This window comes from Embiotoca jacksoni, unplaced genomic scaffold (genome assembly GCF_022577435.1).
Source record: "Embiotoca jacksoni isolate LCO1_2020_lvr unplaced genomic scaffold, fEmbJac1.0.p SCAF_17, whole genome shotgun sequence".
Classification (NCBI taxonomy): domain Eukaryota; kingdom Metazoa; phylum Chordata; class Actinopteri; family Embiotocidae; genus Embiotoca; species Embiotoca jacksoni.
In genome coordinates this window covers 3707940-3852118 of record NW_027185307.1, presented here as the reverse complement: position 1 = coordinate 3852118, position 144179 = coordinate 3707940, and the positions used below count along the sequence as shown (strand labels likewise).

At 40.7% G+C, this 144179-nt stretch overlaps 2 protein-coding genes across 6 annotated transcripts in view; both read right to left on the bottom strand.

The window, feature by feature from the left end:
• gfod1 (glucose-fructose oxidoreductase domain containing 1) overlaps nt 1–43679 on the bottom strand; it is a 48546-nt gene extending 4867 nt beyond the window's left edge. Inside the window, exons 1-4 of the mRNA XM_069151270.1 lie at nt 43442–43679; nt 42874–43360; nt 3736–3929; nt 1–3447 (exon numbers count right to left, since the gene is read on the bottom strand). The exon at nt 1–3447 is cut by the window's left edge and continues 4867 nt beyond it. Coding sequence (XP_069007371.1) covers nt 2707–3447; nt 3736–3929; nt 42874–43126 — 1188 coding nt within the window. The 5' untranslated portion in view covers nt 43127–43360; nt 43442–43679 and the 3' untranslated portion in view covers nt 1–2706. The remainder of the gene's footprint in view (nt 3448–3735; nt 3930–42873; nt 43361–43441) is intronic.
• Nucleotides 43680–50636: 6957 nt separating this feature from the next.
• slc12a7b (solute carrier family 12 member 7b) lies at nt 50637–108961 on the bottom strand. 5 transcript variants are annotated; one of them, XM_069151265.1, is made up of 26 exons: nt 108572–108961; nt 80849–80943; nt 79981–80112; nt 76295–76441; nt 71425–71479; nt 70945–71075; nt 70473–70714; nt 70086–70297; nt 68731–68898; nt 68337–68435; nt 67956–68013; nt 66900–67074; nt 66702–66820; nt 66423–66521; nt 65888–66007; nt 65329–65433; nt 64509–64677; nt 61809–62004; nt 61452–61621; nt 61090–61221; nt 60585–60692; nt 60064–60180; nt 57388–57563; nt 56626–56640; nt 54411–54544; nt 50637–53444 (listed from the first exon to the last, which is right to left on the bottom strand). In XM_069151265.1, the coding sequence occupies exons 1-26, from the start codon at nt 108690–108692 to the stop codon at nt 53353–53355; spliced, it is 3387 nt and encodes a 1128-aa protein (XP_069007366.1). In that variant the 5' UTR covers nt 108693–108961; the 3' UTR covers nt 50637–53352. The 5 variants fall into 5 exon arrangements, with proteins under 5 accessions (XP_069007366.1, XP_069007368.1, XP_069007367.1 ...); XM_069151267.1 differs by lacking the exon at nt 108572–108961 and adding an exon at nt 90429–90661; XM_069151266.1 differs by lacking the exon at nt 56626–56640.
• Between the last annotated feature and the right edge of the window lie 35218 nt (nt 108962–144179).

The window sequence follows — 144179 nt, the reverse complement described above, 5'->3', positions numbered from 1 at the left end:
GAAACAGGGTGTATGGCCTGTTGATTTTTCACATCAGCTATTAACAGTGTATGTTTGTTGGATTCTGTTTGTTGCATCTCAAGAGCTTTTCACAAGAGTGTGTTTGAAAGAATATTTGATAAATTGATATTTGGCCAATACTTGACAAATGGGGAACTGAGAAGTTGAACACTCCAAAGTCCTCAGTCTGCTGTCAATCTCCCAAATACACTGCAGTTCAGTCCACAAAACTTCAATAGCAAAACATAGAATAAATAACCTTAACACTCATCGAAACATGTTCCAGTTCCTTGTTTTTTTTTTACAAATAAAATACATACAGTACTTGTTTATTTTTTAGACAAACGCATATTGTTGTTTTATAATCTTTTCATATGTACATTTTCAGTAGTTGTTACATAGATAGTATTTCAGCACAGGGAACAAAGTGGCATAAAAAAATTAAAAAAAAAAAAATCAATTTTGTTTTTTGGCTTGGAGGTCAGTGAAGTTCCTTCACCTGTGCTGACTGATCCTCAACCTTAAGTTCAACTGCACTTGCAATCACTTGATGATGGTTTGTTTTAGATTTCTTAGCAGCTGGACAGGGAATAACACACAAGTAGTTCAGCTTTCTCACTTTAAAACACCTAAATTGCAGATAACAATAAGTTCAAAAGGAAGAGTTTTACAGTGTAATAGTTTTGAATTTATTGTTATCTGCAATTTAGGTGTTTCAAGAACAAAAGGAGAAGTTTTACAGTATAATAGTTTTGTGCTTACTCTTGCCCTTGTTCTTCTTTACCGACTGTTTTTACTGATATACTCCTCTGATCAAATGCACTGCAGTTCTGAAGGGCAGCTGATGCATGTAAAATATGCTTTGAAGGAAAAGGGTGGCTATAGTCTATATTTGTGTTAACTAGAGCACCAAATACTGTATGTATCAGTCAGTGGCTGAAAATAGCTAAAAGGGTTAAGCAGAAAGTTTCAGATTTACATATGCAGCAGTGGCATTTAATTGGATCCACATTTCTGGCCACTTAAAAAAAAAAATGAAGTCCAATATTCATTCCGCTTTATCTCTATTTTGGTTATCACCAGCTATCTGGCTCTCTTAGCTGCTACATGTTCACTATATTCATCAGCTACAGCAGGTGTGTCTATCTGCTGTTTGGTGCTGGGCAGTATAGTGGGCTCATCAAAGCTTTTCCATAAAAAAAACAAAATGCAGAGGCAAACTGCATAGTCGGGTTTCACCTTTTAAATTACACGTATTTGACAATTGTTATTAAAAAAAAAAACTTAACTGATGAAGTTTTAACAATTATTAATCTTCAATCAGATTCAGTGGGCTTTGCGTTGAGTGCTACAGACAGAGTAGGATTAGTCCAAAATTATTAAGAGAAGGGATCAATGTTGACGGTAAGAAAAACAGAAAAACACCAGCCTCAACACTTTGAATAGAAAGAAATGCCGATCCAGTTCACTGTCCATCACATTGAGCTGCACCTATTGATTGGCTGCAAGTTTTCAGTCTTACTGCAGTAAGGCCTGAGCATATTAAACAAGATTGCATTAGCTTGCAGAAGAGTTGACCAATTGCACATGCAATATATTACGATAAAAAACCTCACATAGCTTAGCATTAACTTCCAACTTTACACGCAAGACTGTCCATACTTAAGGCTCAGTACAGATACGTACTAACAGGCCACACAAGATTCAGTGTACCTCATAGCTATGCTTCATGATGATAGAAAAAGCATGAAATAAATAAGAACATCACGACATAGCAACTCATACAGGACTAACAAGCTGATGCACAGCCTACTGTTACTGCATAAAGGCATACCATAGTGTATTCTAAGCCTTTATTTCAGGCTGAAAGAGAAAAGTCTTTCTGCAGCAGCCTGTTTATATTGCATACATAAACCAGAAGGTAAAGCCCTCGTAAAAACCCACCAGCCAAACTATTGATTTTTTTTTCTCTTTTCACACGCACAAAAGAAGCATACAGAGTAGACAGAGACTGACTATCAAGTGCACTGACTTTTTTTTGACATTCACTTGGTAAATGTAGCAAGTAATTCAGATTACAGCAACAACCGAGCGGGACAATTTGAGAAGACTATTGTTCTTCCTTGGCTGTCCTTGTTCGGACCCACAGTGTAAGGTGTTGTCTTTCTGGATGCAGTAATATAGTAGAGAAGCAGAGACAGGAGGCGCAATATCCTTTTGACCAAGCAGCCAGCGGGGTGGTGAAAAATTTCTCAAATCACAAGCATTTGTTTGCAATATTAGAATGTTAGAGGTAAATCCCTGCAGGGATGCCTGCTACTGATCAACCAACTAACCAGGAAGTAGTCTCACTCCCTGATATGGCTCCACCTTAGGACTCTGTTGCATGAATTAGTTTGACTTACAAGTGTGTCTCCCTGGAAGAGCTCAAGTCCTTTGTCAAAATGGAAAAAAAAAACAGAAAAGGTTTCCGAACACATAAATGTTTGATTATTTTTCACATTGCTTTTCCTCTACTGCTGAGGTTGGGAAACGACAACTCTTTGTCATAGTGGTGTAAACTCTGTTTGTAACAGTAACAATACAGATTTAAAAGTATTAAAAGAAACCAGTGAATCCAGTAGATCTGTGAAAAGAGTTCCAACAATACCGAGGCCATTCCTTCAGTTTTATGGTGACAAAGGTCTTGAGCAGATCAGCCGGATGCTAACAGTAGAGTGACATCCTACTCCTTCGCATAGCCTCGCTGATCAAATAGGCTGGGCTGACCTCAGGTTCTTCCGTCATCACCACAATGTTCTGCCACTCTCCACACTGGTTGGACTTCTTGATTGTATCCACCACGCAAAGAGCATAAAGACAATCCTCAAAAGTGGCGGCCATCGTCAGAGGCCTCCCATCCCATGTCCGCCGGTCGTCTTGGTCCTGAAAGGCCTGCCGCACAGCCTGGATCATGCGGATCGTCCCGGTGAGATAAGGAGATGGAATGTCACTAAAGGCCTTTTCTGGCAAGGAGGCCTTCTCAAGAGACGTGGTGTCTTTAAGCAGGAGTTCAGGGCCACCACCACTTCCTCCGCCACCGCTGTTCTTCTGTCCGTACAGGTCTGTCCCCGTGACCGTTAACCTCCCGACAGTCCCCACGACTATGACCTCCTGCCGAAACTCTCCGGGGACGTTGAAGTTGAGCGTCACTGTGCAGCAGGCTCCTCCCTCCAGTACCATCTGAAATGTGCAGAAGTCGTCACTGGTGATCTGACGGATGCCCCGGATGTGGTCTGTCTGCTTGACAAATGTCTTGAGGAAACCGTGGACTTTTGCCGCACGCTGACCTGTCAGAAACGTAAGCAGGTCGATGATGTAGCTGCCCACTGAATGAAGGCCACCGCCTCCCATTAGATCATCGCAGCTCCAGTTGTATTTTTTCCCCAGGAGACTACCACTGTGGACCTTTAAGAGAAAGAGGGGAGATTTTTTTTGGTACTGTATAAGGTCTCACTTAATTATAATTAAGACACCGAATAGCATAAAACATAACGAATGGATTGGCATTTGGTATCCCTCGTAAAGTACCAACATTGCTCAAGTACCTTTTGAGCAACACTGATTCCTTGCCAGTTCTGAGGGTGCTGATTTAACTTAAATCTAACCACAAGAAAACATATTTGTAAAGTATTAAATTGTTGTCATTATTATCAATATTAAGAAAGCAATCGGAAATCTCCTTTTTTGTCATACCTGGGCCTCACAGACCAGAAGTTCTCCGATGTACCCTTCCTCTAAAAGCTCCTTCATTCGAACAAAGGCTGGCAGGAAACGTAGTACATTTCCCATAATGCTCAGCAATTTGGGATAGTATTGGGCAGCTGACATCATTCGGAAGGCATCCAGAGGTGTGGCTGTCCTGTCACAGATGACATTCTTGCCAATACCTTAGAAAAGAGAGGATAGACAATTAGGAATGAGCCATGTGTGCTTTATTCATCTATTAGACAGTCTTGTTTTGATCCTACTGCTTTCTTATTTGCTTGTAATGTTAAGGTGAAGCTCAAAGGTAGAGAAGGAGAGAGAAAAAGAGAGACAAGTAATGTGAGCAGCCTCTGCAACATTTACAAACATAATATCCTCTTGAACATGAAAACATCGCCTCCCCATAAGAAACAATGCAGTATAGCAAAATGTGGAAACTCCCCACAACAGCTGACTGAAGATTTCCTTCACAACTTTCCTGAACAGCTGACAGGCAAGATGCTCCACTGAAGTGAGACAGGCTTCACTGGTATGACCAGAGGCCTGATAGAAGGTTGATAAAAGGATGAATACAGACGGTGCAGAAGAGATGAAGACGAGTGGAGAGAAAGAGCCCACAGACACTGTATGAAACCTAATTAAAATCACTTCCAGCACATCAAAAGGTCCACTGGTGCCAGCAACACCCAAACACAACAGAGAGAAGTTGGACATCAATGTCAGAGAGGCTGTAGCTCAGTTGGTCAGCACACTAATCAGAAGGTTGGTGGTTCAATCCCCAGCTCCTCCTGTCCACATGCCTAAGTGTCCTTGAGCAAGACACTGAACCCTAAAAAAATTGCTCCCGATGGTGTACCATCAGTGTGTTGTAAATCGCTTTGGATAAAAGCATCAGCTAAATGTAATGTGAGGAGAGACACACAGTAACTATTTTCTAGAAGGACAAAAACAGGAGCAGGCAATTAGATGACACAAAAATTATTAATAACTAGTTTAAACTGTTTGGATTTATTGATGTATTTTTCAATTTCAAGACAAATGATTGATTGGAAATGATAATAATTTGTTCTGGATAAAATACTTTAACAATGAATTGTCTGCTTCGGAATTATTTTGAGCTGGAGAATAATGAAAAGTAAAGAGTGTTATTGGAAATATGCAAATGTATGGCTCTTATGTGAACAGCCATATAAGGAATAAAGAAAGCTTTTCTGATTTTATCATGTCACTGACCTATTGTGATAAATACTGACACAGTGGCACTGTTGTCTAGGACACCTTTTTGCCCAAAACACATATATAATAAAAGTAATTCTAAGTCATTTTCCAGGCCATCCAGTTGGCCCTCATCATTATAACCTTTTCCCTTGTAAAACAGAAGAATACAAAACGATGGTTGGCCTGTTCCACGATAAAAAAACAAACTCTGATTAAGCCCACACGGTATCTGAGTATTTATCATGGTTCGGTTTAGTTTGATGAGAATTAGTAATTGTTCAGTTTGGAAAAAGGACCTCCACCCTTCCCTTACAAAAACAGCAGGCAGACACTTTCTTGAGTCAAATGAAGCAAACATTTGCTACCATAAACTACTGGTTAGACTGTTGTGGCGAAACCCATGAGTGTGCTGAATTTAGAAAAGGTGCTTTTTAAAACTTTTCAAAAGTTCAAAAACACAATTGTGCTGTAAGTCAGAATGCACTGGTAAATAATAAAATAAAAGAATTAATAATAGATAATAATAAAAATTAAAACTGCAAGCAGTGATGTGCGGGCCCTTGCATGCTGCACGTCGGGGATCCAGTGGGCCGGCTCCCCGATGCGCAGGACGCGACAGTCTGCATATTATCTCGTACCTTATTCTTCTTAAAAAAAATGTTGGCTTTTTTCGGCAGCATTAACATCTTCAAAAACTCGTGAAAGTTGCTGCCTAACGCATGTGCAAAGTTTCGTGAGGTTTGGAGCATCGTTCAACCTTAAACATCAAACTTAGCCACATCGCCCTGGCTATACTATTTACTATATACAAAAATTACTTTTTTTTAATAACTTTTTGGAGTATGACCTTTTTCTGAGCTGATGTATACCTCAAGTGGCGATCGAACCCAGTCATCCAAAATATGAAAAAAAAAGTCATACTATAGCATTAAAATTTTCTAATGGGATTATTATTTTGTATCAAGGTTTTTGTATTGTTGTTGACCTTTAGTTTGGTACCAGTATGACTGGATGTACAACGCGAACCCGAAACTGTGAGCACTCTGTGAACCGTGTGGCTTACCCTTAGAGCATATATGTCAAGCTCAAGGCCCGCGGGCCACATCCGGCCCAGCGTGCAATTATATCCGGCCCGCGAGATAATTTGATATAGATCTATTATTATGGCCCGGCGATATGAAGTGCTGATAATACACAAACTACAGATCCCATAATGCAGTGCTTCAGTTGCCTTTACGGACGCTCGGATACCCGGGAACTTTCCCACGTCAATCAAGTCAGCTTCTGTTGCGCTACAACTGGCTACAACCCTGTTGAAAAGTTATTGCGATGCTAGCCCCTCACAATGGCGAAGAGAAAAGTTGATTCTGAAAACAGAGCTTTTCAAAACCGATGGGAGGCTGAGTACATGTTTACTGACATTGCCGGTAAACCTGTGTGTCTCATTTGTGGAGCTAATGTGGCTGTAATTAAGGAATTTAATCTGCGACGGCACTGCGAGACAAAACATCAGGAGCTGCAAAACCTGAATGCAGAGGAGAAGATACAGAGAGTAGAAGAGTTAAAGAAGATTCTGAGATTTCAGCAGACGTTTTTCACCAGAGCAAAATCCCAAAGTGAAGCTGCTGTGAAAGCAAGTTTTATTGTGGCAGAGGAGATAGCCAAATCAGCCCGTCCATTTACCGAGGGAGAGTTTCTGAAGGGATGCATGATGAAGGTGTGCGATGTCTTGTGTCCAGAAAAAAAGCAGATGTTTGTAAATGTAAGCCTGAGTAGAAATACGGTTGCTGATCAAATTTGTGAGATGGCCACTGATTTAAAAACACAGTTGAGTGAAAGAAGCAAAGACTTTACTGCATTTTCTCTTGCTGTTGATGAAAGTACCGAAAGGGACGTGACCGCATAATCACTGACATGTACGATGCGGTGAAGGCATTTAAAGTGAAGCTGCTCTTATGGGAGACACATGCACCAGTCCAACTTGCCTCACTTCCCCTGTTGCCAAGTAATGTTGAACCAAGTCGGCGCAACGGTGTTCCCAAATACACACTTTGCTGACAAACTGAGCGCAATACGCGCTGAATTCGCACGGCACTTTGGTGACTTTGAAGCACGAAAAAAGAATTTCGAGCTGCTTCGCAACCCGTTTGCCGTCGAAGTGGAAACTGCTCCTGTACAGATTCAGATGGAGCTGATTGAGATGCAGTGTAATGAGACACTAATGGCAAAGTACGACACTGCAGGGCCCGCACAGTTTATTCGCTCCATTCCTGAAACAATGCCCCAGCTCCGTCTGCATGCTGCTCAAACCTTGTGCATGTTTGGTAGCACATATCTGTGTGAGAAGCTGTTCTCAGTGATGAAGATTAACAAAACAGCACACAGGAGTCGTCTCACCGACAAACACCTGCAGTCCATCCTGAGGATCTCCACAACACAGGAACTCACATCAAACCTAAACGATCTTATTGCCAAAAAAAGATGCCAAACATCCTGCTCTGACAAAATGGCATAAGAGCAAAGAAAAATGTTTTGATTTATTTTACTTAAAAGCACAATTTTTATTTATTTTTTTCAGGTTTTTTGCAGCATGTTCATATTTCTAACTTGTATAATTTTGATAGGATATATTTTTATGAAGAGCAAAATACTTTATTTTATTTAAAGTTTAAGTTTATTTATTCTGAAATAATATTCCTGTCTGTTTTATTCATATTTATGTTCAAACATGTAGTTTCAGTGTGTTCAATAAATGTTTATCCTGTTCGGCCCGCGACCTGAAGTTTGCCTTGAGTTTTGGCCCCCTGTGCAATTGAGTTTGACACCCCTGCCTTAGAGGGACTCGCCTTAGGGGGATTTAGTCCCCATGAACCATGTGGCTTACCCTTACAGGGACTCGCCTTAGAGGGACTCTCCCTCCGTGAACAATGTTACCCTCAGGGGGAGTTGCCCCCTTGTGAACCGCGAACCATGTGAAATACCTTGGCGGGGCTTGAACCCGTATCTTCATGAGGTTGTTCCCAGCTCAGTGTTGGCGTCGTAGATCGCTGGACTATCTTCGGCGCCGGAGAATGATTTGCGGCAGGAGAAACACAGAGTTTGCTCAGAGCTTCCAGCGACTCAGCCGACAGTCTGGTTAACTCAACAGGTAAAAGATTCTACCTCACCAAGGTTGCTATTAGTGGTTCAAATTCCACCTTGGCCTGTTGATAGTGATTCAACTTTTAGTGAAGTTGAAACGTGAAAAAGTTTTGCATACACTACACATAACAGGAATATCTTTAATATCATTGCAGACCCCCTTGAAAACATGTATATCTACTATCTAAAGAATGTCTGCGGCAATTTTGGTCACATTTGAATGAATATTTATGGGCGGGGGGTTGCAGAGTGCTATAGCATGACTTCTGGGTCACTTTTTGGCCGCCACGCCACGGGCAGTTTGATGAAAACTTATTATTTTGATAACTTTTAATCCCAAACATGTGCACCGACTCAATTTCAAGTCGGTCCGACAAAATCTGTAGGAGGAGTTCGTTAAAGTACAACGTGTGAATTGACAAAAATGGCGACTAAATTCAAAATGGCGGACTTCCTGTTGCGTTGACGTAATGGTGCGTTGGAACTTTTTTGTACATCTCGGTGTGATACATATGTCCACTGAATCTTGTGCATGTAGGTAAATGTAGCCGCCGGGGCATCTGTTTAGGGGGCGCTAGCAAGCCATTTAGCCATGCCCACTCACAACTCCACTAAAATAAGAAATTTTTCGCCATCGTGTACCAACTTTCATGAGTTTTTGAATATGATAAAGGCTCCAAAAATACAGTTGTTTATGGAGAATAATAATAACAGGGAATAATAATTCCAAAATGCCGGATTTTCTGTTTAGTTGAGGTCATGCTGCCGAGAGAGTTTTTTGTACATCTTGATGTGATACACATATCCAAAAATGTTTGTGCATGTAGGTGAAACAATGTGCTGGGGCTGCAGTTCAGGGAGCTCTAGCGAGCCGTTTGGCCACGCACACTCGCATAACACATATCACATGTATCGTCTCACCACGCCTGATGTATGTGCCACATTTCATGAGGTTTCAAGCATCCTTTGATCTGAAACATCAACTTTCTGTGTCACGGCGAAACATCAAACTTTGCTGCATCGCCACGGCGACGCCCTTTGACAAAGTCGAACAAAAATCTCAATATATCATCAACCACATGTTCAGGCTATTCTGACCCGACTTTAGGTTCATGTGATCAACCAGCTTGATGTAGTATGTGAAAGTATGAAAAGTGTCATTTCCAGTTGCCACCAGGGGGCACTGAGTGAATATTACCATACAGGTGTCTTCAGGGGGGGACTGTTATAATACATGTAACGTTTGGAGACGGTCGGTCCATGTACATAAGATTTACAGCAATTTGTAGTTTCATGGCGAGATGCTCAAAATGGCTGCCATGCCACGGGCACACCCATCGACGAAAACGAACTCTTTGAACAACTTTTAATCCCAAACATGTTAAGAGTATACAGACAAAATTTCAAGTCGGTCTGACAAAATCCCTAGGAGGAGTTAGTTAAAGTACATGTGTGAATCGCCAAAAATGGCGACTAAATTCAAAATAGCGGACTTCCTGTTGAGTTGACGTAATGGTGCATTGGAACTTTTTTGTACGTCTCGGTGTGATACACATGTCCACCGAATCTCGTGCATGTTGGTAAATGAAGCCGCCGGGGCATCTGTGCGTCTATTTTTCGCTGGGAGAGATTTTTGGATCAACTTTCATGAGTTTTTCAATATAATAAAGCCTCCAAAAATGCATTTAAACTTTCAGTATAAAAAGAATAATAATTTTACGAATAACAATAGGGCTTTCGCACCTTCGGTGCTCGAGCCCTAATAATGAATACCGGCTGGCTAAACTTATCAGCTGTTTCAGACTGTTGCTACTTCAAAAGAAATTAGTTTGACCAATGTTCAATGAACTCTAAATGCTATGGTCTCACACAGTATAGGGGTGTGAAAAGCAGCATGCCAGTTCTCCTCAAATCCTGACTGAGGGGCTGAGTGGAAGAACAGTTTTGGAAGTAAACTTTCCATGCTAATCTGCCATTAGCTCCAATTGGTCAGGCCAGGCCAGGAAATTAATCCCTCTGACCCAGTTCTGAGGAGCGCTGTGAGAGACCCCACAGCCCTGCAGACACACAAAGCCAAGCAACAACAGTTCACCCCCATCCAATTCTTATTGGCAGCAAAACACAAACAGATATGGGAAAGATGCACTGCCTTGGGTAAGGCCCTTCTGGCTAAATGCTAAATGCTCTTGACTTGTTTTTTTGGCATACATATTAAGCTCAATGTCTTTACAGAAGACAGCTTGGCTAGCTACTAAAATACACATACAAGTACATAAAGAAGGAAATAACTGAATTTAAGACTTTTTATGCAGTGTCATTGTAACTCATGACATGTCACCTCAGGCTCCAAGTCCGGCCTTGAAGAGAGTTTCTCTTCAGATCAGCAATGACCTTTTACTCCTCATGAACAAAGCTCTGAAAGGTTGCGACATGTCAGCCTGCTGAGTCATTGGAGCTACTCTGCCACAGCCTCGCTCAGACAGTGAGAGGATACATTGTGTGTGTGCCCAACAGATTATTAATGCACTTGAGCACAAGGTAGAATCATAGTAGCTACTGCCATAAACCAGCAGTTGAAATAATGTTTCATTTGGTAGAGCACAGCAGAGGGAAGCATAAATTATCAAAGATAGGAGTGAAAAACAGAGTACAGATATCCTAAAAGGAGGAAAAAAAGAGGGAATTACGACTGTAAAATGGAGCAAGATCATCTGTCAGAATGCCATGAAGACAGAGCCATTATCAGTCCAGCTACGACGAGAGTCTACTTCCAAAACTGATGTAATAGTTCCCCGGGAGGGAAAGTTGTTGCCCCAAGTTGAGCTAATAATTGAGGGTAAAGTAGAATAAGGGATCTAGAGATCTATTGGTATAATGTCAACAGTAATGCGGATCATGTAATGGACTTTCAGAGTGAAAAGGTTGATCAGTGTTCCAACCCTTACCCATGTCCACAAGCTTTGTGGACTGAATAAAAGAATAAGATTGTGTTTACTGGTGGCCGAAATCAGGTTTCTCTTCAGAGTGTCTGATTCTGAAGGTACAGTACACTTCGACTGATGTTTTTGGCGGATGGTTGAACAGTAACAATTATTGTTACTGTCCAAAACACACAGTACAACAATCTAAAGAAATCAGGTTTAATCAAACCAGTTCATCGCTTTAAATGCCTTCCACAAAAGATTGTCTGAAAGTGTGGGTGTTCAAATAAAACATGCCTTGCCCCCACATTGCTGCCATCCGACGTGTTTGGACAACATGCTGGACAAATTAGTGTGTTTCGCTCATTGAGACAGGGTGGTTCAAGCTAGACTACGTTGGCCCACCTGCTGCTAACAGTTTCAGTTTTTACGACGATTATGGAAACCCTGCTCGAATAAAGTTTCCTCAGCCACTGAAAAGACAGACCAATCAGTGACCCGTCGAAGTGGCTAACTGAGATGATATTATAGTAAAGAGTTTGTTTCGGAATGTAATTCCAACAATAGCAGCGGTAGTAGAGCTAGATACAGTTGTAGCAATGCTAGGAAATATCAAGGAATTGAGGCCAGACCAATAACAATGCCTAAATCTTTTTTTTTTTTACGGACATGGGGTTGCACTCTGCTCAGTCTGTGGGAGGTTTAATGTTGGTGTGTTGGTGGGTTGGTGAGTTACTCACATGGTGCTCAATGCCCATTAGTTAAAGGCAACTCCATAAGTGTCAGAATTAACACAAGATCTACACGCATTAAGATGAATGCAAACAATCCCCCCATGAAGTGTTCCAGACCCATGTATTCAGTGAGTGAATCTAACAGTTTCACTAATCTTGCACCAAATTTTAATATTGTGATGTGACAATATTGGCTGTTCCCTAGGTATTTTGTCCTGTCAACGCTGGGATTATGGATAAACTCCAGGGATCCCTGCAAGGGACATTTCCATTTCCTTACTGGAGCAGGTAGGGATCCTCCTACCGTCTACCTGCTGTCCACGTGATGGTTCTTGAAGGTGGTTCTCTCCTGGCCATATTTCTAGGTACTGGTGCCAGCAATAGGATGATAGAATGACCTGCCAAATTCTTTGGCATGATTTAAGACAGATTTTTCAAGCGACAGTAATGTGATCTGCAATGATTATACAGCCCACATTATTTAGACCAGTGTTAACAGATATACTGCAGCACTAGTGTAAGAACCTGATACTGTGGGCCGGGGTTAGAGAGTTAGATACTCTGGAACAGCAGAGTGAAGTGGAGCTTCACTCGCAGGTAAAGTTCCTGGCCCAGTGGGAGAGCAGTAATGGACCAGAAAAAAAATCTACAGCACAGCAGCTTAGTCCCTTAACATCAATAATTCAAATAGAGGACATATAGAGGATAGGGAGGCTGTGGCTCAGATGGTAGAGTGGGTTGCACACTAATCTGAAGGTTGGTGGTTCAATCCCAGCTCTTCCTGTCCACATGCCTAAGTGTCCTTGAGCAAGACACTGAACCCTAAGTTGCTCCCGATGGTATACTATTGGTGTGTGAATGTGCTCCTGATGGCAGCACCTTGCATGGTGATCTGTCTCATTATTGTGTCAATGGGAAAACCATGTTAAAGCGCTTTGAGACCGAAAGGTGATAAAGCGCTATACAAGTACTGACCAGTTTCCATTTACCATATCTAACCAAGAGACTTTGAAGACAGAGAGACCCTGCAGAAGAAGGACTACAGAAATCTGATAGATATCACAAAAGTATGACCACCAAACTATGGATAAAAAAAGGAAAATAATGGTGATGCCACAAAATAAAAAATAAATAAGGTGATTATAATCTTTGCATATTTTGATACGATAGAAGTCACCAAAAGTTCACTATTAAACTATTATTGCAGCAGGAATATGGAGCAGTAGATAAACTGTATTTGTACTGCACTGGAAATCTGACTGACATTTTGTAGAGCAGGTGGTATTGGACTGAAGGTCCTACTGTGCATCACATTTACTTTCTAAAATTTTAAAGAAGTGCTTCCCTCAGCATCATTGAATGGTGGCAGCCTGCTCACCTTTGAGTCCCTTCGGGTGCCTTTGATGTGCAGACACTTGACATCTTTTCAGACAGAATCAGCAAACCTCAAAGATGGAAATCACATCCTGTCATCTCAGACCTGGTTTATGTAGAAATGTGCTGTTGCTGTTTAGATAGAGAAGCAAAAGCACCATTCAACAGTGGTGGAGCATTTTTCTCATTTGACACAACTAATGTTTAATAATTTGCCAGCACATCGCACAAAACCGAAGTTAATTCCTTAATCTCATTGAAGGGAGAGGCAAAGAGTGGCATTGGAATTAATTGGATGAAAAAAATGACTCTGAAACCTCAGTGAATTTTCCATCTGCACCATGTTTACATCATTAATGCATTAAGTATAAGCCATTGTACAATAACTTTAAATAGTGAGACCAATGCCAGGTTTAGCAGCATTTTGTGTTGTTGCCTTAAGATTTGTCTGGAAAAAACACAAAACATGATCATTCACATAACCGGCTGCCAACAATTTCCATAGGCATTATTTCTTTAGATAAAAGCAGGTCCAATAAAAATGAAATTTTGGAAAATAAATCCAAACTTTTTCACTAATACAACCAGAGTTACAGTGTAATCACTCCTGCACAAAAGCATACACTGCTTCTTGAATTAAGTGTCAGTTATAAAAACAGCACGTGCGGCGATGATGTGTGTGGTGGTGGGGTGTGGTTTGGCTCAGCTGCAGAAGGGACTGATTGGGGGAGTGGTTCAGGGAATGGTGCCTGGAAGAGGCTTAATTGGTACAGCTGCAGGCAATTACCAATTTGTCTCTCTCCATATAAAAGCACTAGCAGGTCACCAGACGGTCTCTCACTCCGGAGGACACAGAGCAGCAGGCTGGCTGTGGACAGAGCGTGGGGCAAGTGCTCAAATGACTGACAGGAGAGCACAATGGATGTGAGATATCGGCTGTGTGGAATAAAACCCATTAACAAACCATACTTTGGCTGGTTGTTGTGCGTTCGGGCCGGAAGATCCCTTGGTGACTGCAAGATGTCTGTCACAATGTGCAATGATGTATTAGGTTTTCCGGGGTAAAGTGATGGCCATACCAGAAGGTTAGAATTTTCTCGGAATCTGTAATTTGCTGTGAATTGAAACACTGGGTATCAAATGCACATCTACACATTTACTGTATTCTTATCACCTTGATGGTGATAATTCAAATATTTCTGCTGAGGATGGTATGGAGCTACATGTGAGGAATTTATGTTTTTTTTTAATGATATCAGGTACTGCAGATGATTAAATCCCCAAATTCTTAGCAATTTTACATTGAGCAACATTATTCTTAAATTGTTGCATTATTTGCCTACACAGTCTTTCACAGAGGGGTGAACCTCTCCCCATCTTCACTGCAGAGAAACTCTGCCTCTCTGGGATGATCTTTTTTACAACCAATAATGTTACCGTTGTTACAATAATCTGTTGCCAGTTAACGTAATTAGTTGTGAGATGTTCCACTAGGTATTTTTTAGCATAACACAACTTTTCCAGTCTTTTATTGCCCGTTCCAACTTTGTTTTAAACATGTTGCTGGCATCAAATTCAAAATAAGCATATATTTTTTGTAAAATAATAAAGTTTCCCAATTTCAACATTGCTTTACACATGTTGTCTTGGGTCTATTTTCAATTAAATATGGCTTTACATGATTTGCAAATCATGGCATTCTATTTTTATTTACATTTTACAAAGCATCCCAACTTTTTTGGAAACGGTATATATTTGTATGTTTTTAACATTATACTATTTTGCTAAGACAACAGCAAGAGCGGGTTACACTTATTTTTTTGAAAAATACACAGCTACAGAGAAATGAACAAAGATATGAAGAGAGAGAGAGAGACGTGCAGAGACAAAGACAGGCCAAGAGAAAGCAGCTGCATCACTGCGAGAGAAGGCCAACTCTCTCCAGTCTAGTGCTCCTCTCGGCTCGCTGCCATGTACATCATCTGGGACTCGCTGTGCGGCTCATGGGGTCTCCTATTGGACACCGACACACTGACGCACCGATACACACACACACACACACTCCCGGCATGGCCCGAAAGGAAGGAGGGAGACAAGGCTTTGTGTGTGGCACAGGGAACGCCATCACTGCATGAGATGTCACACCTCCACTGATTGTGCACAGGGGTGGCAATGCTGAGGAAGGAAAAGCTGGAAGTGGCAGCTGTGCAGGAAGGTCAGGTTGGGTTTAAGTGCGGGGTGAGGCTGACGGGTTTGTTCTTGACAGCAAAGCAATGTCGGGTAGTACGTAATTACTCATTTGTTTTGCTGTACATTTTATTCTGATAGAAGGGAAACATGCCATGGCAACAGTATACAATCTGCTTGACTCTAGACCAAAGCAACGACAGTAGTTCTGACCATATCCGATGCCCTCAAAGAAACAATTCTTACATTTTTATGAATAGGACTGGAGGAAAAAACCCCTCCCTCCTTGTTGTTTCTTCAGGAAACAAATCACAAATATTCACAGCTGCGTATGACCGCGTGTTTCCTTGCTAAAACTGAAATCCATTTTTATGCAGCTCAGTGGCAACATCTGAAAAATGCTACAGAGGAAAACCAGGTGGATTAAGTAGGATGCTGAACGCATCATCGTAACAGCCTTCACAATAGGCCCTTTGCCTGAGGATGCCAGAAATAGAAAAGCTAGGGGAACCAGTCTGGAGTGATAACCATCTGCTGCGCTATACCAAGCACATGCTCCTGCAGGGCGAGGGTCAGGACACACTGAGGAGCTTTTTAGATTCCTACACACCGATGAAAATTATTTGTAATTGAACATGTTTCACATGCAAGATTAAATAGTATCATGTTGTATTTTAGTAAACACGGGTTTACTATATATCACCAAGGTCAGAGCATATTTAAACTGTCAGGGTTCAGAAAATACTACTATGGAATCTAGAAATAAATCATTTGAAACTTTTGACATTTTAAGTAATTTTAAGGTACAAATAAAAATGATTTTGGTCTTAAAATCTAAAATTTAATAAAATATTCCTTTTTTACATTGTAATTTAAATTATTTTCGGGTTTTAATTATATATGGCAATTGTAATTATGTTTGAACATTTTGGGAATAAATAATGTAAAAGATAGTTATTGACCCCAGTGTAAAACTCCTTTGCGTTTATGTGAACTAACATCGGTACTTGATTCATTACTATTACAATAGAGGGAATTTTTGTACAGATTTGTTGTGAATGTGCACTGTTCCAAAGTGGCCAACACAGAGCTCATCAGACTACATCTTATTCTAAATGCGACATATAATATGTGCAATGAAATGGTGAATATTGATGTGTGTGTGTGTGTGTGTGTGTGTGTGTGTGTGTGTGTGTGTGTGTGTGTGTGTGTGTGTGTGTGTGTGTGCATAATTACACAAGTGTATAATTCTGTGTGTGGCAGCACTGTGTCCAGACAAAGGAAAGCAAGCACACCTCAAAGATCATAATGCATCCTGGACCACTGAAGCACTGGAAAAGTAATTAGCTTTGTCTGTTGGAGCTAAAAAGGTCCTACAATCACACACAAACACACATGCAGTAAGGGTGTAATTAAACACCCTTTGCAAATGTTCAAAGAAAGACTCCTCATTCTTTAAAAAAAATGTACCCATTTTGTGGAGCCTGCTTGATAAAAAAAGACCTAAAAGTGAACATGAAATGACTTGAACAACATTATGTCTAAGAAAAAAAAATCATAAGTGATAAACAGAATTTCAACCTGAAAGGGCTTATTTATTCTGTCTTTGATATATTTCATATATATTTTTTGATGTCTCATAGATGTTAGAGTAGAAACCATTGGTTATAACATTGTAAAGTAGCTGTGTACAAACTGCCTTTGACAAAACATTGGGGTAGACACTCGGACAGACAGGTCAGGCTCATCTTACTCCTGATTATCTCAAATTAAATTTAGTTTAAAGCAATTATAAAGCAGGGAGAGGGTGGAAAAGAGAGACAGACATGGAGAACTATACATACTCATCACCTCTTGCTGGATGTAAATCAAGGGGAAACAAGCTTCCTGCTGACTAATTTGCCGTTACTGTGTGACTGGCATGCTTTCCCAGTCTGAAATTAGCATGTAAATGGCAGCTTTGATAGCAGTGATGAATGAACACAGCAATGTTTGCCTTTTTGCGACAGCTGAAGCAAATCCAGAGGCACAAACCACTATCACTTTGCAGGAACACACAGTCAAACGATGAGAAAAATTACATTTCATTCATTAAAGTATGAAATTTGATGGTCAGTCAACCTTCAATGGAAAGACAAGCTGGTGAAGGTAGAGAGCGCACAAACTTATGAACAGTGGTGCCACAATTTTAGAAGCACATCATCGTTTGAGCCTGAAGCAGTCTGTCCTGACAGTCTGGGAAGCTGATGTTAACATTAGCTTAGTATTCAAATATTCTAAGAAAAATCTAATAGTGCATGAATTTCTTCTCATTTAATTTGATTACTGATAGTATAACAGTAATGTAATATGCTGACAAATGCAAGCTAATATTAGTATTTTTTTTTTTCTAAACAAAAATGGGAGAGCTAATAAAGAAAGTAGCTTTAACAAAACCCTGGATGGACCTCAACAATAAACTCAATTATTCTGTCAGTCATCCTCGCTGAATAAATTCAGGAAGTTGGAACTGGGGACATTTGGGAAGAGTGTTTTCCTTTGTTTGTGTATAGAATTAATTTTGCAACACAGAGTTGCATAATTATGCAGGCAAAATATGCCAGCAGATGGACTACATCTAACACACTGATGGGAATGATAAAATAATAGCTGGTTACATTTGGGGTCTGTATTGTCTGTATTGCAGCTCCAGGTCCATTAGTGCACAGTAGAACTATGAATGATGACCAGCATTAGCCTCACTCAGTCGGCTTTACCCCTCCGCTAATGCCCTTGAATTGCAAGGAGTTTAGCATTCCTAAATGTGTTTAAGTGCTGCCATTAACCCCAGCACCAGAGTGGCTCCCTGGCTACTATGGAGATGAATAGTCACCAAAGAAGTGGCTTGCACTAATAGCACATGCACTATGGGCTTGCACTAAGCAGGCTGCCACATCAGCAGACTGAGCACACTCACACGGCAAAATATGTTAGCTCCATCAAGGACTGATACTATAGATGTAAGTTATCAAAATATTATTTTTTTACTTTGTAAACTGTTGTTGGTGATGATAACGTCGAGTGTTTTTTGCTATGGGTAGCTGCAGCAGTGGTAGTTGGTAAATGGCTGCTCCAATTAGTTTCAAAATGAACCTGAGGTTTACGCCCATTACGCAATGGCTGTGAAAGATGCACAGGTGCAGTGATATATTTTCTTTTTGTTAAGATGAATTAAAAGTGTAAGTTCACTAACAGTGAGCACAGGCTGGAATGATGAGCGTTTATCCCCAATTAAAAAAACTACAGCTTCCCCCACTGAGCAAAAAACTGCTGCTGCAATTTAAACACCCCTCTTGCCTAAAGGCAAAGGCAAATGTTAGTGTTAGTGTGAGATCAGACTTCCACCTGCATCTCCTGTGGTTCTCCAGGGTTTAACTGCTAGGCTGAACTGCTACCCCCTCCTCTCTAATCACTCTGACACAGACACACACACACACACACACACACACACACACACACACACACACACACACACACACACACACACACACACACACAATACAATGTATTCCAGTTCCCCTCATACATTGTACGGTAACACACACAACTGAGACAAATAAAACACGGTTGCCAATGACAGAGCTGTCAGCCACCTCAGACACACCCTGTGAAATTTGCATTTTACTGTCAGAGCAGCCTTTATTTGCCTTTGTCAGTGATAGGTCAGGCAGAAAAGACTATCTAGACACACTTCATGTTTTTGCTCATGTAACTGCCAAACTAAGGTGATTCAAAGAGCAGTTCAGCTCACTTTAATAAATGGCTGGGGTGGGCATGTATTCCCTGCTTAGTCCTGTGTATGTGTCCCATCTCATTAATTACAGATGGCGAAATGAACATCAGAGCAAGCTCCTTTGAAGAGGGCAGAAATGAACAGAACCCGACAGTGTGGTGAGACATTCACCACAACACTGCGCACACATCTGAGGAGTAAACCTGGAGTGAACAAGACCGACTGAGACTGCCAGCTGGCATCAATAATATATATGTAATTGATTCTTTGTCCTACAGAAACTGCTACGAATGTTATGGTGACAGAGTTTGGCCACAGTAACTTACATTAAAAGTAGCAAGAAGGAAGGCTGTAAATAATAGATGACATAATCTGATGAGTTTACAATACATAAATGAAAGTGTATGCTATATCTGCCCGTGTAAAGCTCCAAAACTGATATGGCAAAAAAAGAAGTCGAGATGGAAAGAAAAATGGTTGAAAGCCACTCTTGTAAATTCACCATACACAGTATTTTTAAAAACTTTTGAAAACAATTTTTTTTTTCTCACCCTTTTTGATTGAAATGTGGTATATCCCTGAAATAAATGAACATGCAAATATTGAATAATGGGTGTAGTTTTGTCTTTGCTGCCGGAAGGTGTCTTGCTGCATTTTAAATGGCTAGAGATACAGTGATCAGCACTGAGGCTCCATGCTCACTGCTATACTATCCCACCTGCACTTATCATCATCATCTTCTCCACAGTCTGCTATGGGTGTGAATACAGAAGCTATAACAAAAAAAAAGTGCCGTTTCAGTGGATCTCAATAAGAGGTGGCTATTTGGGAAAAGTAAGGCTTTGACAAAACGAGACGTGAACTTGACCCCTCTTTTCTGGCGGTTTCTGTCAGGCCATGAAGGGAATCTTTGTGTCAGATGAAGGAGGTGATGGGAAGAAGCAGGGAATGCTAATGAGCAGCAGTGAGCTCACAGTTATCACTTTAAAGTAATTTATTTCAAGACACAGCCATATGCGCTAATACACAAATACACACTGCTCTAGTAAGGAGCACATGAATCACAGCACATGATCATTAATAACTTGACTTCTAAACTTATTACCTACATACCTATGGTCTGGCAGAGGGTACAAGGAGTAGAATAGATCAGAGTAATTCCATGTTGAACTGAATTAAACCATTTCAAGTTTCAAGAGCAAAACAACGTTCAGCCTGGAAATTTAGCATGCTGAGAAAATCAACATATCAACACATGCGAGGGAGAAAAAAAACAGCTGTACCATGAATGTCGAGCGTTCATTAATAACCTTTATTGCCCTGAGGCGCATGGGCAGCCGAGTGACTTGAGGCACAAACTAATGGATGGAGACATCTTCACTGAATTGCATTCACTACAAAGGGAAGACACTCCTCTTGAGCAGCTGTGTGCCTCTGAGGCTCCGCCTGTCATGGCCGCTCTGGAGAGGGAGTTGGGGACATATAAACTTCCCTCTTTTAATTCAGTGGGGGAAAAAAAGGACGAAGGGAGGAGAGAAAACACGCTGATGCACCATGAATCTGGACTGTTGTCATGGTGATGACCCCGACACCCTTGCTTTTATGTCTGCCACCGAGGTCAAAAGTGGAAAAGAATAACAGAAGGAGAGGAGGGGATAAAGGAAAATGGAGGACAGATTGAAGTTGGTGACAGAATAGTTAATGATAAAGAGCAGCATTTTCAGCATCAACATTTGCTGATCATTTTCTTAATCAATTGATCCTTTGATTTGTAAAAATTCAGAGAAATGCCGTCAGAATTACCCAAAGCCTAAAAATGTATATGCAGTCCAAGCAAAACAAATTAAAACAAAACTAAATAATTCAAATAATTCAAATGAAATCCAAATGTTTTGCATGACATTTTTAATTAAACTAGACAGTTTTCAAAGTAGTTTATTATCAATTGACTAATATAATCATTGTTTTAGTTCTACATGTATTGTCTGAGGTAGTAACGATACAAAGTATAATGTTTCCACGTATATTGTATCGAAATGAAAATGCAGTATAGCTTGATAAGAAGTACAGTGGTGTGAAAAAGTGTTTGCCCCTTCCTGATTTCCAATTCTTTTGCATGTCTGTCACACTTAAATGTTTCAGATCATCAAAATTTTTTAAATATTAGTCAAAGATAACACAAGTAAACACAAAATGCAGTTTTTATTATTAAGGGAGAAAAAAAAATCCAAACCCACATGGCCCTGTGTGAAAAAGTGTTTGCCCCCTAAACCTAATAACTGGTTGGGCCACCCTTAGCAGCAACAACTGCAATCAAGCATTTGCGATAACTTGCAATGAGTCTTTTACAGCTGTGGAGGAATGTTGGCCCACTCATCTTTGCAGAGTTGTTGTAATTCAGTCACATTGGAGGGTTTTCCAGCATCAACCGCCTTTTTAAGGTCATGCCACAGCATCTCAATAGGATTCAGGTCAGGACTTTGACTAGGCCACTCCAAAGTCTTCATTTTGTTTTTCTTCAGCCATTCAGAGGTGGATTTGCTGGTGTGTTTTGGATCATTGTCCTGCTGCAGAACCCAAGTTGGCTTCAGCGTGAGGTCACGAACAGATGGCCGGACATTCTCCTTCAGGATTTTTTGGGAGACAGTAGAATTCATGATTCCATTTATCACAGCAAGTCTTCCAGGTCCTGAAGCAGCAAAACAGCCCCAGATCATCACACTACCACCACCGTATTTTACTGTTGGTATGATGTTCTTTTTCTGAAATGCGGTGTTACTTTTACGCCAGATGTAATGGGACACACACCTTCCAAAAAGTTCAACTTTTGTCTCGTCAGTCCACAGAGTATTTTCCCAAAAGTCTTGGGGATCATCAAGATGTTTTCTGGCAAAAATGAGATGAGCCTTAATGTTCTTTTTGCTCAGCGGTGGTTTTCGTCTTGGAACTCTGCCATGCAGCCATTTTTGCCCAGTCTCTTTCTTATGGTGGAGTCACGAACACTGACCTTAACTGAGGCAAGTGAGGCCTGCAGTTCTTTGGATGTTGTCGTGGGGTCTTTTGTGACCTCTCGGATGAGTCGTCGCTGCGCTCTTGGGGTAATTTTGGTCGGCTGGCCACTCCTGGGAAGGTTCACCACTGCTCCATGTTTTCTCCATTTGTGGATAATAGCTCTCACTGTGGTTCGCTGGAGTCCCAAATATTTAGAAATGGCTTTATAACCTTTTCCAGACCGATAGATCTCAATTACTTTCTTTCTCATTTGTTCCTGAATTTCTTTGGATCTCGGCATGATGTCTAGCTTTTGAGGATCTTTTGGTCTACTTCACTTTGTCAGGCAGAATAGGTTTAAGTGATTTTTTGATTGAGAACAGGTGTGGCAGTAATCAGGCCTGGGTGTGGCTAGAGAAATTGAACTCAGGTGTGATAAACCACAGTTAAGTTATGTTTTAACAGGAGGGGGCAAACACTTTTTCACACAGGGCCATGTGGGTTTGGATTTTTGTTCTCCCTTAATAATAAAAACCTTCATTTAAAAACTGCATTTTGTGTTTACTTGTGTTATCTTTGACTAATATTTAAATTTGTTTGATGATCTGAAACATTTAAGTGTGACAGACATGCAAAAAAATTGGAAATCAGGAAGGGGGCAAACACTTTTTCACACCACTGTAGAGCATTTGTGGTGAAGAAATAAACGTACATGCTCTGAAAATAAAGTAAAATAGACAGACTTGAATCAGCCTTGTCTACCTGATTAACTGGTTGTGTTGAATGTTAAACATGGCAGTGTGTCAAAACGTGTATCGATAAAGTTTACAGAAAATGTTGACTTCCTGAGCTCCATTTTATCCTTGTGTTGAAGATGATGAGGTTGTTGTCACTTTTCTACATTCTGACAGCATAAATGTTCCCTTTGTTTGTCTCAGTCGGTCTTGTTCACTCCAGGTTTACTTCTCAGATGTGTGCGCAGTGTTTTGGTGAATGTCTCACACATTGTAGGGCTCTGTTCATTTCTGCCCTCTTCAAAAAAAGGGAACTTTCCCAATTCCCATGCAAATCTGACACTATTTACTGTAGCTAGAAATTCATCCTGATGTTATAAGTGGTATTTTGCTATTTTCTGAAATTTTAAAATTAAATCATTATTAGCTACTTTTAATTAAATTGTTGACTGTATTTCATATTAATGCTGCCTTTTTTTTATTTTTTACTTTTTAAACAGATTTTACAGCGTATTAGCAGGCTAGAATGATCAGTTGGTGCGGTCAGTATATTTAATAGTTACACCTGGCAGTAAATGGGAGCGGGAATTAAATATTACAAAACAACTAATTTCAACAGCCTTTGCAGCCTTTTTTAATTCAGGTATGTGTAAAATTACAATATATAACTGAACTTAAAAAGTGCTCGTGAAAGAGGCTACTGGTCATTTTACAAAAGACACAATTTCACAGTTCACCCATCATTCTGACAAACATATCACATAAAATGTCAAATGTATTCTTTGAGGTCACTGATATCGTAGCTGAAGGGAAACAGTGTTTCCTGTCTCTATAAACAATCTTTGTTTGAAACAGCTCAGTTACTATGACTGTTGATACATGACACATGGCCTGCAGTCCAAGGCTCTGAATCACTAACATGAGAACATGTTAGGAGTCAGTCTGGTTTTTAGTTCTGTTTCTCGAAGCCTCAGTTCATCTTTAAATCTGAATTGTTGTTTTAATAACTCGGTCACTAATGTGACACACTGTTTGTTGTGTCTGTAGCTGCATGTTATTGTTATGTGAGTAATAAATTCAGTCAATCAAACGTTTTAATTTACTGAAGTGATCAGAGCTCATGATTAAGAAGATATGGACCTGTTAGCCTCAAACTGTCCATCAAACTCAACACTTCACTCATTAAATATGAACATCACCAGAACACACATAGTCTGCCATTGTTATCTGTTTTCTCTCCTGCTTCCGTGATACTGTGAACATTTTCCTGACCAAAGGACGGGTCACTGTGAAAACAGCCGAGGATTCTGGGTCGTCCAGAGGACTCGGGGTCTCTAAAGATAAATATAGTTTAACTTCTTTTGTTTTAATGTAAGTCGTATTTCTTATTTTGTGACTTCCGCAAACACGCTTGTTATATTTGGATGTTGAGTCTCAGACACCGTCAACATCACAAAGCACAATAAATCCTGAGTTTTATGTAACAAATGATGTTACATAAACCAAACAAAATGACCTCCATCAAGTATTGATACGTTCCTGCCTTTTGAAACTATTTGGCATGTTGAAATACTGCCTTTCATAACTTTTCTTGCCTATTTGTTTCTACCATAATTGGATTTGGTCTTCTGGCTGCTTTGGAGGATATAACTGACTTTGGCTGGGGACCAGCAGATAGGGCACCAATACAAAACTTAATTTATGTGTGACTCTTCAGGGGTTATGAGATACACAAGGTGAAAAAAGTAAAGCACTTCTGCAATTACGGACAACCAAATGAAAAAAATATCTACACAAATAGACAGTGCAGTCAGTGTCAGGGACTGCAGAACTCAAACAACAATGACACCAGCTGGTAGGAATAATGCTTGAGAAAGATTGTGAAATGAAGTCTGAACTGCTTCATTGTAAACTCATCAAAGACTCCTCAGAGATCCAGATGTGCTTTGGTATGTAGCCACCACTAAAGCACACACTTACACAATGACACATCTGTCATTCTAAGAACTTCACTGGGGTTGTGGCTGCCTGTACGGATTTGAATAACTCTGTGTGTACAGTATTTTCTGTATGCAAAATCCCCTTTTTGCATGATTTCATGTTTATCTGATCTCAACGCTCTTTATCATACAGTAACAGAAGACAGTGCTTCTATGCCACATTGACTGACCTCAGTTTCATTTCTAGGCATCTCATAATTTCTCAACTGTTTATTTCTGAGCAGAAAATTAAATTTAGACTGCCACTGTCTCCTTTCTCCCAGCAGCATCGCGCTCAATAGAAGAGGGCAGAAGAAGGACTCTGGGCTGGTTGGCAGGTTTACTGAGATATTATCCCTCTGTAAAGAATGAGTTTGGAGATTATACAGAGCCATGTTCTCTCCAACACAAACAACAGAGGATGCATCTGCCCACTACTCATGTGCAATAGTCCCAGCTACCATACACCATGCAAGATTCAATTTTGGTATAGATCTCTATGAAGACATACAGGGGCAAAATCTGGCAAACTTGCTCAGATGACAAGAATTCAAAAAGCTGCTCAGGGCTAAAAGCGTTAACCAAGAAATAAGTCCAGCAGCTGACTCCACACCCCCACCCCCTTTAATGTAAATTGTAATTTTTACACTAAATTACAAAATGGAATGCACTGTTAATTAGTGATCTTTTGGGGTGGTTTTTACATCCTTTCATTTTTCATTTCACCACTATGCTAAGCTAAGCTAACCATTTCCAATTTGGCATTTAAAGGTTCAAAGGTAAAAGGCTTTAAGGCCAGCCACAGCATTTCTATGGTCTTATAGCTTTTTAGCTCTACGAAAAAATGGCCAATCGCTGTTGTCTTCCATATAAGAGGTTGAACAGTCGGTCGTGCTGATTGTGGACATATGACATGAGTGTGAGTGGGTGACATCACAAAGTTACTGAGGTCTAAATGGCACATTTGGCTGTGAGCATTTCTCCATGGACTGGACTGAGCATTTTGATTCTTTCATAGTTTTTAGATAGCACCTATAGACTTCTATATGAAAAAAAAAAAAAAAATTAATTAAAAAAAATTAAACTGCAAGCAGTGATATATGGGCCCTTGCACTCCCGTGCGCCGCCTCCCCGAAGCCATCTCCCCGACGTGCAGTGCGCGAGGGACCGCGTATCCCCGCTTAAAGTTTCTATTTTTGTCTCGTTTCCTGTCTCCAGCAGGGGGCGCTGGCGAGCCGTTTGGCCACGCCCACTCGTAAAACACATTTCAAATGTATCGTCTCACCACGCCGGATGTATGTGACACGTTTCGTGAGGTTTCAAGCATCCTTTGTCCTTAAACATCAACTTCCTGTGTCACGGCGAGACATCAAACTTTGCCGCATCGTCACGGCGATGCCCATTGACAAAGTCGAACAAATGTCTCAATATATCATCAACTACATGTTTAGGTTATTGTGACCCAACTTTAGGTTCATGTGATCAAGCAGCTCGATGTAGAATGTGAAAGTATGAAAAGTGTCATTTCCAGTGGCCAACAGGGGACGCAATGAGCGAATATTACACCACAGGGGTCTTCAGAGTGGGGCTGTTATCATACCTGTGATGTTTGGAGAAGGTCGGTCCATGTACATAAGATTTAAAGCAACTCATAGTTTCATGGCGAGACACTCAAAATGGCCACCACACTACGGGCACACACATCGATGAAAACAAATTATTTTGATAAGTTTTAATCCCAAACATGTTATCTATCCATAGAAACTAAATTCAAGTCGGTCCGACAAAATCCCTCGGAGGAGTTCCACAAAGTACAACGTGTCAGAATCGGCCAAAATGGCGACTAAATTCAAAATGGTGGACTTCCTGTCGAGTTGACGTAATAGTGCAATGTAACTTTTTTGTGTGTCTAGGTGTGATACACGTGTCCACCGGATTTCGTGAATTTAGGTAAATGTGGCCGCCGGGGCATCTCTTTAGAGGGCGCTCTCGAGCCGTTTGGCCGTGCCCACTCGCGACTCCACTAGAATACAAAATTTTTCACCGGGAGACATATGTGTATCCACTTTCATGAGTTTTTGAATATGATAAAGCCTCCAAAAAGGCAAATCACTTTACGTAAGAATAAGAACGTCTAACGTCCAAGAACAACTAAGAACATTTTTACGAAAAACAATAGGGCTTCGCACCACTGGTGCTCGGGCCCTAACTATCCCTTTATATACTAGAGATTTAAATATAGTTGGCTGCATCAAGTACAGAATTTGATCATTTCATTCCTACTGGGAGATGAACCTACTTCTCTGCTGTTGTGATCCTGATTCAGTTTCTCTGTAACTAGTTGAGTTAGGGGAGGACTGCAGGAATATACTTAGCCCTGTCCATTGGTATGACTGAGTCATGCATGAGGACAAGCTAGACGTTTTTTGTGTCAAGAATAACAAGCATGGAAAGAAATGTGAGTTACACAGTAGTATAAACCTGAAAGTAGAAGGGAATTTTTTGCTATGGAGAGGTTGGTTATTGATATCAGGAAACAAAACTTAATCTGTTTATATGTATGTACCCATCTTTCCACCCTTCTATCTTTTGAGCAGTAGATTATATTTCGTGCGTCTTGAGATGGTGAAACGTCATATTCGTTAGCAGATAGCAATCAAGAAGAATCCTAAATGTCACACAAACACATTAGTTTCCACCCGCCCCATGCACAACAGGAAGTGAAACAGACTTCATTGCGGTATACCAAAGTATCACTTCCTGTTGGGGATATTTGACTGTAAAGCTGCATAACGCCTGCAGTTTGAGTTTGACAGCTCATATTAAATTTCCATCTTTACATTTTTTATCATTCAAGTGTAATCTGAAAAAGCACATGCCAGACTTAAAAAAATAAGCTGAAAACATGCAGTAGTAACAACATCAGTCCCAGAGGAAGAAGAGGCCACTCAATCAGAGGCTCTGACTGACAGTCCTGCCGCCTCCCTGCTCTCATATCTGCAGCCGCCTCTTGTCCCCAGTCCCTGAAGGCCAATTAAGAAACACAGAGGCCTATTCCTGAACACTGGCACATAAAGGACATTTGAGCAAGGCTATAAAGGAACAGCTTCACATTGGGAATACAGAGCCTAAGTTGAAGGCAGTCAATAAAGAGATGAACTTTATGACACAGTCAGCACACAAGCCAGCAACACATCACAGAGAATGATCAGAAGTGTGGCAGAGGAGGAGAGGGCACCACATATGTGTTTGTGCAAGATGAAAACATTTCACAAGTGATTTCACAACACCACAGCTCATTGCAAAGGTGTCTCTGTTTTGGCATGCCACAGTTAGTTCAGCCAGCTACATGCAGGCAAACAGTAACAGGGAGTGTTGTAACAGCCTCATCAGTGAGGCATTACAGAGTGGAACAGTATTAATGCACCCAAGTTAATGCAGCTGCATGTTATAACTGGGTACTTTATGATTGCTAAACTGCAAAATAACTTCGTGGAAGTTTTCTGTAGCTTTTAGCTACATCTCGTGGTCCCCACTTTGCGTTGTTTTACTTTGTCACCTTAGTATGACTTTATTCACATGATAACAGATGGTCATACATGACCTTACAACCATACATACATCTTGTGTTAGAGGCGGAAAAAATAGGTTTAACAATTTCTTCCAAGGGTTTCATGACTTATAGATAGATAGATAGATAGATAGATAGATAGATAGACAGACAGACAGACAGACAGACAGACAGACAGACAGACAGACAGACAGACAGACAGACAGATAGATAGATAGATAGATAGATAGATAGATAGATAGATAGATAGATAGATAGATAGATAGATAGATAGATAGATAGATAGATAGATAGATAGATAGATAGATAGATAGATAGATAGATACTTTATTAATCCTGCAAGGGGAAAAAAATTTCTGAAAGAGTCAGTTATTTGTCATGAGGTTAATGTATGTTCTAAAGTACTTAAATTCATACAAAATAAATGTAAAGGTCTTCACATTTCAGAATGTGACTTATATTGAATCAGTACATCCCTGACTCAGTTAATAATGAGTATCTTTCTTTTTTTTATTTTATTCGTCTTTATTGGATAAGAGTAGTAGAGACTGACAGGAAATGTAGGGAAACAGCAGGGGGAATGACATGCAGCAAAGGTTCAACTGGCTGGGAATTGAACCAGGGACTCACCAAAGTCAGCATTTGCACCGGGTGGGTATATTTGTTGCATGTCATCCATTCTCTCTCTCTCCCCTCATTTCCTGTCACTTCTCTAATGTCCACGATCAAATTAAAGGCAAAGATGGAAACAAAAAAAGCATTCACAATCAGACAGATTAACCCACTTACACAGAACTGTAAATCTCTGAAAGCCTGTCTTCCATTCCTCTGCTCAAATTTAATAATAGAAAAATTAAATCCTCATCAAGGCTCAAGTCTAATTATGCAGAATTATTTCCAACCCCATCCTATATCGAAAGCTTGCCCTCTCTCCTGCCCTTGGATTTAAAAACACAATGTGATTCCTCATCCAAAGGCTGCACCCGAAGTTCACCAGCACCTTATGGGTCCATGCAGAAGAAACACGGGACTTTAATGGGGTGGGGAAGGGGAGGTTTTCTTACTCTCCCGTTTTCTTCAGGAATGCTCACTTGTCAGTGTGGCGGTGGGTTGAAAGAGTCTCCCCCGTCCAGCCATTCATCTGACACACAAAGGCAATTTCACAGGAAGATAAGCTTTCTCTCTGCCATTCTTCCTCACTGCTACTCATGGTCTCACTGTGGCTTCCTCTCTCTCTCTCTCTCTCTCTCTCTCTCTCTCTCTCTCTCTCTCTCGCACGCTCATTCACACACGCTCCCAGGCTTGTCATTAGCATGTTAATGGATGTCCAGGAGAACATGAACGTGAACCAGTGGGAAACTTGTGGTGAAAAAACAAGTGCAGACACTGAAAAAGAAGGCCTGGGAATGGCAGCGTATCTCTCTATCTGGGGCATTCTCCTGGCTGATTCCATCCGAGGGGGTTGTTGATTTGTCAGGACCTAAAGATACACAGCTCAACCCCAAAGGCCCTTAATCCAGCAGACTGATGAAAACAAGAGAAGTCACCCTAAAGAAAACTGAGCTTTTCTCTCTGGACTGGGAAGTATTTCCAAACACGGTTCCACTCAGTTGGCAAAATCATAGTTGTGTAAATCATAGTTAAGGCTTTCAGCAGATGCACATGGTAGGCTGACTGCGGACACCTGATATTAGTAATAGTTTGTTCATGACAAAAACTCTTACAAAAGTTTAAAAGGGCACACATCTTGCATGTTCCCATGTTTCCATTCCTTATTTAAGCAGAAATTAAAATCTATTTTTTTAAAATCCATAAATATACTACTGTATATCACCAGTACTTTTTTTTTTTTAATCCGTGTAGGTTTGTAACTAAAACTGTATTTACAAAAAATAACAAAGTTTTCTTAATTTTTCTGTATAGCACCTCCTATATTCGTGTCATCCAGAGAGTGAGGATTTTTGTGTGTTACTTGATGATTTGATCTCTCCTTACATTAACGCCCAGACAGGATAGATCTGACTTTGGGGCTGTTTTTGGATGTTCTGATGAAAGAAATGGCAAAAAGCAAGTAACAGAGAAAAGTCTGCCAAAAAGCAATCTAATCGTTGAACTACTTTTTCTTATAATTTTGTCTTTTCTAAACTAATTTATTTCACAGATTTATGGAAATCATTTTACAATGCAGTAAAAACAAAAATCTACATAAGTACACATGTCCTGCATCATTGATATACATATATCTGTCATTTGTATACACAGCAGTTGCAGTAAACCATACAGAATTAAAATCTGTATTTAACTTCAAAACACAATCAATGAATACCAATTTAATGTCCACAGTATTACATTGACTTTTTTGCGCTGAAGACAAAATGTCATAAAACAGCTGGCTTCAGTGTAACTTTCTAATCTCGACCAGCGTTCCATCAGTAATGTAACACATTCTGTACATTTTGTGTGTACTAGCCCTTTAAACAAGTTGCGTAGACTGCCAGAGAGCTCATTGCCGTTCGGAAGTGCATTTGCGTAAGAGCGTCAGTGGTGGAACATGTATTTCTGCCGTTTGCAGTCAGGTTATAAATAGCTCTTTGCCTTTGGGTGTCCCTTCAGAGCAGTTGTCAGCGAGCTCAGCGCAGCGCTGATGAACCATCGCTACGCTGCGGTGCATGTCAATAATAATAAAAATAAAACTCATGCAGACATCATATGCTGTTTGCTCTGCAGCAGATAAGCTCTCATTTGATGATGGAACCTTATCTAGACGTATTTATGGGGTAACTAAATCATTCCAACAGCTAATCCTGCTCACTGCTGGGTGTTAGTCTGCCTGCTGTTTCATGGTTGTTCTTCATGTGCACATGGTTGATGGTGATGATGTCTAAAAATACTTAAATAACTCCGAAACTTTGGTAGGATTTTGCTGTGATCACGACTATTTTTAAATATTTAGTCATGACTGTCAGCAGGTCCTGGGACATATCATTGTCCTTGAACATTTGACAAATCATCTTTCCATTACAGTAGAGGTATGTGGTAGTGGGGCATGGTTTGGCTCAGCTGCAGGAGGGACTGATTGGGGGAATGGCTGTACAACAGAGGGGCCAGGCTGAGGCAATTCACACCGGGAGAAAAAGTACTTGTATTGCTTCCTTCTTCCAGCTCGAAAGTCCTCGCCAAGTGGTCACACGATGAGTAGGGGATGTCAACTATAAGGTGGTGCGTTCTGACAGGGGCGGAGCTACGCAGATCTACCACCTCAATCTCCTAAAAGCATGTAGAGAGGCAGAGCCTGTTTCTCTGGTGTCCGCGGTATCCTAGAGAGAGGAGCTGGGGCCAGAGGTTCCAAAGTCCACCAATCCTGCCTCGCTCCCGGCTTCACGCCCATCTCTCCGGGACCCAGAGAACAGAAGTTGTCCAGTTGCAAAAGCAGTTTGCTGATGTGTTCTCCCCCCTGCCAGGATGCACGAACCTCATAGTGCACAACATTGAGACTTCTCCGTCTCTTGATGTGATTGATTTGATGCGTACCCAATGCCCCGGGTCGACGAACTCCTGGACCGACTGGGCACTGCACGTTTTTTTACGACACTGGATTTAACCAAGGGCTTCTGGCAGATTCCTCTCTCACCAGAGTACAAGGAAAAAACTGCCTTCTCCACTCCGTTTGGGTTATACTAATTTACCACACTTCCCTTTGGGTTATTCGGTGCCCCACCCACTTTCCAATGCCTCATGGACCAGGTGCTGCATCCGCATGCTGCATATGCTGCCGCTTACCTGGATGATGTTATCATCGGAGCAGTGCCAGTTGGTGTTTGAGAGGGTGAAACAGGCTCTCTGTGGGAACCACTCCTCCAAACACCTAACTTCTCTCTTCCCTTTACCCTGCAGACTGATGCATGAACAGAGGAGTGAATGGGGGAGTGGTTCAGGGAACGGTGCCTGGAAGAGGTTTAATTAGCACAGCTGCAGTGAATCAGTGATGGTCTCTCTCTCCACATAAAAGCACCTGGTAGGACACCGGACAGGGTGGACTCCTGGGGACACAGAGCAGCAGGTTGGCTGCGGCAAGGACATGGGACGTGTGCTCAGCTGCTGGGCAGGAGAGCATACAATCATTGGGGTTGTTGTGTTTGAATAAACACGTTGGAAACTATACTTTGACTGGTTGTTGTTCGTTCATGCTGAAAGAACCCACGGTGACGACAAGATGCATGTCACAAGGTAAAATATAAATTTTAACTTTCCCTAACTGTCTTCTCTGCCTCATAAAATTAATTCTTCTCCTTCTTTGATTTCATTCCCTCTTCTCTGGGTGAAATAATGGGAAACTATATTTGGCTGTTGTGTTGTATTACAGTCGGATTTGAAGCAACTTAACATAACATTCGGTTGGTGTTCAGGTAAAGTTTGAAAATGCCAACAGTTGTGGTTCAGAACTCGGTGGCAGTGCAGCAAACTAGTATCATCTATTAAAGATATGGCAAAAGAAACAGTATAAATTATTGTTGGGTTTTTTTGGTACGTAATGGAACTGCAACAAAAGTATCGTAAGTATTATAAGTATATGTAATGTAACAATTAATAAAATAATTATATTATTTAGGCCATTAAGTTCATTTAGTTTATAAAATAGTTGAATGTGTTCGCAAACAGTTATTTTGTATATACATTGAGCAAACAGAGCAATATTAGCGGTATTTGAAGTTGAGGCAGTTGAGGAAAAAAAAAACTCTTCAGCTGCTCCACAATGTAAACCAGCTAGTACCTGAAAACAAGGTGAATGAGAGCGCTGCCTGGGACTGAAACAAAACAGTAAAATAGAGAACAGTAAACCTCAAACAATGACAGAAGAAGCTGAAATGTTTTGCAGCGCTGATGGCAACCGCGGCGACGAGAGATTTCCTCTGGGTTTCTTCCCACAAGCAACATCTAATTATAAGGTTGGTGCTTCAATCCTCCTGTCCGCATGCTGAAGTGTCTTTGAGAAGTACACTGAACCAGAAGTTGCTCCTGATTGGCAGGCAAGCACATCGCATGGCAGCTCTGCTGTGACCGGTGTGTGAATATGTGTTAATGGATGTATTGGTGGCAAACTGTAAAGCACTTTGAGCCCATTTAGGTAAAAAGGTGCTTTATAAGTAGTGGTTTGACCCACTCTTCATATAAATACAGATTAGGAAGATGAGTAATTGCCAAAACTTCCCATCTACTGACCATTAGATGCTATTCTTAGATGGTGCAGTCTGGTCCAGTTGGCAGCAATGAGCAAACGTCTGGTCGTGCAGCTCAGCACACACTGACCAGATACGTGATATCTTCTATTACCGACATGACAGAGATCAGATTCATGTTGGACACACTTAAAAAAAGGACTGAGGAAGCTTCTCAACCCATCTTTTGATGTTTTCTGTATGTATCTGATCTGCAGCAGATACAGCCAACGGACTCACCCAGACAAATGGCTAACCATGGTTTGATTATGAGTTACAATTCTGATGCAGAAAACACTAAATGTCAACTAAAATGTCTTCAGTTTCCTGTTCAGTGGTCATGTGGGATCAGTCTGCAGTATGCAAGGCTGCATGACCTTTTCACTGCCTTGCAATGGGTGTTGCATTTTTACTTGATGTAACAGAATTTGTTGTATTTCACAATCACATTAATTATGAAACAACATGTGAACGTCATGCTAAATGCAGACCCAGCACACTGGGCTTCCACGCCTGTTGGTCATCGCTGTAAATCTCTACCAGTTACACAGAGCTGAGCTGAATGGCTTCTCGCCCATCACTTCCTCCTCCCCACGTTGAAACAAAAGTGCACAAAGGGACAGAAAGTGCACCTGAAACTCTCAACACGGGTTACATTTCAGTTCAGCTCTCAGATTCCCTTCCAGCATATAAGACCACACAACCTGCCCCAACAATGTGAACTCTTACCAAAATAAGAGCACAACATGAAGATCGTCAGACTAAAGCAAGTCAATCTAATAGTTGTTCAACAGAAAAGTAATCTGCAACTGTTTTGATAAAGGTGTTTTTTAAGGAAAATAGAAAATTAATCCTCAGAATAATCACTAAATGTCAACAGCTGTGAGAATAATTTGGAACACTTATTTGCTATCAATAAATTTAGTATTTCCACAATAAAAAAATAAAAAAAGACTAAAAGTAAACTTTTTTTCAAAACACATCTCAACTCCATCCTCTGAGGAAGACCATGAATTGTGGAAAGCTCTGGAAAAAGCTAGAAAGTGGAGCCCTTTGGCAAAATTAACATTTCTAAAGTCACAAAAGAACTTTCACATATTTTCAGTAGTAGGAGACATGTCCATTGAGCAGCTTTATATACAAGTATTCATATGAGGATGCCTGAGAACCTTCTCTTAGGAACAAGAGTGTAAACCTATAAGATATAAAACCATCCTTTAATTATTCATGTTCTCTGTTTCTGCATCTCTGCTCTATACTTTCATGAGCCTTGAAACCACCAACAAACTAAAGCTCTGTAAACATTAAAAACGTCTGCTTTGAGAGACAGAACTTCCAATCCACCTCACAAAATGTGTTATGAGGTTCTACTTCCAGTCTGAATCCCTCAGGCTGCAATATATTGGAAAGGCTAAAGTAAGCTTCAGTCTCCTAAGTCTTAAGAAACCACACTTATTTTTCAAGGAATAGTGGCCAAGCAACGCTTCAGGCTCACACAAGTCTGTGTTTGAAGGCAGATTTTTGTGTGTTCTCTGCTGCTGCCTCCCAACACACACAGAAAGCCTTAGTGACATCAGACGCCTCAGGAATGCAACAGTAATAAGAAAGAGAATAAAACCGAGAAAGAAATCCCCATGGAAGGAGAGATGCTGCTCAACAAGACCGACTGGTTCGCTGTAATGACACACAGTTTGCTTATCTACTCAGGTAGAACCGGAGCAACACGTGCAGCGTAGTGTTCACACAAACCAGTGTTTCTTCATTTTCCTCAACATTTTCAGTTGGTAATATATTAACATTTAATTCTGTACTCATCCAACCAGGGATGAATGGAGCACCACGCTCGGGCACAAAAACTCTGAAAAGAGTGCCTGGGTAATGTAAACTCTGCATTATTAATAGTTATATTGTTTATTCAGTGTAATAAATGAATACAAAATAAACAGCTTGAAATATTATATGAGCTATTACTAATAAATAGCTATTCATCACTCCAGATATTTCACAGCTATGGACAGAGAAAGAAAACTCCCCCCACCTCTCATACAGAGGGGCGAGAGACTGAGCGCCGTGTTTTTGACTGCCTCGGCATTCGCCTTGCGTCGGTGGCGCAAGTGGGTGTGGCAAACGTGTTTGGTATTTTTGTGAAAATAGGTAAAAGTGCAACTCTGGCGCAACGCGGTGCAGTGGTGAAGTAGGACGAATAGATAATGAGAAGGTGTGTCATAGCAGGTGCCAATTAAACCAGCGCCTCTCATTCCCTTTAAGACCGCTGTCAGTTTCTCATGAATGATGAGCACACAGACACCGCCATCCAAACATTACGCTGGAAGAAAGTGACATACTTGTCTGGAGGCTCAGGCTCTAATGACCACATTTATGGTACTGTGCATCGCCCTCAGGCTGATCACAGGCTTGGGAAGAAGTAACTAATATTATAAATTACTGTTCCGCTGTTCTATATATACAAATGTGTATAGAACCGCTGCCCACTGTAGGAAGCGGTTCAATGATATAAGACCAAAGCCTAAGTCTTATAGATGCTAAACACAGGCAACAAATAAATACAGTACAATCATCAAATATAGGGTGGATCAATAAGTTCCGAGACTTCTCCTTTTGCGCGCAAACGGAGCGCAGCCTAATTTTTTTAATCACCAGTCTGTGCGCACAACGATTTCTCTGTAGACATAAAATTTTGTGTCAAACTCTGGAAATCTGCAAAAGAGACCCTTAAAATGCTTCAGGAAGCCTATGGCTAGGGTTTAAGCTGAATACCGGTAAACCGCTGCAACTCTTTCCTTCTTAACATCCTGTCAGATTTAGCAATGGATGCAACACACTCAGAGGCGGCGGAGAAAAGGAAACTGATAATATTACCATCTCCACCTCTGAAAAAGGGATTAAAAACAATATAGGATGACTTCGGATACCTTAAAAATGAAGGTGAGGTTGTCCTCGAGAACGGATATCCAGTTTGCCAAAGAAGTGGACGCAGAGTGCCTCCTAAGGAGGAAACACATCAAACATCTTCAAGAATCCCTTTAAGCTGATCAAGTTATGTGTCCCGTTTAAACTTTAATGCCAAACAAAAACTGTGATTGTTTAAATCTCGATCACAAAATGCGCTATTGAAAGAATTTTCCATATCCGAGCTCCCAAATCCATCTTTTCCAGCTTGGGGTGTTGACATCAGTGTGTGCGAGTTTAAAGTACATACAACTCAGCCAGCTTTTCTGATAATTGTTTAGGGCACTTCTGGTGGCACTCCAAACAATGTAACTGATAGTAATGCCGTCATACCATGATATTTTCTTTGCTATACTGTGAAAACTTTGGAGTTTCTTAGATTATGCACTGTGTCACGCCCTTTCACTACGATGGCACAACTGTTGCATTCCACTAGCAAAGTCTAAACTGCTCTGAATTTATGACAGACAGTGACTTCAGTTAAAGCCTGCAGGGAATTCTGTTCAAAACAAACATGGGCGTCAAAACAAATAAAGACAGTCAAACAAACTGCTGACGAATTTCGCAACAGTTCACATTCTTCTGTTGAAGAGGCCTGATCAGGCTTATCAGGAGAGCCCATGAGGTGAGCAACAAGCCAGCCGTGGACAGATTACAAGCAGCTCACACACCCTGACAGAAGAGGAAGTTAGTGCTACACTCTCACACAGCTGGTGGCTCTGGTCAATGACCAATCATTTTAAGACTTTAACAGAGCAGCCGTGAATTAAGGTGACGTACAAGACTGAAAGATTGGCCTTTCAATGGTCAGCTGATAGTGATAAAGCAAAATTTTATTTCACATTACCCCCATACGTCTGCTCTCTGTAAAGCAGAGTTTGAGGATACCGTGTCAGTGTCACATTTTGTCTCACCTAGGCGTGAACAGGAAGGTGCCTCAGATTTAGGAACCAAAAAAACGTGTGGTTAGGTTTAGGAATAGGTCAGAGTTTGGTTGTCAAGTCATTTTACATGTGTAAGATTATGTACAGTACGTCACGGTATTTAAGTCAGACACGTTGCCTTATGCGCATAGTGACTTTGGTTTTCTTGTAGACTTGAACACTGGTCTCCTAATAAAAGTCCTGTATTAGTTCCATCCAACCACCAAGACCTCCTCCCTCTGTGGACTTCATCACACTTTGTACTTTGTCACATGACCTCTTCCTTCTTCGACCCAGGACCATACATGCGTGTACTTTTACGCTTAGGCGAGGCAAAACGTGACAGTGACACGGTATCCTTTCCTGGACTGATGGGTGTATTTACACGTTTAGGTGAGATACCAGGCTGCTAGTTCAGCTTCTCTGCTTGTATGCAAACTAGTATTTATGCACTCTTTTCAGCACGTAGCTGGTAATTTATTAGTTACTGCAACAATTCACATTCAGTAGTATAATAAATATACTGAAGGCGCCTACGTTTCTAAGTTGTTCTGTGTATTTATTGCATATTTCCACAAAAATGTGGATTTTTAACAAATAAGTATTTATGAGGTTACAAGTTGAGCTGTTGTACACTATCTTGAATACATTATTTATTTATTTTAATTTCACTTTATTAATCCCCGAGGGGAAATTTCTTCGCTACAGCAGGGGGGCTCTCAGGGGGGAGCTGCTGCAACAGGCTGCCACTAGCGCAGCGCCAGGTAACCTGACCTGAGGTGCATGTTTTTGGATGATGGGAGGAAGCCGGAGAACCCGGAGAGAACCCACGCAAGCACAGAGAGAACATGCAAATTCTGCACAGAAAGGCCCAGGACCGGATTTGAACCCGGAACCTTTTTGCTGTGAGGTGACAATGCTAACCACTGCACCACCGTGCCGCCGTACATTACTGGGTACCAATGGAAGTGCATGAACACAATGCAAAATTACACTGCTTTAAACAATAAATGAATCAACTGTTAAGGACATTGATTGAGCAAAAGTGTAAACACCAATTGATGGCTCTGAGCCTCTGTCTGTTTTGAAAACAAAGAGGTCTATTTCAGAAAGTCAAGTTCTGTGAAGCCACCAGCACACATCAACAATTCTCCTGTGGAAATTATTTTTGGATATCCAGATAACAGACACCATCTCTTGGTCTCTTTAGACTAACCACATTACAAAGGTGCAACAGAGACGTTACTTTCTGCCTGAAAAACTATGGAATTTCAGAAAAAAAACAAGTCAATTTCTTCCGGGCCACCGTAGAGAGCATCCTTACTGGAGGCACACTGGTATGGTTTGGTAACCTGACTGAACAGAACCCCAAACAACTAAGAAAGACTAAAAATGGCATCCAAAATGATGGGAATGCCGCTGCACAGCCATCAGGGAAGAGGTTATACAGCATCAGAGCCACTGCTAATTATAAGCCAATATGGGTTAATCTGTTGTTTAGTTTTTTTATTTATTAGGTAATGATTGTACCAGAATAAAGTTACTCAGAGCCCCAGCATGTCAAAGACCCAGGCAGTTAGAAAAATGCAGAGTATGCACTTTACACATTGATGAGCATTTATTGATTATTGACCTATTTATTTATTTATTTCTTGTGAGTATTTTACACATTCAATTTTAGCGTTGCTATTCTACCAGTCTTGATTGATAATAGATTATGTATTTATTTATTCATTACTTGCTGTCCATTTAAAATCTTTGCTGTTTTCTATAGGAGTAAGAGCGGTAGCTGTGGCAACTGAATTTAATCACATTTGAATGTACATCTGTGCTTTTAATGGATGTGAAAATATACTTGAACTTGATTCTCCAATTGGAGGCTTTGCTGCTTCTCTGTTTGAGTTCTCAGGTGTTGATGAGATAAAGCAAGCAATTCAAAGATGCCAGCTGGGGGTCTGAGTAACTTTATTCTGGCACAATTATTAACTGATAGATATTTAAAAAAAAAAATTTAAATTTAAAAAAAAAAAAAACAGATTAACCCATATCGGTAATAATTAGTAGTTTCTGTGACTGCCGTGCAGTAAGGTGCACATTCTCAAAATCATATTCTGACTGGCGCTCATTATGGAGCTGAGTGCAACAGAATTTGCAAACACTGTTTTATGTTTGTCATCCAACAGAATACAAACAGGATTGGGCCCAGACTTGGCTGCATTGCCGAGGAAGAGAGGTGGGTGGGAAGGAACAGGCGGCGCTCACACAATGCAGCTCTGAGGAAATGAGCTGAGAGGAAAGAGGGAAGAAAGGCCACCGACAAGTCTGCAGCGGCTGCTGCGCAGGTTGAGTCAAGTTCACTGGGACATGATCAGCTGGCTTTGTGCAACATTTATTTACACATGCATGTGTGATTACATTATTAAGTGAGGCCTGTGATTCCGTGTGTGCATGTACAGTACATGCTAAGATGAATGCAGTCGTGGTATGAGGAAACACGATCGACTATACATCAGGCTCTTGTTAGCTCACGCTGCCACTACACAGAAGCCAATGAGCAAACAAGGCAGCAATGAGAGAGAACTTTTACACTGGGAGTCATCGAACATGCTGACATGAGCAGGCATTCACACACACCCATTTCAGCCAAGTTGGACAGCCTTGTGTGATATAACAGGCTGATTATGAGGCAACAATCAGAAACATCATGTGCTCCATGTCAAAAAGTCTGATGATATCACGACACTCAGCTCAGTAAGAATACCACATTAGCAGAGGACCTGTTCCACATATGTCCTTTCAGACTGACACACACACACACACTTCGAGCTAACGCAGCCTCTCCTGTTACTGTCAGCTCATTCAGCTCCCCAGGAGAGCACCAACCGACATGAAGGTGACAGACCCGGGGAGCTTCACCACTAATAGTCAAAGCAGCCCAGCTCATTAGAATCACACACACATTTACCCCTTTCCTTCTTTGACTTATAGCTACTGTAGTATAATAATATAACTAGGATGGGACAGACCGAGTGGGCTCAACCAGGGTTTGTTCACGCCAGGGGATATCAAAAAGTTTAGAGACTGTTCTTGTTTGCATGAACACAGTGGGTCATCACCTTGATGTGCTGTGCACAGAGCAGGGGGAAGGAATAATTATGGTACGTAGCATTCAGAGTTATGTTGCTTAATCAACATCACTAGATTTGTAACGTGTTTTTGTGACCACCATGATTTCACCATGGACCTTAAACTTGAGCAGAGAGCGCACATCTAATTTTGTGTCCTATATGTGGGAACAAATAGAAGCTACAGGGTGGTGGGGAACAGCGATTGTGTTGCTTCAGGCCAAAAACCCGCAAGTTTTCAGTGTGTGGTGAACAGGCGCATTGAGAACTTAAGTGCTATCACACCACAGTTCAGGTTGTTCGCACCAAATGTTTTCCCTCAAGCATCTCAGAACGTCACATTAGAACTCTGTGTTGACAATCTAACTCTGGGAGACGAATTCAATGCACAACCTCGCGAATGTCAAAGAAAACACACCTGGTTGAGCTCTTGACCTGATGCATTCAAAACATCTCCCTCATTGCATCATTGCTGTGGATTTTCTGAAGCATTTCAAGGGTCTCGGTTGCTGATTTCTTGAGTTAAACTTCAAAAATGAGGTGTGCTTTCTGCTCGAGTCCATGGTGACGTTGCAAAAATGCTCACATCCCGGTGGTAACAAAAACGCATTTAACACAGATGCTGATGTTGATCAAGTGACAAAATTTGAAATACTTACTAATGAAAGTTATTCTTTCCTCCTGCTCCATCATTGTGCTGGACACCCTCTCAGAACTTTGTGATTGTCTCTTTCACATACTGCATCTATTTTTCAGATATTTGCACTTTTATACTATTTGATGACAATGTTCACCAGGAGGACCGGCTCCACGTGCTACAGATGTTTTAACTGCAATGTGAACTGGACCTTGAGGTCCATTAAGTAGCTTCTCCATTGCTTTTGATAATCCGATCACATGGTCGTCTTCAGAAGATGTAGTTTGCCAAGTTGTCATTATGTTCAAACGGTTTTTGTTTTGTCACATCTGCTGATCTCATGATCTCATGAGGTCTCACAAGCTTCACTGCAGGAACTAAATCTGAAGAAAACTGTTAGGTTTCAGAGGGAAGAAGCAGAGTAGAGAGTCTCTGCTTTTGGCTTGTGGCCTATATTTATTCATTCAATTACTGGGCATACCCAGAGGTTTGACTTTTTCAGCCCAGGTGGTGATCACATTCTTTAACTCCACTTTAACTGTTTAGCTCGATGACAGCCTGTTGAAAATCAAATGAAATACTTCGGTTAACTGTGACCATGACCGGCTACAGCCCTGCTTCTCGTCCATGTCCATTCACTGGCTTCATCTTCTCTGCTGTGAACCATTTGGTGCTAGTTTGACATCTTAAATTGAAAAGCACTGGGTCTTGGACTTTTGATCAATCAAAATAAACAATCTGAAGATGTAACTTCTCTTTTCATGACAACTCTACATGTATTGCTTCTTCCAACTGCTTTGTAGCTAAGGTGTAGTATGTTTTCTTGATATAACTGACTTCCTCCCAGCGTGTTTTGCATCTTTGAACCCGTTTGTTTTTCTCTCACAGACCTGACCTATTAGAGCTCTCTGCCAGCTGAGCTCTGCTGCCAAACCTCGTGGTGAATACAGTCTGTGTGGAGTAGAACTCCTTGCCACCATTCTCTCACAGCAGCCCTACAGCTCCTGAATGTGAGCTCCAAAATAAGCTGCATTGCTCCAGATTTAAACTAGAACAACCTCATTTTGTGTGTGTGTGTGTGTGTGTGTGTGTGTGTGTGTGTGTGTGTGTGTGTGTGTGTGTGCGTGCGCGTGTGCCTCTTTTTCTGCTCTCAGGCCTCTTCTCTAGGGCTTTTGTGTTTGACAGTCTCACTAACTCAGGTTAACTCTGGTGTTTGACCGGGGACTTTGTTTCAGGGGGAGTCCTAATATATTTAATCTGCATCTTTAGATTTCCTGAGTCTGTCAGAGAAGGTCAAAAGGTCAAACTTCAAATATAGACTTAATCATAAACCGTCTGTACAGTAAGAACAGCAGTGCCTTGGTCAAGAGCACATCAGCTCCAAGATTCCATACTAAGGAAGCAGCAGCAGTTTGACATTAATCAGCCTATATGTGATGTGGTGCTGCTCATGGCATCCATCCTCCCTAATCTACAACCAAAACTGGTAACTTAACTCCAAACTCTGAGTCTTCTCCACAGCAGGACAATAATCACACAAGTTAAGGTATCAGTGGTGCTTCTGTCAGCTCGCCACCCAACGTGCAGGGCCGCAGCATCCATCCCGCCCAACAGCAGCAGCTGCAGAACTCACCCAGTGTTTTGACTGCGATCTGCCGCGTCAGAGGCGGCGGCAGGTTGATGCACACCAGATCCACATCCTGATGCAGCAGCACGTCGTCGATCCGGTTGGTGTAAAACGGTACGTTCATCTCCTTGGCCAGCTCCTCCGCCTCCTCCTGCGTCCGGCCCCACAGCGCTTTGACGGCGAAGCCCTCGTTCTTCAGCAGCGGGATGATCACCCTGGTGGTCAGGCTGGTGCCGAACACGCCGACCCCGGGAAGCATGGCTGGGGAATTATTTTTCCGATTTGGATCAGTTTTATTTCAGTTTGGTTTCACAGCCAGACCTGCTCCTGTTGCCCCTGCTGCTGCTGCTGCTGCAGCGGCAGTAGCGGCTGAACGGGAGGGAAGCGGCGGCTGGGACCGTCAGGTTGGCCATCCACCTGCAGTCAAACACCCGCTCTGCTGCATTCTCCCGTCGCTTCCGCTCTACGATCGGACATGTGTTGTTATGCCCTCCTGAAAATAATCCAAGGATAGATGAAAAACCTAATCAGGCTCTTAGAAAGAACAATTTCAACACACCATTCCGGTCTTTACCTCGTCCTCGTCTGACAGCACTGACTGCGCCAAGCAGCGAAGGGCATGTCACCTCCTTCCAGGGTTTGTTCCTCCTGTTCCAGCGGGAGCCTCCCCTCAGATAGAGCGGGGGGGTAAATGAGAGCCGGAGACGAGCTTTGCCTCACAGCCGACGAACAGAAACACTGCCGTCGCCTTGTGCCCGCTCCCCGGAGGATACCGCAACAGCAGCAGCGATATTATGCTGCTGAAGGTTGCTATTGATGTTGCAGCTCAGGCAGAGCTGCGCTGTCAAGCTGGAAACCGTCACAGGAAGCGCCTATCAGTATCATTTCGAAATAAAAGTGTTATGCACGTATCAACTGAAGTTAAAATTACTTTGGTGCCATTGTATGTTACAGTTACTGTATATATGAAGTTTAAAAAATCTCCCAAAAGTAAAAAAAAAAAAAAAAACACAAAAATGACAGATGGTTATGTCAGGCATAACAGATAGCACAAAAATAGTTAAATGTGACATATTGAATATATTTTGAAAGTGAAAGTGAATATAAAAAGTAAAATATAGGACATTTGAATTTTTCCATTTCAACAAAATACTTTACAGAACTTTTTGTTTGTGTTAGTCAAGCTAGTCAGTCATCATCACAATATTTATCAGAAAATAGTTTGGACTATGTTAAGACAGCACAACCAGTTTGTTTAAGATCCTGGGTAAAATATGGGTATGCATTATCCATACCCATAACACTTAATTTATATTCTTCTTTTCCCTGTTATTGTTTCATTCGTTTTTCTGTAGGCTACTATTTATTTATTTTTATCAGTGATTACTGGAACTGCTGTGGTGGAAGCAGGATTACGAGTTACAGCTACACGCTTTTATATTAATGAAAAGTTTCCGGTCGTTTTTCAGTCTGTGTTTTTCACTTGACGCAGCTCACTTTGCGCTCTCCTCCCCAGTTTAACCCTTCAGCACCCGAACAGAATGCGAAGGTGCAGGGCACTAAGGGAGCTCTGCTGTATGGTAGAGTTAATATTTGCAATACAATCTAAGCTCATGTCATGGTGCCAGAGTTCTTATGGTCAATTCTGAAATATCAGGACATGAAGTGACAACTTCAATCACTGTAGACCTTTTGAATATCCATATTACTTTACGTGATATTTATTTATTTACTGTCAATTCTATAAAGTAAACTGCAACTTTCAGACGTGCAGTGGTTCCAGATATCCTTAAAAGGATTTTCTGCCTATACATTTTCATGGAAATAATGTACAACCAATTTATGGGAAATATACAGGTACTCATTAAGAATAAACTTATTCCATCAAACTGCACTGCCCAGCTTTAATCATTCAGCAGCACAGAGAACTGTACATTTAACCCTACAGCAGACCCCACCCTTTATGCTTCATGCAGCAAATAAAAGTAAATAGACAGACACTGTCATCAGGAAAGACTTAATTTACCAGCTTTAAGATTGCATTCTTCAGCAGGGATCAAGAGCCTTTGATGTGAGGAAAGGATTTGAATTTCATCACGACCGAGTCCACTGTGTGCCGCACTTCCCTGCAAACAGCAGAGCCCGCATACACTGCGGCCTCACTGATGATTCTCACACAGCAGTTGATTTGCTGACTTTTAAATCCATGAATATAAATGAATAAAAGTAAATACAAAGAGTTCTCATGAAGCTACTAAAGTGGCCGCAATTCTGGTAAATTTATTGGTCAAGATGCTCACCAAGGAAACACCCTGCAGCCATTATTGAAGCTGCAGGATGTTGTGAGATGCAGTTGCTGCACCCGCAAAGACCATTATAGTGAAGCCTTGGATAAATCATGCCCACTATGCTTACATCTTTCTTTGATTTAAAAAAAAACAAACAAATATTATTAAACACCCAACATTGTTTGGTTTTCCACAGGTTTATTGGGATTTTTGATATCTTCGAGTAATAGCCTACATTTTTTTTGTTTTTAGCCATACATACTGAAATATCACCATAATTATTCAGTTGTAACGATTCAATATTTTGCCCTGAAGTGTTGTAGTTCATGGTTCCAAGAGGATGAATCCTACTTTTTCCTCTTCTACCGTCTGCAGGATGACGTGTCCTTCAGGGAAATTTGCTTCAGATATTAATGGTGCCCAGAAGATGTGTTATAACAAAGGTCATCCTCTGATTTTCATGTGGCTCCATCAACCGGTCCAAATTTTAATGCGCGTTTGGTGTATGATCAAATACTTGTGAAACTAGTCACAGCCTCAGTTGTGCTTTGTGTTTTGCACTCTTGCAAATGCTAGCATTGAGCTAATTAGCTAAACAGAGATGGTAAACATGCTGCATTGCATTCAAGTCAGAGGTTGGAAGTTTCCTTGTTGTGCATTTTTAATTCAGAGCTTGAAGTTAATGCAAACTATCAACATGGCTTGCAGTGAGAGACCCGTCCTCTAATGACAGAAGTAGCTTATAGCAGAAGAATTCTAAACATGTCATTGTGAGGGTGTTAGCACGCTGATGTTAGAATGTAGCCTATCTCTGTGCGTGAATACAGCTTTGTTAAGCCCTATATCTGTGACTTGCCCCATCCTTACACAGCCCAGTAGCTCAGCGAAGCATGCAATACATCTGCCAGCATGAGAGTGCAGCATGTGCAGAACTTCGGGGTTTGAGTCAGTAGGGGACAATGTGGAAGTGTGTTTTCTGGGCTTTTTTTTGTTGTTGTTGTAACCTTTACCATGTGCTTTTCCATGTGTTTTTGTTGTCCTTTAATGATGTTTTTTTTTTACACCTCAAGAGGCAAAGCCTTGACACTGTCATGCTGCCCTTTAGTGGACAGTCAGGTGTATTACAATAATTATATTAAGCTGCCTTACATCACCAGTAGGTCATTCAGGTCTTCGGACCAGTTTTATTGATTGCCCCTCATAACTAAAACCAAAAGGTGATGCCTTTGAAATTATGCAGAGCGGTTACCCACTGCAGAGCCAATGGGTGGAGCTGGACCAGGTTCCAGCCTAAGTGTACACTGTTGTGGAGCGGTGTTCCACTGTCAGTCATCAAGTCCCTAACTTAACTCTAACCATAACCCTCCAACAACTTGGGCCTTTACCAGGAGCTGGACGTCTAGTCGAGCTCCAACTCTCTGGATGTGGTGACTTTGGCTGTGCAAGTGGCTGTAACACTGTGGAACAGTCTTCCTACATTTCCTGTATGATCTGCAGTCTCTGTCAATGCTTTTAAAAACAAAGTAAAGAATAATGAAATTTAACTTTTAAGGTTTTTGTTTGCTTAAGTTTATTGTTTGTTCTATTACTTTTTTTTTGTTTGTTTCATTCAAGTGCAGCACTGTATGAATTAAGTCTGTTAATGGTGCTACAGTATACTAAATTAACATTATTTTCTTATTTTACAGGGCTGCTAGTGTGGCTGTAATATGTTGTTGTATTGTAAACAAGTTTTATCTTTAAGGTGCATCAACATTATATCTTCATCACTATGTATGTCTTTAGAGTTACGATGCTGCCACGCTAAAGGATGTTTGTATTTTACATTGCAAAAGATGGGCACAGAACACTATAGTGGCCATAGATAGAAAAACAAAATTAAATCCTGCACACAAATTACTAAATCAAGGCCACGAGATACAAAATCATGGCCAAGAGGTAGCATTTTGTGAGCAAATTAATTTGTGCAGACGAGATAGTAAACCGTGCACACGTTTGAATTCACTCTTCTGCATGAGATACGTTTATAAAGAGAGAGAAAAAACAGCACAACAGGCTTTCTCCTTTCAGCATGAAGTGCACTGCACCTGCTTCAAGTGTCAGTTCACCAACTATAAAGTCGATAGCATCCTCAAAGTTAGCATATTGCCAACAACATAATCCACAAGCTCTCAATATCATCACAGGTGCAAGCAGGTGCAATGCACTTCATGCTGAGGAGAAAGCCTGTTGTGCTGTGCTATCTCGCTCTATAGGAACATATTGCGTGCGCGCAAATTAATTCAAACGTATGCACAAAATGCTATCTTGTGGCCACGATTTTGTATTTTGTGTGCACAATTTAAAAAAAAATTCTCTCCATGGCCACTCTGGGGCTCCCAAGATGGGACAGAGCAAATGAAAAATGGCCACACAAGACCACAAGACTGCTGCAGCAAACACCGGCCACAGCAAAGCATGCACATTGAATTTAACCTTGCAAGTCTAGTTTAGCTTCTGTTATTATTTGAACAGGAAATATTGAGCTGTGTTTAGTTGTAGTTACAACGTATGTTTGTTATTGAGTTTTGTCTACTGCCCTTGTCATATTGGTTTGCCAAGTCAATATATTGTATGTTCCTGTCAGTTGTTTTGTTGATCCATTCAGATTCCAATGTGATATTGTTATAATGTTAATTTCCACTTTTTGGGGGGTATAAATAAAACCTCACATTTAGAAATCCAACATCTGCACCCAACTGCTTCGTCATTAACAGAAAACATGCGAATGACCCAGCAGGACCTAGGCTGATATGAGGAATCACCAACATTTCAATGAATGGAAAAAGCTGATGTCATAGCTTGATCAATACAGGCAAAAGCAAACAATCTTCCACTGGAGCGCACACATTACTTAACTGTTATTTTTATCCATAGCGGCAGTGAAAAGTCAATGACATTTCTTTGTGTCTGTCTGTCACACATTTGGACACAGATTTCATGTGGTGCTGCCACTCTTTCCTATTGATTTGGTAAACAATGTAGACAGCAAACAGCAGATAGAGACAGGCAGTACTTTGGGACTGAAGGGTTGCGCATAAGGTGAGAGGCAACCGCAGCTATAAAAGGTCAAAGGTCAAAGCTGAAGGGTGTTCTTGATGGACAGTTTCAGACAGAATGGGTGGCTGCACAGAACATTTTATATATCCTAAATAACAAGTGTGGCTTTTTGCTGAAATGAAACCAGCAGCTTTTTTAAACCCTGGATGGTTTGGTAAGAGGAATCTGGTTCAGGCTGTTGTTGCGCACACAGTCACTTCCTCCTGAAGTTACCGCAACAGAAGCTTGGGAGAAAACATCATGCTCTAACTCTGTCTCTGGTATGCTCTCCCTCTTTTGCTTTGTCATGGTCACGCTCTAATTGAATCAGATGTTGTTAAGGTTTGTTTGTGTCAGACAGGGACCATGTAACCCGCCGGGGTCACAGTCAGGACTGGGTAGCTGAATGTCCAGTTAGATAGGAGGGGAGGTGCAGATGGGGCTGGAGGAGGCCTACATCTCCCACAGCAGTGGAGCTGTCCTGACTGCTGCAGAGAGAGGGAAGATGTGGGGTTGCAGTAAACATATCACTTTGTTTACATTCATTTGGGGCAGTATCTCTGGAAGTCAAGTGATACAAAAATGTCCCCAATCTTGATTTGGTTTAAAGATATACCTGCTTCTTTGTATCAAGGTCTGCTGTCAAGCTGCAGCATGGAGCCAGTTTCAAGGAGAGGCAAGGCTGCCTCCTTGTGGAGGAATGTGGTTCCACAAATGTGACTACTAATCTGGACATTTACTTGAGTCCAGAATACTAGCAGCACACCTTCTGCTTGTGTACCTAATCTGACGCTGTTTACAACCTCCCCTCATAGGTTGCATACTTATATGTTATTCAATCAAAGAGGGATTTCTGCCCTTAGATATGGGTTTACATGAATCAGCCCCAAAAGGATAAAACTATTTCACAAAAAGACAACAAGAGAAGTGTTAGAAAAATAAACTGCATCAGAATTTGAGGCAGTCCTTAACTTTAGTGGTCATGACTCAATTTCAAATTTATTTAAGAGTACGCAAAATATATTTGAATAAAACATCAAATGAAATATTAACCATTTTTAAGTAGAGTTTCAAGATCAAGTTAAATTGTGAGAACCACTTCTTAGGGCTCCTGAAGGTCAGTCACCTGTCTTACCCAGTTGGAAATCCAGCGTTGTTCTAAGTAGTTTTCATGTCTTACAGTTGTCACTGATGCCAAATGAGCTGACTGAAAGCACAGGATGCCAACCATGAAAGAGAAACCATCAAGACAATAGAAATGCCAAAACAAGCTGCCAGTCAGAATTCAATTTTTTTTTTGCCATTTTCATCCCCATTTGCAACATTCTTCTGTTGATTGTAATGTTTGTTCACCACATTGGTCCACAGTGAAATGTTTTCTAAAATACTGGACTGAGTACAGTCACACTGAATTTGGTGATCTTCTGACTTTGGTTGTAGCGCCACCATGTGCTGCTTGAAATTTGAGCTTTTAAATGAAAAGCAGTCCAATTTTGGGGCCCATGGAACAAGGTTGTCCTGCACCTTCTTTGTTTTGGCCCACCAAGGCATTTGAGAAATTCATGCTTATTGTCCTTTTTTCTAAAGTGCTGAAAAACCTTAACCATAATGACCACAAACCATCAATTTTTCGCAGCCAAAAAGTACAAAATATATGTTTTACGGCAATGTACAGCATAGCACTGTTAAGCTGCCCTATTAAATAAAATTGGTCAATGTCTGAAGAATTGTGGAATTCTCTCTCTCTCATGCTGTTGCTCATGGTCAGTTAGTGTCCAATGTCACTGACTTTGGGCTGTTAGCCAATGACAGATTAAGTCAGTGGCACACTTGCAGATTTTTTTTTTTTTTTTTTTTTTTTTAAATGGCAAGACGGCTGTTTTTGACAGCAATTTCGGCAAAATAACAGAATTACTATTACGCAGATCAAAGAGTAGTGTTTTAATTATTCTGAATTTTTATTTTAGTTTGTGAACGTTAATTTTTGGCCATTCATAGGAAAGAATTTAGGCATCTCTGGTCTTGATAGGTGTTGGATGGACAGTCATGAAATGCGGTGCTGAATCCAACTTTGGTAGCTCAGGATGTAGTGCCATCATTACATCAAATCCACACGTGACCAAATACCTGCAAAACTTTCCCATCAGCCTTAGCTGTACTTTGTGTCAGCCAATGTTAGCATGCCAACATGCTATACTAAGATGGCGATCATTGTAAACATAACACTGTAGAGGCTTTTTTTATACAGTATGTGGTAGAAACAGCTTTCTTAAATTAGCGTTAATCTCAAAGCTCTGTATCGCCAGTGACCTTCATGGCGCCATTAGCCGATAATGGCATACAATAAATAAAGAAAGGCTTTCACTCAACAACCACAGTGACTAGAATAAGTACTCAGGCAAGTTTTGGTTTATTTCAGCACTTTTAATAATTACTCAGAGGCACAAATACAATGTACAGGGCTACCTTCCTCTAAATGTACGCCCACAAGTGACTTCCTTTTCTAGCCAGTGAGGCCTGCCAGCTGAGGCAGACAACAGCAGGAACACACACAACTTCACCTCCCAACGGTTTGAACAGTGAAACACTGACATACACTCGTACATGCACAATATTCTGCTGGTTCTCTCACATAGCTTTTATTTTTTCCTTTCATTAGTCCACATGCATGTAAGATCATTTCTGAAAGAGAGATGTGACTGAACATGTTTTTCTTTCTTCAGCCGAGCCTCAGAGACACCTTGAGGTAGATAACATTCTCCAGTCACCTCAAACATCACAGCTGTGAAACACACTGCTGACAATCCTATCAACTCCAGAAAATGTGCTGTTTTTTTTTTATAGCATCTTTTATTTAAGGTTTTACGTATGTTCTGTTTTTTGTGTGCAGCTCCTGCTACTCAGCTCAGTAACCAGATTAAAAACAAAAAGAAACCCGTTTAATAATTTATCTTAATAACTTTCAATCACTCAAACTTCTTAAAACAAGACTATGTCAGGTTATTAATCTTGTCTTTTTCTTTGGTGGCTAAAATAGAAAACTGAACACAAACAGTAATATTGAACTTCATACAGTGACAGATAGAACTACTTCATTTATTTCACCCTTTTGCTTCACCAATGATTCTTAACACTCAGCCCATGGTGCCACCGTATCACAAGGGGTTTTCAGTCCTGTGTGTTGAGCCTGTTGTGCTTTGGCTGGGTTTTGAACAAAATGCAAACACCCGACACCTGCTGCCAACTTCACATGAACCGCCTCCTTCCATAAAAATCAAACTGAAAATTAACACTTAAAGTAACAGAAGCTCAATTATAATGTAACAAACACCACGGAGAGCATAACTAAAGAGTTACATAGAGGCATATGTCAACAACTGAACAAAATACAAGAACACAACACACGTTGCAAAACTGATGATCGGAAGTTCTTGCTCTCCCTGCACAGAAACATAGAGAAATATGACTTTCTGCTTTACAAAATACTGCACAGCTAATTTTGAAAAAGAAACGGTGGAATTACTGTGGGGCGAGAGGGTGATCCTTTTTCTGACCACAATTTTGCAGCACACACAAGGTGTGAAATGCCCTTGAAATTGCACTATTAGTTGCATTACCTAATTTTTCTTTTAAATAATTCTACTAGAAATAAGGAGATCCATCATGAAAAAATAAACTTTTTTTTAAGAGTTCCTGAAGATGAAAGACGCATCAATAATACTTCCACAGTTTCTTTTAGTCATTTTGGCACTTTTTCTCCGACATAACTCATCTACTTAGTCTGGGACCCAAAGCCTAAAGATGTTTGGTTAGTAAAATATCATAAAAACAAGATTATTCCACAGTATGGAGTTGCTTTCTGTCTGCCTTTTATCTCTTGTGAAGACTGTAGAGGTGTTGACCATCAGAAAGTGTCACTGTAGGCGAAAGAACCAAGTGAAAGTACACAGTGAATTAAGTGCTAAACGATTGGTAGTGCAATGTCAACAGTGCTGGAACTATGCGAGTATGGAAGGAACTACAATAATTCACACGTGTCAATTTGTGCTTTTACAGTTGATAAGCAGACTTTGTTAAATGCTTACAATTCTGAGGGCAAGCGATGATGTCATGGGTGAACCTACAAGCCAATATTTTCATTTATGAAGCTCCTGTCTGCTGTAAAACAGCCCCTGGATTAAAATTAAAAAAAAAAAAATCTATATTTGTTCCCAACCGAGCACTACCCTACTTCAGACACCATAAATGTACATGTTCATATAAAGCGCACCATTAGCCATGGTTATTTTTCCCTATTAAATTAACAGCAGTCTTTGAGGGTGGGAAATCAATGACAGGCTCCCACTATCAAACAACATCTGATGCACATTCCTTCTGGCTACTCCTTTACTAATTCAAACAACCACAGAATAGTACAAGTACACACCGTCAGCTGCAGACAGGAGTCACCTTGAGTAACCTCAATGTTTTACCAGCGTCCGAGCTAGTTCAGACTGAAAACATTCCAAAGAAGTTCAAAACATTGGTTGCAGATGGTGCTGCAGAACATACAATGTAACTGACGATGTGTAATGATTGACCCTTCTACAGTAGAGCTTTGATTTTGTACTATGTACTTCCAAGCACATCCATTCTGTAACATTTGTTTCTGTGCATGTTTTGGTCAGGCCCAGCAGAAATCTGCGAGCCTCCCAGAGCTGAATACACCAAACAACACAACAGACTACGAGGTTCATATAAACAGCACACATTCATTTCTTCGTGAGTGCCAGTAACTTCACGACATCAACACAAGGAGGAAATAATATGAAAATGTAACAGAATAGAGTAGAACAAGGTTTTCAGAGTTAAATGAAAGATATAAAGTGTCTCTATGCTCTATCTTCCATGTGCAGGGGTTATGCAGCGTGGACACACTGTGCTCACACTCTCAGCCAGTCCACTGATTCAACGCTCTTTCCTTCATCTTGATGTCTTTGTCTGTCACAAGTGGTCCCGCCTTCCAACAACCCCCGCTCTTTATACAAACCAAATTAGGCTTTTTCCCGTTTAATGCCCAGTGACCGGTGTCCATAGCGACATGCCCATGTATGCAGGTTGGGGCGCGAGAGTTTTTTTTTTAAGAGTAGATGGTGATGACTTCACGGCCACCGCCCCGCACAAGAAGGACTCTGTTCAGACCCTCAAGGAGAACCTCCAGGAACTCCATGTCTGAGGCACCAGCAGTCAAGGTACACAACCACTCAAGGTACACAACCACAGACACACAAAAAGAGAGCATGACAGTACCACAAGTTACAATCACCCACCCAAACCTTTATCTCCCCCACCGAATGAATTGAAATCGTACGAATAAACCAACAGTGATTCATATTTTTGGCCACTTGGGGGCAGCAGATACTACACAACACTTGCATATCATCACCTTTTCTTATTTAAACGTCTAGCAGTTACTAAGCAATATCATTTAATTGGAGTTGTGTTTCTGACCACTTGTTGAAAGTTAACATTTATTTTTTCTTCTGTTCTGTTCTTCACAAGCTCTGAGGGAAATACCTGCTTCTTTAGCTGCTAAATGTCTCTGACTTTCTGTCAGCTGTTTGCTGCTGAGCACATAGTGTACAGTGGGAATTGTTGAGCTTTTCCTCTGAAAACATCCACCTGCTGCAGCCGAAACTGCCACCATGAGATCAAACCAAGCTGCTGATACTTCTCTGTAGGTTGATCCTTTTAACACAGTCTCATCTGATTCTATCCATTATCTATACCCGCTTTATCCTGAGCAGGGTCACGGGGGGGGGGGGGGGCTGGAGCCTATCCCAGCTCACTTGGGTGAAGGTAGGGAACACCCTGGACAGGTCGCCAGTCTATCACAGGGCCAACACTTACAGACAGATGGAAACAAAGACCATTCACGCTCGCATTCACACCTAAATTTGTAGAATCACCAATTAACTTGAGGTGCATGTTTTTGGATGGTGGGAGGAAGCCAGAGTCCCCGGAGAGAACCCACGCAGGCACAGGGAGAACATGCAAACTCTGCACAGAAAGGCCCAGGCCCGATTTGAACCCAGAACCTTTTTGCTGTGAGGCAACAATGCTAACCACTGCACCGCCCCTCATGTGATTCACTATTAGAAAACAATGAAAAATTAATATTAGCCGTTATGAGGATACAGTTTTCGTCTCCTCCTCTGTTCCTCGGTGGTCCCGGCATGTTGAGCAGAACCAGATGAGCTCCCTGTGACTTGTTCACCACTATCTCGTTCAGTTTGATAGCTGTGTGCATGCGACGGACATTTGACTGGTTCCTAGTTAGACAAGAGTGAAAAAAGGCAGCAGTAAAGTGAACAATAAGAGCAAAATTCAAGTAAACCTGAGCCTTCATTTCGCTGGTTCTAAAACAGTCGTGGTATTAGCTTGTTTTTAGGACTTCTTCAGTACTTCTAAAAATAGTGTGAAACCTTAAAGACAATTTTTCTGTCTGTATACTGGGGAACTGTAAAGACTTTGATTCAGGTGATCTGTAAGACAGTGGGTCTTTTTCACAGACTACATAGTTTTACCATAGATGTCCCAATTTCATACAACATACTAACTCTAAGCATGCTGGGAATATGTAGTATGTTCGCACTAGAGGTTTGGAAAGACTAATCATACCCTCCGTCATCCCTGTTCTCAGCTTTTTATTTTATTTTGCTTTATTTTTATGGTAAGTCATTGGACAGAAATTAAGCCTTTTTAATTATACTCGTTTTTTACCTACCTGATCCTTTGACCTTATCTATCCGTCTGTCTGTCTGTCTGTCTGTCTCAGTATATGAGTGCGGTGTCAGTACGCTCTATTCTTCCACAATGCGATGTGCAAAGGAATTGGAGCAACTGATGGTGTCGATAATGGTGAAACATGTCAACATAAAATACTTAAATTGTGATGTCTCTTTATTGAGCATGACTGGATATTTTTGTATAATAACTGCTCAAACAGTATGATAAAAATATACAGACCATACTTTATAGAATGCGTGTGTCTTGAGGATTCGGGACGCAGCTTTAGACGCGTCATAACAGGAAAAGCACAGGTGTTACTGCAGTAATAACATCTGTTATATCGGCTACAGCAGAGCAGTGACCCCACCTGGGTTAAAAGCTGATGCTTTTGTCAATAGTTGTTTTACATCTGGCTTTTCTGTCGTCTAATCTTATCACCTGATCTTCAGGATTCAAATTGTTGCCTGCATGTTTGCCTTTGCTAGCAGTTACAGGAAAAAAGCGGGAAGGGAATAAAACCCCCACACATTTTTCAGTTATTACATGACCAGTGGAAACCCTGGATTTCAGTATTATAACCCATGCTTTTCCTGCTCTGACATGTCACAATGTCTGTGAAAAAGGCCAAACACTGGAAAATCCCTGCGGAAAAGGTCCACTTTAGAAGCAGCTCCTGCTCCCCCCTCCTTCCCCCCTCACACACACTTTCAATGAATCAAACCTTTATTAACAGAATGGACAGAAAACTTACCGATGAGTCTCCTGTTTATACATCTTTACAACTGAAAACTAATGGAGCTGGAGGGCTTTCTGATTTTCTCATGAATCAAAACATAACCAATACATGATGAGCACTTGATGGTGGAAACACCATCACACACCACATAAATCAATAACGTTTTTTTTCCAATACTTTTGTTATAGCATATTGTATGTTAGCTTCAAACACATAAGAAAAAAGGCTTTGTTGGTTAGCGGAATGAAGCATTTTCAATTTTAAATAAAGAGGCAGCATTTTAAGATAAAAGGACATGCATCAGTATCACAGCACAAACATGATGTCACCACTTTATTTAGGCTTTGTTTTATTATAATAAACACATGCTCTTGTTCTTTAAGTGTTTATCCATAGTTACCGCTGTCAAAAAGCGTCTCCTATCTCTTGAAATGTTGCCTCTTTATCATCGCCTCCACTGTGTTAGCTCACAAGCCGATACAGCACATGACGTCAACTGCCAGAAGCCAAATTACAGTAAAGTAGTCAAACAAGGCAATTTCACAAAATTCTGCTTTCCATTCCACTAAAAAAATTTACAGTTAAATGTCAAGGCCAAATAACGTTTTTGTATTTGCATATTTGTTTTGAAAAAGATAAATGGAAGGCATAAGTTTTCACCTGCATACAAGCAATGGTATAAATTGTACGTGCATTAGTGGAGGCTTTTCCCACCAACACTGTTTGAAGCTGGAAGATGAAGTTCATGCACATTAGGGCATGCAGACGAGGACACCACAGATATACACAGGGGAACGAGCACATGAGCTGAAGGACACTGAACAGAACTACAGTCACCACAGCAGCAAAACACACAGAGCCGAAGGCAAAGAAAATGCGACTTACAGACTCTCCCACTCTCTAGAAGGAGGAAAATGGGACAGAACAACAGAAACAGGCTTAGTTGCTTCTATTCCAGCTCTGCAGCTCTTCCCACCACACTGCATGCTCCCAACTGTCCCAAATGACTCACCAGGACACCCAAAGGTGACTTAAGTTAACCCCAGAAAGTGTCATAGAGCCGTTTAATGTCTATGGTGAGGCTGTAAAAAGGTTGCCTTCGGTTCTTCGAGACTTTACAGTCACTATGAATGACAAACTTCATAAGCCAATAAAAGTGGACTGAGACACACCTGATGAAGTCCCCACACTGACAGTATGGAAAGTATGGAAGGCGTTAGTCTAGGTGTGCACGTGGCCTGGCCATGCACTACGACTGAAATGGCTGAAAGTGTACACACATGCGCACACACACCAAATGCAGCCTAAGTGCACACACCATGCACAAAGTTGTCCCATTTCACCCTGTCAGGCTCAGTAGCACCACTACAACTACACATGCTGTCCTCCTGCACTGAGGCTTTGGCACCATCCCGAAGTAACATCACTACTGAGCTTCACACTCTTCAAGAATGTCGTATAGTTTCAGTTCAAACTTTTTAGAAAGTAATTCAAAATGGTGCAAACGTATCTGACAAGGCACATGCAGTAATGCCATGTCACTTAACAGTAGCTTTACTGGCATATAGACTCGACACTTTTCCCCTTCCTTCTGTTTAGATCCTCAGCTACAAATATACAGTGGTGTTCAAGCAAACCTATACTTACGGTTTCATGTTAAACAGGTCACGCACGGCCACATTGGCGTTACACTCGCGATTCCGATTACGTTCCGTAAAGAGCTTGTCCTTGGTCCAGGTCATGTGGACCCGCTCAGGCCCAGAGTCAGCCTTGTCATTTATTGTGGCGTGAGACGCTGTGTTTCTGTCGTGAATGAGCTGGGCCTGGAAAGAAAACAATAGAGGATAAGTGCATGTAAGTATTACCGGAGGATGTTTCAGGGGAAGGAGAAAAAAAACAAAATGAACAGAATGGGGGAAAAAAATGAGAAAAGGATAGAAAAATAGAAATGTGGTGTATAAAGACAAGCAAAGATGTTCAGAAATGAAGAGAAGATGAGGGGAAGATGGAGTTGATGAGATTTGAGAGGCCATGACAATGACAGAAAGACAAAACAAAATGATTTAAGGAGCTAAATAGTAAGAAAGATTGGAGGAGGTGAAGAAAGAATCCAAAATAGAGGTGAATAAATGAAGCAAAAAGTTACAGACTGCCCAAAGACATAGGAAGAATTTACAAACAAGGACTGAGGAAAGAGGGGATCCAACTTTCTCTCTACAAGTTGTCAGAAGTGGGGTGAAACCATGCTAGTGAATAATGGAACTAATACAAACCTTTACAACAACACACAAGGACACATGATCCAAACAAGAATTGAAACATTTACTGTATGAGTGGCTAACGAGAACAGAGTTGTGGTGGTGGTGACGGTGCAGTGTCATGTCACCTTAAAAAGTTCATATTACATGCACGGCTTCCAAATATTAACACATGCTCAGAATATGTCACTTACACAAATATAAAGTGTGTTTATAATGTGGGCGCGGTGCAGCCCGACACAGCAGAGCAGGACTAACATACATTATGTCATTATTAGAATTAAAGGTTATTTACAGTGACTGTTCCAAAACTGCAGTCAATGACAAAGACAAGAAAAAACTATGGGTTATTATCATCTGTCATTAAGTTATGGATAAAGTTCTGTGTGTTCACTGGTACCAGTATATATCTGATGAATGCATTATGTATCTTCATAAAACAAAGAAAGTAACATGTAAGTCAGCAGACTGATGATGTAAGATATTTAGAACTTCCTGATACTATTTAAGATGAGATTGTTTTCAGGGTCTTGTCCTTGAATTGATGTAAATGAGAGTCTGTCCTACATATTGTTTGAAGCTTTGGTATACTTGGATAATATTTCTCCACCGGTCACTACTAGCTGTGACTGAACAGTATGGGCTCTGCTTACAGGTATCAGAGGCAAAATGGTGATGACAGGGATGGTGATTATGATTCAGGTAAAAATAAAAGAGAGAAGACAGTATTGTCATGTCAAATTTAAGAGAATTAAAAATACTTGCAAAGGATCATTATCATCAATATGCATGAAAGGCCATGTTCTAAATCATATTTAGATGGATTTAAACTGTGTGGAGCAGCAGATTCATGTGTGTGACAGCATCAGGTTTGGTACTAGTACTAAACTACAGTTTTCTGAGACAATACTGTCCACTCTTTTAGCTCACATTTTTGGGGGATGAGGTGGAATTTTAGAGGCATTGGGAGGCTGGCAGCAGATTCAGGGTGTGCTTGGCTGGTATTCACAAAGCAGCTCTCAATGACTATACAGTAAGTAGCACTACAGTTGGGTCAATCTGGGCTTGCGGTTTTAATGTCAGATGTACAAGAAGGATGCGATCTGGAACCATGAACCTGCTACTCTTTCTGGGATATTCATACGGTTATTAGCCAGTGCCCTAACCAAAAAAAGGCAATTTTCAAATTTTACAATGATAAGTGCCTCAAAGTCAATAACTGCTTTGTAGTCGTGGACTACCAAGGATATCACACTGTTGCTTTCTATAGTGGAGCAACTGGTTTCGGACGAGATTGAGCTGCTCTGGAGCAGCGAAAGCTGTAATTAAACTACCCATCATCTTCGTTCCCTGGAAAAGTACTCTACCAGTACACTGCATGGACATGGCAAATCAGCCAAGAGCTGATGCTATGAATAAACCCACACTGAGAAGGTTAAGAAGCACAAATGATTACCCAGAGAACATTTTACCTCACTGTGACACTAAAGACACAGTATGGACATTTGTTTGAGGAGAAGCATGGCGAGGAGAACTAAAGTCCAAACAACTCTCAATGTGAGAAAATCTTTAAATTTCAACTAATGAGCTGAGAGTAGATATATAATTTTCTACAAGTTTTTCAACTGACAAACAACAACATGATCCTTTCCAACATGATCATAATAACACAACTGACTCTCCATTAGCACCACTATTCTCTGATTCTTATGTCAGAGCAATGCTTTACATTACAAAGGTCGATATTTACAAATGAAAACTACACTACCTGCCGTAGGACTAATTTTAACCCACACTAGTAGTGTTTTTCTCCTTCCTCCTCATCTGGGTATTAAATCTTGAGTATGTGCATTACAATCTGAAAAATGGAATCACAATGCAACACTGGCCACTTGCACATCTATTTTTGACATCTTGTCAAATTTGATTTTCCGAGTCCAGATTTAAAACCATGACGATCATGAACATCTTCAAAAGAGTCAAATGGAAAGCCAAAGATGGAGCTTTGTGAAGACGGGCCTGTGAGTCTGACAATAAGGGACAATGGGTTGACAAGATCGGCTACCTCGTCCTCCTGAGTGTCCTCCATCGTTGAGGACTGCCGGCTGAGGTTCGTGCTCTCAGCAGCGCCCTGGTTCTTCCTCCGGATTGAGCTACGCGATTCGTCAGTGATACTCTGAATCTGAGCAGTGTGGCACGGCCCAGAGACGCGGTGGTAGATGAACAGGGAGAGGGGGCCAATTGTCACATAGCTTAATGTTTAGCTAGGTATTACTTAAATTATGCTGTCATTAAACGATGCAGAGTTATTTATGTAAATGACCTACATTATGTTTTTTTTTTGTTTTTTTTACATACCGTTTCAACTTATCTGTATGAGGTAAAACTACAGAAGAGTTGTGGGAATATGATAGTTATCACTTTACATGTACACATACACAAGCAAAATATTAAAATACATTTAGCCGGAATAAAAGCCATCTTGGCGCTGTGCGTCTATATGAGTTCATCTTTTTAGTATCTAATCTCCGACATCCTTTATGTTTAATTAAAATGCAGCTACGCTCACGAACGCATGTACTTTACCTCTCTCTCCCTCTCAGTCCTGGAAAGTTGCATCTGTTTCAGCATCTGAGACCTCTGCTCCATCACCAATGTCTTCTCATAAGTGAAGGCTGAGATGTCGTTATCATGCTGCACAGAAGAGGACAGAAACAGTGTAACCTACACAATTCGGAGAAAAGAAAAACCTCTAACCTCTAGGTGCACTAGGAGGCAGACAAACCTGAACAAGAAACAAAATTAACTGTTTGAAAGACCCATCACCACATGAAAACATTTTAGATGTGAATACATAATTGAATCACAAATGTGTCATATTCCACTTTTATGACAGAATGCAGATAATAGAAAAACCCGTTTTTCTTGGTTTCACCACAAGAGTTCTCTGGGTGAGGTTTTAAGGTTTGTGTTATGACTAAAAAAAAACAACCTCCACACTGGCTGGAGACAATCATCCTGATTCCAATGCTCATGCATCACTACCACAACAGGATGTAATGCGATAGTTTACTATCAGACCAAGTCTCACCATCTCCACTACTTCCACCTCAGCATCCAGTCGCAGGTGGTAAAGGAACATCTGGAGATCTTTCTTCATTTGGATGCTGTTGTCGTCCATCTGGGCTACAGTGAAGATACGCATCTTGCACTTCCTCCACACCTGGAGCAGCAAAAGATAGTTAATATGGAGGAACAGCGGGAAAAGGATGGATGAATTCATTATCAAGAGAATGGAAGGAGAAAGTCAGGATAGATAGATAGAAACATGGCTTGACAAGAGGAATTGTGGGTGTGTGTGTGTGTATAAAAAAACAGAGTGAAAGGTCAGAGAAAATGTATTTGTTAGGGTGAGGTTTCAGAAATAAACACAACCCTAACACACCAACCAACCTTGTGCTGTCGCAGCAGGAAGGGGAGCAGCATCAGCATGCCTCCATCATGAACCACCCACCAAACATCAATAGTGCCCTCCCCAAGGCGGTCCTGGTTGGTGGGGAAACTGTCAACATTCTTAGCCACAAGTAAGGCGTGATGGGCTGCCGTGGTCTCCCGTATCGTCTCTGGATGACAAAGAAAGAGAGTATAGGCGCGACATCAGTATGTGACTATAATCATATCTTACCCATAGTAGGATACCTTCAGTGCATCATACCTTCAGTGCATTTACAAATCACTTCTGATGTAACTACCGTCAGTTTGGTCTTGATTTTGCATTCCCATATGTACTCAATTTATCTTGCACTGTACCTATGAAATTTTTCCATGACTGTGGGTCATTGGACTGTTTCCAGGTTCCAGGCCAGGCCATCAGGACTGTGTTGTGCTTCATGCCTCCCAAGCCTGCAGATTGGATGAGGTGGGAGACGCCATCTCTGAGGTTCGAGGACACCACAACATGACAGAAGCCCTTGGTACGCTCTGCTGACATAGAAGCCTTGATGTTCTATAAGGAGAAAGACAGAAAAAAAAGACAATAGGGTCTTTAACATTAGGTAGGAAGGATACATGGACTGATACATTAATATTGCAACACTGACTGTTGAGAAAATATGTCTTCCTCAAGGAGAGGCCATGGCCACTCAATAGCAACGATTGCCTTCATGATATCACCTGAACAAATTCAATTCTTTCCACAAAATGAACAGACAGCTCCCTCATTCGTATCCATACAGGACAATTCATACTGATAGATTTAAACCCGTGTGATCCGAAATGTTGGTCATGCACATGATTGCTTTTACAGATAATACGCTGATTAAAAATGCACCTGAGGACAAAGTCCAATCAGGCAGCAAGAATCATATGCCTTACTCAATGAGGCCAGTAGGAGGCGAAGTTTATATGGAATAAGGCTCTAAAATGCTACACATCAGATTTACACTACAGATTTGCTTGATGGTCCAGTGATGAATCTTAAAAACTTTCAAAAAAGAACATTTTTATTTACTACATTATTAGTAAAAAAAACCCTCAATGAACAGGTCATATAAAAACAATATATAACATATGGTATGTAATAAAAACAGAATATAACAGAAGGCAGAGTTGTGGGGGGAAAAAAATCCACATTAATGACAATATACGTGTGCCTGCATATATAATAATATTATTAATAATAATTAAAAAAAAAACTTCATTTGGATAGCACCTTTCATACAACAAATGCAGCTCAAAGTGCTTTACAGCAGGAAAATCCCATGCAGTGTTTCACATATAAACAGATATAAAAGAACATAAAAACATGTTAAAATGTAATTTAAAATAAGATAAGGAACAAAATCCAGAAGACCAGAAGAAATTAAACACAAGATAACACTAATGAAACAGAGTTAAAGTATAGAATGAAGCAAAACACATTTAAAAGGCGCTGCAGTGCAAAGTGCAAGCAGATGCGAGAGAGCTTCAGGTGTAGCTTTTTAAAAGCGAATGTAAAGCGACATGTCTTAAGCTTTCTATTAAAAGTATTTACTGAGCTAGCTTCCCTGATATCTACAGTCGTGTGTTCCACAGTTTTGGAGCATAACTGACAAAAACTGCATCCAGGAAATTCCCTTCGGCTTTTGCTGGCAACCTCCAATGAGCCAGTAGCGTATGATCGCAATGTTTTTGAAGGCACACAGTTAACCAGACAGTTAGCAATGTAAGTTAGTCCAAGCCCATTAAGAGCTTCGTATGTAAGGAGGAGGACCTTCGTGTTAATTCTTTGTGTTACAGCATAGCCGCTAAAACTGGACTGATGTGCTTTCTCCTCTTGTTTGTTAACAGCGAAGCTGCAGAGTTTTGGATGAACTAAAGTCTATTATTTTCTTTGGGAGGCCAGTAAAAAGTGCATTACAGTAAACCATTCGGCTAAGAATGAAGGCATGAATAATTTTTCAGCATCTGTATGATATATAAATTGGGCTACCTTAACTATGATTCTAAGGTGGAAAAATTTGGTTTCCATCACCTTGTTAACGTGGGCCTTGAAATGTAGATCTGGGACTAAGATAACTTTTAACTAAGATGAGACTTTGTGACCTCTGATTTTATCCAAGGACTTAGTTGCCCCAAATTATTTTTCAGTCTTTCACTTTTTGTTTTTGGGCTGACAAGGAGGATGTCTGTTTTATCTTCACACATTTATTTATTGCCAAAAGACATTTGGTGATGGGGTGCATAACTGCATCATTATTTGGTACAGCAGCAATGTACAGTTGTGTATCATCAGCATGACTATGGAAACAAACACTGCACTCTTTCAAGTGGCAACATGTAAAGTGAGAATAATAAAGGACCAAGGCAGCTCACTTTTGCAACCCCAAAGCAGCTGTCATATTCTTAGACAAATGATCTCCAATGCTGAAATAAAACTTTTTCCTTTTGATGTATGTTTTGAACCAGTTTAAGAGACTATCAGACAGACTTACCAACTTCTGAAGACGATTAATGAGGATATCATAGTCAATTGCATCAAAGCTGCACTTAGGTCTGAGAAGAGTAGAATTGAGACCTTATTTTCATAAAAGTTTAGTGTGAGGTTGCTTAATATTTTAGTAAGTGCAGTTTCAGTGCTGTGATGTGCTCTAAAGCCTGACTGAAACTCCTCCAGGATGTTGTTATCTTTGAGAAAGGAGTGTATTTGCACGAAAACTATCTTTTCAGGTATCCTACTAATGAATGGCAGTTTAGATATTGTATTATAGCTATAGCTATATCAATGCATTGCCATCAAGGCTGGGTTTCTTTAGTAAGGGTTTTACAACAGCCTTTTAGAAGGCATCTGGAAAACTGGTTGTTTGAATAGATTTGTTTATCATTTTAAGGACATGACTTGAAATGCTGTTGAACGTCTGTTTCAAAAATGCTGCAGTGGTGGAGGACTTGCACTCAGTGACAGTCTTACAAAGCTCATTGTGCTCTCTTATTGCGAATGTTTGCTCGCCTGTTTGTGCACTTCCACCATACCTGCTCAGCCTTCTTGGCCTCTGTGTCTTTGGTGAGGTAGGTTCCCTCAAAAACATTGCCCACTATTGTCAGGCCTTTCCCTGCCTTCAGCTGAGTGGTTAAAGACAGCAGACGAGGGTGTTTGACTGCTTGATCAGAGTCCACGTTGAGGAGCACCAACAACTGAGGCCTGGAAACATCAAGAGCAAAAAGGAGAACAGGGATGGAGTCACATTTAATTTCTTTGCCAGGTGGGAAGAGATTGTTTTAACCTTACACTTTATCATTTATCCGTAATGTTTAAGAGCAGCAATACATATTTTTGTGGTAGAAAATAACAAAATTAATCTGGTGTGTGAGTCAAAATAGATGTAGAATATAGTGTGTAAAACATGTTACTTCTGAAGAGTCTGTGAAGCAGCATCATTATTTTTATTAAATAATTTCTCACTCAGCTATGCAGGGACTAACTGGAGTTGTTTAGGACAACAGAAAAGCAGAAAACTAAAATGAAAAGTTATCCATTGTATTTTATCATCTACAGCATTGGACAAATCATAAAAGAGTATCCACACTTGAAAATGCCAAGATAGTAACTGGTTTGACTTTTGAAAAAGCAGCCTACAGGGTCACCCAGTGTGGGCCTCTGTACAGTATGAAGGCTTATCAGACTTTTCTGACAGATTATGTAGAGACTTGAGAGATTAATCAAATTCCCCCTCTGTGTCTATTCCTGTCCTTCTATTGTCCACCCACCAGTGACAGGTGGCCCCATTTCAACTGTAACCGCACCCTTATAACACACACTGACGCACATTCAAACACACAAAATACCCTGTACCTCCAGTTCTTGGTGTGTGGTGGAGCATCCTCAAGTCGAATAAGGGCGTAGCGGGCTGCATTAAGAGAGAGGCCTCGGATGCCATCACCCCATTCCTTCTCTGCCCTGGAGAGGCAAACAAAGAAATGAGAATTAAATCTCCAGAAAAGCACAAAAACATGAATTAAAACCACACGATAAATGCAAAAGGAGTGGAAGGACGTAGGAAGTCACTGTTTCCATAGTTTAGACTGTTTTGTGGTTTGAATGAATTCCTGTGTGTTTTTAGTTGGTTCGGTTCATTTTTATTTCAGAGAATTTTTGAGGGGTTCACATGTATATGTCGCAACATGGGAGCACTAGCACTAAGTAACTTATTGTAACACGCTGCATGAAAAAATAAATTAAAAAATAAGTAGTTTGTTCTTTGTATGGTTCTTTACTCCTCTGATTCAATCTTTCTTTTCTGTCAGTTTTCTTGCTCACTTACAGTAAATAGGAACTTTTACTTATTAAGGATACACTGTATATATGACCACTTTTAAACCAAACAAAGTTTTGTGAACAAAGTCCATCTTACCCTCGGTATTCAATGTACTTGTAGATGCAGCCAGCGATGACCATTGCAACGAGAGCATAATACCAGGAGCAGATGAACATGAGAGCAAGACACAAGCTCATTCCCAGGAAGGACAGAGCCCTGGAGGAGAAAAAGCACACTGTACAACTGTCCATTCTTTACATGCTCATCGATTTATAGAACTGATTTGGATTTTCTGTGTAAATGTCTTAATGAAATGAAAACAGTTCAGAATGCTAACAGCTAACAATAGTGATATCCGGCATTGTCCTCAACCTGTACTGTGGAACTAATCTCATTAATGGCCATTATCACACAAGCCACATTAGACTGATGTGCTTGCAGTTGTGAAGTTGTTTTTTTACGTGTTATTCTTGACACGTATCCAAAAATCTCTAAGAGAGTCATCTTGGTAGAAGAATTCCTGCTGGAATAATGTGGCCCTCAAATTCAAGCAGAGCCTTTCGACAGCCTCTTCTTTCACTGCACTGCAGAAGGACAATATACCAGCAATGATGTACAATTCATTACACACCAGTGGTAGTACTTGAAGCGGGGTCTCCAGTTTGGTGTTCGCAGCAGGGTCTGAACAGCACAGGCCAGGTTGACAAACAGGTAGCACATAAGGAAAAACCTGAAGGGAGAAAGACAACAAGCCAAAAAAAAACTCCTTACTCATCATCTAAATCTCTTCTTTATGACCTACTGCAAGTGGCTTTAAGAAGGGAAATACTGGAGGGATCACAGACTTCATTCAGCAATCTGCTTTTATGGAAAGAGAGCATGTAATATTACTCTGCAAACAGATACTGACATAGAGAGGATAGGAGCAACCGCGTCCAAGGAGGCGATGAGGATGCCAATCTCACAGATCCCAGCAGTCAGTAGCAGAGCCCAGGTAGGTTCTCCGTTAGCTTTCCCATGACCAAAAACCTACGAGCAGAAACACAGTCAAGTGTGGAAACTGAAGCACTGGCTTTGACTCTATTTATGTTGAGAGTTTGTTTCTAACCTGTAAGAAAGGTACAATGCCATCTCGTGCGATAGCCTGCAGCAGGCGAGGGGCGCCTGTTAAACTCTGCAAACCTGCCCCACAGCAGGAGAAGAACGAGCCAATCACAATGACCCAGGGAGAGGGCCACGATAGTGTGCCTATAACAAGATTCCCTTTCACTGAGTCACCAAATCTGGAACACAAAAAACAAGCATTGAATAGGGAATGCGTTATCAAAAAATTTACTTAAAGGAAATGTCTGGTGATATTCTTCATTTTTCACATTATGGGATCATAACCAGCAATGAGCTGATCCTTCTAACAAGTCACCAAGTCATTACCTATCAGGCTTCCTCAATTACTATTAACACACGGGCTGTAGTTTTTTACTCATACCCATAAAATAGTCCCCAACAAATGCACTATTTTCTACTGTTTGAGTGATTTTTGCTTAAACTACAGTACCTTTCTAAAAACAAAATTATATATTGTGGTCATTTTTAAAGATTTCATATTAAGCCGGCGTGAACAGGGCTCAGCCTGAGAACTACAGAAAATATATCACAAAGTATTTAGAGATGGACTAATGCACTGTATGTTTTGGTGTCTTTATGGGATGTTTTGTGATAATAGCCAAGTTTTATTGTTGTTGTTTATCTCTATTTGAAAGAAACATTCACTTACATAGCTGCCATAATGAGTAGACTGTGAATTTTAAATATATGATAGGTCCATGTGTTTATACAAAGCCTGTATACAAAGCTGGAAATCATTCAAAATATATATTTGATTTGTAATACATAAAAGGTTTTTGTACACCATTTACTTCATTTATGGGTGATGTAAAAGGTGCTTTTAAACTAACCTTATGCACAATTACAAGCATGTTCTTTATGTTAACAATGCTAAATACCGGACAGTGACTAGATCATTTTATCCATCCACCCTCAGAAGATGAAATTTAAATAATACAAAATGTGCACCATTTTCTGGGCCAATCCCTTTGTAAAAACACGTTCTTTTCACATACGTGGCACGACATGTGTATTGTATTTTTAAGTGTTAAAGTCTTACTTGTCTCGAAGAAGAACTCCCTCAATACAGGCACCGAACAGAACCACACAAGTGACGTCTGGGAAGCACTGTTCAGGAGAATAAAATTAATCTCGAGACAAACTCTTAAAAAGACTACAGAGAGGACCCACCCAGTAAATGGTGGTCTTTAGTTGTCTTTTGCCAAGTTTTAATTCTCCTTTTAAATGTCTCTAAACTAAGTGTTACTGCTAACAACCTTTAAATGGGGCAACTGTAGGATAACCTTGCAGTTAACTGCAACATCAGTTGTGAACCACAAGCTGGACACCAACCACTTTGGATGTAATAACATTGTTCAAATCAGTGTTTCTTTTACTAGATTTTCTGCTGTCTGTGTCACAGTGCAAGGTTTAAGGATACAGATGACAGAAGTAGTAGCAATAGCCAGGATGGTGCCAATGGGGATGGACTTCTGGGCATCCCTCAAGTCACCTGAACGGTTTGAACCAGCCATTATACCTAAACAGGAAGATCACAACATAAAATCAAACATAAGGTCTTCAGAAATGAAACTAAATTCTGGTGGGAAATTTCAACCACAATATACATTAAAATCAGACAGGTACAGAAGGTTGCCCATCAATCATAAGGTTGGTGGTTCAATACCCGCTTTTTACTGTCCTCATGTTGAAGTGGAAGTGGAAGTTGCTCCTGATGTCAGTCCATGTGTGTGAGTGGGAAACAGCGTGAAGGGCTTTGAGACCGCGAAGGTGAAAAAGGCCTACATGCATATATACATTTATAATAGTCTCACCAGTGACAGAGGGGAAGTAGATGCCGACTAGCAGTGTGAAGAAGGTGGTGATATCGTTGACTACATAGGGCAAGTAAATGTCCTGGGCAGAGTCACTTCCCCCAAGAGATGTCAACTTCTTGTTTTCTACCAGCATGCCCAAAGGGCCGTACTCTGACCACATATTTTCTACAAGAGAGACAACAACAGTAATTAATACTTCAAACAACACAATGTGTTGTATACAGCTTGGGCAAATAGGTTGTTATTCACCCAACAGGCATTTAATGTCTTGTCTTTGGAGAGTCTGACAAATTAGAAAAATTTAAGTTGCAAATATATATGATGCAAAAGCATACATCAGTTGGGTTCCAATTGGGTCAACACGAGCATTTTGACATTCATTATTGCTATTGCTAGTTAGTGAAGAAGTGCATTCTATTTAATTAATGAAAAATATTCGACCAATGACACAAGACATTAATGAGCCACTTTACGGCAGAGCAGGAGACAATTTTGGATTAAGAAGCTCTGACTGTTGGTGGCAAATAAAAATGTTTTGCCTCCATTTTTGCCTTAATGCAGCTCCATTAAATGGTTCCATCTACTCTGCCTGATTAAATTAGAGAAACCCCAAAAAACAATCATGGCTCTTATAGCGATACCTACAACTAAACACTTTAAACATACAAACTGTTTGATAGTAAACCCGGCCTGAGTAACACTTGTGTAAAAGAGGTTTTGTAGCTTCACAGACATTTTGAAACAGCTGCAGACTACACTTCTTGTTTCCTTAATACTGAAACTAAAGTGATGTACCAGGTGAATCACTGACGAAAACAGAGGATTTTTAAAAGTAGGAAAGTTTTTACTAGTAGCCGTCCAGACTCCGAGATGAAGAGTAATTAGAAAAGACGGACAGATGTTTTATCGAGGATGAGAGGTCAGGAAGAAGTTTTATAGCAGAGAGGATAAAATAATCACATCTGAAATCACTCAGCACCTGCGCATGCTGGCTGCAGTTGCTTTGCAAGAAATATGACAAGAATGCATTTACAGTGAAGGTTGGCAGTAAGCTAATTTGTCAGCAGTTATCTTGCTTGAGGAATGCTCAGAGTTTACACTCTATTTAAGAAACCAATGCAATGCATGACTGCGTGCATTCCTACTGAGATTAGCAAATATTGCTAAGGTCTCTTCATTTATCTTTAGTAACAATTTGAAAGGGTATTTTGGCAAGTTCAGCATTAGGCATTGGTAAAGTTGATTAAAACCAGATATCATATAGAAAATGTGTCAAAATAGGCCTTTGTAATTTCTACACTTTTATTTGCACACAGTGACCAAAGTCTGCAGAGGAAACGGTGTGTTCCAACCTGAAATGACCCCACTGGTCAGTCCGGGGATGCCCTGCACCTCTGTCACATTGTTGTTGAGAAAAAAGTCATTGCAGGTGGCATTAAGAGCAGGTCCATCGCAGAACAGCCTCCACAGATTTGTAGTGACTGTCAGGTTGTCTATAACCTCAGTCTTAAGACACTTATCGAAATTGTTGTTCTGCAGAGTGCGATTCCCCAACATACAAACACTGTGTGGAGAAAGAGAGGATAAATGTGATTTCTACTATTTAAACTTATTAATAATAAATTATTTAAAAAAAGCCATTTTCATGAACCTACGGCTGCCTGACAAATGTGGTCTGGTGCTATTTTTGCATAACATGGTTCAGTATAATATTGGGGGTTATTATAAACTGGACTCACGGGAAGTCTGGTGGCTCAAAGATGGTCTTGATGACTCCTGCATAGATGGCGAAGATGGAAAGAATAACACAAGCCAGAAAGACTAGTGCAAGCTTGTTCACATATTTGACACCGACAAAGACGACCACGGCCATCAGTGCTAAACAGCATGTGCCATAAACACGCATGTTGTTTAGCAGGGCGCCCACTTCATCCTCCTTTCTCTCTGCCACAAATATGGCTGCTTTAGGCACGATGTAGGTCTGAATGGGCAGACAATTAAAAGTCAGGTTAGTTTGTATTATCCCAGCATTTGACAAACTGTAACAGTGTGGATAATTAATCACTACAAAAGTTGGCAAAAATCTTCAATTTATTATTTAGGTTTTCTTTACAAAAATGTTATGTAAAAACATGAACTGGAGTGAATGTGGGTAGAGGGTAGGGACCACATACTGTAATGGTAATCCAAGTAAAAACAAGTTTTACTCACCAGTAGAATCTCTATGGTACCGAGAATGTACATGGAGCCAGCAAAGGTTGTTCCCAGATAGAAACAGAGACCCACAGCTCCACCAAACTCTGGACCCAGAGACCTGGAAATCATGTAGTATGAGCCTCCAGCTGGAGAGCAAAAACAGAAGGAGGGATTTTTATGATAAAGGGGATACTTACTTCTTTAAAGCCAACATTTCGGGATCATTTCCAATGTTTTGGTCAAACCCTAAGCCTTAAAAATGTACTACATTGCCGAGAAACTAAGAGAACAATATCTGTTGTCGATTACCACACCAACAAACATGGAAAGAAACTGATGATTATGTTCTATACAAATCTAAAGGTGAGACATGTATTTGATTAAGCCACCAATAAAAGTAAGTCTTTTGTTCAAATTATCACACCACATAACAACATCTTACAACTCAATCCTTTCTTATCTATTCGCTGTCGATAAAGTACCACAGCCTCCTACCTGGCACAACACCATTCGTAGCGATTGCACTCATGGATATGGCTGTCAGCATGGTCTATGGAGAGATGAACGGAAGGACAAAAAGCTTCAGAATAAAAGTGTCAAAGCTGAAGACCTTAAGTGTTACTTTTATCTCTGTAATTGATGGGAAAGTACAGGCAGTACATATTGCCAGGTTAATTTTCAATGCTGAATTGTGGTGTAGTTATCACATTCAAAACCACACACAATTAACACACACCTCTCTGTCTACCCAACAGGTCTTTATTCCCATGAATTTTCCAGATTTTATAAAGAATGGGATCCGTCATGGGTTAATCCAACATTTAGTCTGTTAAAATACTTCTTAGGGGCTTATGCTCTAAATCTTTTGGATTGGTTATGGATCCCAGCTCTTCCGTGAAATCAGTCATTGTGGCTGAGGATATTTTCGTCAGCCTGTTACCTAACGGTGCTTGCGGATGACAGAAAGGGCAGAGCAGAGAGAAGGGCAGAGGGAGACAAGATAAGAGGTACAAAGAAGAGAAGAAGTGAAAGTTAAAACTGAAAGGGTGAAGAAAAAAAAGAGCTGTGGGGGTGAGCATGAAGGTGAGAGAATAGAGGACTAAGGAAAGAGGAGGAAGGAAGAACAAGGACATTGCAGAGATAAACCTTGTGCTCTTTGTGGGGCGTCTGGTTTAAAGTGACAGACAAATTGGAGTAAAGCTATTTGACAAAATTCATCAGTAGTTGTACCAAGAGGCATTTTAAGAAAGTCAACCTCAACCAAATACTGATTTTTACTGACAACATAAATCATCACAGAAAACAGATTTTTCTTTCTGAAAAACTGTGTTAAGAAGTGAAAAAAAACCTGATTCAAGCTTAATGCTAAACCACAACTCAAGAAATCATGTGAAAATCTGGGGTATTTCCATCGGTGTTTGTCATGCAGGGCCGGAATGATTACAAATGTCATTAGCAGTGGGTTTGAGTTAAAAACCATGTTCAGAAAACCATCTTCTATTTTACGTGTAATCTGTAAAATACATGTAATTTTACAGATTACACGTAAAATAGCAAATATTGAAAACTCACATGGTATCTATTCCTATTTCACATGATAAACATGACAGGAAATGGATATAATAGGATAGAAGAGTGAGTAATAGAAAGCTAAAAGCATTTTTTTGGAATATATAACTGTCAGTCTCCTGTGAACAATGCAGTCCTGAGGCAAACAACAAATTTCTTTATACAAAAAACAAAACGATTGCACTGAAGCTGACAGGCCTGATGGAAGATCAATAATCAATTCTTAATCAGTTTATAAGAAGAATCAGAAACAAACCATACAGTTCAAGTGTGTTATTTTGGTGGGAAAGGGTAAATATGGTGATGATTTAGACGTATTGAGGAAACCCATGTGCAGTGATCTATACAAGCCCTGCTACTTCTGTGTACACATAAAAGAGCCATGCACAGCCTAACCATGACAGATTGAAAATATTCTGAATGCTGTACTGGGCTAATAAAATAGTTTGTTTGTACTCTCTATATGTTAGCATGAGGCTTAGCCATGTGGCTCCTACAGTATTACATTCTGACAAAACTGAGCCTCTGAGTTCATCTTCAAAGGGCAAAAATCACTTTTCAGTTGTTGTTATTTTGGCTGCAATAAAACAAAACCCTTTTTGCGCTGGTTATTTCTAGATGTTTCTGGTGTTGGGTCTAGAGCACACAGAATGTGACCCATAAGCAGGTGGCTGATGTGGACCATCAGCGCAAAGTCAGATGTGGTCTAAGCAGTGAAAATGAACACTAATCTGTTTGGCTAAGCTCAGCTCTCTTATTATGTAACAGCAGTGACGCAGGGGAGAGTCAACCCTGCTAACGCACTTTAGCTCATTTGTAATAAATGAAATGGAGTTTCCATCTTTCCAGGCAAACAGTTCATAATATTACAGATGCAGTGCAATGCTTTACACAGGGGTTTCTGATCATTTAGAATACATACATTTTGTTAATTACAGTATATTAAAATATAAATAAATATATATATATATATATATATACAGTGGGGCAAAAAAGTATTTAGTCAGCCACCAATTGTGCAAGTTCTCCCACTTAAAAAGATGAGAGACGCCTGTAATTTTCATCATAGGTACACTTCAACTATGAGAGACAAAATGAGAAAAAAAATTCCTGAAAATCACATTGTCTGATTTTTAAAGAATATATTTGCAAATTATGGTGGACAATAAGTATTTGGTCAATAACAAAAGCTCATCTCAATACTTTGTTATATACCCTTTGTTGGCAATGACAGAGGTCAAACGTTTTCTGTAAGTCTTCACAAGTTTTTCACACCCTGTTGCTGGTATTTTGGCCCATTCCTCCATGCAGATCTCCTCTGGAGCAGTGATGTTTTGGGGCTGTCGCTGGGCAACACGGACTTTCAACTCCCTCCACAGATTTTCTATGGGGTTGAGATCTGGAGACTGGCTAGGCCACTCCAGGACCTTGAAATGCTTCTTACGAAGCCACTCCTTCGTTGCCCGGGCGGTGTGTTTGGGATCATTGTCATGCTGAAAGACCCAGCCACGTTTCATCTTCAATGCCCTTGCTGATGGAAGGAGGTTTTCACTCAAAATCTCACGATACATGGCCCCATTCATTCTTTCCTTTACACGGATCAGTCGTCCTGGTCCCCTTGCAGAAAAACAGCCCCAAAGCATGATGTTTCCACCCCCATGCTTCACAGTAGGTATGGTGTTCTTTGGATGCAACTCGGCATTCTTTCTCCTCCAAACACGACGAGTTGAGTTTTTACCAAAAAGTTCTATTTTGGTTTCATCTGACCATATGACATTCTCCCAATCCTCTTCTGGATCATCCAAATGCTCTCTAGCAAACTTCAGGCGGGCCTGGACATGTACTGGCTTAAGCAGGGGGACACGTCTGGCACTGCAGGATTTGAGTCCCTGGCGGCGTAGTGTGTTACTGATGGTAGCCTTTGTTACTTTGGTCCCAGCTCTCTGCAGGTCATTCACCAGATCCCCCCGTGTGGTTCTGGGATTTTTGTTCACCGTTCTTGTGATCATTTTGGCCCCACGGGGTGAGATCTTGCGTGGAGCCCCAGATCGAGGGAGATTATCAGTGGTCTTGTATGTCTTCCATTTTCTAATAATTGCTCCCACAGTTGATTTCTTCACACCAAGCTGCTTACCTATTGCAGATTCAGTCTTCCCAGCCTGGTGCAGGTCTACAATTTTGTTTCTGGTGTCCTTTGACAGCTCTTTGGTCTTGGCCATAGTGGAGTTTGGAGTGTGACTGTTTGAGGTTGTGGACAGGTGTCTTTTATACTGATAACAAGTTCAAACAGGTGCCATTAATACAGGTAACGAGTGGAGGACAGAGGAGCCTCTTAAAGAAGAAGTTACAGGTCTGTGAGAGCCAGAAATCTTGCTTGTTTGTAGGTGACCAAATACTTATTTTACCAAGGAATTTACCAATTAATTCATTAAAAATCCTACAATGTGATTTCCTGGATTCTTTCCCCCCATTCTGTCTCTCATAGTTGAAGTGTACCTATGATGAAAATTACAGGCGTCTCTCATCTTTTTAAGTGGGAGAACTTGCACAATTGGTGGCTGACTAAATACTTTTTTGCCCCACTGTATATATATCTATATATCTATATATATATAGATATATAGATATATATAATTAATGTTTTTTACTGCTTCTTACAGTTACAGAGGAATGGCAATATTTTGTAACTTTGCCACCCTTGGTCATTGTGAGTGAAATTGATCATGTTATTCCATTAAAGGATTCCCTTTTGAGAGCAAAAAACATTTTACTGAGATGGTACTCAATGTTTTTGATTGTACTTTCCCTGATTAATCTGAAATAATCCATTGTCTGCTGTGTGGGTGTGCATGTCACTATGTTTCTGACAGTTTTTGGATGGACGGATGACATGTCAACCAGGTACAATTTGAATCTAGGAGAGTAGGAGAAACAGAAATTCACAGTGGCTAAATATAGAAGGGATCAGTAGCCATAGAGTCAATTTGCCGGTCATTTATTACTGCTGTCAATCCACCCATCTGCCACTAAAAGTTGAAAAAGCCCAGTATCAATACAAACACTCAAGCAGAAACGCACTTATTCCCACCCACGTGCTAATGTATACATAATGCATTAAAGAGCTGGGTATGTACATTGAGTTCACTCTTGCATAATCTTGCACGTCATTGCTCTAATGACTTAAACGCTAAATCCCTTGATAAAGGACAAATCGACATCCTTGTCAAGAGTCAGCTCCTTTTAGTTTCTACTTTTCTACCATTTAACTAAGCCAAGATGGTTTCCATTTTCAGAAATGATGCAGAATTACACGGGGGGATAATTTTGGTTTCTAAAGTGAGAGGAGAACACAATGACACACATTCAAACTACCTATGTAACTGACATATTTTGCTAAAATTAGTTGTTGTGTTTCCACTAAAAATGGCTAAAATGTAAACCTCTTACTGTAACCCTACTTCAATTTTTATTTATTTTTTCTTTATAGATACTTTAATGTCAGATTTTGTTCTGGGGTCTTTTTAATATTTTAAGGCAATATTAACTGTAAATTAAAATACATTTAATTATACATTCAATTGTAGCCTCAGGTTTGGCATTTCAGCTGTCAGCACCCTGTTTTTTTAGAGATCATATTGACAATATTTGGAAGAGCTGGGGAGGAGCAAGCGGTGGATCTGATTCATTTTGACTGAGCCTGTCTATGATCCTAACAGGCAAGACCCTGCGCTAAAAATAAAACCTGCAAGACACTGAAACTTAAACTAGTTCATGTTGAACGCAATGAAGTACTCACACATGAGCAGCACAAGCCGACAATAGCCAAGGACTCCAAGATGCCGGAAGTGCCAACAATCCAGGTAAGGCGCAGAAACAGGATGACCCCCAGGATATTCTGGAGGCACGGGAGGTAGACACCCATGAAAGTCCCCATCTGTGGGCTCTGTAGAGTGGGTGGGGTAAAGGGTATATAGAGGAGAAAAGACAATACAGCAAAATGATTAGAAACTGTGCATCGGAGGAATGTTTAGGGATAGAGAGAGCATGAGAAAGAAACACAAGGTGAGAATTTCAAAAAGGCTGGCAATAATAAGCAGCAAAATATCAAGACCACAAAGAATAAAACCAGAGAGGAGGGCAAAGAGGGAATAAGGGGGAAACAAAGGATGAGAGAAACAGACAAAAAACTCTATACATTGTATTACACTGTATCAAATCCATTCAGTCAGTACTATTACCACAAAAAGAAAATCACACAACAAACATCATATTTTTTGAAGGTTTCAATAAAAATAAAACAAAGAACCCTAAATACACTGCAGTCAATAACTTCATAACACCAACACTGCATCTGATCTGTATCCCTAAATGGTTCTATCATCAAATATAGCATTCCTTGCAAGTAACTGCAGTTTCGCAACAACATGTAAAAAGGCACAGCCGACAGGATTCTCTGACAAACACAGAAAATGTTGCAGAGATCACCTAGGATTAACAAACAGCTACCTTTTTTTCCATATATCTCCAAACGTACAGCACTCGTCCCACTATTCAAGACAAAGAGGGGCGACAATGGTGTCAGCTTCATCCACTTACTTCTTTAGTAAAATGTTCCTGTAAGCCAATGGGAGGTGGCCAAGGCCTATTTCCATGCGGGGGACAGGATGGGGCAACTGGCATGGGACTGAAGCTGTGGTTACAAAAGCATCTATGTGCTGCATGGCAGCACTGTGGAAACTTTTATTTTCAAAGAAAGCGAAAACATGAGCATCGAAGGATCCTCAAGGAAAGACTAAACATATAAATAAAAGGCTTATCCTGACTAATGAATAGGATATAGTAGGTGCCGGACTGCTGTTATGTTTTTGTTAATAAGATGCCATGCTCTTCATATTACTTTTACTTATTATTAAGAGGCAGAATCAGATTACCCATGTCCTTGCCTCCTTATGCTCGCTGCTGTTAGATTCTGAATTGATCCTCAAATCATATGGTTCACTTTTAAGGCCTTAGATGGCCTTGCTCCTAACTACACTGCTCAAAAAAATAAAGGGAACACTTAAACAACACATCCTAGATCTCAATGAATGAAATATTCCAGTTGAAAATATTTATTCATTACATAGTGGAATGTGTTGAGAACAAAATAACATAAGAATGATCAATGGAAATCAAAATCATTATCCATTGGAGGTCTGGATTCAGAATCATACTCAAAATAAAAGTGGAAAAATCAAATCACAGGCTGATCCAACTTCTGTGGAAATTCCTCAAGACAAGTCAAAATGAGGCTTAGTAGTGTGTGTGGCCTCCACGTGCCTGTATGCACTCCCTACAACGCCTGGGCATGCTCCTGTTGAGACGACGGATGTTCTCCTGAGGGATCTCCTCCCAGACCTGAATCAAAGCTGGACAGTCTGTGGTGCGACGTGGCTTTGGTGGATGGAACGAGACATGATGTCCCAGATGTGCTGGATTGGATTCAGGTCTGGGGAACGGACAGGCCAGTCCATAGCATCAATGCCTTCATCATGCAGGAACTGCTGACACACTACAGCCACATGAGGCCTAGCATTGTCATGCATCAGAAGGAACCCAGGGCCCACTGCACCAGCATATGGTCTTATAATGGGTCTGAGGATCTCATCCCGGTACCTAATGGCAGTCAGGGTACCTCTGGCTAGCACATGCTGCGCGGCCCTCCAAAGAAATGCCTCCCCAGACCATTGCTGACCCACCGCCAAACCGGTCATGCTGGAGGATGTTGCAGGCAGCAGAACGTTCTCCACGGCGTCTCCAGACTCTGTCACGTCTGTCACATGTGCTCAGTTTGAACCTGCTCTCATCCATGAAGAGCACAGGGCGCCAATGGCGAAGCTGCCAATCTTGGTGTTCTCTGGCAAATGCCAATCACCCTGCACGGTGTTGGGCTGTAAGCACAGACCCCACTTGTGGACGTCGGGTCCTCATACCACCCTCATAGAGTCTGTTTCTGACAGTTTGAGTAGAAACATGCACATTAGTGGCCTGCTGGAGGTCATTTTGTAGGGTTCTGGCAGTGCTCCTCCTGTTCCTCCTTGCACAAAGGAGCAGATAGCGGTCCTGCTGCTGGGTTGTTGTTCTCCTACGGCCCCCTCCACGTCTCCTGGTGTACTGGCCCGTCTCCTGGTATCTCCTCCGTGCTCTTGACACTGTGCTGACAGACACAGCAAACCTTCTTGCCACAGCGTGCATTGATGTGCCATCCTGATGAGCTGCACAACCTTATTGTAAGTCGCTTTGGATAAAAGCGTCAGCTCAATGAAATGTAATGTAATGAAATGTAATGAGCAACTTCTGTGGGTTGTAGACACCGCCTCATGCTACCTCTAGTGCTGAGGGCACTGGCACAATGCAAAAGTGACCAAAAATCAGCCAGAAAGGATGAGGACAGAGAAATGGTCTGTGGTCACCACCTGCAGAACCATTCCTTTATAGGGGTTGTCTTGCTAATTGCCTCATTTCCACCTGTTGCCTGTTCCAGTTGCACAACAGCAGGTGAAATTGATTCACAATCAGTGTTGCTTCCTAACTGGACAGGTTGATTTCCCAGAAGTGTGATTGACTTGGAGTTACATTGTGTTGTTTAAGTGTTCCCTTTATTTTTTTGAGCACTGTATATTTCAGATTTATTGACCTGGATTATGCCCTCCCAAAGTTAAGAACATATCTTTTTGTGAAAGCTTTTGGAAATATGTTTGTATTTGCATTGTTATTCTATTTGATAATTCCTTACATTGTCTTTTTTTTGTGGAAAACTTTATTTTTATCTTTCAAATTAAGAACAAAACATCAACATCAGGAAGATACAGAACCAAATCAGAACACTTATGAACAACAACCCAGGCTCTTCGAGTAGTTTATCTTGTAGCCAGATGGAGTCTTTTCCCTCTACTCTGACCAGACCAACAGACAATACTGTATGCAGGCCTGAGAGAAGAAGAAATCCATGCTTCTTAGAAAATATGGCTGAAAATACCTGATAGTATTTGTCCACAAATTCCCTTTGGACAACTTATTTCTATATAAAAGACTATCAAGAGTTCATATGATCAAATTAGAGGAGATATAAATTTCTTTGAAAACTATACATTTCTGTATGAGACATACTAAGCAGTAATACATAATACAATTACAAGATTGATGAATAAATTTAAAAAAAATGTTTTGTTAAAATGTGAAACCAACTTTTAAAGGAATGTAAAATCTGAACACGCAGGTTGTGCAGATGACAATGAGGTGCATACTAAGAGAAAGATTTGACAATTAAACAAATAGCAAGGATTCATCAGTCAATGACCCTGTTATGTAATGATAGTTTAGCAGTTTTAAAAGAACAGCTGTTAATATACAACTGTAAAGTACCATATATGTAACAAATGTAAACACTACCTTAAAGCTCGAGCATAGACACAGCACAAAACAAGGCTTTCTACTTTTTACCTTAACAGCTTTCTTCTTTGGTCCCTCATCATCGTCAGCCTCCTCGTGCTCCTGGGCCCCCTGGGTGAGATTGGTGTAGTTTGCCAGTTTATTGAGTAGAGATGACACCATGGGGTTGCTGTCCATTTCCTCCTGCAATAGGGACAATGTTTTTTCACATGCTGAACAATAGCAGCATCAGACACTTAATCTTTTTACACCTAACATTTTGGTTTTAAACTTCATTTTCCTCAGCATTTAGTTTTTCTCACATTACAGTAACAATGCTTATGTCTACAAAATATAAGATTTGGCCTTTGGATGTGCAGTTACCATATACTTAGAAGGATGAACTCTTCCTGGAGCATAATAAACAGTTCAATATTTAGTTCAAAGGATCTCAGAATAGCAGGCTGGATCGGCTTCATGCAGAGTGGTGAAAACAGAAGTGTCTAATTGATCCTATACAAGGGCCAATGACCACAGAGCATCAAGGTCTGCCAAATGGCACAGTAGCAAAGGTTCCGCTGAATCAACTTAAAGGAATGCACCAGTTTTTCTGGCAAACAAACTCTTTGACTGACACATTGTTAACTCACAGCAGATTGGTACTTTTATCTGTGTTCGATTTATTTAGTTCACCACAGCTGCGCCCATTGCTTTAGCATACAGTGTATTAATGAATGATCTGAGCTTCATAGGCTGGTTCTAATTTAAACTGCAGATATACGACTAACAGTGAATGTTTACTTAGAAACTATTCTGATGTATTTACAGCTTTTACTGCAGTTAGGGGTTTCCAAACACTCACAGTCACATTTACTCATGTAGCCCTGTAAACAATGATTACATCCAGTTGATAATTTCATAAAAACTGTTTAACAGTTACCTCAAAAAGCGCCATGTTAGTGCCATCATAGCTGTTTCCTTTGTCATTGTCTGTGTTGTTAATAAAGGGACTGTTTTCCTTTGGGAGGCCATCACCTGTAGAAAAACAGCACAGTTTTGTCTTCATAGGAAATGCAGTGGAGGTTCAGCATATCATGTAACCAAAGCAGAATATGGTCGTTGACTGAGAAAGAAATACATCATTTAAGAACCTGTTTCCTCAAAAGAGGAAGACTTTTCATGCAGGTACTGTGCTTTCTTTACCGTAAAGTAGACAACAAATATTTTAAACAGCTCTGCATCAGGATAACAGTGCAGTCAGTTGAATAATGTTTTGAACTGTCCTTTGGAGAGAGAGAACACAAGATCCAAATTTGAACAAGCTTTGTATTGCCACCTTGATCCATGAGAAAATGTGTGCATCTTGGTTAGCTTGGGTAGCAATGTCCAGTTTGTACCACCAACAGAAAAAAAGGCGGAAGTTGCCATGATAACATCTAAAAAACAATAAATTACTTGTCAACGTGTTAGCAATTCTTGACGTTATCAAAGTATTTTGACACTGCATACACTAAAGCCACTTTGGACTCTGCTTTGCACTCACTGCATCTGAGTTTTACATTGTTTCATTTATATGAATTTTTAATAGTTCAGATCATGATGATGACTTCTCATGAACGGCATAAATAAATAATAACTACACTAAAAACGGTAAATGGACTATGATTCTGTATAAGAAAGTAATATTAAAGGCCTTTCTGGCAAATGAATGCTGATGCTCATTATTTATTTAGAAAACACAAAAAATATTTTGTAGGTTTATACACATTGTTACTGAGCAAACAAATTAAACAAAATAGATCAATCAATCGATCAATAGTTAGTTAGTTACTTACTTTATTAATCCCCAAGGGGAAATTCTTTTGAAATGATGCATATAAAGACAATCTGAGAAAAAATAATTCTACTGATGCATTTCTGGAAGACAAAAGAAAAAGGGCTCACCATGTTTTAACTTTCCTCAAGAATATCAAGAAGGAACATTTAAATACAAACACCAAAACAAACAACTGTACCATTACATTTGTATTTAATCCATCAAATGGAGCAGCAGATTATTTGAACATGACACTGAGTCATGTGCTGTCAACTGTCATGTCAGCAATACAAAAAGCCTATTTGAACATCAAGCAATGTGGTGGATGTGGACTAAGAATCAGACATGTTGACAAAAATACTACAAATGAGAAGGCAATGTTTGGGCATGACACAGCAAAAGCAGTACAAAGTAGATCTGAGAAATGAAAGACCATTTCTAACTAATTTATGCATGCCAAGCCACACAATTGTCTTTAAGACAGGTGACACTGAGCCACAAGATTACTATTGTAGTTTTTGATGGGAAAAGATGAGCAGATTTGTTTTTCTTTCTAAAAACAAAGCTTAAAACTTGCACCTGATAATAATTTTATGTGAAAGTGCATTGAAAAATGTTTTCAAATATGACTAGCCGATTACAGTTACAGTTGAGTACAGTTACATTTGTATTGTCATCTCGCCTCATCTTGCAACCTGTTTAATCTCCGACCTCATGAGCTGAAGTACAACAGACACACAACTCTTACCGCAAGGTTGTATATTCCCCCAAACAAGCTCTCATATGGACTGTAACAGTAACAGCCATTGCGAAACACTGTCTTTCCAGTATCTCGACTTAGTCGATCACAATAGAGCTCACATGGTCGGTCCATGTCGCACACAGCAACAGAGCCTTCACAGAAGACATTCTAGCACCAAACTGTGAACCACATTGTGCCTTTGCTGTCAAGGCCGACAGCCTACACAGCGATGCACTGAGCAAATGTTTGCAATGAACTGACAACTTAGAGCGTTGGGGCTACGATACCAGACAAGCTGCAGTCAAGTCCAAGTGTGAACAGTGAGGGACCTTGAATCCAGACAAATGTGTTAGCTAAGGATTATCAATGTGGGGTCTGTATATTAAAAATGGAAAAACTTCACTGCAAAAATACTATGATATGATGTAATGGCAGTAACAAATTTAGTTTGTATTTAGGGAAGAACATTTTTCCAAACTAAGTCAGAGAAAGACAAAGGGTTCAAAATAAGTCAAAATCATATAACTCAGGCTACTCCTGACTTAGTGTTAGGATTGTGAGTGTGAGGGAGTGAAAAAAGTGTTAGCAGTTGAAGTAGATCCGAGCTCTGCCATGCATTATTTAAATTATTTTTTTTTAAAAACTCTGCTGGCGTAAGTCTTTGCAAAACAAACACACAGACAAAAATGTGACATTGTGCTTTATAGACAATAAAACACTATAAATAAAAGCCAATAAGACAAACAATAAAACTCTCTCTCTCTCTCTCTCTCAATAGATATATATAAAATAAAAGGTTCAAATGGAATAAAAGTAGGAAAATACAACAGGAAACAAAGCAGTTTCATACCAGAACACCCAAACATAATGTACACAAAAACAAGTCAGAAAATCCAGTGGATCACTTCATCATCCAGATACAACAGATATATTGAAGAAAATACATTACAAAAACATTTTAAATTTAAAAAAAAAAAAGCTGGGAACAAGCTTAACTGAAAGCCCTTGCTGCTTGCTCGCAGTAGTATAGCAGGAACCGGTATGGCAAGCTTCTTTTACCTGAATGACATGGTATGTTATTCTGTGCAAGTAATCTACCTCTTTTTTTTTACCCCATTTTTAAATATCCCATATTCTACACATTTCCTGAATTTTATTTCCATTCTTGTTATCAATAAGATATTTTTGCCGTTTTCAGTACCAAAATCTATTTCAATATAGTGTTTTATCTACTCTCCAGAGTTCTACCAACAACGGGCTGTGTTGTGTCCATGTCTTTAGGGCACAATGTTATCAGTGACCCTCTCTTCTGATTGGACGCCTCTTTTGTGAGTGATGACCATTGATTGCTTTCTTTCACATAAAAGTTTGGGTGGTGTGCGATGCTGAGGGTGGACATATGACATGAGCATGAGTTTGTGGCATCACAAAAGAAAATTCAAAACAGCAAACTTGCTGGATATGTGCTGTGAGCATTTTTCCATGGACTGAGCCGTTTAATTATATTTATATAGCAACTATACCTGCTTTATAATCAAAAAAGGATATCTGAATTTATTTACCAGGGGACCTTTAACTAAACCTAAGGAGCATTCACAGAGCACATCTTGATTATTTCTATTACTGATTAATCTGATGATTATTTGATCAGTTAATCAAATTGTCTACAGATTGTGAGAATGAATCCCATTAAGATTATACACAGCCCAAACTGACCTATTCAAACTGTTTGTTGTTTGATTATGAGTTCAAAATCCAAAAGATAATAAGTATCAAAGAAATCCAGAAAATCTTCACGACCATCTAAACCCTTAGAAAGATTACAATTTTCAAGTAATGAGAAGCTCGAACAATTAATTGATTATCAAAGTCCTTTAGATTAATTTTCTGTTGAAAGCATTGCAAGGGGAAAAACTCTTATGAAGGTCCTCAAATTCTGCTTCTGAATAATGAACATCTTGGAAAATTTGATGACTGACTGTATCTTGAACCCATCCTTAGCTTATCATTTATGAATATTTCTTATTTACTTAAATAGTTATCCATATTTCCAGATCGAGATCTCTTGATCTCAATTTGGCAGAAATGTCTGGTGTGGTTGTTATCATGTTTATTCACCGAAAAAGAATATTGACTAATTTACAAAGAGTCATTTTTCAGAGTTATGTTTTAAGACACTTGTTCCTTTTATTTAATCACTGCAGTGCCTCAAGATAGTACAATAAATAATGCTCATCATAATTATGATGATAACAATACTTTTTGTTAACTTTCCACCCCTTACATTGATGGGATCTCTGCCCACATCCTTCATGCATCGGCGGATGTGCCTATGGTGAACTCTGGCTGCAGTGGGTATTTCATGGGTAACTTTTACTGCTTGATCCAGCTGTAGGGGGAATAAGAGGCTTGCAGCTTGGCTTAGCCCAGTAGTAATCACAGAGAAAGTCATTATGTCCTTGTACAGTGAAGCTCTTTAAAACGCAGCCAGAGTGGGATAGCAGGAAATGAGGTGAGGGCAGAGGGTTTTAATCCATATGGATCAAAGGGAATGAATTTAAGATAAAGTCTATTGTACAGTGAGGATGCAGCGAAGGGTGAATCAGTCTTTCAGTCATTGCTTCCATCTGTTAGATGCTACACACCACGGGTAAATATAGTATTAAATGACACTGGCTAAATCCTCTTTGAGACCAGGCAGCAGACTAAAACTGGCAGTAGTTTCCGAATCGGGTGAGATTTCTGTATTTAGAACATGTCCACGTATAAGGTGGTTTAGACGTCATTCTTGAAGTGAACAGAATCGTTCAAGGGGTGAAGGCCTTTGGTAATACACTCTCACGCTGCAGTTAAGACAGTTTAACAGAGCTTTTAATTGCATTTTACAGACTTAATAAGCACAGGCAATTTGTCCAAACGGGTGAGCACTGACGATTATTTTGTCAAACTGTTTTTAAGGTCAACAATGAATTTTCACATAAAAAATGTTTTGTGAAATACTAATCAAACTGCACACATTGCTGTGTTCAGAACTGAGAATAAAATAAATAAATACAAATAAAATTTGACAAAAACTGTTCAAAGACACCTTTGTTTCACTCTCAAACATGATTTGAGGATTTTTTTTTTTTCATATTGAATGGTATGTTCAATTCAATTTTATTTATATAGGGCCAAATCACAACACAGGTTATTCCATGGCACTTAACACATTAAAGTCCTTACAGCATAACTTTACAATATTATACAGGGAAACCCAACAATTCAACAATCCCCACATAAGCTAGGAGGGAAAAACTCCTCTTTAAGGGAGAAAAACCTCCAACAGAGGAAAGGAAACACTCCCTCTTAACAGGAAGAAACCTCCGACAGAACCAGGCTCAAAGGTGCCTCGACCGGTTGGGGTGAGGGGAGAGCAGAGAGAGAAAAGGAGCAGAGAGAGAAAAGTCTGCATGTCTGCAGTTTTCTAAAAATATTAATATGTTTAGTTTGTGCTGTACAGTTAATTTTCTGGAAGCCTTAGAAACGATAGCACTAGTTTCTGACTGTTAAAATGCAACAGCAAACTGACATTTTTCATTAACATTAAAGGCAACTGGAGAAAAAAAGTTATCGTGGTACTGCACCTATAATTTTCTATGATTCTCTATTTACAGCCTGTGCGGGTTTTTTTGCCGAACATGAAACATCAATGTCAGCGGCCTGTGATAACAACACTGCAGTTAAGGGAAGTTGTGCCCTCAGGCCATTTTAAGTTCAAAATACTATATGTGTTGAAATGAAAGTATCAAACCTCCATGTCCTTAAACCTTCAAGTGACCTCAGTTGCACTTGCACTATTCCATCACCATTCCAAACAATGAAAGCTGCCAGCTGACACAAATCCCCCCCCTGTCGATGTCAAATACTGCGATTGCTGCAGTAGATTATGTACTTAAGAAGAAACTCAAGGACAAACAACATAGAGGAATGCGAAGGCAGATGAGGATGATCCATAAGGATTCATGTCCATCAGTCTGACAGAAAATCTGGAGTGTTGGAGTGGAAATGTCAACATTGTGGGTGAGTGTGCTTTTGTGTGCTGGAGCGAACAGTCCTAAGGGACATGGTCTAGATTCATATACTGTACAGTGGCAGTGATAAGACACTAGCCTAGTTAACAGATATTGTCCTGTGTGCAAATTACACATATTGTCATTTACCTGGGATTCACAGTTCTTTCTGGAAATAAATTTGTATTTCCAAACATGATTAGTTCCTGTCTGACTGCATTTTCAGATGTGCATTGCCTTCGCAGTGCTGTAAATAGAATGAATGAATAAAAGTCTGGTTTGGGTTACCAAAAAGCAAAGCTATCTCTCGTTTTGCATCTGAATTTCAGAGAAACCAGCTCAGTTATGACTATTGACCAGGTACATGCAAAAATAGAAGAAAGCTCCTTGACACAATTATCCATCCTGCTTTGTGCAAAGCCCTTACATCACCTGTTTTCATGTCAGTTCAGGAATGCTGACGGGGCACTGCACATATAAAATTAGTTCAAAAGGAGCAATTGATCTAATGTTGGCAAATATGTGCCTGGTTATTAGAAGAGAATGTGAGTGGAAGAGCAAAAGGTTGAACATGATGCATTCTTATTGCTGAGAATAATGTGGATGCAAAAAATGTCCCATCTTTCAAAAGCAAACAATATCTTCAGGTAAAGGGATCTTTATGTCATAAGACCCATTTGTTTGGACAAAAGTGGACACAGATCATTTGGAGTTGCGTTATAGAGAATAAACAACTGCAGAGGTTAAAGCCCATCAAAGAGAGGACATACAGGGTTATACTCTATCGCTTTTAGTAACTGATCAATAATTTCTCCTTTTGTCTAATGTAAGACACCACTAGCTGCAATGGATGACTAGGCCAAACAAAGGCAAAAGTAGTGTTTTGCATCTGTAGTCGAATGAGGTTGTATATTTTTGAATGATGCTTCAGTGAGTTTCTAACGTACCTATTGTGGTCATGGCAGTAGTCAGGAGTGAACACATTCTGTCCAACTGTTTTAACATACTAAAATATAGCTTTAAACTGTGTATTTTTGAGCCAACATACAAACCAAAGAATGTCACCCCAGCGAACGACAGCCTACAAATTGCTCATATTGTGATATTGTAGTTCAAATAACAAAGACCAGTCGAAATCCTGAACTTTTCACTGTAATGGTAAACTGAACAGTGCAACTAAACTTCCAGACTTTATTGTTGTGAGCTGCAAATGTTTTGTAATGTTTACCCTCACTGCACTCATCAACTCTATTTCAAGCTACATCAGCTGTTTTCAGCAAACAGTGATACACAAAATGTGCACTGCCTACCCAGCACCAAACAGAAGACACAGCAGACGTTTAACAGTTAAGGAGCAAGATATTGTGATATTGTGTTGCAGTTCGTGGCGACCTAACGAGAACTAGAAGGAGAATTTAATTTGATTTGAAATGCTGCATTCACCAGAGTTGTTTAAGGACAGCTGGTCACTGGTGTGAATGCACTGTAAACAGGCAACTGCACCTTAAATCCTCTCTATGTAGTATTAAGCGATACATTTAAGAAGTGTTTTAGTAGCCCTACAACAGTGAGCTTTGTGTGCACAGTTATTTAATGATTTGTGAAATTCTGTCATACGCTGATGGCAACACTATTAAAACTCGAATAGTTAAACGAGACTGAAGTAAACCACTGACTGGACCTGGGTGATATAAAAGAGGGAGAGAGGGACAAGGTTGAAACCTCTTGTGTAATTGTTGATGAATGAATGCAGGTGTATTTGATGGTGTGAGAGCTCTGTGTGTGTGTGTGTGTGTGTGTGTGTGTGTGTGTGTGTGTGTGTGTGTGTGTGTGTGTGTACACGTTTCACTTCTGCAGGTGGCGAGAAGAGATTCCCTGTGCTATAGCGCATTGGTGACCCTTAAAAGTGTGACATTGAGTACATAGCATCTAATTGGCAATGACCACAGGCAACCTAACACAAATTAAATCACCGGCACTCTTGTAAAACAACACCAACCTTTTTATCCATTAATTTAAAAAAAAAAACGCCTTAGAACAATGAAAATTGTGTCAACAATACAAATTCCGAAGCAAAGTTGGGATCAGTTCAACTGGAGGCAATTGCATTAAAGTCCATGTGTATTGCATTCAATTAATTACTTTTTTCACTCTTTTATATGTTTCATATTCAAGTTTCCTCTATTAATTACTTAATTTTGAATTTTATTTATTCTGTTAATACTTTGGCTCTGCCAGAGGGTGCATATTTAAGAGTGCATATCAGATAATATAAAATACTGCTTAAGACAGCTTAAGCTGTTCGCCAAGACAATGTTATGGTGTGAGCATGGTCAGAAAATTAAACCAATGTATTTGGGTATTTCTTTAGCCAGAAGAGCTGGGAAAATGTCAGATACTGGTATTGCCTTAAATATACATTTGGAGCTACGTGTGAAATTTTAATTTATTAAATGTACATTTTTGAAAAAAAAAAAAAGAAAAAAAAAATGAAAGAGCACATCATTTTAACAGTTTAACTTCAGTGTTTAATAGTGGTACATTGGCATTAGTGTTAAGATTTTAAGACTTATGATTTTATTTTAGCCAAAGCCCGACAAATCTCCATATTCAACACTTTTGCCATCCATTAAATACTGTATATGTTAAGGCTAATTTCCAACTGTTACAATTCAGTCAAGTCCATAATGCAAATTAAATTGTTAGCACTTGAAATTGGCACACTTAAAATGATGCATATTATTTTTTGTCTACTCACGGAAGCATTGGAAGAAAAAACAGAATAGGAGCAGGATAAGAGGGCAGATGGTTTAGAAAATTCTCACTGTTGGTAAATGCAAGATTGCTGCACCATCTGAAATATAAAAAGCATTCTTTGACATCAAAGCTTCAGTGTTGTTACATAAGGGAATGGCACTCTGACTCAGAGTGAGGAGAGTAGTTTGTCATTTGTCACGAAGTGCCAGCTGTTTCTAAGCCAGCTTCTTCTTTTCCAAGTTCTTCTCTGTTTCGTGTTTGTGATGATATATGGTGTTCAAAAGCTAGGGCTAAAGTCCCACTTCATCAGCACTCTGCTTACTGACCAGTACAAATATACCAGCAGGTACATTGAGGATGTGCTAATGGTTAGGCTCAGCCTCTCTGGTCACTGTGGTAATAAATGACCACGCATCCTATTTATAACCACTAAGCCGCACACTCTAACAACGTTGTAAGCTGCCTAACACTGCCGGTGTTGGCTCATGGCTCATTGTAACAAACAAAAAAAGAGACACAGGTTAAAAGAAATAGAGAGAGAGAATATCCAGACATCCAGTCCAGGCATTGCAAATTAAAAACCAATTCCTTTATGTCAAGGTTAATAGACAAAAAACCTGCTATCATCATCATTTTTTTTCATGCACTGTAGTATACACTTGCTGAGCATCAATGCAAACATTTTCTATGGTAAATTTCTCACATCTACCTGGCAGAGATAGTGCCATTCCCAGCCCATTGATTCATACAGGACCACGATTCATTCATATATCATGGACTTGATTGAGTCTAAAACAACAAAAGCACAGTAAAGCCTTTTGCATCTCAATCACTCAATCTCAGGTACACAACATACCAAAACCTCTTTTAAATCCAGATTAGTCTTTGATTGCGCAATATATGTTAAGTGGAGTCATCACACAAGACAAAAAAGGAGTTCCAAACCAGGCAAGCTACAGAAAGTATAGTTGCAATAATACAACAATACTAAATAAAATAATCCTTTATAAAACAAATTAAGCTATAGTTAAGAATATAACTATTACACACCTGAAATAAATATCTCCAATATAGTAACAGCTTATTCGATCTATTATAATCGTGCCAGCAAAGGGCAACTCAAGGAGTATTGCAGTTGAGAAAAAACACTTACCCTTCCGTCGAGAGCCTCCCCTTTGCTCCATTCTGAGGAGCGGGGCTGAAAAGGGGAGTGGAAGGGAGGGGGGTCCTAGCAGTGGTCCCTGGGGAACTCCAGTAATGGGGGTCCAAAGTATAGAGGTACCGCTATAGTGAGGTGCAGAAGTCAGGAATGCTGCCTGTGCTGTGTGGATAATGTGAGGATCAGCTATTTCTGTGACAGTGTGTGTGTGTGTGTGTGTGTGTGTGTGTGTGTGTGTGTGTGTGTGTGTGTGTGAGAAAAGTGGCCTGTGACGACGATGTCAGCGACATCAGCCATGCATCACAAAGCACCCTCACCCTCCCACCGACAGACCTGCAAGCACATGCACGCGCACATGCCCTTAAGCGCGCGCACACACACACATTATTTCCCTCAACCTCCCTGAGCTACTGATCCCTGCTACACTTGCGCGTGCATGTGTCAACACACATAAAAAGGGGCGGAGCAAAGAAGGCTAGGGAAGCAGAAAGTAGCAGTAAAAACAAACAGCTTTAGGTGAGTGGAGCTGGAGGGAGGAGGAGGAACAGCTGAAAGTACATGCATGTAGGACAAACAGGAGAAGATGCAACAATTTTTTTTTCTGGGTAATCACATTTGCGAGCTTGTGGCACGACAGAATAGAGACAACGTTTGCCCACCAAAGATGCGGAGTATACCATTTTGAATCAATAAGTCTTTACTATTTTAAACTGCAGGTGCTCCCTGAGTTAGCAGTTTCATTTACTGTTTCACCTCAGGCCTGACCTCCAGGTTGTTGAAAGTGGAGATTGTCAATCGATCAGCACAGCACAGGGAACACATGGAACAATACAATTGGGAAACATGACAACAGACTTTTATTTGAATAACAGTTTGGAACCGTGTTGTCATATTCATTTTACAATAAAATTATATATATATATATATATATAATGTGTGTATATGTATGTGTATATGTATATATATATGTGTGTGTGTGTGTATATATATATATATATATATATATATACATATATACATAAATACATATACATACATTATATATATACACACTGCTCCAAAAAATAAAAGGGAACACTTAAACAACACGATGTAACTCCAAGTCAATCACACTTCTGGGAATCAACCTGTCCAGTTAGGAAGCAACACTGATTGTGAATCAATTTCACCTACTGTTCTCGGCATGATGTCTAGCTTTTGAGGATCTTTTGGTCTACTTCACTTTGTCAGGCAGGTCCTATTTAAGTGATTTCTTGATTGAGAACAGGTGTGGCAGTAATCAGGCCTGGGTGTGGCTAGAGAAATTGAACTCAGGTGTGATAAACCACAGTTAAGTTATGTTTTAACAGGAGAGGGCAAACACTTTTTCACACAGGGCCATGTGGGTTTGGATTTTTGTTCTCCCTTAATAATAAAAACCTTCATTTAAAAACTGCATTTTGTGTTTACTTGTGTTATCTTTGACTAATATTTAAATTTGTTTGATGATCTGAAACATTTAAGTGTGACAGACATGCAAATAAATTGGAAATCAGGAAGGGGGCAAACACTTTTTCATACCACTGTGTATATATATATATATATATATACACACACATATATATATTATATATAATATATATAAAATATATTGGGTTCTACCTTGGTTTCTGAGGGGCTGTGGTAGCAGTGGGGGGTGGTGGTGAGTTACCTAAAAGAACAACTTATTTTTACATAATCTTGGACTGCTATCATCACAACATTTTTTTTTTTAAATGCGCAGTCTGCTATAAAAAAATATATATTACTAAGCACTGTTAAAAGAAGGCTTATAGTGAAGCTATAGTGGTCTAGATGCTGTGAAAAAACATTGGGTGCTGCACCGAAGTTTTATAATATTAGGCAAATATCTGAGAAACTAAGATATATAGATATAGATATTTATCACAAGTGCTGAGTGCTGTCAAAGCACTATTCCTTTGTTTTAGTCGTCCACACCTAATCTGAAATGCACAGTTGAACTAGATGTTCGCTGGAAAGAGCAAAGGATGTGCCCGAGCCCCACAAACAGGATAGACATTGGTAGACAAAGCTGTGCCTCTGCCCCAGCCATTACCCTGAAGCTTAGGTGAACCTAGCACTCTGCTGTCTTCCTTTGTATACACTACCCATTAATCTGTTCGTCTAAGAGCATGTGAAGTACGCCCTGATCACTTAACCAGATTAGGCTAATCCTGAACTTTTTATAAAACACACAAGCCATGTTGAGGCTCCAGGGTTAAGGATAATATGGCTTTAAAGTCAGCAGACAGAAGAAAAGCTAAATTTCTGCTGCTATCTACTGGGCACTGGCCGCATGGCAATGAAGTGAATGCCCTTTGCCCACCTGAAACATGTTGGCTGTTGGTCATTAAGACACATTCAGTGCATAGAGTTATCAGGCTTGGACTTCTAAGAGAGTTTTGACTGTAAAGTAACTTGCATTTTGAGGAGCGGTTGATAAAATATAATCTAAAAACGAAAGAAAATACTTGCACACTAATGCAATTCACAAACTCACAAGAAATTTCGACCGAGCTTTCAATAGCCAATGTGAAGAAAAAAACTGAACATCTGCTACCAGCACCATTAAAATGACAGATGTGTCAAGGCAGAGTTTAAAGAGGGGCTATCAAATCACACAGTAAGAAGGATTTACTCGTATCAAGCTCCACTTGGTTTGATGTCAGATGCCTGCAGTTAAATTTATTCTGTGTGCATGTGCGTGTGCGTGTGTGCGTGTGTGTGTGTGTGTGCTTAAGTGTTTGTGTGTTGCATTTAATGATGTCCTAAGCCTTTAAACCTGTCAGGTAAACATCACGGTCTATTATGTAATACAAAGCATGGGCAGGAAGGAAAGGAAAGAGATGTGGGTTACTGACAGATTATATCAGTGTCTGTATAGAGTTGAGGATTACTTGGTTACTCTTAAAAATACTATGATGGGGGAAATAAAACTGATCAGACTGACAAGCTAATTGACTATTAAATGATAAGAAGTGAGAGGATGCAGACACAATTTTCAAGTAATATGTGTCTGCTGACTTTAGACACAGCCTGTAGGCAAACAGGCTTGCAAACTCTTGAATAGTGAAAAAGGTCACAAGATACGAAACTAAAATCAGAGTGGAGGGTCTGAGGTGGTTCTCCCCTGAAAAGAAAATCCTACACAATTGAAGCCTTCTTAAGTGTTTTGAGATTATAATACAATGACTCCATTGTATTATCTTGACAACATCTTGTCTTGATAAGCATTGTTTTTTAAGATATTTACTTATATGACCGTCAACACAAACTAAAATAAGAAATAGTAAATTCAAAGTTTCTCTGCGTAATCTTTTGTGATTTTACATTAACTAAGATGTCAAGGGATAAACAATGATTCTGCCTGTACCAGAAATTACAAAATAATATACTCAAGAACATCTTAAAACAATTGCCATTTTCTGAGATTCATCTGAAATGTATCATTACATATCTAATAGAATCTTTGCTTGAAATGGTTTTGTTTTTCAATGCCAAATCTTATTTTCAACGTCAAACTTTAATATTACTGTTTTAGCCCTATTCAGTTTTACCCACAGTAGATTGTAAAGATCACTCCAGTTTAGGGACCACAAACATTATAAACTCACTAACTAATGCTTATGATTTCATGATGTGGCATGTGCTGCAGTTTGGTTTCAGTGGTCCAACATTTTTGCAAGAATTCATCAAGATCATGCTTAATAAATCATAACTATTGATAATGTACTTAACCCTACTATTAACCTTAATACTTAAAAGATATTAATTCACAAAGTAAGGTTTAAGTCATGCAGGAATTCATGCATGAATCCATGATAATTAATTCATAAGTGTTACCCATGTACATGATAAGGGGATAGGTATCTATAATTAGTTGAGAAAGTATAGGGGTATCTCAGAGACTCTGTATCATTTAGAACTGTTGTGCATTATACTGATTTCACCTTATCATGTGGTCTTATTATATTATATGAACAGAATTCAGATACTTCTTATGTTCTGTTGTAAAAAGAAACTGACTAAAAACCGTCGAACAGATCATTTTAACCAAGATAAAAAGGACTGGTGTGTTACTCGGATGTCTCAAACATTTGATGCCTATTTTTGCCTTTCTATGCATTCAGTGTAATAAACAAATATACTGTATATTGTGTAATGATGTCTGATTTTTCTCTTGCATTTTATAGCTAGTTGCTCCAATACGTTAAAATGAAAATGGGTATTCTACAATTAGGTACTCTATGACTTACACTCAACATCATCAAAAATTCCAAACAGTGAACATTTAGAATGAAACAGAAACCACAGTTAATACATTGGTTGGTTCATGAATTGACACTCACCTTGTAGTATTTACACTACTTTCAAAATCATATGCAAATACAATGAAACAGCATTCTGTTATTTCACAAAGTCCTTCCCATCTATTCTGAACTTACATGTAAATGAATTGCAGTCATGTAAGAATAACAATGTAATCATGTGACTTCTCAGACAGGCAAACCTTTTTCCTCAAAACAAATCAGTCTCCACCCAAAGCAGGCTAAACAATGAACTCTGGCAGAACATAGACCAGACATCACAAATACACACACATACACACACACACACACACACACACACACACACACACACACACACACACACACACACACACACACACACGTCCACCCTTCTCCAGGTGGTGTCACTATCTCACAATTTGAAGGAAACGGTGAGCACATACAGTGGGTACGGAAAGTATTCAGACCCCTTTAAATTTTTCACTCTTTGTTTCATTGCAGCCATTTGCTAAAATCAGAAAAGTTCATTTTATTTCTCATTAATGTACACTCAGCACCCCATCTTGACAGAAAAAAACAGAAATGTAGAAATTTGTGCAAATTTATTAAAAAAGAAAAACTGAAATATCACATGGTCATAAGTATTCAGACCCTTTGCTGTGACACTCATATTTAACTCACATGCTGTCCATTTCTTCTGATCCTCCTTGAGATGGTTCTACTCCTTCATTGGAGTCCAGCTGTGTTTAATTAAACTGATTGGACTTGATTAGGAAAGGCACACACCTATCTATATAAGACCTTACAGCTTACAGTGCATGTCAGAGCAAATGAGAATCATGAGGTCGAAGGAACTGTCCAAGGAGCTCAGAGACAGAATTGTGGCAAGGCACAGATCTGGCCATGGTTACAAAATAATTTCTGCAGCACTCAAGGTTCCTAAGAGCACAGTGGCCTCCATAATCCTTAAATGGAAGAAGTTTGGGACGACCAGAACTCTTCCTAGACCTGGCCATCCAGCCAAACTGAGCAATCGTGGGAGAAGAGCCTTGGTGAGAGAGGTAAAGAAGAACCCAAAGATCACTGTGGCTGAGCTCCAGAGATGCAGTAGGGAGATGGGAGAAAGTTCCACAAAGTCAACTATCACTGCAGCCCTCCACCAGTTGGGGCTTTATGGCAGAGTGGCCCGACGGAAGCCTCTCCTCAGTGCAAGACATATGAAAGCCCGCATAGAGTTTGCCAAAAAACACATGAAGGACTCCCAGACTACAAGAAATAAGATTCTCTGGTCTGATGAGACCAAGATTGAACTTTTTGGCGTTAATTCTAAGCGGTATGTGTGGAGAAAACCAGGCACTGCTCATCACCTGCCCAATACAATCCCAACAGTGAAACATGGTGGTGGCAGCATCATGCTATGGGGGTGTTTTTCAGCTGCAGGGACAGGACGACTGGTTGCAATTGAAGGAAAGATGAATGCGGCCAAGTACAGAGATATCCTGGAAGAAAATCTCTTCGAGAGTGCTCTGGACCTCAGACTGGGCCGAAGGTTCACCTTCCAACAAGACAATGACCCTAAGCACACAGCTAAAATAACAAAGGAGTGGCTTCGGAACAACTCTGTGACCATTCTTGACTGGCCCAGCCAGAGCCCTGACCTAAACCCAATTGAGCATCTCTGGAGAGACCTGAAAATGGCTGTCCACCAAAGTTCACCATCCAACCTGACGGAACTGGAGAGGATCTGCAAGGAAGAATGGCAGAGGATCCCCAAATCCAGGTGTGAAAAGCTTGTTGCATCATTCCCAAGAAGACTCATGGCTGTACTAGCTCAAAAGGGTGCTTCTACTCAATACTGAGCAAAGGGTCTGAATACTTATGACCATGTGATATTTCGGTTTTTCTTTTTTAATAAATTTGCACAAATTTCTACATTTCAGTTTTTTTCTGTCAAGATGGGGTGCTGAGTGTACATTAATGAGAAATAAAATGAACTTTTTTGATTTTAGCAAATGGCTGCAATGAAACAAAGAGTGAAAAATGCAAAGGGGTCTGAATACTTTCCGTACCCACTGTACATGCAAACTGCCTTCCAATACCCGTTATCAATGAAAGGAAGCTGCAGTTGGCAAGCTCCATTCAAGGATATCATTTATGATCCCACCAGACCCTTCTCTAACCTGTCTCTAATAATTCACATTGTCCACTTTAAATGTAGCCAAGGCAATTTAGAAGGATAGGATGGCTGCTACAAAGCAGATGGCGGTTGTGCTACTAACATCAGGTTCTGGACTACAGCAATACAAATAGATGTTACAAAGGTTTGTGGGATGTATCAAAGCTTTGTGGGATGTATCCAAACAAATGAAGCAGAGAAGAGTGTTTACTCATAATTATTTGAATAAATGTACAATGCCCAATTATTTATTTCTTAACAATTAAACAAGCAAGAGCACAGAACTATTGTAAAGTCTCCATCAACGGCAAAGCCGTGTTACAAGATCATCTTAGATTATTATTAATTAGCAAGGGGAGATTTTGTCTTATTTTACCTACACAGTGAGATCATAAGTAATCTCTGAAGTTGCCAATAATTTAAATGACACACACAAACTTCAGCTTTCAGCAGAGGTGATTTTGAGAGAGCCTGCAGCTTGTTACCACATGGCCCTTTGCCCATAGGCAAATCAATAGTACTGCCTACATTTTTTTATATATTTCATACTTATTTTTAGTGACCACACCAAAGAGCGGGTACATTTGTTAAGCTATTAAATGGTGGCTTGGCTCTGTTTATTGGTTTGTTTTGTTTGTCAAAGCATGTCTGATCAACAATGTCATACCCACATTGTGCAGAATTTAAACACATGAAAAATGTTTTTCCTGAAAACAAATGCCAAAACTGCAGTGTGTGGAAAACTAAACAGAGCTAAAAAGCCTCAACTGCAGGAGTTTACCATGTTTGTACAGTCTATGAACCAATGTAAACAAAACCCACATGAACCCTTAGGGCCTCACAAAAACTAAAAAAAAAAAAAAACTAAAAAAAAAAAGCTGACAGTTAAAGAATAGATAGTGGTAAAATGGAAAGCCATAAAACCACATGCATACTTATTGGTGAAGGGCTTATCAGAGACACCATATTGAGAGCAGGGAACTGGTGCAGACAAGATCACTGATCAGCAAATAGGAAGCAGCAGTCAGAGAGGGTACGACCGTCTGCCTGAATACATATTGTACTGCACACTGTAAAATGTAAATAAAAAGAGATTGCAAAGATTTGCAAATCTCATAAACCCATATTTAATTGCAAATAGACCAAAGAAAACATTTCAAGTGTTGAAAGCGAGAAATGTTATTGTTTTATGTAAAACATATGCTCTTTCTGAATTTGATGCAGGCAACATGTTTCAAAATAGTTGGGACAGGGGCATGTTTACCACTGTTTTGCATCACTTCTTTTTACAACACTCTGTAAACGTTAGGGAACTGAAGAGACCAGTTGCTGGAGTTTTTCAATTGAAATGGTGTCTCATTCTTGCCTTGTACGATTTCAGCTGCTCAAAAGTTCAGGGTCCCTTTTTGTTGTATTTTTTGTTTCATGATGCGTCACATTTTTTAAATGGGTGACAGGTCTGGACTGCAGGCAGGCCAGTTTAACATCTGGACTCTTCTACTAGAGAACCATGCTATTGTAACACTTGCAGAATGCAGTTTGACATTGTTTTACTGAAATAAGCGAGGCCTTCCCTAAAAGAGATGTTGTCTGGGTGGCAGCATATGTTGCTCCAAAACCTTTATATATTGTTCAGCATTCATTGTTCCTTCCCAGATGTGTGAGCTACCCATACTATATGCAGTAATGCCTCCCTGTACCATCACGTATGCTGGCTTTTTAACTGAGTGCAGATAACAAACTAGGTAGTCTCTCTTCTCTTTTGCATGGAGGATGCAGCATCCATGATTTCCAAAAAGAATCTCCAATTTTGATTTGTCAGACGACAGGATAGTTTTCCACTTTGCCTCAGTGCATCTTAAATGAGTAGGTAACGATGTTTCTGTATAATGTTTATATATGGTTTTGTCTTTGCATGGTGGAGTTGCAACCAGCCATTTAACCTAATTAGTTGCGAGACATTGCACCAGCTGACTCCCGTCTGTTTCCAGTACCTGCCATTCAGCGTCGAGCCTCGGGCATTCACCTGAACGAAGATTCCAGATCGTTCCACGGAGATCATCTGCTGCAATCTTGGCAATCCTGTGTCGAGCTTCAAGTGTCACACAGTTGACCCTGCCTTGCCGTCCAATGTCGAGCCTCGGGTATCACCTGTACGAAGAAGCCTTCCAGTTCGTTCCTCGGCGACCATCTGTCAACACAGGTGATCCTGCCTCTCTGCTGCGTTTGTGGAGGACCTCGGGATTCCCAAAAAGCTACATCAGCCTGCCACTGGCTGTGGAGAAACCTCGGGATTCCCCAGTGAGGCTACGCCCACCCAGCTAGCTGAGGAGGACCTCGGGATTCCTCCAGCGAGGCCACGCCCCCGCTGCGTTCTGCCTGCCTGTCTGTCTGTCAGCCTGCCAGCCGCGTGCGCGGAGGAACCAACTTCCGGCTCGGAACGGAATAGCGCATACACGCGCATTGGACTCCAGAGACTGGTTCATGTCGGCAATCTCAGCCGTCCGCGTTGTGGACGGAGTTTCTCCTCTGTGCCGGAGAGGAGATCAGAGGAAGAGGAGTTTTCTTCCTCTCTGTTGGACTCAGACTTTTGGTGTGTTTCCTGTTTTCTATCTCTGCCTGGAAGAAATAAATACCTGATTCCAAAGAGACTTTGCTGTGTGTCTGCATTTGGGTTCATTTATAAGCACACTTCACAACAGAACGGACTGACCAACATGGATCCAGCAGCCGCAGCCGGATCACCTCCTGCAGATCACCTGCAGAGGGCAATCGTGGACAAAGGAATTCTCCTCAGTCAACACCACCACCTGCTACAGGGTCTGAGTGACTCCCAATGAGCCATCGGATCCCAAGTGGCAGAGTTCAGGGCTTTAATACGGGACCTCACTCTGCTTCGCCAGCCCACCAAGAGACCGACAGCCGTGGACTCTCCATCGCCCCGTGAGCCGTTTGTCCCGACCACGGAATCTTTCAGAGTCTTCAGACCCGACGACAGCGTCTTCAGCTCCGTATCAAGGTCACCATCCCCAGCAAGCGATCCAGACGCCATTAAGGCCAGGGAGTTGGCTCGCCGGATCTTACAGGGCAGCCTACGGAGCAACGATGCTGTCCCTCCTGTTCCCGTTCCTGTTCCTGGACCTGTTCCTGTCCTTCCTGTTCCTGTCTTCGAACGGGTCGCCGACGCCAGGCCACTAGCATCCAGCCAGGTCGACGACGACGCCCCTCTGTTTCCTGTCGCCGGAGGGGTCGCCGACACCACACCTCCTCCGCAGACTCAGGAGGTGCCGATGCCGATGAAGGAGAGAGAGCTCGCCAGTAAGAGTAAGGATACTGGCGAGCGACTCCACCAGATTCCCCCATCCCAAGTCCCGCCTGATGCTGCCGGCCAACCTGTGCCCGCCATCAGGTCCTTGACCTATCTCGGTCCTCATTGATTCCGGAGCCGAACAGAACTTTTTGGACTCCACGTTCATTTCCACCCACAGGATCCGTGTGGAGGCGCTCGAGCGCCCTCTTGTCTGTGAGCGCTCTGGACAGCAGTCCACTAGTGCGCATCACTCACCAGATTCAGCCCATTCCTCTGCTTGTGTCTGGCAACCATCGACACAAGACCCGGTTTTATGTGTTCCCGACTTCTAAAATGCCCCTGGTTCTGGGCCATCCCTGGCTCCAGGACCACAACCCCCAGATCAATTGGGCTGGGGTCAGAGTCCTGGGCTGGAGTCCACTCTCGCTGCCTCAAGTCAGCCATTCCCCTGCATGAGAACGCTCCCAGCAGCTCCGTGACGGGACCCGACCTATCCTCTGTTCCCCTGGAGTACGCTGATCTTGGGGAGACTTTTAGTAAAGAACAAGCCCTTTCACTACCACCCCATTGGCTAGATGACTGCGCCATTGACCTTCTCTCTGGCACCCCCTTTCCCACCAGTCCCCTCTACAACCTGTCTAGACCAGAACGTGAGGCAATGGAGAAATATATAACGGACTCTCTCGCCGCTGGTATCATCCGTCCCTCTTCCTCACCACTAAGAACAGGGTTCTTTTTTGTGGCCAAGAAGGATAAGACCCTGCGCCCTTGCATCGATAACTGGGGTCTAAACCAGATCACAACCAAGAATAAATATCCTCTCCCCCTGATTAATTCTGTTTTCGCGTCTCTCGTGGGGGCAACCATCTTCACCAAGTTGGACCTCCGCAACGCCTACCACCTGGTATGAATCCGAGAAGGAGACGAATGGAAGACGGCGTTTAACACTCCCCTCGGACATTTCGAGTATCTGGTCATGCCCTTCGGCCTGACTAATGCCCCTGCCGTCTTCCAGGCCCTAGTCAATGACGTTCTCAGAGGCTTCCTAAACCGGTTCGTGTTTGTCTACTTGGACGACATCCTCATATACTCTACCACCCCCCAGGAGCACTGTCACCACATTCGCCAAGTCCGCCAGCGGCTCATGGAGAATCGGCTGTTTGTCAAGGCTGAGAAATGTGAGTTCCACGTCCCGTCTGTCCAGTTTCTGGGGTTTTACATCGAGGAGGGCCAGGTCACAAAGGACCCCGAGAAGGTCAGAGCAGTGACCGAATGGCCTGTGCCCTCCTCCCGTAAGAAGCTTCAGCAGTTCCTGGGGATCCCCAATTTCTACAGGCAGTTCATCCGGGACTACAGTCAGACAGCTCTTCCTTTGACTCGTCTCACCTCCACCAAGGTGGACTTTACTTGGACTCCCGAGGCCAATCAGGCTTTTCTGGCCCTTAAGGAGCGGTTCACCTCAGCACCCATCCTGGTACATCCCGACGAGTCTTCAGTTTATTGTCGAGGTGGACGCCTCGGACACCAGAGATGGGGCAGTGCTGTCCCAGCGTTCGGGCCCCGACTCAAAGCTCCGTCCCTGTGCCGCCTTCTCCCAAAGGCTCTCCCCGGCCCAACGGAACTACGACGTGGGAGACCGCGAACTGCTAGCCGTGAATTAAGCATTGGAAGAGTGGAGGCACTGGCTGGAGGGATCAGTGCATCCTTTTGTGGTCCTCACAGATCATAAGAACCTAGAATATATACACACCGCCAAACGCCTCAAGTCTCGCCAGGCCCAATGGGCATTGTTTTTCGCCCGTTTTAATTTCACGATCACCTATTCACAAGACTAAGCCAGATGCACTCCCCCGTCAGTTTGCCCCAGATGATGGAAGCCCTAACCCTGACACCATCCTACCCCCCTCCTGTGTGCTTGGTGCCCTTACCTGGGAGATCGAGCCTGCAGTGCGTGAGGCCCAGCGCACCCAGCCTGATCCTGGAGGGTCCCCCAGACCACTTGTTCGTACCTCCGTCCGTCCATTCCAGGGTCCTGCGATGGGCCACCCTGGGATCCACCGTACCTTCAACTGGCTTCGTCGGACCTTCTGGTGGCCATCCCTCGAGGAGGACTCCCGGGCTTATGTACAAGCCTGCACCACATGCACCCCGAACAAGGCCTTGCACCGACCCCCTGTGGGGTTACTACGACCTCTGCCCATTCCCCAACGCCCATGGTCCCATATTGCCCTGGACTTTGTTACTGGTTTTACCCTGTCTGACAACAACACAGTCATTTTAACTATTGTTGACCGTTTTTACAAGACAGCACACTTTATCCCTCTCACCAAGCTCCCGTTAGCCCGGGAAACTGCTGACCTGCTGACCCAGCACGTCGTACGGCTCCACGGCATCCCCACGGACATTGTCTCGGACAGGGGTCCGCAATTCGCCTCCCAGGTCTGGAAAGCCTTTTGTCGGAACATCGGAGCCACGGCCAGCCTCTCCTCGGGGTTCCACCCCCAGACAAATGGACAGATGGAGAGGCTGAACCAAGAGCTGGAGGCCATCCTTCGGTGTGTGACCTCCACCAACCCCTCATCCTGGAGCCGTCACCTCCCATGGGTGGAGTATGCCCACAACTCAGCAGCCACCAGACTATCCCCCTTTGAGGCCTCCTTGGGTTACCAACCTCCCCTGTTCCCTAGCGGTTCCTTCCATTCAGATCGATGCCCGCCGTTGTCGGCGGGTGTGGAAGGAGACTTGTGCCTCCCTACTCCGCACAGCGGAACAAAATAAGAGGGTGGCAGATCGACGTCGGGTTCCCGCTCCTGTCTACCGCCCCGGACAACAACTTTGGCTTTCAACCAGAAATATACCCCTACGCACCGAATCTAAGAAACTCTCCCTTAGATACATTGGTCCCTTCCCTATCACCACCATCATCAACCTCGTCACAGTCAAGTTACAGTTACCTACCTCCATGAGAATCCACCCAGTATTCCATGTCTCAAGCCCGTAGCCTCCAGCCCCTTAGACCCTACGGCCGAACCCCCTCCACCCCCCCGACTCATCGAAGGTGGTCCCGTCTACACGGTAAATTGTTTCCTGGATGTCCATCGATGAGGTAGGGGGTTCCAATACCTGGTGGATATGGGTCTGAGGAACGGTGCTGGGTACCTCGCTCCCGGATCTTAGATCCGGAGCTGGTACGCACCCACCACCAAGAGCACCCCGACAAACCGGGCGGTTTACCAGGAGGCTCCTGTTGAGGGGAGGTACTGTTAGGATTCCTGTCTGATCCTAGTGTGTTTTCCTCTGTTTTACCCCCGATCACCTCTCCTCATGTCATTCCCCTGTCTGTTTGTTATTGTCTGCCATGTGCTTCTGTTTGTTTATTCTCTCCTGCAGTACCCTCCTCCGAGCTCCGCCCACTCACGCACCCATCTCCAGAGATCCAGCTGGAGCTCATTCCACTGATCACCTCCAGCTAGATTAAATACCCCGGTCTTCCTTCAGCTCGCCGTCAGTCCGTCCGTTACACTATCCGACATTACGTCCCGTAAGTCTGTCTGTCTCTGTTCTTGAGAAACTCCGGTTCTGTCTCCCGTCTGTTTCCAGTACCTGCCGTTCAGCGTCAAGCCTCAGGCATTCACCTGAACGAAAAAGATTCCAGATCATTCCACGGAGATCATCTGCTGCAATCTTGGCAATCCTGTGTCGAGCTTCGAGTGTCACACAGTTGACCCTGCCTTGCCGTCCACTGTCAAGCCTCGGGTATCAATGTACGAAGAAGCCTTCCAGTTCGTTCCTCGGAGATCAGCTGTCGAAGGTTTGGCCATCCTGTGTAGAGACTGTCACACAGTCGATCCTGTCTCTCTCTGCTGCATTTGTGGAGGACCTCGGGATTTCCACAAAGCTATGTCAGCCTGCCGCTCGCTGAGGAGGACCTCGGGATTCCCCCAGCAAGGCCACGCCCCCGCTCAGATTTTTGGTGTGTTTCCGGGTTGCTATCTCTGCCTGGGAGAAGTAAATACCTGGTTCCAAAGAGACTTTGCTGTGTGTCTGCATTTGGGTCCGTTTATAAGCACACCTCACAATTAGTCAATCAAAAGAATCAATTCAGTGCTGTCAAAGCCATTTTTTCAGGATACCGTGTAATTATACTTATGTTGGTTTCATAATATTGGAACTACGTTGCACAGTGAGTAGGACCGCTGTCAGCTTTCACCTGTTTTGTCGGGTTCAGCTCACAAACCTGAGAGTTTTGATTAAATGTTTGATCATGTAAAGATGAAGTAGTGAGTTAAATGTCATTATGGGGTTCTTTTAGACAAAGTAAAAGGTTTGAGTTTCTCAAATCCACTTACAGTTGAGCATGCGTTACTCAACTAGATCATAAACTACTATTCCAACCTCATCAGACCTGCATTACAGTTTGCTTGTATGGCAGTTTGCTGAAAGCAAATTCCATTTACTGCTTGTGAAATGCAGCTGGCAGTGGGTAGTATGCAAAAGTATAGGAAACTGTAGAGTTAACTGAGAGGGTGAGAAGAAGAAACAAAAATACAGACTGCCACATACATACACAGAGCTTTAAACAGAACCAGACCTGCCTGGGAAATAAACAGGAAACACATGTCTGGGACAGATGGGCACACAGGCAAAAGGACAGAGGCAGTAGAACCACAGGCACCTGCTTACTTTCAGCCGAAACAGAATTACAAAATTATTGTATTTACTAGTTGTACTATAGCAGCTTTGCATTTAGCTTTGAAAGAAAGTGGTTTATTAGTGGGTAACAACCAACCACTACCAACACTTGTAATACTATTACTATTGAGGCTACAAACTCCACATCATACCTACGTTTAGTCATAAGTAGGAAACCCCGTTATCATTGCAAAAGTCAGGGCTGAACCTCCATTCATTCTTGGGGAGTCCATACTAGAGATCTGCACTACACTGCCTTTTCACTCCGAGACCAGCCACCTCCTACAGAAATTTTGACCATTACGTACACTCTCATACTCACACACCATCCCACTCCACTCCACCCATATTCTGCTCACTCCCTTCTGGAACAGTGTGTTCTGTCCAAGATCTGCGAGTCCTATGCAGCAGGGATTATGAGACACATGTTTTATTAATCTAAACCCACTCTAATACAGACGTTTAATGAGCCTAATTGTTTATGTCCCTCAGTCACAGAACTCTTGCCATCAACTTAACAATTGGCTTAGTTCAGGTGATTTTGTTTTTCTAAATGTCACCAATGAAATAATGAGCTGATGAAAGGGATTTAGGACCATTCGACACAGCATTAATTCAAAGCATTACATATGTATTTCCAGAAAAACTATCACGGCTTAGTTACGGGATTTAGCTGTACATGATCAAACTTTCAGTTCAGTCCAGTTACACAGTGACACCTACAGAGCACCGTCACACCTGTGCAACAACACTAAAGTGGGTTTCAAATGTTTTTAAAAGTGGAGCTGAGGGCACAGACAATAGTGTACAGTGTTTTATTGGCAAAAGATAAGTCAATATGTGTCAAAGTGCATTGCACATGAGAGAGTCCAATTGTACCGAATTGGGCAAAATATTCTCACAACTGAAAATTCAGCTTTGACTCACTGAGCTTTCTCTCCACACCCACAACTGCACTTAGAATTTCTTTTGCTGTTCTAAAAAAGACACAAAGGGATGCCACAAACAGTTTTTTTTACATGTCAGCACCAAACCAGCTGATGTTTATGTGAAAATCTAGAGGCTTGTCTTTAAGGAAAGGTAAAGTGCAGATATGCGACAGAACAGCAGAGGCCCTACTCTAAGGCCAGGAGTTGGTTATATTTATTTAAGTTTGCATTTGTTTGGTTGACCTTGAAAAATAGAGAGAGCTTTATTTTTGTTTTTTACTCAAAATAAAGCTTTAACGTATTTAGTGCATCATCTGCTTTATGTATTCACTTGCTGGACCAACACTGTATCCAGGAAATGTGTCAGGAGTTAAAACTTTATGAGAACTTTATGGGTTTATGAGATGCAGAGTAAGCTAGGACACCAACATCCCTTTCAGGAGAGAATAAGCTATGGAAGTATGAGAGAGGGAGAAGAGGAAAAAGGGAATTCAGAGTTAATGAGAAAAACTGGAGTCCATTACATTACAGCAGGGGGGTGGGGTCTAACCTCCCCCCACTTAGCCAACGGGAAGCAAGCCAGCAACATAATCAATAACAGTGAAGGCTATTTGACTGTGTCCTCCCGACAAGCTCCTGAGCCAACAACATTTACGCTATCAAGAACCCTAATCATTTGACCATAACGTAGCCATCATGTTCTCACCAAATCAGACAGCTTAGACGATACCGTTTTTATCATTGTTTTTGACTGATGAACAGCTTAAATCTATTGTAGGGGACCTGTAGATTTGAGTAAACAATATAATGGACCTTGTTTAAATAGTATCAGTGAAAACCAAAGGGCATGTGTCGTCCTGATGCTTCTACAAGCCAAGTTACTGCACATAATTTTGTGGCTTCAGATCAAGAGCATGGCCTCTGTGACACCAGCTGTTGTTATCACTAGAGCCTTTGTCAGAGACAAATGTTTTGCAGGCACACAAACCATCACAGTGGAAACGCAGTATGATATCCTGTATAACCATCCCAATAAAATGCCATTCTCTCTCCCAGAGTCTGTAAAATCTTACCAAGCATGCAGCCGTAATTGCAGCTCCACAGCAAAAATTAAACACCAGGCATTGATTTGCTCAGCGCCATGTGAAGTGCTATAAAAGCAGCAACTTAACTAACAAAAACATGCAGTGTCGGAGAGGAGTTTGTTAAACATGCACTCCATAACCTCCTCTTTATGTTGAATGTTCTGTGCTGGCAGTATGCATTCAGACAGGTTGATGTCAAGTTGATACTGTTAGCAGAACTCAGAGCGAGGGAAGGATGTTTTCAGATCAAAGTCAATTCACACACCAGTGAGTGAAGAATATAAATGAGAAACTCATAATGAGAGGACAATAATTATAACAACAAGCACTGGTTAGATGTCAGCAATAAGGAAGCAAAGGTGATTAGCCACGGTGAAAACAATCCTGCAAACTTGCTTAAATGTCTCAGTAACGTTACAACAAACACACTCATTTGATTGGAATACACGAGTAAACACAAATTCGATGGAAAAATATTGGCATATTCAAACTTCCTGAATTAATAACTCATTAACTAAATGTCGGTGAACAATTGGTATGTGAAAGTATGCAAGTTAATTTTGGGGGGGAAAAAAAAAATCACAATTCAGAATGAAGAACTGGGAGAATGAATGACAGCTAGCTAGGAGCTAGCTAACTCCAAGTGGACGTAAAGGGTTACCCAGTGGGTGATATGGGTCAAACAGAAAACTAATAGCTTGTTAGTCAAATCACATATGTATTTTCAGCTTTTATATATGCGGTTGCCGAATATACATTTTTTTGTTGAATAAATGTCAATAAGTGTCATGAAGATTATAGTTTAATTATGTTCAGTAAAAGTGAGTGCACAAAATCTTTTCCAGAGCACCAAAAAATAAATAAAAACAAATAGCATGCATGTATGCTTCACCTCCACTGCTACAACTCTATCCTTTGGGGAAACACCTCACATGTAATACAAAAGTGCTATTTGTGTTCATGTTATGCATTGGGTTTTGGTCCAGCAAGGTCCACAAGGAAATATGTGTCAGGCCTGAGCCAAGGCATTATGTAAAAGTTCTGTTATCCTGTTGTTTGTAACACGATGAGGTTCACTGAAAGGTGTACAGAGGGTGAGTCATGGTGGAAATTGCATGTCAATGGTAATCAACACAGAGAGATGTTAGGAGATGATAAAGTAATTTGTGTTCCAATTAGAGTATGGGCGTTGGACTTGTATTTGCTACCGCATCATACACCGTTATGGAACAAAATTCATGTCAAACTCCCTTGAGTGGATGTAGCGTGTGAGGGAAACCCTAATGTCACACAGCCGCTGGAAAATGAACAAGCCTTCCCAAAAATCCAGTCTTCCCTGCACATTATCCGCCCACACACACACCCATAAACAGTTTTTCTGAAAAATATAGGCAACCGTTACCATTGCAATAAAGTCAAATTATCAGCTTGCAGTGGATACTGTGAGCAAAGTCTGGAACTTTCCCGAGCTACTTCTCTATCCACTGTCTCGACAGAAAAGTAAAACTGGGTATCAGCTTAAAAAGGTGCAGCAAATGTCTGTGTCTCACTTCAAGTAAATGTGTCCCCATTTGCATTTGTCACCCACCAGGAGGTACATAAAACATTCAATCTCACCTGAATTTTCCTCCTCTTCCTCTCTCAGAACATTGTTGTCATCCACATACTCCTCCTCGTTCCTCTCTTTTGGCTTTCTTGTGTTGTCCTTCACCGGGACCACAGTGAAGTTGGTAGGCATTTTTACACCATGTGCTTCCTCTCAATGTCTCCTGTTTGTGGCACTCTTATCTCTCTCTCCTGTCTCCTCCCTCTCCCTCTCTCTGTTCAGCTGCTTCTCTTTCTCTTCCTCCGTCCAATAACTGTCTCTCTTCTTTCTTGCTCTTGTCCTCAGTTGTTTGCTTTTTTGGTCAGACTTACTGCCCTTGTGTACTTTGTTGTCCTTGGCAGACGCTGAGTCTTACTTCTAAGTTTTTGTTCCTATCGCTAGGATTCTGCTGTCCACCCATGTGACCCCGACCCCCACCACACCAACTATCCAAATAAGGAAGAGGAGGGCTGCCCCGCCCAATGGGGGCAGTACTCAAACACACACACACACACACACACACACACACTTGCAGTAAACATGACATGCATTGGTGCTCATCAGTTTGTGAGAGCACATATACAGCTCTTTCTGTCCCTGAGGCTAGAGTCCCTGCCCAGGAATGCTGCTCTGTCTCACACTCAACAAAAGCTGGTAATGTCTGCCTTTGTTCAAAGAGAGGAGGAAGTCCAGAGCTGCTCCATTCAGGAAAAGTTTTGCACGCAAATACCCACATATACATTTCCTCACTTCCTATGCAGTGTTATTTGACCCTGCATAGTCAGAGATGGGTAGTGCTGTTTAAAGGATGTATACTGGCTGTCTGAAAAACACACACACCCCTTTAGAGAGCTAGCTGGACAAGAGCAAGAGCTTGCACATGCTAACAAACACTTTCCACTTTTACTTGACATGAACATGTCATTATCAATGTGCTGTAACATTATGGCAACAATAAAATAAGAAAGGGGGATGAGGAATCGAAGGAGGGATGGCGTGGGGATGCAAGTCATTTCAAGCTCTAATCTCTTCAGAACAGCCTCCCAAATGAAATACATTGTTAACAGAGACAAACACTCCTCTGAGACTGAATTACAGGCTTGTTGTTAAATTCAAACTTGGGAGTGTGTTGAGAGGCCAACTTTTTTTCAACAGTGTAACAGGCAGTTCAGGAGAAAAAAAACAGTTACCTCATCAACTTCCTCAAATAGTATAACTGTCATAAGAAAGAAAAGAATAAAAACATCATTCTTATTCACTATTCTACCGTTCCTTTGGAAAATGTTATGTTGAGCTTCTGTATTGCAGCTCATAATCAACTCCATCACCTGACCTTATCACTAATCTGACTTTATCACTAATCTGTAAAAACAATGAGTCTTTTCCTGCAATGAAGAGACAGGGTATTAGGTCTCACATTAACCAACACCCATGTGTTATGGGAAATACTGCTTAAGCACAGAGCAATAAAAATGAACACAGATGACCCATTCTTTCATAAAGCTACAGCTCTAGACCTCTAGCTACTAAACCCATGAAGAGAGACACACCCAGAACAAGTTACCCGCCCACTGCATTGGTTCCCCAACATGACGACATACAAGATCAATGCAGACAAGGGGAGGGTGGGGGCTGCAGGAAACAGGAAAGGAGGAGGTGTAACATAAGTTACGAGTATATCAAAGAGACAGAGATGGACAGGCAATGTGACCAAATTGAAGGAAAACATTGCATATTTTAAGCTCTGCAACTTCCTAAGGACTGAAACAGCTGAGGAAATTTTGCTGTGGTACTACAGCAGTCAAGAGCATTCTTGAAAATGTCATTAACTATCAGGACCTTGACTCCCCAACAATCTTAATGGAAATACAGACATTCTGTTTGTTAGACTGTCGTTTCCCTATAAACAGGCTTTGTCTGCAATACTCACATATAAAAATGGCATAACCTTTTCCATTACATAAATCTTCACGTTTGTGACTTTAGTCTTCAAACGGTAGTCAGCAAGTGGGTGTGGTTGCAGATAGAGTGCTGGATCCAGGCTACATGCAGATCAAACATAGAATAAGAATGGTATCTATAGCACTGCCTGAAGCAGCTTCCATTTCTACTGTACCAGGAAATGTTTCTGTGCATAGTGAAAGCAAAGTATTAATCAATACCGTGATTTAACAACCAGATGCTCGCAGAGTGTTATGGTGGTGCTACGGTAACAAAGACAGTACTTATCAACTCACTGCTCAGTGGATGAGCAGTGATGTAACAGGCATCCCCTGATTAAGTGGTCAGACAGTCAGACTGCTTCTCAGGGACAACCAGTGCATCTAGGCCAGAAGGACAGTATCCCTTTTGTGAGAGTCGACAACAATACATGAGGGAGACTGAAAGCTCAGCTGAAACACTGTGACATAATAAGGTCTTACTGACAGTCATGATTGAGGCAAGGAACTTCATGATGGCACTGGTACACAAGCGATGCAGTCTCCAAAAGACTAAAAGGAGTAAAAAACAATATGATTGTCAAGTGCTATAAACCAATTAAAAACAAAAGTTTATACAACAACCTAAAGTGTTTACTGGTCAGCATAGTTTTTCCAGTATGTATTTGGCTTACACTCGCAAAAATTATATCACGTTGGGCATTTTACTGTGCTTCCTGTGAAGGGATATAACCAGTGAGGACCAACTCTTCATTTAGCAAAGGGAAGGGTATGCACATCCATAGCTTTTAGCACATTGGCATCTGGCTTTCAGAAATTAATTGGTTTGATTTGATTTGAAAAAATATTAAGAAATTGTGTACTTGTTTGTACAATACAATAGATTAATCCAATTAATTATCATATTACAGACCATTTGGGCCTTTACAAACAAACATCTTAAGTAGTTTTTCCCTCGACCTTAAGAGTATTAGCTATGTAAATTAATGTTACTAAACATGAGTAGCCCTTGGAGACTTTCATTTCATCTATGTGTGCTAATGGTGACCTTGACCTCTGACCTTTAACCACCAAAATCTTATCAGTTCATCCGTGTCCAAATTGAATGTTTGTGCAAAATGTTCCTGAGATATTGCCTTCACGAGCGTGAAATGGGCAGATAAGGATGGACGTCTGGTCATATTGATCATGACCTTTTTCGAACCAAAATCTATACACGTCATCCTTGCATCCAAGTGAACATGTGCCCAATTTGAAGAAGGTCCCTGAAGTCAATCCTGGGATATCACGTTCAGAACAATTCAAAAGACTTGAGGCTACAGTGACATTGAAATGCTCTCTCTATTATGTTAATGTGAATGTATCGAATTGGGGTCACAGTGACCTTGACCCCCAAAATGTAATCAGTTCATCCTTGATATCGGGTGAATGTTTTTGCCAAGTTTAAAGAAGTTTCCTTTAGGCATTCTTGAGATATCAGGTTACAAGAACGGGACAGATGGATAAACTGAAAACATAATGCCTGCAGCTATGGTTATCACCAGCGGGGAGGCATAAAAACTAGTGTCACCGCCAATGACAGGAAAACACAGCAGAGACTGAAATTCGACAGGTGGAAATAATCTCAGTAATTACCACTGGAAAATGGTTTGAGAGCCACTGACGTGGCTCATGCAGTCACATATAACTGGAACTGCATCTGAAACATGAACCCCCAATCATTGAGCTCAATGAATTTTAAATTAGTAAGGTATTAAACAATTGTGATCACTTAGTTATAAAGTTATTTATGGGGGAGGGGGGGTTCCCCCATTATACTTAACAATCTTGGTCACAACTATCTTATTGACTACCACCATGTAACAACCATGTCAAGTTCTAGCCTCCCACATGCACATATTCACAGGTTTTTTTTTTTCTGCAGCAAGAAACACCTGATCATTACTGTATGGAAAAGAATGTATTCATGAAAATTCTGTACAAGAGGTATTAATACAGAAACACAGTCCATGATGCAGTGGAAAACTCTAAAGACAGAGGAATTTGTATGCCCAAAAAATATCAACAGTTAAACTGAGCTGAACTTTTTCTCCAGAAACTCAGATTTCCAATCCCAAAATAGATGTATTGATTGATTCTCCAAAGGAAGATTTGCAACACATACACCAAGTGCAGACCAAGGACACAAAATGGGGTGTGGAGAGGAGCTCAGGCACTTCCTTTCTGTCTAACATAACTCCATTTGTTGTTTAGCCTTCTGACTCCCTGGTTTTTATCCTCTTTATTTCTCTTTTATCTCAGAATTTTTTTTGAGGTCATATGATATATTAGCGTGTGAAGAGATATTAGGAGATCCAAAACTGAAACAGGAAATATCAATATTTTTTAATGAAAAAAAAAATTATAAATTAATGTAATACAGCGGCTTGTCCTGGTTCAAGTAATGTAATCTAAAAGCACAAGTTACAAATTCAAGAAGGGTTTACTAACTCAGGAGTTTTAATGTAATGAGACCAATACCAGATAACAACAATATACAATGTTTGTGTTTTGTTGCAGTTAAAAATGAGTTAACTTCAGTGACTATGGGAGAGAAAAGGCTCCATATTATCAGTTTAATGAAAACATTAGGCTATTGTTGACTTTTATTGTAAATAAATATTGTGGGTCTCTTTTAAAAATTTGTTGCCATTGTTATTCCAGACTTTGATACAGCAAAAGAAACTGAAGCAAGGGGCAGTCAGAAAACTCAAAGTGTCTGTGACATCACCCATCTACTCAAGAGCCCAACCAGTGACTGAGAGTGTCCTCTGGAGGCCCCAGGAGGCATGACAACTGAAGAGCACTGTGTAACTGTAAAACAATAAAAATCAAAATGAAATTGTGGTGGCCAGAAGAAGATCAGCTCTTTACCATGTCATGTGAGTTTAAGTCATGGCTCTTCCTCTCTAGCTTTGAAAATCACTGTATAATTTTTTAACAGATTTTTATCCCACAAAAAACCCCTTTCTGAAATGATACTCTAAGCTCTCACCTTGACATAGCATATACATCCAGAAAAGTTAAGCAACAAGGGTATCTTACTGGAGTTACTTACTTACTTAGTTTTTTTTTGCTTCCTGTTGAGTGAAAAAAACAATATTATGCAGTATTTTGGTTCCTGCTGGCTTCTGGTGCCATGCAGCAGACAGCTCAAGACTAATAATGACACTCTGTTGCCCCCAACTGAACAAATACAGAAGTACACCAGGTAAACTTCCATCAAGACATAATATGGAAAAACTGTTTGTTCTATCATTTGTATGCACCTATGCCCCCAACAGTCAAAATCTCCAAAGCAGTATTAACAATAACGAATGCAATCAAGTGTAAACTAGTAACTGGAAGTATTTTATGAGCACTCAGGAAACAATGCAGATGTCCAATCAGGCTGTCTCACTTTAAAATGGTGATTGAAACATTCCCATAAACATTTGCTTATTTCTGTGACTTAGCCTCCTTTAACATAATAAAGAGTTGAGGAATGATGGAAAAATCCCACTAGTCATAATCACCATTCAAAGTCAAGGTAAAGCACATTCTATTTCCGAAGGAAAGGTAAATATCACTCTGTGCATCATTTAAAGAAACAGACAGCCACACCTCAACCATCTCAGGTAACAGCACACTTGCCTGCCATTCATCCATTAAACTGTATTTGACACAACAGGCTTAGATGACACGTTCCTCCTTTTTAAAGGTTAGGGTGTTTCCCCTTAATTCTGTTTAACGTTTTATAAGTAAATGGTGTCCTCGAACCTTGTTACAACACTACAGTATGCAGCAGCATAGCAGCAAGCAGCACTGAAGTATGTTAATGTAAGAGAAGTTAAAAAAAAAATTAAAACAAGAATGCACATTGACATCGAGATGTTTTATCTATACCCTGATTGAATTACAGTGGCAACATGTTTTCATCAGTTAAAATTAACAGTCATGAGAAAGAGGCTCAATAGAACTTAAAATGAAAAACAATCTAGCATATCTTTGTTTTGACATAAAGCCAATGTAAAAATGTCACTGCAAAAAAAAATTTGGAAATGGCTTCAAAATTAGTCATTGTCAAAACATACTGCTGTGATTCTCTACCGGTTCTCTGCCGTCCTCCAGGTCCTTTGGGAGATTTATTGGATGAATTAGATGTCCTCCTGTCAAACTTCCCAGAAAATGGCCCTCCACTTGTCCTTCTCGGTGACTTTAACATCCAGACTAAGAAGTCATCTGACCTTGTGCTCTTCCTGTCTTCCTTTGCTCTCTCACTCAGTCCTTCCCCTCCTACTCACAAAGCCGCTAACCACCTGGACTATATTTTCACCAGAAACTGCTCCACATCTAACCTCACTGTAACTCCACTTCATGTCTCTGACCACTTCTTTATCTCTTACTCTCTCCCACTCTCTCAAACTGACAACCCTCCCACATCAACAGACTCTGTACCTGTCTGTCGCAACATTCGCTCCCTCTCTCCCTCCTCCTCTCCCTCCTCTGTTTTATCTGCCCTCCCTTCAACTGACTCTTTCTCCCTCATGCATCCTAACTCTGCCACAGACACTCTCCTTTCTACTCTGTCTTCCTCTCTTGATTCTCTCTGTCCTCTTACATTACGACAGGCCCGCAAGTCCTCCCCAGCTCCGTGGTTGTCTGACTCGGTGCTCCCAGAGAGCCACTATGAGAGTGGCAGAAAGGAAATGGAGAAAATCTAACCACCCTGACAACCTGCTCACCTATCAATCTCTCCTCTCCTCTTTCTCTGCCTCTATCTCTGCGGCCAAAAGCTCCTTCTACCAAACCAGAATTCAATCCTCATTTTCCATCCCCAAAAAGCTATTCTCCATCTTCTCCAACCTCCTTGACCCCCCTCCCCCCTTCCTCCCTCCATCCTTCTACCAAGCCACTTTGTCAACTACTTTACTAAAAAGATAGATGACATACGCTCCTCATTTTAAAACCCAGCTTCTGTAACTACGTGTCCATCACCTTCATTTTCATCCCCTTCGCTTTCCTCTTTCATCCCCGTCTCCCAATCAAGTTGTCACCTTGGTAACCTCCACCCCCCCCCCCCAACCACCTGCCCCCTCTCCCCATCCCATCTCACATTCTCCAGTCTATTGCTCCTGACCCTCTTCCTTTTCTCTCCCATCTCATCAACACTTCTCTGGTAACGGTCTGTTTCCTGAACTCTCTGAAGGAGAGAGTGAACCCTCTCCTGAAGAAACCCCCCCTGAACCCGTCTGAAGTAAACAACTACAGACCCGTCTCTCTTCCCTTTCTTTCCAAAACTCTGGAGCGAGCTATCTTTAACCAACTCTCCTCCTATCTCCACCATAATAACCTTCTTGACCACCAGTCTGGTTTCAACAGACCACTTAACAGAGACGGTCCTCCTTGCTGTCTCTGAGCAGCTTCACACTGCTAGAGCAGCCTCTCTCTCCTCTGTCCTGATCCTTCTAGACCTTCTGCTGCATTTGACACAGTGAACCACCAGATCCTTCTTTCCTCCTTCAGGACCTCGGTGTCTCAGGCTCTGCTCTCTCCCTGTTCTCATCCTACCTCAACGACCGTACCTACCGGGTAACTTGGAGAGGATCTGTGTCTGAACCTTGTCCTCTCACTACTGGTGTCCCTCAAGGCTCCGTCCTGGGTCCCCTCCTCTTCTCTCTGTACACCAACTCTCTCGGCTCTGTCATTCCCTCGCATGGCTTTTCCTACCACAGCTATGCTGATGACACCCAACTGATCCTCTCTTTTCCCCGATCTGAAACACAGGTAGCGGCATGAATCTCTGCCTGTCTGACTGACATCTCTCAGTGGATGTCCTCACACCACCTGAAAATCAACCTCCACAAGACTGAACTGCTCTTCCTTCCAGGGAAAGACTGTCCCACCCTCGACCTGACTACTACCTTGGACAACTCTGTTATCCCCGACCATGACTGCTAAGAACCTCGGAGACACTCGACAGTCAACTCTCTCTTACTGCCAACATCAAAAAACATGTTCCTGTAGATACATGCTGCACAACATCAGGAGAATACGTCCTCTTCTCACTCAGAAGGCGGCGCAGGTTCTGGTCCAGGTTCTGGTCCAGGTTCTGGTCATCTCACGTCTGGACTACTGTAACTCCCTCTTGGCAGGTCTACCTGTTAGCGCCATCCGACCTCTGCAGTTCATCCAGAATGCCGCAGCTCAACTGGTCTTTAACCTCCTGAAATTCACTCACACTACTCCGCTCCTCCTCCTCTTCCTCCTCTTCCTCCTCCTCCTCCGCTCCCTTCACTGGTTACCAGTAGCTGCTCACATCCGTTTCAAAACATTGGTACTTGCGAAACATTGCTGTGAACAGATCGGGTCCAGTCTACTTCCAGGACATGGTCAAACCCTACATCCCAGCCCGCTCCCTCCGCTCTGCTTCTACCAATCAGCTTGTTGCTCCTCACTGAGCTAAACACTCTACTAAATCACAACTGTTTGCTGTCCTGGTGGAATGAGCTCCCCACCAACATCAGGACAGCGGAAACTCTGTACATCTTCCGCCGCAAACTAAAAACACACCTCTTCAGACTTTACCTTGAACAGTAGAACTTTAGTAGCACTTAAAATGACACTTACTGATAGAACTTTGTAGTTTGGCTTTCTTGAAGAAATTGTATTTTCTTGATTCCTGTTGTTCTGGGTGCATGGTTGAAATGCACTTGTTGTAAGTCGCTTTGGATAAAAGCGTCAGCTAAATGAAATGTAATGTAATGTACTTTCAGAAATACTTCTCTGAGCTTGAAAACTAAAAGAAACAGATTAACATTTAGTGAAAGATAAAAAGATCCATATTGCTGGAAACTTCCACTTCCAGCAGGCAGAAAATAAGCTTAGCATTAAAGTAGCGGAAAGGGGGGAAATGTAGAAAACAGCTAGCTAGGCTCAGCATAAATGCAACAAAACCCACATACCACGGCCTCTAAGCTCACTAACCAACATGTTAACATTATCTCGTGTTTTATTTGTAAACAAGTGTAAAAAAAGACAAGTCAACATTTTACAATCAAAACAATACATACCTGGAAGCAGGTAACAGGCATTCAGAGGTTCACATTTCCAACCAAGAAATAGTCTATCACAAAGGTCTTCAACAGGGGGTCCGCGACCCCTAGGGGGTCCACGGAGGTACTGCAGGGGGTCCATGAAATTTTTGGTTGATTAGACAAGTTTTCTTTCTTTCTTTTTTTTCACAAATTTAAATTTCTTTAAATACACATTAACATGAATCCAACATATTGTAGTGAATGGATAAATGGAGGCAGAAGATCTTATCTTTCAGTCAGAAATGCATTCAGCGGCACACAGGAGCTCTCTCAAGCTGAGCACCGGTTCACTCACAGCGCGAGACTAACCTGGACCTGTCCCTCCAAGCCTCCTGCACTCCTCCAGTTTAATATAAAACACAATTTTATACAATATATATATTGCTCCATCTCTCTATCAGTTTGGGGGTCCTTGGCCTGAAAAACGTTGAAGACCCCTGGTCTAACACACCTGTAAAACTGTGTGATGGTTTCAATCAGCTGAAGATATAATATGCATGTAATAAGCAACATACATGTATGTACAAGAGAGTAGGAGTAATTTTTCTCATCTAAATTCCTGCAAATTATCCCTTTGAGACATATTATGGAAATCGTTTGACAATTCCTTCATAAACACAAAAGTAGAAAGAGACTGTGAACTTATCTTTAAGGAACCTAAAATTCATTCATGTTTTCAAAATATAACCCGGAAAAAAATACAGTGTTTGGCCTGACTAAGGCTTTTATCAGCCAACAAGTTTAACAAAAACAGAAGTTGACTTAAGTGAGCTCAGTTCCATTTTGGGATGACAGCTCAGTCCAAGTCATAAAAGAGGCTGGAAATGATTGAAGCTTCCACTGTTTCAGATTCATCTCTGATGAGTCATTTAGGCTGCTTGAGACAGGGGTGGGGTTAAGAAGGTTATCCTTAGGCTTCAATCAGAGACAGGCAGAACATGATACTCGATTCGTCTCTCTACACATTTCTGACATCTGATATCCACCAACGCCACAACCAAGTAACTCTGACTGTACCTAGCTGTATTTTCTCCCTGCATATACCTGAGGTGGACACAATAATGTAAACACCTCAGGAATATACCGCAGAAATGAAACATTACCTGTTCTTGAGACAATCAGATTAAAAAGGTAGTATTTATTACTGTTATCTGTTCATGTTTGTGTTTGTGTGTGTATTCTCTGTATTTACTTATTGCATGAGGTTAAACAATAATACTTTGACAACTCCTGATGTACTTTTAATGTAGATTTCTCTCCACGTGTGTCACTTGGCTTTATTTTGTCCTACAACATTGTTTACTGTGATTGTAAAGGCAACGTGGCTAGAATAACTCACAGTATACGCCTGACTTAGCCTTAAACATATGACTGCCCAAGAGCTGGAAAACCCAATGACCACCATCCCCTGAGGTAGACACCCTCCAGTGGAAAAACATGTTATATAGTTTTTCCTATCACATCTGTTCAGTGTCTGTTTAGAAGCAGGGGCATTCAGGTCCTGGAAGATTGTTACTGTTATCAGTCTGACCACTTGCATTGCCTGAAATTAACACAAGGTGCACTTTTATGTAGAAAAGAAGTGTTAAGAACAGGATTGATTAGCAAATATTATACACCTCATTTGGGGATGTACCAATCAAGTTTTTTTTGGCCCTACACACAAATGAAAACTTTTAATAAAGGTTATCTGCCTATAGTCCTATGACAACTATTACATAATCACCTGATTGCAATTATTTGAGCTGACCACAATCAATTTGCATACGTTTTAGAATCCTTTCCATTTATCAGTATAAAAATAACTGGATGAAACACAAATGTCATATTTCTATGTCGTTTTGCACTGTTTGAGGTTTGCCTGGTGATCTTTTAACCCCATAAACCCAATGAATATTCGCAGTGCTCTTCAACAAAGAAGAGGAGTGAATTTGAACGCATTTTTCATTCATCGGGTTCTAAGGGTTAAAGTCATCTTTTTGTAACTCATTCCTCTGCAATGGCTAATGGAGAATTAGCACCACCAATTGGTTTTGTTGAGGCACTTACTCTAATATTCAACCAACTGCATTTTGAGGAGTGTCCAATGACATTAATGTCATGGATTTAGTTGCAAAGCCAAACACCACAGCCAATAGGTTGACTCTTCTTCTTCATAAGTTCTGTGTATTTTTTGACTATGAATAGACATATCATAACTGGCAAAAATGAACAGAAAAAACAATGTTATCACTATTTTTGACACCCTGTGTTTTTCCTTATAGACAACAAAGTTGAACCAGAGGACTGCAAGTGAAATTGACGTGATATAATCTAAGGAAAGAATCAACACTCGGTTGGGGTGGATGGCCAAGCACGGATACAAGCTGCAGAAAATACAAACAACATAGCACCTGAACTGTATTTTGTGTTTTGTATTTAAATGATGATGAATACATTCTACAAGTCAAAGCCTGCAATTATCTGACGCTCCCAGTGATATTAATATCGGCCAGAAAAAAACAACATCAGTCAGCCTGTACTTGATGTTGCCTGTGACCATTAACACATGGCCTCCAGTACATAAAACTTTAGACAGAACACACATGCTAACCATATCTCTTTCACAGCGGCAACATTGTGTGGACAACCAGTGTCAGAAAAGGAAAAGAAAACAGACAGCATATTAAAGCTGAAGGGAAAAAGCAGAAGACCTGCTCCAATGATGATTACAGGGTTATTTTTTTTTTTTTAAAGTACCGATATCCACAGTCTGTGAAGAGCCACGAGTTGGCAATTCAGATACAGTGCTACTATCCATTACTTTATGAATCATGTAATTGATACATGGAGCAGAAATATAACTTTTTTATGATTAAAAAAAACCCAACAAAAACAAAAAATGTTGATGTGACCGTGCATGCCTCGGGGTCAGGGTTGAGGAAAAACTTATTTGCAGCTGAAAATGACACTGACAGTTCCCCCTAAGTTAACTGACTGTGAATATCACATAAGTTAAACTTCTACTATTGCTATATAATAAGTATTGTGTATATTATACCTTTGGATGAAAAGCTCAACACCCCTGTTGATCTTCGAAAAAAAGAAAATTCCCCAATAAAAAAAAAGCTTTATGAAAAGGCCATTATGAGCATTGTGCTAAGCCGTATCCACAAGAGGAGGTACTTTCTCTGAAAACTCTTCTGTGTGACCAGCAAGGGACACACCCCCTTCTCAGGAGCATTGCGTGTAAAGTGGAACAAAAATCCCACACGGGACTGGCAGTGGTCTGCCTGGCCACACAGGAGCAGTACCAGATACAGTATAGTGGACACTTGGGCCCAGTTGGTGTTCGAGTGCTGACTACTGGGCCCCAAATAAAGCTGAGGGCAGCACATGACACCCAAGGTACATGCCTTTTTAAACATGAATGCATGCAGATGCATGCAAACATAATGCCATTGAATGAGGACATTCTGAGGACACACTCATTTACTAAACATTGTTAAAAAAACACTGCTCATCTGATTGATTTTGTGAAGCATGTACAGGCTTCTAATAGTATGACCATACTCAGGGAAGTTCATAATTTTCTGTAATTGGAGAAATCAAGAAAAAAAACAATTTTTTTAAAAGTAAGGTCAAAAGCACTGAAGAGTGGTGAGTTATAAGTGATGACAGACATGTGGTTTCGCTCCAAAAACACTCTCTCCTACATTTCCCATAATGCTGTTCTTAAAATCTTTTCATTGGCGCTTTCCTGTCTATGAAATGCAAAAAAAATATTTAAAAACCATATCCCCAATTTATGAAGCGGGCCTTTTATAAAAAGGAATGTCTTGTTCATCTATATCCCACTCCAAAAAGAATCTGCACTAATACAAAGAAAAAAACAAAGTAGACAAAAATAAAAACAAATTAACGCAAACATGCTTATAAAAGCACCTGTTTGAGTAAATCAGAATTTTTAACTAATATGGCTATCTTTAGCACCAGTTATGAAATAACTAAAAGCAAAAGCACTGAACAGAACACTGCCCGCTTGATCTTTCATAAATGCACATACAGTACAACATATTTGTCATCTTCTCCACCCTAAAATTACATCATGTCATTTCATTACTAAATTCATTGCTTCTCTGGCTGAGACACTGTCTACACAAAAATGTTACACATTGTTTGAACATGAAACAATACATTGCTAGATTATACACAAAATATAAGGCTTACAATAATCATTTTAATATATTCTCTTTACACAGAGATTGGCCTTTCCTTCACAGTCTGACAATCAAACAAGGAACAAGTACACTTTTACGTGGCCTGAAGGGTTTTGAGAGGAGGCCAGGCAACTGTAACAAGCAGTCACTGTCATTCACACAAAATCACGTTCTTTTCTATCTTTCCCATTTCTTCATGACCACTGCTTCCTCTTTACCAGATATGTTACTTAATCTCCCCCTGCGCATTTGTTTTGCAATCTTGAGGAGGAAAATAGAATAATGTTCCAGTTCCGCTAATACTTTTTATGCATTGACATTGTGTTTGATTGTGTATAATAGTTTTTCAAAGGCCCAATAAAGCTCCCTATATTAATGAAAAGTCCCACATAGTCTCTGTGTGAGTTTTCCAATCATCAGATCTCTTCTCAACCGCCTGCAGAAAACCTTAAATGAACCTCTTCATCCATGACATGTGAAATGTCTATAGAAAACCCTATCTTAATGTTTTGATACCTTAGAACCATCAACGTGCTATGTATTTGAGACAATAACGTGAAAAAAATGAAAGAGGAACCTTTCCAAAGAGCATGCTGGTATGTACAAGTCGCTCTGTGTTGCTAAAAATACTGAAAGGTGGCCTCTGTAATGGAAAATGCCTGACCATATGTTATCCAAATATCATCCAAACTTATTTTCTCCTACAATTATCAGCTTCATCATCCAGGAATTTAGGTTAGCGGAAGCGACCGCAGATCAGTGAATAGATTACAACAAAACAAACAGGTATCCCACTCTATCAGTTAAGTACTGGGTGAAATACAATGATTGCTGGATATGAAGGAACTGAGGTTAATGAAATCTAAATATCCCACAAAACAGAATCAGCATTCAAAAATAAGATCCCTCCTTAGGAGAACAGTTTTCATTTTCCAGTGATGATAGCACTACTGAGTTATTAAAACCCACATGAGTCATTGACATAGGCTTTAAGCACCCCCCGCCCCCCCATCCCCGCTCGCCCTTCCCCCAAAGAACTTATCTTGGGTGTTGTTCTTTATTTAATTCACTTTAGCCAGCACTTAAAGATGCTAAAACTTGTTCAACTGCTAGTAGAGAATGATTTAAATAGCCTACTAATTTTAAAAAGGCACTAAAGACCCATCACAACTTCCAGTGACTGAAGTTATTGATCTTCCAGCTGTAAATCTATGGGAGGGGCATTAATTCCTTTTTCTAAATAGGAAGAGGCTGTCTATTTTAGCTGTCAAAAAAACGGTAGTAGAGGAGCTGTAACATTAATCATTTGACAGTGTCATTCTCTTATTGTGACACCACCCAGTTGTTTCCACAGAGGAGACAGAATTGTCTTCAGGGTCAACAAATACTCAGAAAATTAAAATATTTGTTGATGAAAGCTCACAAACAATAATATTCTCTATCACTAACCAACTGAGAGAAATGCACGGCAAAGGCTGGGACAAGCCCAGGAACTGCACACACACACTTTCCTAAGTGCACAGAAGCACATGCACATCCATCTTCTACTTCTCTGTGCCGGAATCTGATTTCCAGTGAAATTCAATCTATGTATGAAAACTGAATAGACAGGTCCTTACTTATCATTTTATTCTAGAAGAGATAATCATGTGAAAAACATTTTAATGGCTGCACAGCTCTGCATGGCTTCCAGTAAGACACACCTACCACTCCAGTGAGGTGGAGATTTATTCTGTCTAAAATACAACCTCACAGATTTGAATCAGTATTTCTAACCTCCAGAGAGATGGGAATATTGCAGTGTTTGTACCCATGTTTCACAATATTTTTGTATATACTGTGTACTTATTTCCAAAATCCAAAATCCCAAATCATGGAGATCATCAATGCGTATTTTTACAGTCTGAATACTTTACATGTCAAGCAAACACAAGCATAAATCAAAATCATTATTTTTCTAATGCTTTAAACGTCTATTTTGTGAGTACACAAATAAGGGAACATATTTATACTCATATCTGCTGATATATTTCAGCCTCTACATCATAGTAGCTTTAGTGGGGCCACAAACTGACTTGTTCCCCACTGAGCTTCTTTTATTGGCCCTGGGCCAGTGGGACATTTTTTGTTGGACCTAACATAACACACTGCCACACGTCAATAGCAACACTCTGCTCTGTCATTAAGAATCAACACCAGTACAACAATAACCCCCAGTATGATCTTTTAACACCCCCCCCCCCACACACACACACACACACACACACCACTACCACCACCACCTATTAAAACTTCAAATCTATATTTGTTTCATTACAATTGTCAAACATGATTTTCCAATTATGTGTAAATAGCCTGTAAAGATCAACACAAAAGCTCAGCCAGCGGTACAAGTGGAAGCAGCATCAGTCTTAGGTTAAACAACTCATAATGTAAACTTCCTGTGAGACCCTAGTACATAAGAACATACTAAATTCAAAAAATAAAACCTCAGCTCAGGTAAACAAACCTGTGTGTGCTCTTACAGTTACTAATCAATACACACAACTGATTGTCTGTGCATACACTTAGCCATCAGCACACTGTAATCTGGCATGCTTGCTTGGCCACAGTGCCAGGCAATTATTCTTGCACCTTCCAACCACAGACCTGTTGCTATAGAAGCACCTTGTTTGCCAGCAACTGCTTGAACAAGGCTGGAGAATAACAGACTGCAGCTGAATCATGGCACAGAGATATACTCTGTAACATACAGTGGATTCTGAAATATACCATGTAAATACTATGTCTTGTCATATGTCAGCTTGTAATGTAACTGGTTGGTCTTAGTTAGCAAATGGGAACATTGTGAGTGACAAAGTAGGCCTATCAAAGGAGCACCTTACTTTAACTGCAGCACCATTAGTCAATTTGAAATGCAAGCACAAAATAATAACCGATAAGATTTGTTATCCGACTTCATGCTTAATTTGTGCTCACCATTATTCAAGGTGACCAGCACAAAAAAAAATTGTTTTTCCAAAATCCATAGGGAAAAAAAAACCCTGCTCACATGAATCCTCGTTATTTTTCTGCCCTTTTAGATAGTAAAATAAATGCTTGACACAACTTTTACTCTTATATTCAAAGAAGAAAGCGGGTTCTTCAGGGGTAGAAAAGGATAAATACCAGGAGTTCAGTAAAGACTGCAAAAAGTTGTAATGAATTAGGTGGGGCATTTAAAGCTAATTTATACTATTTTCCGCTTTGTCGAAAAGAAACAGTTTATGCCAGTGTAAAAAACGAGGTAGCGATGTTCCCAGCGAACTGTTTGCTAATAATTTGGTTATAATTTACAAACAACCAAACTATAATATACTCAAAACCTTTTGTGCACCATATTATTATCGCCTGGTGTGGCCAGTGTAATTTACCACAGCTTTGGTTTTGGGGTCCTGTCGCCCCAAATTCATTACATAACTACAGGAGCTCGAGAACAGCCCCAGTGAAATGCAAGGGATAATCCTCTGGCTGATAGGTGAGATAAGAAGTGGGACAAGGAGTTTGTAACTGTCTTACCGTACTTGTTAGGCTCCCTGTTGTACTCCAGGATAGGCACCACGGCGTTGGGGTCCTGCGGTTCGAACACCGAGTCCTCCAACGTCTCTTTTTGCCCCGCTGTGCCGGCGCTGCTGCTGTCACTGCCGCCGCCAACGGTGTCCGATGCCGGGTCTGCGACAGCCGCCTCCAAATCCTCAGCCTCTCCGGCGACCACCCTTCCTCCGTCAACTGGGACTACCACAAATCTTTCGCCCATGTCCTTTATAATCTATTTACGCCGTTTTAGTGGGGGACCAAAAGAGTCCGTCACTGGGGTTCACACTCTGAGGGCGAGCACACACAGGACAGCGTACAACGGAGACACATGCTCACGCGCTGATCTGAGGATTGATTACAGTATTAGATGTGCCCGCCCTCACTTTCGCTCATTGGTTGAGAGCGCAAAGGCGCGCTGCCAATTGAAACCAGAAGCAAATCAGAGTTTTCGAAATGTGCTAATTATGAAATGAGTGAGTTCTAATGTCTATATCAACTTAATCATATCCTCGCCATAATTGATTTGTTCTGTTATCAGTGGTGGAGGAAATATTCAGATTCGCTTATGTTGGTAAAAGTATCAGATTGGTAATTTAAAACTACTCAATTACAAGTAAAACTACTGCATTTAACATTGTACTTAAGTGAAGGCACATAAGTATTAGCAGCAAAATGTTGTTCAAGTGGTAAAGTAAAGGTACTGGTTTGGTCCGTCTAATTGATAAATTATTATTTATGGCATCATTTGATTTATTAATAGTGAAGCATCAGTGTGTGAGCAGCATGTTACTGTTATAGCTGGTGTAGGTGGAGCCCTATGAAATATTTCTAGTTTTATAACAGACACACAAGATAAATTGCGGTTCGATTATTACTGGGAGAGGAAAGAAGAAAAACAAAGGTCTGTCATACAAATCTGTTGTCAGTTTTATATAATCTTTTATTTCTTGTGGGATGTTGGATCATTTGAACATTTATTGAAATGAAACTATGTTAGAATTTTGGAGGGGAAAATTACTGCTTAATGGAACAGTTAACAATTCATAGACATTTGAAATGTGACCCTTACTATACATTTCTTTTTGTCAGATGTCAGGAACCAAACAGGTTGGAAACCACTGGTTTAACCTTTAACAAAAAAAAACCTTGTTATATTATCCATTGGGTCAAATCTTCACCTGAAAAATAACTAAAGCTGTCAGATAAATTTAATAGAGTAGAAAATAGAATATTTCCTTCTGAAATGTAGTGGAAAAGCACCTCAAAATTGTTCTTAAATACAGTGTTTGAGTAAATATGCCTGTCAATAATTCAATAAAAGTATGAAATGAATTCCAATTATCGCTTGGTGGTTGTATGCCTTCGCTAACCACATCAGTTGTAGTTTACATGTATATCTGTCCAAACTGACACAGATATTGAAATCACAGTGACCTTGACCTTGAAAAATGTAAACAGATCAATGCTGAGCCAAAGTGAACATTTGTGACAAATTTGAAGAATTTCCCTCTAGGTGTTCCTGAAAAGGATTTGGTTAATACGAGGCGACAGTGACCCTGACCTTTAAACACTAAAACCTTATCAGATCATCATTGGTACGAAGTGAATGCTTTTGCCAAACTTGAACAAAATAAGGCATTCTTGATATTGCGTTCACAAGAACGAGACGGACAGATGAAGGGGCTGTGAGGTCACAGTGACTTGGAACCCCCCAACTCTAATCAGGTCATCCTATAGGCAAAATGAACAATTGTGCCACATTTGAAAAAAAATCCATCCAGGCATCCTGAGATTGTATATTCATGTGAATGTATCAAATTGGGGTCACAGTGACCTTGACTTTTCACCATTGCCCCCCCCCCCCCACCTCAAATCTAATCAGTTCCATCTTTGCTATCAAGTGAATTTTTTTGCCAAGTTTGACCAACAGTCAGTGCAGCTAATCATGTGCTGTCAAGGACATATATGGGCATGTCGCACTGAACTCATCACAAGCTTTTTTAATGATATCAGAATGATAGGGTAATTAACACTCACTCTGCACATCCTCCTCTATCAATAACCTGCCACAAGAACTCGATAAACCCTTCTAATTTTAAAACGTAATGATGGTTTAGTCACTTGCCAACACCTTGCCATAATAGCTTTGGTATGTTGTGGCTTGGAATAAATGGTTTGTCTATACCTCAGGATAGGATGACCTCTCCTTTTCCAGGAAGTTTTGATACATAGTCTCCAGGGATGGATCTCAAAACTCCCTACTGCATTTTACAAGGGAAATCTATTCACACATCACTCTTACCAAAAAAAGGTTGAAAACATAGCCCCTTCATAAAGGTCACATAAGCAACAGCCTTGTAAAAAGCAACAGGTTACTATAGATGAAACGCTCAGTAACAAAAGTTTATGAAACATGGAAATCTGAGGTCAGTAGGCCAGATTGAAGACTTTCTGTGGCTGTGTTCCTGTAACATACAGTCCCTGCAATGGTAAATAAAAGACAAAACTCCCAAAGTTTTTTTAGAGTGTGATAAATTAACAAATGATTCAATAAATACTCATGAAGTGTGGGTTCATATGATACACTGATGGATTTATAGACAAAGTCCATAAAGCTATTCTTTGCTGTCAAGATGGCAGAAGGTTACAGATGAGTATGAACTCCCTGCCTCGTGCCTTCGTTTGAAAGTTTGAAAGTCAATCCAACAAGTAGGAAATGCAAAATAATGTAGATCCAAAACAATTGCAAAGGGATAAAAAAAAATAATGACAAAAAGAGATGCAACAAAAATTACACAGGAACAGAAAATTACTAATGACAGATTTAAAATGACTAATAAAGGACACAAAAAAAGAGAGATGCAAAACAAGAAGAAACACAAACGATTTTGAATAGACACAAAATATTTTTTTTTAAAAAGAAACATCTACAAAGGTACACAAAACAACAAAAAATAGTTACAACAAAACCACAAAGGGACACAAAGTGACCAAAAAGACACAAAACAACTGAGAAGGGACACAAAAAACAAAACAAAACATGCAAAACAACTACACTGGGACACAAAACATAAAAGAGATGCAACACAACTGCAAAGGGAAATACCTAGGGGGACCAAACACAAAATGTGACTTTGTTATTTGATATCTCTTTCTATGAGTGTCTTTCTCGTGGTACACATCTGCGTTTAGTGGTCTTTTGCTATCTGTCCATGCATATAAGGTATTTGGATTCACAAACAGCAATTCTTTTATTGTTAGAGCTTCATATTGAATTATGTAATGCTATCTAGTTGTCATTCATGTTTTACAGTGATTAAAAAGTGTAACTGGGGCTTTTATTTGAGTCTTATTAATCATTTTATAAAATAGCTGCGCTTATTTAAAACCATACCCCGGTCTGAACCCATTAAAAAGTTTACACTTACCCCTGATGTTTGCACTTTTTAATAGACTCATTTTATTTGTACATTTCTCATAAACCATGCCCAATTGACTGTAATTTACTTTTCAGCTATCCAAAAAGATCCTGAGGAAGGGATATTCTGGATGAACTCCAGGAGACCACTCAGACAGTAATTACTTGAAGGGTGTAACGTGCACTAAAATAGACAGCTGGCAGAACAGTTGGATGACCGAGAATTGGGAGGGTGAGTGGGGGTAGAGCGGTGGGGTTTCGGGTGGCTGTGTTACGTTTACAAAAGCAGTTAAAGTCAGTTCAGTTTGTGATTAAAATGACAGAAAAGAATCACTGGAAAGTGTTTGACTACACACTGAGTGTGTCTATTGTACTTTGACACTTCTATGAATAGATTCTCTTGCATTTTACAGTCTAACTGATGTATGAATGTATGAAGGATGCATGCAGCACAAACAGGGGGTGAAACAAAGATACAGGGCTGACAAAGTAACTTGCAGTCCTCCATGTTGTTTTATTAATCCGCAGCTAAACTCATCACCTCAGTTCAGAGCGACTTACAGGATGGACAAAATGAAAGGCAGATTACTTTTTAAGCTGGGTGAGAACAGATCTGGGCTTTACAACAGAAGCCACAGCTGCAAGTGTTCACAGAGACAAATGACAGCCTTAATTTTGGGACATCCTCAACTTTGCCTTTTGTAAAACACTCACTGGCAATCCAGTTGTGCAAAGACAATACAAATTTGACATTTGTTCTGTAACTGACATCAATGTACTGAAAAAGGTTGTAACATTAAACAGCTTTCCTTCAGGAAATGGAAGACTTGGCCATTTCTTCTTATGTCGACTCTAAACATTACTTTATGTTTAAATGTTAATGTTAGTAAATGCCATTGAATACTTAAATTGTTTCCTCTGGATTTCTAAATCTTAAGTCTGCAGTAAAACTAAGTCCTCCTTCATAAGCTTTTTTCTCCAATAATTACAGTTATTTACTGTAAGACCGCCGCTCACCAGCCCTCTAGACTACTTCCGCCGTGTTGGTGAAATTATTGGAGCCTGGAGCGTATGTGGGTCAGCATAGCATAAAAAGAAGCTTTTATTCTGTAATGGGTCCCCAACTGCTGTGTTATTGTGCTCGCCCTGTCACAACATGCACAGTGGGCCATCCGCGGCACATCCTCTGCTGTGTAGTGCTAACAAATCTCTGAGGAGAACATGATGTAAGAGTGCACAGAGATGCGAAGCAGAGGCCCAGCTGCCACGCCTCAATGTGTTTTGATGTGTTATTTCCCTCCCTCCAGTTTAACATGAGAGAAGTCTCTTGTTGCATACAGACTACATATCATAAATATTTCAAAATCAAAAACAGACCATAATTCCTGATTTCTCATTGATTTTGATGTAAATTGCTCCTACGTGGATAATTCTTTTGCTATTTTTAAACCCAATTATATAAGATTTATTGGCAACATATAAACAATTAATAAATGTTTGTATACGCACTGAATATAAGGATGTTTTAAATAGTTTTTTTAAAAGTCATTGCACTATAATTTTGTGAATGTGACTTTTTTTGTTGTTGTTCTTTTTTATATGTTGATTTCTTGTTCTTAAATCGTCATAACAAATTGAACCTGGTATCATATCAAAGCATGATGACCTGTCAGTCCACCAGAGTGCACAGCGTCAGAGTGACGGTTAGCCTCTCCTCTGCGTAAAAAGTAGAGTCACAACACAGGTCATATGATGGAGGTCATTGGACAAGGGTTCGAGTCTGCGAGAAAGTGGATTGAATTTCTCTAAAGAAATCTTTTTTTTTTTTTTTTTTTAACTCTGAGTAGTTTTTGTTTCAAACCCTAACCACGTATTTTTCCTGACATGGTTTTTCACGCTTAGGCAAGGCAAAGCTATGACACTGACACGCTGTCCTCCAGTGGACTAGCGAGTGTAATACACACTTTGGTGAGATATTCCATAGATAAATTAATGAAAACCTATTGCTTGAAAGCCATGAAATGCAGTAGAAAGCCCTAAAACTCTGGTAAGTGTAAACTCAGTAAAGAAATTGCTTGCAGATTATTTGTCCATATCCAGAATTGAAAAGAACCAATTGTAAAACAAGAAATCAGCAACTATTTGGATCATCCTGAATGTCTTCATTCTTCGTGCCAAAATAATTTTTTAAAAAGCCAAATGTGTTTTGATTTTAGTCACTCAGATGGGAGAAGTTGGAGCTTTTCATTGTGATAGAGCATTGTGAATTTAATGTCTCTGAATTTTTGACTATTGGTCACATGATATTTGATGACATCATGCTCAGCTGTGCAAGGTTGTGATTTAATTTTTTTTAAACTCTTATCTTTCACCGTAAGGATTTGTTTGTGCCTATTTGTCTTTACATCTGAGCTATGTTAGTAAGCCGGATGTCACTGATATAAGGCTTATTGCTCCGGAGTTTAACTATAATTTGCCAGATTAATGGATGAAGTCTTTCATTTGAAAAAAAAGCACTGTATTTAAAAGTTTATAAAGTCCAAAAACACTGTGTTATAGCATATTAATTGTTAAATAGCTCTGAATGTCAATTATAGCTTGTTTGGTGTAAAACATTGCCCATAGGGGGGAGAGACTGAAGCTGAGAGGTAGTGATTATAGAAGAGGTACGTGCAAATGGCATGGTGTTTGTAACGAGATCCCACAGGCTGCTGCACTATTCAAAGGGGACAGATGTGTGTGTGTGTGTGTGTGTGTGTGTGTGTGTGTGTGTGTGTGTGTGTGTGTGTGTGTGTGTGTGTGTGTGTGTGTGTGTGTGTGTGTGTGTGTCACCAACAAGGCCACTGTAATACAGGCCAATGTGTTTGTTTTACATGAAGTCCAAACTCTAAGGGCCTTATTTTCATACCCGCGCAACTCCAAAGGAGCGCCGATCTGAGTGCCTTGGTATTTTGGTGAGCTTTTTTCCACACTTGTGCCAATTTGCAATTTTTGTAGAAGATGGTAAATGGTCTGCACTTGTATAGCACTTTATCACCTTATCGGTCTCAAGGCGCTTTTTACACTGTTTTCTATTCACCTATTCACACACATTCACACACCGATGGTATGCCATCGGGAGCAACTTGGGATTCAATGTCCTGCCCAAGGACACTTGGGCATGTGGACAGGAGGGGTCGGGGATTGGACCAACAACCTTCTGATGAGTGGGCAACCGGTTCTACCATCTGAGCCACAGCCTCCCACTATGCTGTGTTCCAAATGACATACTTTCCTTAGTACACTAATGTAAGAGCATGTAAGTGCTCTTACATGTTAGGACTATTACCTATGTAGTGCAGGAATTTTGACAGGATAGTGTTGTTTCAAATCACACACTGTTGTTCTGCACTGACCAGATATAACCTCAGCTTGTGAACACATCACCCACCAAAATATCTGCAGCTTTAATTATTTTACCCCGAAATCAACATGTTTTGATGACTCTTGTCTATTTAATTGGATGTGAATAAGGCAGTTGGTGGGTGTCATGACGTAGTAGCCAATCTTAGCCATAACATATAAAATGCTCTGCGGTTAACACCTGGCTGAAACAACTGGCTGAAACAAATGAATCGCAATTAAATAATAAAAAAAAAATAATAATAATAAATTACACATAACGAGGTAACAATTCAAAAACCTTTTCATCTACTCATCCGGATACCAGTACCTGACTTAAGACAGAGAGAGGCAGATGCATGTGCCATATCAGCATATCAGAGCAGCAGGGCGCACGAAAAGTACATGTAGTCATATGTCGCTCCATTTATGATATGTTGTTTTTCTCTTTTTTTCACCACATGTGCAATTAGATCAAAATTAAAAGGTGTGTTTTTATAAAATTATATTCAACATCGCCTTCTCCCTTTCCTCCCTTCTCCCCTTCCTCTGGCTCTTGCTCTGAGGGACCACCGTTGACGTGCAACAGCTGACTCTGCAGGGGGAATGCAGGTGGAAACTGCTTGTGTGCTGCTGTGTGGGGGACACTGCCTTTGCATCGTATTTGCTATCCTCCTGAGGATGGTTTCAACAGAGACCAGCAGCGGGTGGATATGACGTAGGCCAGTTGAGCAGCCAGCTCCCTCTCTAGTATGCCGAAACTAGCTTGCTGGAGTTCCGGGAAAGGCTTGTCCTCCTCCGTCCACTGGACCCAGCTCTGTTGCAGTCCAACTCCTGCCTGCCTCGAGTTGTGTACACCTGCATCACTATGTTCCCCTTTTCCCCCATGCATGTCTCCCTCCTCCTCTTCCTCCTCTTCTTTTTCCTCCTCCTCCAGGGTTGAGAAGAGGGGCACCCTGCGGTGCTGAAAGACAGCTACCTTTAATTAAAAAGGACAAGAGTAATTTTTTTTTATTATAAAAGAAGGTTGCATTCAGTTAGTCATTTTGTTTATTTTTCCAATAGTCAAACAAAATTATTTTACAATATAAACATTGTAGATTCTGTGGCCTCTAAAAGGCAAATTAATTAAGTTAATTTCAAATGAATTGTAATTAGATTACACATAAAGAGGACAGAGGGGAGAGGCGTGGCTACAGGTGGGCCTAAGCCCCGTCAGGCCCACCCACTTCATTCATGGGCCCATTCAATCCAATAGCTGATTTTTGTTTTTGTAATAAATCTGTAGTTTTCAAAATTACTTAATATGTGGTTTGCATTTCTTATATCTTTATCTTGGTCTATTTCATACTGATTTAGATTTCATACCGTTGTAAAGCAAATGAGGGCAAAGGATATAATTTTGGTACTGACTGGAAGCAACATATTCTTTATTTCAAACAATAAACATTGACAATTGGAATACTTTCTGGGGAAAACCTGGTCTGATTCGGAGAGACGGCATCCATCCTACTTTGGATGGTGCAGCTCTTCTTTCTAGAAATATGGCCATGTCTCTTAACAGCCCTAAAACCTGACATCCAGAGTTGAGGCCAGGACGCAGAGCTGCAGTCTTACAGCTCCTCTGCAGCTTCTTTAGAGCTGTCACTCACCCAAAACCTTCAACATCCTATAGAGGTTGTGTCTGTACCCAGACCACCTATATTTAAAAAACTCAAGAAAAGATGTATCAATAAAAATGTAATAAAAATGGATCCTACCAAATTAATGTGTTAAGTGCCATGAAATAACCTATGTTGTGATTTGGCGCTATATAAATAAAATTGAATTGAATTGAATTGAATAAAAAGTCTGTGGAGTTTAAATTACGTGTGACTTTTGCTGCAATTGGTTGACTATTATGAATGGCCTTGCCATCTAAAATACGTGCAGTGAAAAATATAGTACGCCAATTTACTTTTTCAGAAAAAGGGTTGCTTTACTTACCAAGCTAATATTAATTTAGCTTAAAAATAGGTAACACAGAACAAAGTTCACATGGCAATGGCAAAAGAAATGTCCACTTGGAGGTTTTTCAAAAGCTAAAATTGGCAAAGCAAGTAGCCGATGCCATTTCTTACATTACTGAATCCGTAATTAATGTTACTGGGAGGAGGGCACTGAATTGGCATCGTGAAATTCTACAACAGACTTATTATCCATCAACACTGTAAGAAATGCAGGGCCAGCTGATCAGATGCCCGAACCACTTCAGCTGACTCCTTTCAACGCGAAGGAGTAGCGCCTCAACCTCAAGTTCCCTCCTGATGTCCGAGCTCCTTACCCTATCCCTAAGGCTGAGCCTGGCCACCCTACAGAGGAAAGGGTGGTCAATAGGTGAGGGTCAGAACGTAGATCGCCTGGTAAACTGAGAGCTTCGCCTTCCAGGTCAGCTCCCTTTTCATCAACACGGTCCGGTGCGGCGGCTGTTGTACTGCTACAGCCACACCGATCCGCCTGTCAATCTCCCCCTCCATCCTCCCCTCACTTGTGAACAAGACCCTGAGATACTTAAACTCCTTCGCTTAAGGCAGGCACTCCGTCCCAACCTGGAGGGAGAAATCCACTGGTTTCCGGCAGAGAACCATGACCTCAGATTTGGAGGTGCTTACCCTCATCCCTGCCGCTTCACACTCGGCTGCAAACCGCCCCAGTGAATGCTGGAGGTTGTGGTCCGGAGAGGCCAATAGGGCCACATCATCTGCAAACCGCAAAGATGCGATCCGGAGACCCCCAAACCCGACGTTCTTCTCCCCCTGGCTGCGCCTAGATATCCTGTCCATGAAGATCACAAACAGGATCGGTGACAAAGGACAGTCCTGGAGGAGGCCAACACCCACTGGAAACGAGTCTGACTTATTGCCAAGAATACGTAGAGCTCCTACAGCTCAGTTGTACAGAGCCCGAATGGCCCGTTGCAACACAACTCCCGCAGCACCACCAACAAAAACCGCCGGGGGACCCAGTCGAAAGCCTTCTTCAAGTCCACAAAACACATGTAGACTGGATGGACAAACTCCCAGGACCGCTCAAGTAGTCTTGTGAGGGTAAAGAGCTGGTCCACTGTTCCACGACGAGGACGGAATCCGCACTGCATTGTTTTAGCACCACCCCAGCTGCAGCCCTTTTGGCCTGCCGGTACCTCTCAGCTGCTTCCCCTGAGCCAACCAGGCCTGAAAGGCCTCCTTTTTCACCTTAACAACTTCCCTCACCCCTGGCATCCACCACCGGGTGCTCGGGTTGCCGCCACGACAGGCACCGATGACCTTCCGACCCCAACTCCTAGCAGCCGCGTCCACAATAGAGGCTTTGAACATGGTCCACTCGGACTCCATGTCCCCAACCTCCCTCGGGATGTGTGAGAAGTTCTTCCGGAGGTGAGAGTTGAAGACCTCTCGGACAGGTTCCTCCGCCAGACGTTCCCAGTTTACCCTCACTACACGTTTGGGCTTGCCAACATCTGCAACGACACGTTCCTGAAGATACATGCTCCACAACATCAGGAGAATACATCCTCTTCTCACTCAGAAGGCGGCGCAGGTTCTGGTCCAGGCTCTGGTCATCTCACGTCTGGACGACTGTAACTCCCTCCTGGCAGGTCTACTTGTTTAGTGCCATCCGACCTCTGCAGCTCATCCAGAATGCCGCAGCTCGACTGGTCTTTAACCTCCCAAAATTCACTCACACTACTCCGCTCCTCCGCTCCCTTCACTGGTTACCAGTAGCTGCCCGCATCCGTTTCAAGACATTGGTACTTGTGTACGGCACTGCAAACAGATCGGGTCCAGTCTATATCCAGGACATGGTCAAACCCTACATCCCAGCCCGCTCCCTCTGCTCTGCTTCTACCAATTGGCTTGTTGCTCCCTCGCTGCAAGCTAAACACTACAAAATCACGACTGTTTGCTGTCCTGGCTCCTAAATGGTGAAATGAGCTCCCCACCGACATCATGACAGCGGAAACGCTGTACATCTTCCGCCGCAAACTAAAAACAGATCTCTTCAGACTTTACCTTGAACAGTAGAACTTTAGTTAGAAGTTAATTTACTTAAAATGACACTTACTGATAGCACTTTGTAGTTTGGCTTTCTTGAAGAAATTGTATTTTCTTGATTCCTGTTGTTCTGGGTTTTGTGCCCTTATGGTTGAAATGCACTTAGGATGCACTTTGGATAAAAGCGTCAGATAAATGAAATATAATGCTATCCCCACTCTCACCCTGGGCAACTCCAGAAAAGGATAGATTCCGGCCCCTCTCCAGTGGCTTGGTTCCAGAGCCAGTGTTGTGCATGGAGGTGCGCCCAAATATATCTAGCTGGTACCGCTCCACCTCCTGCACCAGCTCTGGCTCTTTCCCCGCTGGCGAGGTGACGTTCCACGTCCCCAGAGCTCGTCTGTGCGGCCGGCGATCGGCTTGCCCTGGACCCAGGCTCGGCCCACCGCCCGGTCTGCATTGCACCCGCATATGCTCTATATAATGGTGCTATATTGTTTGCCTGCATGCATTCAGTGTGTAATATTGGGCGTCCTGAAGGTGCAAAATACTGGGAGGAAACATGCAAATAGAACAACTTAGCACCAATATTTACTCAACCTGAAAGTAGAAATAGGAAAAGTGCTTGCTTGTGTATTGTAGTACGACTGAAAGGCATGTCGTAATCAGGTGCGCAAATCTGGAGAGACGTCTGCTCTTATTGTGGAGGGAAGAAGAAGCAGGCGAAACTAAAGAATACGCTGAGAACGTGGTTTTACACCCGTGAATTTTTTTTGATGTGACAGAGGGAAAAATTATTCAGATTATTCACATTTGTCCAGCGATGTGCTATTGAATGAACTGAATGATGATTGACAGCCAATAACAAGGAGAAACCACACAATACCAGCAATTAAGGAAATTCTTATGACTCAGCATTGTCCTGCCTCTGGGTTGTGCCAGCGTATCGCTGCGGGATATCCTACCAGTCACGTCATTCAGGTGTGCTGTCCCAGGTACTGAATGATCTGTCCTGCAGAATTCATAAGGCTCCTGAGCACTCGCGAGGCACTGAATGGAAAGTCACTTGCTCATCACAGAAAGAGCTGGACCTGCTGTTCGGTGTTTGTTAGAGGCATCCACAGTCCCTCCTGTTTTATTTGCTGAAGTTTTATTATTAAGCCTTTTTTTCCCCATTTTATTTTTCCCATCGCGTTGACTTTCTTGCTGATAATCTCCTGCATAGCGTTTTGTTCTTGTTATATTTATTAACAATTATTAATTTCAATGGGAACAGATTTCCTTTTTCTTTCGCTCTGTTTTCCATTATTGAAATCACTTTAACATGTGCAAACCCCTCATTTAAATACAGCGACTTGCAACTGATATCAGTGATGCAAATACTCTTAGTAAAACACCCACAAGAAAGGTGCGAAATAAATATGCAAACTTTGGGAAAAAAAAAAAAGCAATTTAGTACCCTATATTTCAGATCGACTGAATGAGGCTTTTTGTTTCCTGTGAAATTATCAGCATAAAGAGACATGAAAACCCCGTTGCCATGTCATGTACCACATTTTCCATACTATTGATGAAGAAATTTATTTATAAACTTTTAGTTTAAGCTGAAACACTCTGATACAGTTTGATGTCTAAATGATATACTGAGATTTGAATTACTGTGTCCTGTAAATTTCCCAGAAAGAAAGCGACTTGAAACCTCTTTTGCCTTGCAATTTTTAATATCTCAAATGAACTTGATTATAAACTCTTACTTTAAGGCATTGGAAAGTTAATGCAGTTTTATTCGAAATATCAGCTTCTTTCACTGAAATGATGCTGTTTCTGAACCACTGTGTTTACTGTGAAATTGTCCACACAAAGTGACTTGAAACCACTTTGGCCATGTAGTGTATCCCATTTGCCATAGTTCTGAGCAGGAAACTTCTTTGTAAAAACTTAGTTTAAGCCGTGGCGCTGTGATGCAGTTTTACATTAGGCTGAGAAAGTGAGACTTGAAATGCTGTTTTCTGTGAAATTGCAGACACAAAGTGACGTGAAACCACTTTGGCCATATAGTTTATCCCATTTGCCATAGTACTGATGAAGAAATTTGTTCGTAAACACTTAGTTTAAGCTGTGGCATTGTATTGCAATTTTACATTAGGCTGAGAAAGTGAGACTTGAAATGCTGTTTTCTTTTAAATTGCAGACACAAAGTGACTTGAAACCACTTTGGCCATGTATTTTATCCCATTTGCCATAGTACTGGTGAGGAAATTTGTTCGTAATCACTTATATTAAGCCGTGGCGCTGTGATGTAGTTTTACATTAGGCTGAGAAAGCAACACTTGAAATGCTGTTTTCTGTGAAATTGCAGACACAACGTGACTTTAAACCACTTTGGCCATGTATTTTATCCCATTTTCCGTAATAGTGATGAAGAAATTTGTCAGTAAACACTTAGTTTAAGCCGTGGCACTGTGATGCAGTTTTACATTAGGCTGAGAAAGTCAGATTTGAAATGCTGTTCTCTATGAAATTGCAGACACAAAGTGACTTGAAGGCACTTTGGCCATTTAGTGTATTCCATTTGCCATAGTTCTGAGGAGGAAACTTCTTTGTAAAAACTTAGTTTAATCCGTGTAGCAGTGATAAAGTTTTACATTAGGCTGAGAAAGTGAGACTTGAAATGCTAGAACACCCGTTTTCACCAAACATAAATCTATCATATAATTAATTTGAACATTTAACCAATAAAAATAAGAACTTTTAGCGCTGAGATAAGGCTGTTTTTGAAACATTTTGTTTCCTGTGAAATTGTCCACACAAAGTGACTTGAAACCACTTTGGCCATGGCGTTTATCCCATTTGCCATAGTACAAGTGTAGAAATTTGTCCGTAAAAACTTCCTTTAAGCCGTGGCACTGTAATGCAGTTTTACATTAGGCTGAGAAAGTGAGACTTGAAATGCTGTTTTCTGTGAAATTGCAGACACAAAGTGACTTGAAGGCATTTGCCATAGTACTGGTGAAGAAATTTGTTCGTAAACACTTAGTTTAAGCCGTGGCACTGTAATGCAGTTTTTTGCTGTATTTGAGCTGCTCTCGCTGAGATAAGGCTGTTTTTGAAACATTGTGTTACCTGTGAAATTGCCCACACAAAGTGACTTGAAGCCACTTTGGCCATGTAGTGTATCCCACTTGCCATAGTACTCATGAATATATTTGTCCGTAAACACTTAGTTTAAGCCTTACTTTTGCACTGTAATGCAATTTTACATTAGGCTGAGAAAGTGAGACTTGAAATGCTGTTTTCTGTGAAATTGCAGACACAAAGTGACTTGAAGGCATTTGCCATAGTACTGATGAAGAAATTTGTTCGTAAACACTTAGTTTAATCTGTGGCATTGTATTGCAATTTTACATTAGGCTGAGAAAGTGAGACTTGAAATGTTGTTTTCTGTGAAATTGCAGACACAAAGTGACTTGAAGGAACTTTGGTCATGTATTATATCCCATTTGCCAATGTACTGGTGAAGAAATTTGTTCGTAATTACTTATATTAAGCCGTGGCGCTGTGATGCAGTTTTACATTAGGCTGAGAAAGCGAGACTTGAAATGCTGTTTTCTGTGTAATTGCAGACACAAAGTGACTTTAAACCACTTTGGCCATGTATTTTATCCCATTTTCCATAATAGTGATAAAGAAATTTGTTCGTAATCACTTATATTAAGCCGTGGCGCTGTGATGCAGTTTTACATTAGGCTGAGAAAGTGAGACTTGAAATGCTGTTTTCTGTGAAATTGCAGACACAAAGTGACTTGAAGGCATTTGCCATAGTACTGGTGAAGAAATTTGTTCGTAAACACTTAGTTTAAGCCGTGGCACTGTAATGCAGTTTTTTGCTGTATTTGAGCTACTCTCCCTTAGATAAGGCTGTTTTTGAAACATTGTGTTACCTGTGAAATTGCCCACACAAAGTGACTTGAAACGACTTTGGCCATGTAGTGTATCCCATTTGCCATAGTTCTGAGCAGGAAACTTCTTGGTAAAGACGTAGTTTAAGCCGTGGCACTGTAATGCAGTTTTATGCTGTTTTTGAGATTCTTTCGTTTTTTTTCTATAGTCTATTTTATTTACTGGCCAGACATGAAAAAGGTTTCCCTATGGAATAAGACAAAAAAACACAAAAAAAACGCGATACAAGTGTAACTTCTGCCTTTTTCGAATTGGATGTGGCTTTCTCTAGTTTTTGATAAGACTGCTTTTGAAACATTGTGTTTCCTGTGAAATTGTGCACACAAAGTGACTTGAAGCCACTTTGGCAATGTAGTTTATCCCATTTGATATAGTACTTTTAAAGAAATGTTTCCGTAAAAACTTAGTTTATGCCGTGGCACTGTAATGCAGTTTTTTGCTGTGTTTGAGCTTCTCTCGCTGAGATAAGGCTGTTTTTGAAACATTGTGTTTTCTGTGAAATTGCAGACACAAAGTGACTTGAAGGCATTTGCCATAGTACTCATGAATATATTTGTCTGTAAACACTTAGTTCAAGCCTTACTTTTGCACTGTAATGCAATTTTACATTAGGGTGAGAAAGTGAGACTTAAAATGCTGTTTTCTGTGAAATTGCAGACACAAAGTGACTTGAAGCCACATTGGCCGAATAGAGTATCCCATTTGCTGCTGAAGAAATTTGTTCGTAAACACTTAGTTTAAGCCGTGGCACTGTAATGTAGTTTTATGCTGTTTTTGAGCTTCTCTCGCTGAGATAAGGCTGTTTTTGAAACATTGTGTTTACTGTGAAATTGTCCACACAAAGTGACTTGAAACCACTTTGCCCATGTAGTGTATCCCATTTGCCAAAGTTCTGAGTATGAAACTTGTTTGTAAAGACTTAGTTTAAGCCGTGGCGCTGTGATGCAGTTTTACATTAGGCTGAGAAAGTGAGACTTGAAATGCTGTTTTCTGTGTAATTGCAGACACAAAATGAAGCCACGTTGGCCGAGTAGTGTATCCCATTTGCTGATGAAGAAATTGTTCGTAAACACTTAGTTTAAGCCGTGGCACTGTAATGCAGTTTTATGCTGTTTTTGAGCTTCTTTCGCTGAGATAAGGCTGTTTTTGAAACATTGTGTTTCCTGTGAAATTGTCCACACAAAGTGACTTGAAGCCACTTTGTCCAAGTATTTTATCCAATTTGCCATAGTACGTTTGAAAAAATTTGTTCGTAAACAATTAAGCCGTGGCACTGTAATGCAGTTTTATGCTGTTTTTGAGCTTCTTTCGCTGAGATAAGGCTGTTTTTGAAACATTGTGTTTCCTGTGAAATTGTCCACACAAAGTGACTTGAAACCACTTTGTCCATGTATTTTATCCCATTTGCCATAGTACGTATGAAAAAATTTGTTCGTAAACAGTTAGTTTAAGCCGTGGCACTGTAATGCAGTTTTATGCTGTTTTTGAGCTTCTCTCGCTGAGATAAGGCTGTTTTTGAAACATTGTGTTTCCTGTGAAATTGTCCACACAAAGTGACTTGAAACCACTTTGTCCATGTATTTTATCCCATTTGCCATAGTACGTATGAAAAAATTTGTTCGTAAACAATTAGTTTAAGCCGTGGCACTGTAATGTAGTTTTATGCTGTTTTTGAGCTTCTCTCGCTGAGATAAGGCTGTTTTTGAAACATTGTGTTTACTGTGAAATTGTCCACACAAAGTGACTTGAAACCGCTTTGCCCATGTAGTGTATCCCATTTGCCTAAGTTCTGAGTATGAAACTTGTTTGTAAACACTTAGTTTAAGCCGTGGCACTGTAATGCAGTTTTATGCTGTATTTGAGCTTCTCTCGCTGAGATAAGGCTGTTTTTGAAACATTGTGTTTACTGTGAAATTGTCCACACAAAGTGACTTGAAACCACTTTGTCCATGTAGTTTATCCCATTTGCCATAGTACTGATGAAGAAATTTGTTCGTAAACACTTAGTTTAAGCCGTGGCACTGTAATGCAGTTTTATGCTGTTTTTGAGCTTCTCTCGCTGAGATAAGGCTGTTTTTGAAACATTGTGTTTACTGTGAAATTGTCCACACAAAGTGACTTGAAACCACTTTGTCCATGTAGTTTATCCCATTTGCCATAGGTCTGAGTATGAAACTTGTTTGTAAACACTTAGTTTAAGCCGTGGCGCTGTGATGCAGTTTTACATTAGGCTGAGAAAGTGAGACTTGAAATGCTGTTTTCTGTGTACTTGCAGACACAAAATGAAGCCACGTTGGCCATGTAGTGTATCCCATTTGCTGATGAAGAAATTGTTCGTAAACACTTTGTTTAAGCCGTGGCGCTGTGATGCAGTTTTACATTAGGCTGAGAAAGTGAGACTTAAAATGCTGTTTTCTTTGTAATTGCAGATACAAAGTGAAGCCACATTGGCCATGAAGTGTATCCCATTTGCTGATGAAGAAATTTGTTCGTAAACACTTAGTTTAAGCCGTGGCACTGTAATGCATTTTTATGCTATTTTTGAGCTTCTCTCGCTGAGATAAGGCTGTTTTTGAAACATTGTGTTTGCTGTGAAATTGTCCACACAAAGTGACTTGAAACCACTTTGTCCATGTATTTTATCCCATTTGCCATAGTACGTATGAAAAAATTTGATCGTAAACAATTAGTTTAAGCCGTGGCACTGTAATGTAGTTTTATGCTGTTTTTGAGCTTCTCTCGCTGAGATAAGGCTGTTTTTGAAACATTGTGTTTACTGTGAAATTGTCCACACAAAGTGACTTGAAACCGCTTTGCCCATGTAGTGTATCCCATTTGCCTAAGTTCTGAGTATGAAACTTGTTTGTAAACACTTAGTTTAAGCCGTGGCGCTGTGATGCAGTTTTACATTAGGCTGAGAAAGTGAGACTTAAAATACTGTTTTCTTTGTAATTGCAGATACAAAGTGAAGCCACATTGGCCATGTAGTGTATCCCATTTGCTGATGAAGAACTTGTTTGTAAACACTTCGTTTAAGCCGTGGCACTGTAATGCAGTTTTATGCTGTATTTGAGCTTCTCTCGCTGACATAAGGCTGTTTTTGAAACATTGTGTTTCCTGTGAAATTGTCCACACAAAGTGACTTGAAACCACTTTGTCCATGTAGTTTATCCCATTTGCCATAGTACTGATGAAGAAATTTGTTCGTAAACACTTAGTTTAAGCCGTGGCACTGTAATGCAGTTTTATGCTATATTTGAGCTTCTCTCGCTGAGATAAGGCTGTTTTTGAAACATTGTGTTTCCTGTGAAATTGTCCACACAAAGTGACTTGAAACCACTTTGTCCATGTATTTTATCCCATTTGCCATAGTACGTCTGAAAAAAGTTTGTTCGTAAACACTTAGTTTAAGCCATGGCACTGTAATGTAGTTTTATGCTGTTTTTGAGCTTCTCTCGCTGAGATAAGGCTGTTTTTGAAACATTGTGTTTCCTGTGAAATTGTCCACACAAAGTGACTTGAAACCACTTTGCCCATGTAGTGTATCCCATTTGCCAAAGTTCTGAGTATGAAACTTGTTTGTAAAGACTTAGTTTAAGCCGTGGCGCTGTGATGCAGTTTTACATTAGGCTGAGAAAGTGAGACTTGAAATGCTGTTTTCTGTGTAATTGCAGATACAAAGTGAAGCCACTTTGGCCATGTAGTGTATCCCATTTGCTGATGAAGAAATTTGTTCATAAACACTTAGTTTAAGCCGTGGCGCTGTGATGCAGTTTTATATTAGGCTGAGAAAGTGAGAATTGAAATGCTGTTTTCTGTGTAATTGCAGACACAAAGTGACTTGAAACCACTTTGTCCATGTAGTTTATCCCATTTGCCTAAGTTCTGAGTATGAAACTTGTTTGTAAACACTTAGTTTAAGCCGTGGCGCTGTGATGCAGTTTTATATTAGGCTGAGAAAGTGAGAATTGAAATGCTGTTTTCTGTGTAATTGCAGACACAAAGTGACTTGAAGCC

Excerpts from the sequence above, each read along its gene's own strand:
- slc12a7b (XM_069151265.1), bottom strand. The coding sequence starts at position 108,692 with ATGCCTACCAACTTCACTGTGGTCCCGGTGAAGGACAACACAAGAAAG. Across the intron at positions 68,014-68,336 it reads TGCTACTACTTCTGTCATCT|ACGTCACTTGTGTGGTTCTG; the intron begins GTATCCTTAAAC and ends AGTGCTTCCCAG. Across the intron at positions 62,005-64,508 it reads AGGCCAAGAAGGCTGAGCAG|AACATCAAGGCTTCTATGTC; the intron begins GTATGGTGGAAG and ends TTCTCCTTATAG.